Below are 144,179 nucleotides of genomic sequence, written 5' to 3' on the forward strand. Positions count from 1 at the left end.
TATGTTGCTTGATTCATCAAAGCATGGCTATTGACCATAGTAACTACATAGCAAGTCTGCATTCGGAGGCCGTACAACAGATGCTGGGGTGCCAAGTGCAAGATATTGGTTGTCTTCATACACTTTTAGCATGCTTTCCTGATGGACCACTGCTGCAGTCAGTTTGTGGGACAAGATGGATTTTATCCGCTCCAGCAAAACGATTCTATGGATTTCTTTCTGAATTTGTACCTTTAGTTAGGATTTCTCCTGACTAATAGATAACAGCTGTAACAGATGGCTTGGAACACATGATTTTGATTCATTCCCACTGCATTGCATCTCTGATAGGGATTTTATTGCCACAAAGATGTCACTTCAGAATCTCATCTTCTGTAGTATATGGAAATGTGTGACTGATACATTTCATTGCCAACAGCAATAAAAAACACTCTATCCCTGTCAGTCAGAGCTGTGCCCATATTTTCTTACTCTTGATGAACTGTAAAAGATGGAGATTTTAGACCATGAAAAAATGAGGTCGTAACAGTACAAAATAGGGAAGAGATTAGCAGGCTGTTCAAAGAAAAAGTAGAAAGGGTTCATGTTCTGTGATCTCCCACCAAGTTACCTGACAGTGCTCTACAGCAGGGGTAGTCAACCTGTGGTCCTCCAGATGTTCATGGACTACAATTTCCATGAGCCCCTGCCAGCGATGTCCGGTGGCACCTTTAAAACCAACAAAATTTTATTCAATGTATGAGCCTTCATGTGCAAGGCCACTTCCTCACATATGTCTTGCTGTCACTTTTTGTCTCTCTTGCAGTATCTGAAGCATACATACTGGAAACTGAACAAAGAACATGCAGGGGGCAGCATGAGTATGCATATGCATCCTTGTTTCAGCTCCACATGTTGCGGAAAGATCTAATGTAAGGGGGATGGAGAACATTAAGAGCAGCTTCAGGTTTTTTGGCCTCTCACACCAAGTAGCATGGTAGCCCTTCATGCCTTATAAGAGAACATAAGCACAGTCAGCATCTAGGGGTTGGTTGATACTTGGATAGGAGACCACCAAGAAAAACCAGGGTTGCTAAGCAGAGACAAACAATGGCAAATCCTTCCATTGGTCTCTTGTCTTGAAAACCACATGCTGGGTTAGTATAATTCAGTTGCGAATTAATGTCACTTTCCACCATCACCACTTATCCTATGAGTTCATGGAGCTAAGCAAATTGTGTGATTTATTTTCATATTAATTATCTCATCTAGGTCTTAAAGCCAATAGGTTGTTCAACCAGAAAAAGACACCAATATAACAAAAAGTTATTACTGTTCAATATTCATTAAAAACAAGCAACATTTAATTGCCGCCACTATATATTTTCATTCATCTAATGTTATATTAAAATACAGGACTACCAATCATTAAATGATCATTGGAAGAGCAAGCAGGCTTCTTATACAGATGAAGATCCAGAAATTTTCATCTCAGATCTGAAAAAATGAATAAAAGAAGAAGTCCCTTTCCTTGGCCTGTAAATCAGCCACGTAAGATGGTTAAGTAAATTCATTCTTGCAAGGAAAAATAATCTCACCATAATAGTAGCCAGGCAATTTATTTGCTCATAGTTATAGGCCATTACAAAATTTAAAAAACAACACTTTGAATCAAAATAATACAAATTACTTTAAATGATGAAGTTAAAACATTTCCAGATTGTTTATGTCCACATACAAAATTAGGCATTTGCTCTCTTTAGAACTGTGTTCCCCAACCCATGGGCTGCAGTCCGGTACTGGGCTGTGAGGCACTTGGTACGGGACCGTGGTGGGGAGAGGGAGGTGTAGGCGCGCCAATGGGCGCGCGTCCCTCCCCCGTGGTGTGGCCTGCGCCACGAGGGCGAGGCACGGGTGCAAATGCGCAGGCGCAGAGCTGCCACACCTCCCCCCCTTTGCGTTTGTGCGTGCGCCTCCTGCTGCTGCCCACACCTCCCTCTCCCCCCCTGGTCCCCAGCCTGAAAAAGGCTGGAGACCACTGCTTTAGAACTTCCTTAGCCCTTATTTTCTTGGTCACAATGGCAAACAATGACACTCTGTTGGTAACAAAAAAATTAATATCCAAAAACAAAAAATGTAATTTTTCATGATTGGTTGGACCATTTGGACTATTTGGTAAATTAACAAGAAATTTGTCCCTCAGTTCTGTGTGCAACAGGAAAGGTAAAATGTTGTGTGGAAGGTCTTCTTCAACTGAGACTCCACAGATACAGAAGTGTAGACCTTTTGGAATGTTCTGGTTGCATCCACTCAATGGCATTGTTTGGAAGCAAACTGTTCTGAGGCTTTGGGCTGAAAGTTGGTTTTAAATTATCTGTTTTAAATAGTTTGTACCAAGGTGAACTTTTAGATTACAGGATTAATGATTTATCACTCATGGTATCAGAAATGTATACCCAGTCTTTGAGCTGATTGTTATCTACTGAATTGTTTAAGAGATCATTGGGAATGGAATATTGTGATAGAATATTCATTAGAAATCTAGAGTGAGTTGCATCTTTGTACAGCAAAAGATTAAATGATTCTTCACTAAGGATGCAATTTAGTTTGAGGTTTTTGGAATTGCTCTCACTGATTGACTTACGTCTTACATGATAACAATTATGATACAATTTGGGGTACTTTTACCTACTTATCAACTTGCCAGGCAAGTCCAACTCACTATACTGCAATATCACCTCATTTTTTGGATTTAGTATCTAATTTTGAATTTGGTAATTGCCCTTGGAGTGCCCATTGTCCTTTGAGACTACTGTTTAATACCAGTGCTAATATTCTATTGAAACCAGTACCAGGTTTTGCAGAAGATACTGTTCAAGACTTAAATGGCCTGAGTAACTTCACAACAAATTACTCCAAACTTTTAAAAACTTATATTTGGACATATATGGAAGCAATTGGACATATTGGACATATATGGAAGCAATGGTTGGCTTGACCAAGAGTGCAAAGCTCTGAAAAAAATATTAGCCTCTTGTTTGAGACAGGTGAGATGTGGTAATGATAGTGCCTTTATGTCCCACCTTCTCCGAATTAAATCTCAGCACAAAAAATTACTTAAACAAAAGAAATCAGATCATGTTAAATATTTATGGAATAAACTGGAACTAGCATTCACTGAAAAGAATGACTGATGGCTCTGGGAACTGTTCTCAAATGGATTAAGTAGTTCCTTGTATCATTCTGAAGCACAAATTCCAGGTAAAGTTTGGTTTGAGTATTTTAGCGAATTTGTAGCCAGTTTGGTGTAGTGGTTAGGAGTGTGGACTTCTAATCTGGCAAGCTGGGTTTCAATTCTGCACTTCCCCACATGCACCCAGCTGGGTGACCTTGGGCTTGCCACGGCACTGATAAAGCTGTTCTGACCGAGCAGTGATATCAGAGCTCTCTCAGCCTCACCCACCTCACAGGGTGTCTGTTGTGGGGAGAGGAAAGGGGAGGTGAATGTTAGCCACTGAGACTCCTTTGGGTAGAGAAAAGTGGCATATAAGAACCAACTCTTCTTCTTCTCAAAGTCTTTGGAGCTGAGTCACCTGCATTGACTTTGCTACAGTTTCAAAACACTTCCATTGATATCTTAGGTCTTCTAACATGTGCCCCAGTAATAGAGGCAGAAATTAGAGGTTCAGTTAGCTTGTTGACTTCTGGAAAAGCGTCTGAGGAAGATTTGAATCCCCCAGATTTATTTAAAATCTTTTAAAATTGGTAGACACTTGTGCTAGCCAAAGTTTTTTTTCACAAATTAACAAATTGAGTTTAATGCTATCTGGCTGGAAGCTGACTATTATTTTCCCCATACACAAGAAAGGAGACTGGTAACTGATATTAATTAAAGTATGAATATCCAAAATACATGAGCAAACATTTGCACCAGTTCCCTTCCTGAAGACTGAGCCATTCTTCCACCACATGATGGCTACTAACCAAACTATAAATATTAGTTTTCCAAGTCCAGAAGAGAATTGCAATCCAAATCCAGACTGTTTCCACATCAAGGATATCGTTTGAATTTGCATTTTTTAAGGGTCAAGTTTTTTGTCTGTTTTCGCACTGAAATACGCTTCTTCAGGCACAAACCTGAATTGCCCCCTCACTTGACCTGCAGCAAAGGAATCCACAGAAAACCGGATTTCATTTTATAAATCGAGGTCAAACAGAGTCTAATTTGGGACTGACTTTTTTAAAAATGGGGTGATTACACTACAATGCTCTTTCTAAGTTAAAAAAAAAACAGTCTTGCAGATTAACACAGCAGTGTTATAATGTTATACAGCCCAGGGTGGTTGTTTTTTAAATTACATTTGGGATACTTTGGGAGGAAGGGGGAGGTGATCAAGGGTGCAGAATGGTGGGATTAAGAGGTGCAACAAAAACAAAGGTGCAAGAAGGCACCATTTTGCAAATAAACACATTTTTTTAAAAGGGGAAAGAGCAAAGCATTTATTTATTTTAAAATTTATGCCTTGCCTCTCATGACAGTGTCATCTCAAGGTAGCTTACAGAATTAACCATAAAAAGTATGACCCAGAAAATCCCATTAAACCATGCAAACATTAATCACAGTATCCCACAATTCAAAGATGGCATTAAAAACAGTAATCTCCCTACCCCAACTCTGTTGATCCCAACCTAGGACCAAAATCCTGATCTTAATTATGAATCTGGATGCTCAAATAGGGCAGGACCCCCTGATTAAAACTCTGGTCAAACGTTCTCAACCAAACATCTGGTGGAAGAGCTCCGTGTACAAGCCCTGTGGAATCTAGATAGTTCCGGGAAATCATTCCAGCAGGTTGGGGCCAAGGCCAAGCAGATATCTTGGGGGCCCGGGACAACCAGCAGATTCATATCCACAGAGCAGAGAGCCCTGCAGAGGGCATAAGCAGATAAGTGGTCCCTCAGATAAGTAGCACCCAGCCATGTATAGCCTTAAAGGTTATAGGACCTTGAACTTGAGCCAGATACAAACCGGTAATCAGTGTAGCTGTCTCAACACCAGCTGAATGTGGGCCCCCCAAGAAATCCTAGTAAGGACCTAGGCGGCCGCATTCTGTACCAGCTGAGGTTTCTGGGTCAAAGACAAAGGTAGGGCGAGTTACAGAAGTTTAGTCTGGAAGTGACCAATGCATGGATCACCATGGCCAAGTGGTCCAAATATAGGTAGGGAGCTAGGAGCCAAGCTTGGTGCAGATGAAAAAATGCCATCTGGGGCTACCTTTGTGATCTGAGCCTCCATGGAAAGTGAGGCATCAAAGATCATGGTGGTCGGTGCAGGCATTAGTTGTACCCCATCCAGGCAAACTACCTGATCCTGTCCTCTTCTACCCAGCCACAGGAAGGGTTGAGTTTCAGGCTACTCTGCCTGAGCCATTCAGCCACTGCTTCCAAGCAACTGGTGAATGTCTCCGGGGGGGGGGGGATCTGGCTGTCAATCAATAGGTAGAGCTGGGTACCATCCATATATTGGTGACAACCCAGCCCGAAGCCCCAGACCAGCTGAGCTAGGGAGGGTGCATATATGATGAGTGGCTGCCTCCATTGGAATCAGTGCGGAAAGCATGTCATGAATTTCATCATGAGAAATAAAGGGAGGAAAGCCCAAATGCAGAAAGGCTAGAGTTGACTCGCAGCATCCAAAGGGAATCCAAAGCGAGGCTAAAACAAGATCTGTCACCTAATGTGGAAACAGCAAGTGAGTTCAGCTTATTTATGAGTAGGCTGAAAAGAATCTAATTCTGACAATGAAACTTTGTTGTTGTTGTTATGTGCGAAGTCGTGTCCGACCCATCGCGACCCCATGGACAATGATCCTCCAGGCCTTCCTGTCCTCTACCATTCCCCGGAGTCCATTTAAGTTTGCACCTACTGCTTCAGTGACTCCATCCAGCCACCTCATTCTCTGTCGTCCCCTTCTTCTTTTGCCCTCGATCGCTCCCAGCATTAGGCTCTTCTCCAGGGAGTCCTTCCTTCTCATGAGGTGGCCAAAATATTTGAGTTTCATCTTCAGGATCTGGCCTTCTAAAGAGCAGTCAGGGCTGATCACCTCTAGGACTGACCGGTTTGTTCGCCTTGCAGTCCAAGGGACTCGCAAGAGTCTTCTCCAGCACCAGAGTTCAAAAGCCTCAATTCTTTGACGCTCGGCCTTCCTTATGGTCCAACTTTCGCAGCCATACATTGCAACTGGGAAGACCATAGCCTTGACTAAACGCACTTTTGTTGGCAGGGTGATGTCTCTGCTTTTTAGGATGCTGTCTAGATTTGCCATAGCTTTCCTCCCCAGGAGCAAGCGTCTTTTAATTTCTTTGCTGCAGTCCCCATCTGCAGTGATCTTGGAGCCCAGGAAAATAAAATCTATCACTATCTCCATTTCTTCCCCTTCTATTTGCCAGGAATTGAGAGGGCCGGATGCCATGATCTTTGTTTTCTTGATGTTGAGTTTCAAGCCAACTTTTGCACTCTCCTCCTTCACCCGCATCAACAGGCTCTTTAGTTCCTCTTCATTTTCTGCCATTAGAGTGGTATCATCTGCATATCTGAGGTTGTTGATATTTCTCCCTGCAATCTTGATCCCAATTTGTGACTCCTCTAATCCCGCATTTCTCATGATGTGCTCTGCATACAAGTTAAATAGGCAAGGCGACAGTATACAGCCTTGCCGAACTCCTTTCTCAATTTTGAACCAGTCAGTGATTCCATGTTCAGTTCTCACTGTTGCTTCTTGACCTGCATATAAATTTCTCAAGAGACAAATAAGATGCTCTGGTATTCCCATCTCTTTAAGAACTTGCCACAATTTGTTGTGCTCCACACAATCAAAGGCTTTAGCATAGTCAATGAAGCAGAAGTAGACGTTCTTCTGGTACTCCCTAGCTTTCTCCATGATCCAGCGTATGTTGGCAATTTGATCTCTAGTTCCTCTGCCTCTTCGAAATCCTGCCTGTACTTCTGGAAGTTCTCGGTCCACATATTGCTGGAGCCTAGCTTGTAGGATTTTGAGCATAACTTTGCTAGCATGAGAAATTAGTGCAATGGTGCGGTAGTTTGAACATTCTTTGGCATTGCCCTTCTTTGGGATTGGAATGTAAACTGACCTTTTCCAATCCTGTGGCCATTGTTGAGTTTTCCAAATTTGCTGGCATATTGAGTGTAGCACTTTTACTGCATCGTCCTTTAAGATTTTGAATAGTTCAACTGGAATGCTGTCACTACCACTAGCTTTATTGTTGCTCAGACTTCCTAAGGCCCATTTGACTTCACATTCCAGGATGTCTGGCTCCAGGTCAGTAACTACCCCATTGTGGTCATCAGGGATGTTAAGCTCGCTCTTGTATAGTTCTTCTGTATAATTTTGCCACCTTTGTTTAATCTCTTCTGCTTCTGTGAGGTCCCTACCATTTTGGTCCCTTATCATACCCACCTTTGCATGAAACGTTCTCTTCATATCTCCAATTTTCTTGAAAAGATCTCTGGTCCTCCCCATTCTATTGTTTTCTTCTATTTGTTTGCACTGTTCATTTAAGAAGGCATTCTTATCTCTTCTAGCTTTTCTCTGGAATTCTGCATTCAATTGGGTGTATCTTTCTCCCTTGCCTTTCACTTCCCTTCTCTCCTTAGCTATTTGTAAAGCTTCCTCAGACAGCCATTTTGATTTCTTGCATTTCTTTTTCTTTGGGATGGTTTTAGTTGCTACCTCTTGTACAATGTTGCGAACCTCCGTCCATAGTTCTTCAGGCACTCTGTCTATCAGATCTAATTCCTTAAATCTATTTGTCACCTCCACTGTGTATTCGTCAGGGATATGATTTAGTTCATACCTGAGTGGCCTAGTGCTTTTCCCTACTTTCTTCAATTTAAGCCTAAATTTTGCAACAAGAAGCTGATGATCTGAACCGCAATCAGCTCCTGGTCTTGTTTTTATTGACTGGATAGAACTTTTCCATCTTTGGCTGCAGAGCACATAGTCAATCTGATTTCTGTGTTGACCGTCTGGAGATGCCCATGTGTAGAGTCGTCTCTTGGGTTGCTGGAAAAGAGTGTTTGCTATGACCATTGTATTCTCTTGACAAAATTCTACCAGCCTGTGCCCTGCTTCATTTTGTACTCCAAGGCCAAACTTGCCTGTTATCCCGGTTATCTTTTGGCTTCCTACTTTAGCATTCCAATCCCCCATGATGATAAGCACATCATTTTTGGGCGTTGCTTCTAGAAGGTGTTGTAGGGCTTCATAGAACTGATCAACTTCATCCTCTTCAGCAGCAGTGGTTGGGGCGTAGACCTGGATCACTGTGATGTTGAATGGTTTGCCTTGGATTCGAACTGAGATCATTCTGTCATTTTGGGGATTGTATCCCAAGACTGCTTTTCCTACTCTCTTATTGATTATGAAGGCTACTCCATTTCTTCTGCGAGATTCTTGTCCACAGTAGTATACCTGATGGTCATCTGAATTAAATTCACCCATTCCTGTCCATTTTAGTTCACTGATTCCTAAAATGTCGATGTTCAGTCTTCTCATTTCTTGTTTAACCACGTCCAGCTTGCCTTGATTCATGGATCTGACGTTCCAGGTTCCTATGGAATAAAAATCTTTACAGCATCGGACTGTCTTTTCGCCAGCATCGGATGACAATGAAACTAGTGGTTGCTTATTCTCTAGATTAACTGGGGAAGGGCAGTATATAAAAATAAATAAATTACAAGCCAATATTTAAAAACCATTAGTCAGACACTAACAGAAATTGTCTTCTGCCCAATTTCCATTAACAAGGAGGATGAGACAATACATCTAGGACATGCTAAGATTGGTCTAAGGAAATGTTATTCTCATATGATGAGGCTTGGTTGAGAGCTGGGTAAATTGTTTTGCTTGTTTTATACCCTGCTTTTCTCCCCCAAAGGGACCCAAAGTGGCTTACATCATTCTCCTCTTCTCTATTTCACTCTCACCATGACTCTGTGAAGTAGGTTAGGATGAGAGTATGTAACTGGCCCAAGTGTACCTAGTGAGGTTCCATGGCATGAGTAGGAATTTGAACCTGGGTCTTTTAACCATTACCCCACAATCATTCACACTTTCCATCTATTCCTGAGAGAAGCCCTATTTGTATCAGAACCTTTAAGCCTCTAGTATGTTCTGATTTGTATCTGAATGTTTTGGATGTAGCATAACTAACCACACACATTCCACAACAAGCAACCATTAGAATGTTATTTTATTGGTGACACTTAGCTGAAAGGGCCTGACAAGATTTTTCTCAGAAAACATGGATGTGTCCATAAAATTTCACCCTAGTAAATTCAGTTTTTAAAGATTGTAGTCTGTGCCCTAAATAAAATGTTTAATGATTCATCTGTTTCAGGATCTGAGAAAGTAATACAACGTTTGAGCAGTGAATAATAATTGCATAGGGCAACTGCTCAACATTCAGCAGATGTGAGGTTACGGTCCAATTTGTTTTGTTTTTTTCTCAGCTGAAAATTTGAGAGGCAGCCAGCAAAGAAAGCAGAGATCTGTGATGTCACTACTCTGGAATATCACAGGCAGTGTTACAAACGATGGAAAAAATATCCCTTCTTGTCATTCTCATATTGATCAGGAACATCACACTTTCAAAACCAAAAAGATTGACCAAATAGCCATTAATATTATGACAACTTTTGTAAAATTCTGCAATATTGAGAACTGTACAACACATATATAGAGACTGTTTGAAGAAGAACAAATGGAATCTTAACCTGAGAGGTTAATATTGCATTTTGTTTTTCTAGGAAGGCTCCTGATTGAGCGGATCAGTCTGAATGCAGGTACCTGACAACAGATCCTTTTTTCCCAAAGTAATTCACCATAATAAAAAGAAAAATCCTTAAAGTGCACTTCCCACAAGAGCCCCAGCAAAAGTAGGGAGTAACATCCTCCTGATCCTGTCTGTCTCTTTAAAAACCAATCTAGCAACCTTACCTTCTCTCTGCAATGTTTTCTTGACCTGAAATAGGTCAGGGGGTGCTATGTGGCTGGTTGGGTGGCTGCCTAAAGTGTTTGTTGTTGGTTTCTATATAGTGTTAAATTACAAGGGGAAAATGATGTCTGACATTTCCATATACCTTCACAAAAATGATTTTGTTTGTTCCCTAGAACCTGTAAGTACAGGTAGGAAGAGTGCCTTCTCAAACAAATAATACAAGTCAGATTTTCCTGGCTTTTAAACAGGGAAATGCTATAGTCATTTTGAAATGAGTTCAAAATTCTCTGAACACACACAAACACACACACATCAGGCAAAGATAATGGAAAAACTGCAAAAAAGAGCAAAATAATTTTTCTGAAAAGGGAATTAAGGTCATTGCAAATACAGGTCTATGCATACTGCAGAGGCACACATATATTTTGCAGATATATATTTTTTCTAGGAAGGAAAAAATAGCATGAAATCTCTTTTGAAGAGATTAAAAAATGATATTTGATCCTAAAAGCCTTCCTCCTTCGCTGTCAGTAATACATAACCTATGTAGTATATGTATATTTTCAGGAAGGTTGCTCCCTAGGAAAAGTCTAGACCAGTTGTGCTGTGCTGGCAGTGCTAGATCCACTTATGCAATGGGGGACCTGTAAGTTGACTAGCAGGTGGCGACTATCCGTAACAACGCGAACCCAGCTTTTGGCATCAAAAATGGCCGCAGCCGTTTATTACCCTGAACCCCTCCAACCGAAGGGTTGGCCCAAATGCAGGGAAGGGAGCCTCACCTCGCCAGCTGTCCGGCTGACCACCTTGAACCGCAGCGCTCCGGCTCCACGCCTCTCGCCCAGCCGGGAGGATGGGACGCCTTCCGCCGCGGGTTCCCTGGAAAGCGGCCTCAGTGGACCCAACGGGCATCCGCCTCCATCAGGTCCCCTGTCCACTTGGCCCCGGGACCCTGGCCTCCCAGCCGGGTAGGCCACACCCGGTTACGGCCGATCTCATTAATGAGACCCCCCTTTTTCCAGGGAGTCCCGTGCATAGACGGGCTCCCCGCCAAAAGGCTCCCTTCCTGGCATAACTCGCGGCTGCGACAAAAACTAATCAAATAGGAAGGGAAAGGGAGGGTAACAGTCCGGGCAGCGTGTTCCTTGCAAAGAGGGCGGGCTGCCTGCTCGTGGCCTATTTAAGGCCGGCAGCCCCGCCCCTCTTCGGCCGTTCCTGCCGCCCCTGCCGCGTCAATAGCGGCCGCGCTCAGTCGTAGCCGCGATTTGTTGCAGGGAGCCCTTCATTTCCCCTGTATCAAACTATTCCCTCTTTCACTTCTCCTAGCAACCCTCATCTCCTCTTTGTTACCCGCTTCCTTCTTTCTTTTCTATGTACCAACAAATCTGCTTTTTGCCTTCCCCTGTCTTCAGCTATGTTTGTCATTTACTTCACCTATGTTGTTGTTAGGTGCAAAGTTGTGTCCGACCCATTGCGACCCCATGGACAATAATCCTCCAGGCTTTCCTGTCCTCTACCATTCCCCAGAGTCCATTTAAGTTTGCACCTACTGCTTCAGGGACTCCATCCTGCCACCTCATTCTCTGTCGTCCCCTTCTTCTTTTGCCCTCAATCGCTCCCAGCATTAGACTCTTCTCCAGGGAGTCCTTCCTTCTCATGAGGTGGCCAAAGTATTTGAGTTTCATCTTCAGGATCTGGCCTTCTAAGGAGAACCGGTTGGTTCACCTAGCAGTCCAAGGGACTCGCAAGAGTCTTCTCCAGCACCAGAGTTCAAAAGCCTCAATTCTTTTATGCTCGGCCTTCCTTATTGTCCAACTTTCACAGCCATACATTGCAACTGGGAATACCATAGCCTTGACTAAACGCACTTTTGTTGACAGGGTGATGTCTCTGCTTTTTAGGATGCTGACTAGATTTGCCATAGCCTTCCTCCCCAGGAGCAAGCATCTTTTAATTTCTTTGCTCCAGTCCCCATCTGCAGTGATCTTGGAGTCCAGGAAAATAAAATCGGTCACTATCTCCATTTCTTCCTCATCTATTTGCCAGTTATTGAGAGGGCCGGATGCCATGATCTTTGTTTTCTTGATGTTGAGTTTCAAGCCAACTTTTGCACTCTCCTCCTTTACCCGCATCAACAGGCTCTTTAGTTCTTCTTCACCCTTCACTTTCTGCCTTTAGAGTTGTATCATTTGCATATCTGAGGTTGTTGATATTTCTCCCTGCAATCTTGATCCCAATTTGTGACTCATCTAACCCCACCTTTCTCATGATGTGCTCCACATACAAGTTAAATAGGCAAGGTGACAGTATACAGCCTTTCTCAATTTTGAACCAATCAGTGATTCCATGTCCAGTTCTCAGGGGCTTTTCGCACCGGGATCTTTGTAGCAAATTGGTTGCTGAATGAAAAATCGCCATTTAAAATAGTGGAATTCGTCGTTATGCATACCTGCCTTTGTAGTGGAATCCAGTTGCGTTTTGTAGCGTTTCCCACAGGCTTCCGGTCTCGGCAAAAATCGCTAGAAAGGAAGCGCTCTTGCCAAGCTCGTCCCGCCCCTGGCCGTCAAGCAGCCAATGGGCAGCCGTTAGCATGCTCCCAAACAGCCCCTTTCCCTTTTAGAAAGTTTTTTTTAAAAAAACCAGACACATTGCAACGAATCTGTGTTGATTCGTTGCAACGGAGAGACCCATCCAGCTGCCTGGTGTGTTTGAGCTGTCATTTATTCGTTGCCACGCTCCCTCCGAGTGAAAAAAAAAATCCCCCCCCCCCTCTCACAGGCCCGATTTTCGGCTGAAAATCCAATGGGCAGCCATTAGCATGCTTCCAAACAGCCCCTTTCCCTTTAAGAAAGTTTTTTTTTTAAAAAACCAGGCCCATTGCAACGAATTTGTGTTGAATCGTTGCAACGGAGAGACCCATCCAGCTGCCTGGTGTGTTTGAGCTGTCATTTATTCGTTGCCATGCTCCCTCCGAGTGAAACCCCCCCCTCTCACGGGCCCGATTTTCGGCTGAATGAATGTGTAAAAAATAAAGGGAAAATACATCAGCAAACGGGCTTCTCTTGTTTGTGCTTAGTGACTGAAGGGGAGGGACTGAAGCCGGGGAAGCCTCTAAACAGAGGCTCGCTGGTGCGTTTATCCCCGCTCGCTCAGAGAACAAAAAATGGCGATCGCTTCACCGGAAGATCAGAGGAGAGAACCAGGGGGAGGGACTTTGTAGAAACCGCAACAATGTTAACGCACAGGTCTTTTTCGCTAGTGTTGCAGATTGGTTGCAGGAGTGTATCGCTTTCCGGAGGGTGAATCCACTTTTGGGGATTTCCCTGAAAGCGCTACAAGGAAGCGCTTTTTGCAGATCGTTTTCAGGTGTGTGGCAGATTGTCAACGACGTTGTGCATAACGGCAAATCAGTAGCGTTTTCAATTGGCAACCATTGTGCGATTTTGAAGGCGTGCGAAAAGCCCCGCACTGTCACTTCTTGACCTGCATATAGGTTTCTCAAGAGACAAATAAGATGCTCTGATATTCCCATCCCTTTAAGAATTTGCCACAATTTGTTGTGCTCCACACAATCAAAGGCTTTAGCATAGTCAAAGAAGCAGAAGTAGATGTTCTTCTGTAACTCCCTAGCTTTCTCCACGATTCAGCGTATGTTGGCAATTTGATCTCTAGTTCCTCTGCCTCTTCGAAATCCTGTCTGTACTTCTGGAAGTTCTCGGTCCACATATTGCTGGAGCCTAGCTTGTAGGATTTTGAGCATAACTTTGCTAGCATGAGAAATGAGTGCAATGGTGCGGTAGTTTGAACATTCTTTGGCATTGCCCTTCTTTGGGATTGGAATGTAAAAACTGACCTTTTCCAATCCTGTAGCCATTGTTGAGTTTTCCAAATTTGCTGGCATATTGAGTGTAGCACTTTTACTGCATCGTCTTTTAAGATTTTGAATAGTTCAACTGGAATGCTGTCACCACCACTAGCTTTATTGTTGCTCAGACTTCCTAAGGCCCATTTGACAACACATTCTAGGATGTCTGGCTCCAGGTCAGTAACTACTTGTATAGTTCCTCTGTATAATTTTGCCACCTTTTAAAAATTTCTTCTGCTTCTGTGAGGTCCCTGCCATTTTGGCCCTTTATCATATCCATCTTTGCATGAAACATTCTCTTCATATCTCCAATGTTCTTGAAAAGATTTCTGGTCCTCCCCATTCTATTGTTTTCTTCTATTAGTTTGCACTGTTCATTTAAGAAGGCATTCTTATCTCTTCTAGCTTTTCTCTGGAATTCTGCATTCAATTGGGTGTATGTTTCTCTTTCTCCCTTGCCTTTCACACTTCCCTTCTCTCCTTAGCTATTTGTAAAGCTTCCTCAGACAGCCATTTTGATTTCTTGCATTTCTTTTTCTTTGGGATGGTTTTAGTTGCTACCTCGTGTACAATGTTGTGAACCTCCGTCCATAGTTCTTCAGGCACTTTGTCTATCAGATCTAATTCCTTAAATCTATTTGTCACCTCTACTGTATATTCGTCGGGGATATGATTTAGTTCATACTAAAGTAGCCTAGTGCTTTTCCCTACTTTCTTCAATTTAAGCCTAAATTTTGCAACACAAAGCTGATGATCTGAACCGCAATCAGCTCCTGGTCTTGTTTTTACTGACTGTATAGAATTTCTCCATCTTTGGCTGCAGAGCACATAGTCAATCTGATTTCTGTGTTGACTGTCTGGTGATGTCCATGTGTACAGTCATCTCTTGGGTTGTTGGAAAAGAGTGTTTGCTATGACCATTGTATTCTCTTGAGAAAATTCTATCAGCTTGTGCCCTGCTTCATTTTGTACTCCAAGGCCAAACTTGCCTGTTATCTCAGTTATCTTTTGGCTTCCTACTTTAGCATTCCAATACCCCATGATGATAAGCACATCATTTTTTGGCGTTGCTTCTAGAAGGTGTTGTAGGGCTTCATAGAACTGGTCAACTTCATCCTCCAGCAGCAGTGGTTGGGGCATAGACCTGGATTACTGTGATGTTGAATGGTTTGCCTTGGATTCGAACTCAGATCATTCTGTCATTTTGGGGATTGTATCCCAAGACTGCTTTTCCTACTCTCTTATTGATTATGAAGGCTACTCCATTTCTTCTGTGAGATTCTTGCCCACAGTAGCATACCTGATGGTCATCTGAATTAAACTCACCCATTTCTGTCCATTTGAGTTCACTGATTCATAAAATGTTGATGTTCAGTCTTGTCATCTCTTGTTTGACCACGTCCAGCTTGCCTTGATTTATGGATCTGAAGTTCCAAGTTCCTATGGAATAAAAATCTTTACAGCATCGGACGGTCTTTTCACCTCCAGTTACCTCCCCAACTGAGCGTCTTTTTGGCTTTGGCCCAGTCGCTTCATTCATTCTGAAGCTACTTGTACTAGCCATCTGCTCATCCCCAGTAGCATATTGAACACCTTCCAACATGAGGGGCTCATCTTCCGGTGTCATATCATTTTGCCTTTTGGAACTGTCCATTGGGTTTTCATGGCAAAGATACTGGAATGGAAAGCACTCAGAGTGGCTGTGTACAGCCATAGTTTATATGTGTTATTTATTTATTTATTTATTTATTTATTTTGGTTTATATACTGCTGTGTTTCCTAGGAACCCGGTTCACAGAATAAAACATTAAAATATAATAATGGGGAGGGGGCTATGTGATGTGGCCTAGGTGAGCACATGATGGAATTTTCCATGAGTCACGATGTTGGGGAATGTTCTGGCCAGATCCAGAGATGGCCATTCATGGGGTTAGACAAAGGCATTAATGTGTCTAAGGAAAGGGAGCTATCATGTCTCAATAGGTCTAGCTGCAGGGTTTGGGGAAAAGATTTCCAATGGCAGAGGGTCCAAGTAGTAGTCATATGAAAGACAAAGTGGTTTGCCTAGGAGCCCCTGGGCAAACAGGTTTTAGCGGCCCACTAAATCAGCAATAAAATGGGGTGGGGATGGGGGTTAAGAGGAGAGCAATATTGAGTCAGGGGGTACCTGTGCCAGGCAGAAACTGCCATTCAGAACCTGTGGCCAAGAACAAGCTCTTTAAGATGGAGTCTGACCTGGTTTTGCAGACTTTCACAGTGTCATAGCTTGGGTTTAAGCCTAAACTCTAACTCATGGTTTTGTGAAACCCTGGGATTTCTTGACTGTCCTGGAAGCATTTCTCAAATGGTTGGGAGTTAATTAATTTAGAATATGTTTTTTAAATTTGTTAAAAATTTATCAGGTGATATGACCATATATGGGCATGTTTACCCACTCTCCCACTCCCAAAATGGCCAATGATGGGCCTGGAGGGTGTGAGAAGGGGAGCGGCCCCAGGTAGTCATGTGTACACCTATGCTTCCCAACCATATTCTGTATGTTCACAACACTTCTCGATGCCTGAAGAATGTTTTAGGGGTTTCTCAATGGCAAAAATGTTGAGGAAGTCTGCTCTAACCACTACACTGCATTGGCCTTGTGTAATAGCTGCTGTTGAATCACAGCAAACAGCCAGGGCCTTTTCGCATGGGGATCTTTGTTGCAAATTGTTTGCGGAATGAAAAATTGCCATTTAAAATAGTGGAATTCGTTGTTATGCATACCTGCCTTTGTAGTGGAATCAGTTGCATTTTTTAGCGTTTCCCACAGGCTTCCGGTCTCGGCAGAAATCGCTAGAAAGGAAGCGCTATTGCCAAGCTCGTCCCGCCCCTGGCCGTCAAGCAGCCAATGGGCAGCCGTTAGCATGCTCCCAAACAGCCCCTTTCCCTTTAAGAAAGGTTTAAAAAAAAAAAACACACACCCATAGCAACGAATCTAGGTAGATTCGTTGCAACGGAGAGACCCATCCAGCTGCCTAATGTGAGCTGTCGTTTGATTGTATGATCGTTGGCACGCTGCCTCGAGTGATAAAAAAAAAATCCCCCCCCTCTCACGGGCCCGATTTTCGGCTGAATTAATGTGTAAAAAATAAAGGGACTTTATTTCAGCAAACGGGCTTTTATGTGGTTTGTGCTTAGTGACTAAAGGTGAAGGACTGAAGCCAGGGAAGCCTCTAAACAGAAAGAGGCTCGCTGGTGCGTTTATCCCCGCTCGCTCGGAGAAAAAAAAATGGCGATCGCTTCGCCGGAAGTTTGGAGGACAGGCTCAGGAGGAGGGACTTTGAAGAACCCGCAACAATGGTAACGCACAGGTCTTTAGCGCTAGTGTTGCAGATTGGTTGCAGGAGTGTATCGCTATCCGGAGGGTGAATCCACTTTTCTGGATTCCCCTGAAAGCGCTACAACGAAGCACTTTTTGCTGATTGGTTTCAGGAGTGTTGCAGATTGTCTGCAACGTCGTGCGTTAAGGCAAATTAGTAGCATTTTCAATTAGCAACCATTGTGCTATTTTGAAGCCGTGCGAAATGGCCCCCAGAATTCAGGGAGTCATGCAGACTGGGTGGTAGTAAGTCACCTGGTGGTTGCTGACAGGCCTTGTCCCAATGAGTTCACTCTTAAAAGTCAAATTAGTCCTAGAAAGGGCCCTGATGCCTCTCCCTGCCTTTTACTGACAAAAACTAGAGCCTCAACTCTGACACTGCCATAGTATATGCTTAGCAGAGGACACTAGGGCATTATTTCTTAAAGCTATGGGTTCTGTTTCTCTAATTTTTGAGGGTTTAAGATTTCAGATTTTTTTGAAACCCTGGGGCTTTTCTTGGGTCTGAAGAAAGATCTCTTGTCCATTGCTCTAGTCTCTAGATTTAAGTATCCACAGATGGAGTGATGTTGTAAATTAGATACATAGATTCTGAAAAATCTGTCAATTCACATTTAGCAAATCTTGGCTATTTTACTTGCAGAAGAGCTGAGAACTTCCAGAAACATAATAACTAGAATCAGGAATTGGATTTGTCTGTGTGAAAGGATCTGTTATATGGGAGTTCTTATGATACTTCACGGTGAGGATAGGGTTGCTAATTCGGTTTCTCAGACAGGAGAGTGCTTTCCATTAGGATGAATTCCTGGTTGAGTCACATATCAGAGGCTGATTTTGGAATACGTATCTGGCCAAGAAGTCTTCAAGGAAGCTGAAAACTTGCAGGAATATCGGCTACTTCAGGTTTCCTGTTGCCACTGAATTTTCCCTTCCTCTTACTCTCTGCTGTCTCTGCCTTTGTTGTCTTTGAAGCTACTAACTAGGTAGGGAATCTGGCTGCTTTGGGCCTGTTAAGGGCAGCTTGGTATTATTCACAGTTCACCAGTGTTTACATGTAGGCACACCAGCTGTTAAAGTAGCCAATTAAAAATGTAGATATAGTTGTCTGTGTTCTGTATCACTTGAAAATCCCACAGATGGAATAATCAACAGGGATTGTGGGTAATATTAATTATTTCAGGATACTTATACAAAGTCAAAATCTGTGTATCCTGGATAATTTCCAACATAGAAATCTGTATAGGAAAAACTGAAGTGATAAATCAAACAAATAAACAAGTCAGAGGCTTATCATACTTCTCTTCAGGATATTATAGTGATGGGCTGAATCCCATTTTAATACATCTCTTGAGAGCAATATAAGCAATATATCCTTTGTACAGTAGGAAGTACGGGAAAACCTTGGCATTTCCTGAAGAAGCTTCTAGTAGTGATTTCATCAGGCAAAATATTTAGCCAGTCTCCTTAAGACCCTCGAGAGGCATTTCCTCTTATGATCACAAGAAGGATGCTGATAAAGAGGGACATTCACATTATTAAAACATAATAGTCTAGTAATATTCCTCCCTTTTGGAGCATTATTGATGCCTGATATTCACGCAGGCCTGTTTTTCTTTGCAACCACATAATCTCCCCTTATAATATTTGTGTACTCTTCTTGTAGAGCATCTTGACTCAGAAATCTTTTTCAGTGTTTCTCAATATATGTCTGTGTCACCTCTGTTCCCTGTGATATGTTCCTGAACAACTCACACCTGATTTGGTTCCTCATTTGGTACCTGATATGTCAGAAGTGCCTGCTGTCTTTTTGTTATAGTTTTGTTTATAGTTATAGTCCTTGGAACTGTGAGGGCCTCCACTTGTGCTCTGCAGCCATGCCCATTCTGGCTCTTACAATCTTGCTGGGCAAAAGTATTGCAGCTATTAATGAAAAATTTTCTCCCTCACAGGAGGGGCTCTCCCTAGGCCTTTGAAGGAGGCAGTTCTTAGACTTCTGCTAAAAAAAATCCCCTCATTGGCTAGAGATGAGACCAGTCAGAAGATGACCTTTATTGGCATATAGATTAGGCTAGTCTCCAATTTACCTTTTCTAGGAAAGATGATACCTCTAGCTGCAAAGGAATGGGATAACCTGTGTGGTGGCAGCAGAGCCATAACTAGCTCATTTTGCACCCAAAGCGAGAATATAAAATTGTGTCTCCCTGTTTGTGTTCCTGACAGTTAAAGCAGTTCATCAGTGGAGGAGGCTTCCTTGGAAAGTAGTGGGTTCTTCTTTTTTTGGAAGTTTTTAAGCAGAGACTAGATAGCCATCTGACAGAAATGCTGATTTTGTAAACTTAAGCAAATTGTGAGTGGGTTGGCAAAAAGGATTGTCAGTATCAGTGCTTGGCTCTTCTGGCCCTTTCTTGCATGCCCAGGGAAATGCCAGATTGCCACTTTGGAGTCTGGAGGTGAATTTCCTCCAGGCCAGACAGGCTAGGGATTCTCACTTTTTTGGGGGTGGGGGAATATAATCTGGGCATGAAATTGGGGTCACTGTAGGTGAGCATGTAGCATAATGAAGAATTGAACATATCAAAACTGAAGATTGATGGGCAGATGTAACCTCCTAATTGTGGAATGCTGAGAGTATTTAACTATGATCCTGCCATTATGTTCCATTGGTCTCCTCCGTGTCTGGCTACAAGCTTCCTTGGCTCCCCATCTCAAAAGAAATTCTATGAGGACATGGTCACTTCCCCATAGGGTCCCCACCTCCTTCACCTCATCCACCAACTCTTGCCTGTTGGTCAGTATTAAGTCCAGTATGGCTGAACCTCTTGTACGTTCATCTACCATTTGATAAATGAAATTGTCAGCCAGGCAGGTCAGAAAGCTTCATGACTGAGGATGCTTCGCAGAGTTTGTTTCCCAGCACACATCTGGGAAATTGAAGTCACCCATGATGACAAGTTCCTGCCGCTTGGATATTTTCTCAAGCTGCTCACAAAGTGCAGCATCCACTTCTTCTCCTTGGTCAGGCGGTCGGTAGCACCACCACACTGTTTGTTTTCCCCTCGCTTATTTTCACCCAGATGCTTTCCATTGTAGATATGCTCTCCTTCACTAGGATTTCCTGACAGGTAAGCCCTTTCCTCACATACAGTGCCACTCCTCCACCTCTTCGATCTATTCTGTTTTTTCTGAACAGTTCATATCCATCCACCATTGCATTCCAGTCATGAGAATCATTCCACCAAGTTTCTGTGATGCCTACTAGATCATACCTTTCCATCAGCATGAGAAGTTCCAGCTCTTCCTTCTTATTGCCCGTGCTTCGGGCTTTAGTATAAAGACATCTGAATCCTTTTACTTTTGGTTCCCTATGAGCTGGCCTTGCTGGTTGGGCTGTCCCCGATCGTTCTCCTTCCTTACACTCCCTATGTTGATCGTCTCCTTTCCCTTGTGGCTTCAGTTTAAAGCTCTCCTGATGAATCTCCCCATGTTCCTGCCAAACACATTCTTCCCCAGCTTCGATAAGTGCAGTCCATCAGGTGCTAGTAGGCCTTCCTCAAGAAAGCCTATCCCATGGTCCCAGAAACCAAATCTCTCCTGCCGGCACCAACTACGCAGTCAGTGATTCACCTCCATTATCTTCCTCTCCCGATGCATTCCTCTTCCCTTGACAGGCAAGATTGAAGAGAATACCACTTGTGCCCCCATTTGCTTGAGCTTCCTCCCCAGATCTTGATAGTCTTTTTTAATAGGAGCGATGGTATTCAGGGACATGTCATTCGTTCCCACATGGGCCATCACAAATGGGTAGTGAACCATAGATTTGAGAAGTTTGGGCAGCCGTTTTGAAACGTCTTTAATTTTCGCCCCTGGCAAGCAACACACCTCTCGGGTTAGGGGGTCGGGCCCAGCCACATGGCGATCCATTCCTCTTAGCAGGGAGTCTCCAATTACCAGTACTCTCCTTTTTTTTCCTTCTACTTCTCAACTCCATTTCCTTCTATCCCCGTGGCCTCTTTCCTTTGTCTTAGACTTTGTTTTGGGACCTCTTCCCTCATTGACCCTTGCACCTCCTCTGCAAGGGCCTGAAATCTATTCTGGAGCTCCAAAGGCCCCGAGAACTGTCTTTTTCCGAACTGTCTGCAGAGGCTCCGTAGTGAGTTCAATCTCCTTATCCTCTTCAGGACTGGTTGTATCCTCTTTATTCCGAGTTGCACGGCTCTGGTCTATGAACTCCTCCCCTTTCTTACTTTGGGTCAGAGTAATAATGCTGTCTTCTAATCCCCTAATCCTTTCCTCCAAAAGTCTTACCAGATTACACTTGGGGCAGATGTAGTCCATCTTATCTTCTGGGAGGAAGGCAATCATGTCACACTCACTGCAGATGATGGGATGAGTGTCCTGGAGGTCCAACTACTCTCCTGTAGTTCCACGGTATATCATGGAGCCTTCTTGAGGTGAGGGAATAATGGGCCTCAGGGAACAACCTCATCAATGGTAGCTGACAGGAGGGACTGCCAATCTTCCACCAAGCCAGCCAATGAGTCACTGGGAGGCACCAGGTCCCAGAGAGCATTCAGAAATCCAGCCAGATTCATAAGTCTGTGCAGGCAGACTTAAATACACCCACCACCTGAACAAGGGTGGTGGTGGTACCCACAGCCGGGCCTTCAGGACATCATGGTCTGACCATGGGATGCCATCAGATCCACCCCTACCCCAGTGCCGAAGATCAAATTGAGGGTGTGGCCAGTCTTACGGGTGGGTCTGGTAACAAGCTCTAGTGTCATCATGGTTGACCAAACCTGGACCACAGGATGGCAAATTGGCATGGGCGTTGAAGTCCCCCAACCCAGGATACTGCAGCATCCAAGCTGTCACCACCTCTAGCAAACTTGACAGGGCAGCTGGTGGTGAATTAGGCAGATGGCACACTAAACAGATGGCCAAGCCCCATCCTATGCCAACACACTCTATTCAAGAGATCTCTGGTTTCTTTCCAGAGTTCTTATGCTTACAGTAAATTCTCCTGGCCCTGACCTGGTGGGATGAGCTCCTGGAAGAGCTAAGGTCCCTGACAGAACTTTCACAGTTCTTCAGGGCCTGCAAGATGGAGCTCTTCTGCCAGGCATTTGGTTGAGGACAAGGCATTTAAGATCAGGGGCCCCTCCTCAGTTTTGTCTGGGATAATATTCTCCAGCATTTATATCTCAACATCCCTGAGGCACTGGATGAGAGATGTTGGAGTGGGGGAGGGAAGCAAAGTTTAGTGGGCACTGTCTGGGAGGCTCAATAGTTTTATGGGGGGAATATTTTATATTTGTATTGTGGGGTTTTATTGTTATAACCCGCCATAAGTCAGCATGCTGGGAGAAGTAGGTAAGAAATCAAATAAATAAATAATAATAATACTTGTTGCTTAGTTCTTCAGTTACATTTTGTCCATGTCTTGCTATGGTCTTGATTCCCCAGATTATTTGAACACAGACTACTCTGCCTCTGATACGTTGTCTGAACACACACTGTTTGCAAAGAATGCAGAGTTTTCTTTGGTAAAGGCAATTTAAAAATTACAGCTATTTAGGAGGACAGAAATATTATGACTTCTGGAACCATTTACTTTCTTATTGATTTACTTGGAAAGACAGTCATAGAGCAGTAAAGCTGGAAGGAACGTAAAATATAATTTTCCCATCTCTCCTGGCTTAGGTCAGAAACCCACATTTACCCCATGCTTTAACTCCTTTGAAGGCTAACCCATGAGACCCAGAATGTAATTTGCCATAAAAACAATTTGCCCCACTCACAATATATATTAAAGAACGTCAATTATCAGATATTTAATTATGAATGGCCACTGGGGAAGGGCACTGTTTAGAGCACTAAGTAAATTTGCAAGGTTATTCTACCTATTCAAACAATATGAATTTAGAGCAATGAGTACTTTCTCCTTCTCCAGCCAAGTCATGAATCTGGGTTGTGGTTTGAAAAACTGGAATGTTTTTTGCTTGGGTGGGGTTGATGTGACTGGATTTTGCAATGAAATCAAAATGAGACTGTTCCTTGGCAGTAGAAAGTATCAAGGAGAGCAAGTTGGGCTGTTATATATAAATTCCTTAATTCCTGTTGCTGAGTTTTCAAAGTGGAGGGGGGGAGTGTGCCTCAGTTCCTATATCCTTTCCCCTTTTTTGGGCCAGATAATTGCAGCTTTAAGAAAGCAATCTAATTTTTTTTAATAGGATTTTTGGATGGTGGGTTTCAGAATATCCAAACGGGGTGAACATGTATTCTGTTCGTGTTGAGGAAGGAATATGAAATGTACAATTCTTCCCTTGTGTTGACAAATTCTGCTGGCTCATTTCTCATGAAAGTACTGTACTCCATTGGCTACTATAATATATATAAAGCATGCCTGGGCCCCACAAAATCAGCCTGGAGACATGAGTTGCTGAAGGGCAAAAACTGCAGTCAAGAGAAAAGTGTCAGATTCCTTCTTGGAATAGGCTTCCTCTTTTCCACCCTTTTAATAATAGTATTACAGTGACTTGTTGGAGTCTGAAACTACCGGGGGCCTTCAAGGTCCAAAGGGGCTTTTTCTAAAAGTGTATTTAGCAACTTCCTACTAGCTACTGAACATTTTAAAATCTTTCAGCATACTAATAGGGCAATCCTAGAGCCAGTCTAAAAACTGTTTAGGATGGCAATTAAGCCCTATGCAAGAATAACATATAGATATAGCCGTGTAATCCTCTGCTGCTGCTGCACTAATATAAATCAGGCATGGGTGTGACTGTGCCAGTGTAGAAGCCAAAAAAGAGCAGAACCAAGTGCAAGGTAGGATAAAAGAGGAGGGCCTAGGCATTATCTTGGCTCCCTCACTCCCAGTACCACCCTGAGTACTGGTCTAACATTATGGTGATAAAAATTCTCTCCTTTCTCCTTTCACTCCTCTACAGAGGCAATGCAGCTTAAGATACTCACTGACTCTGCTTGAAGCACTAGATAAACCCTATCCGGGACCAAGATATTCCAGATGACCGAGTGCAGCATATCTCTGGCTTCTAGTCATACAGATTTAAGAACATATCCAGCAGGGGGCCCCCCAGAACAGCATGCCAGCATGCAGGCTGGGATTGCTTGCCAATGGTTCCTCCCCCATGCCCAAAACCCGCCACAGAGCAAGGGGATGGGTTTTTCCCATCCTCACGCTCCCGCCAACGCTCTACAAACTGGAACTTTCCCAACAAGGCATGCTGCAAATCATCCAACCACAAATCCATCCCCCTTCAGAGAGATGAACGCCATCCGCCCTATACAGGGCCCATAATCGATGATAAATGTCGGGGTGAGGGATGCACATACCGCCTTCTTGACCGAGGACCTTGGCAACCATTTTGTTGACCTTTTTTCAGGCAACATCCACCTTTTTTAGGGAAACTGCCCCCCTCCAACTGCGCCGTTCTAACAAGGCAGACCACCAGATACGAATTCCAGGGAAACGACAGGTAATATGTTTGAAGTCTCATCTGATGGCATCCGCCAGGCCCACTGATGTTATGCTGGTGAGGTCATTCTCTCCAAGCTGCACTATCAAAATGTCAGGAACCCCAGTGTGATGAATGGCTGTATCCAGATCCTTTAGCAGGGATGACCAGCGCATACCTCGACGGCCTGCCCAGGAAATACGATAACGACCATCCGTCCCGAGGTTATTGTTCCAGCCGGATCTTACTGCGTAATGCGCAGCCCAATGGACAATACTGTGCCCGATAACCAGCACTTTCGGAGCAACCTGGACCAAACCTGCAGCATGGAATACGGTATAAAAAACGTTAGAGCAGCATACCTGGCCGCACATACTTCTTATATGCAACTGAACGCCACTGGCCCAATGCCCTGAGTTCATCCGGAGGCACTCCTGAAGCGGCTGCTTCAGTTGCCGCCCCAATGCGAAATGAATGAGTGCCAAATTGCTTCGCTGGTAGACCCAGCTGGTGGAGTATGCTCCTCAAAACGCCCCCAAACTGATACCGTGACAAGCAAGTGCCATTTTTGTGAATCAATAAAGGGCCGGCAACATCTGGGCGAACAGCTAAGAAGGCCCTCACGGTACTAACCGGGCAGGGGGTGTCAGCACAACTCTCCCTCAAAACTATATAAGAGCCTCTCCCCAGCTGATCCATTTTTGAACGACGAAGGGTGATGTGCAGCTCTTTGTCAGTGAGTTGCACATCCCCCCTCGCAACTGTCTGATCACCCGTGCTCGAACGGGACCCTGATACAAGCTCAGAGCTCCGAAAAGCCCCCCAAAAGGCAAGAGTAAAAGTTGCCGCAAACAGGGCCACCTCATAACTATCAATGCATACAGCAGACAATTGATTCACTATGTTCCTTAAAATGTCTGAAGTGATGGGACGTCTGGGGTCAGCCGTAGCTGGGCTAATCCTCTTCCAACCTGCGATGGCCCTGCGGATCAAAAGGGATGATGATGGATCCCACCATCCCCTAGTTTTGCATAAAAAGGAAAGCCCCGCCACTTGGGTGTTCATGGACCCTGGGGCCTTTTTGTGGGAACATAAATGGACGAGATAGCGCAGCACTAATTCCTCTGATGGAGGTAAAGCTCTAAAGCCCCTTTCATGTTCCGCGTAATCGATGTAACCCTGAATCACTGCTGTATATGCCCGACGTGTTGTCAGAGCCAGGGAGTGTTCCACGGCCTCGAGGATCAATCCAAGCCAATCCTTCACAACTCCTCCGGGAACTGGTCTGGACACAGGTTCGCCTCTGGCGCCAACATGGAACCTCTGCTCCTGGAATCGAGACAGAGCATCAGCTATTTCATTAGTGGCGCCTGGGACATGACGGGCCGCAAATGAAATGTTGCTCCCCAAGCAAACCCTGACTAGCTTCCTCACTAAACACATTACCCGGGGGGATTTGCTCGATTGCCAATTTATAATGCACACAACTGCTTGATTGTTGCACCAAAATAAAACCTTGCTGTCCTGAAATAGGTCCTTCCACATAATAACTGCCGCCACAATAGGAAATAACTCCAAAAAGATGAGATCCCGGAGGATAGAGGACCCTACCCAATCCTGTGGCCACCTCTCAGCAAACCATCTATTGCAAAAGAAGACCCCAAACCCCAGACTGCCCGATGCATCGGAATGCATCGGAATGCACTTGAAATGATGTTTCCGGGGAGACTGGCGTCTGCCAGATAAAAACACCATTAAAACCTGCCAGGAAGTCATGCCACACGCGTAGGTTTTCTTTTAGTGACTGCGATAGACGTATATGATGGTGTGGCGCTCTGATGCCCGCCGTAGCTCTAGCCAGGCATGCACAGAAGGCCCTGCCGGGTGAAACAGCCTTGCAGGCAAAATTCAAGTGTCCCAAAAGGCTTTGCATTTCTTTTAAAGTGCACTTCTGCTTTACCAAAAGCTGCCCCAGCAATGCCCTCAGTGCCAGCACTTTGTCCTCTGGCAATTTGGATAACCCAGCCACCGAATCCAACATAATACCCAAATAGGTCAAACTGGAAGACGGGCCTTCAGTCTTCTCTGCTGCTAATGGGACCCCCAATTCCTCGGCCAGTATTTGAAAGGCTGCCAACTTATCAGAGCATGCAGAGGTTCCCGCCGGGCCAATAAACAAAAAATCGTCTAAGTAATGTGTAATATGCGGGCTCCCAGTATGGCATTTTGTCACCCATTCCAAAAAGGTACTGAAGGATTCAAAGGCGAAACATGGCATTGTCCACATACCAAGAATCACGAAAGTGGCACCCAGACAAAAATCCTCCGGATGAACCGGTAAAAGTCAAAAGGCCGATTGAATGTCACACTTAGCGAGTAACGCCCCAGGACCGCATTCCTTGACCAACGATATTGCCTGGTCTAAGGATACATAGGTGACCAAGCTGAGCTCAGGTGCAATCCCGTCATTCACTGACGTACCTTTTGGATAGGATAAATGGTGTATTAATCTAAATTGTCCCGGGGCCTTTTTGGGGACTACCCCCAACGGAGACATTCTCAAATTTGTTAGAGGTGGCCTAGAGTATGGGCCAGCCATGCGGCCGGCCTGGCACTCTTTCTTAATCTTATCCGCCACCACCTCAGGCATTTGAATGGCAGACTTAAGGTTTGGGCTGGAAGTAGCCTCTCGTTTTCCCTCGTATGGTATGCGAAAACCCACCGAAAATCTGGAAGCCAGGTACTCTGCCGACTCCCATTTGGGATAGTCCTGCAACAGTGGCAACAGGGCGGTAACATTAACGGGGAAAACAACCAAAGTGGTAAGTTCCAAAGGTATTTCATTCAGCTTTTTGGGTCCCAGCTGCACTTGAGTTCGCCGACCCACTCCCCTTCTTACACTGGGTCGGCCTGATCGAAAGGGCTGGTTCGTACCCTGTTGATTACAATCCTGTTTTCCATGCCCTCCCCCGCAAGCTTCACAGCTGTGCTCGAATCTACAGCGGCGTTGTTGGCAGGACCCTCTTTGGAAATCCCAACATAAACCTTTGACCTCCCTCCGGCCACTTGATCAGCGTCGCTCGGACTCATATCTCTGGACATAGGGGCCCACCTTCACCATCCAGGAGTCCCTCTCCCTTAAATCCCATCTGGCCTGCCCATTGTTGGAGGCTTTTTCCCTGGCTTTAGTGTCATACATTATTGCAGCCGCATCTCCCAATAACACCATGGCTTCCATAACATTATTAAAGTGCCGGATCAAGTGCCAACCCCGTTCAGGGAAAGCCCCAGCAACCAGGCACATATACTCTCCATACCCCCTAATCCAATTTGTAAAGGTTCTCTCGACTGCCACGCAATCCCTGTGAGGCTGCCTTTTTTTTGGACCAGTTTTGGGGGCGTCATCATCAGGCTTCACAAATTCAAAAACATCAACACAATAGCCCAACAGGGCTGCATGCACTGCTTTCTGGACAGATGAGTGCCAGGTGGGTCATCCCCTGCTGGAAAACCAATCGGGGGTTGAGTTGGCTTTCCCACCCCTGCTCCCTCCTTATAGTATACTCTAGTTGCTTCCCGAAAGCTTGCAAGCCATGCCGGGATGCCCAGCACCATGGCCCATTGAAGCCAGTATGCAACGTCCTTTTGGCCTACTACCATCTCATCCTCGGAAGAGAAGGACTCACTAGAAGAGCTTGCCCCAGAGCGCCTGCTGTGCCCATGCTTCCTGCGCTTCCTGCCTTTTGGCTTGGCATTTGCTGCAGGGCAATTTAGGTCTGTGCCTGAAAAGGTGAATTTCAGTGCACAAACGGATGAAAAACTCTACTTTTAACAATGCAAATCTGAGCTATATCTCTAGTGCGGAAAAGGTCCATGAGCAGAACACTTGTTCCTATTTGCAGCTACTGTGGAACATTTCTCATTATTGTCATTGTGCTTCTTTTGATTATTTTTTCAGGGAGTCCTCCAACAGGAGCAGGAGCAAGAATGGATCTCACTGTCATGTATTATGCACCATCTGCTAAGGCTGCAATGAACTGTGGTTGGCAGCTACAGTGGCCAGTGGCCATGCAGAAGCTCGGCAGACTTCTTGTTTTAGCCTGGCTTTGACACCATTGCAAGCTGCTTAACAGAAACCTGTTTGACCAGTTGTATCTACAATAGGTATGCAATGATACAGACAACTCTACCTGTACTTCTGTGATCTGTCAGTGCAGCTTTTGAAAGCATAGAAGCCTTGTTAGAACAAGAGAATCTCCAATTCTGGGGATGTGGCTTACTGTTGGAATTTGGATGGTTTCCTAGCTGTGTATCTGTTTCAAATGATGTTTAGTGGATGAACTCACCTGTGCTGATTAATAACCTCGACTGTCTTCATTGTGGGATCCACAATGGGAGGGAATGTCCCCTAACATCCATATAGTTGTGATCAGCATGGGATAAGGACAGGTTCTTCCAATTTCACAGTCTTATGATCCCTGCTCGTTTGGTATTTGATAATAAATTGTACAGGCTAGATGAGGGTGTGGGGAGAATTGTAAAATGAATAGCATCACACATTGGTAAATAACCTCATGAATACAGAGGAGAGATGGGTACAAGGAAGTGTGCATAGTAAAATTATTGGACTTGGGGCAATCAATGAGAATGAGAAATCTAATCAGTTATTTGGTCTGATGGTTCAACTGTGCCTGGAATTTCTCCCAGAACAAACCACATGCAGAGCTTGGACTGAGAACCTCAGACATGCTAATTTTGAGTTTAGTTTTGGCTCAGGCATATTGAAGTTCACAGACCTACTGAGAGTTCCATTTTTCCTCAGGTGTGTTTGGGCCTGATTTGGATTGCCCCAATCAAGGGGCAACTCCCTCCCATAATTAGGGAGTGAAGTGGAGAAAGATGGGACAGCGGTATGGTACTGCAACCAGAATGGTAGGCTTTCAGTCACAGTTCTCTGACACTTGTAGCCAGGGCTGGAGAGCCAGCTTGGTATAGTGGTTAGGAGTGCGGACTTCTAATCTGGTGAGCCGGGTTTGATTCCGCGCTCCCCCACGTGCAGCCAGTTGGGTGACCTTGGGCTCGCCACGGCACTGATAAAGCTGTTCTGACTGAGCAGGAATATCAGGGCTCCCTCAGCCTCACTTTCCTCACAGGAAAATCAGAGTCTAGTAACACCTTTCAGACCAACAAAGATTTATTCAAGGCGTGAGCTTTCGAGTGCAAGCACCCTTCGTCAGACTATAATCTTCCATAGTCTGACGAAGGGTGCTTGCACCCGAAAGCTCACACCTTGAATAAATCTTTGTTGGTCTGAAAGGTGCTACTAGACTCTGATTTTATTGTGCTACTTCAGACCAACATGGCTATTCATTGAATCTCCCTCAAAGGGTGTCTGTTGTGGGGAGAGGAAAAGGAAGGCGACTATAAGTGACTTCGCACCTAACAACAACAAATTAGGGGGGGAATTTCACAGTCAGATTAGTTCAGCAGTAGAATCAGCTGCCTAAGGAGGTAGTGAGCTCCCACTCACTGGCAGTCTTCAAGCAGCAGCTGGACAGATATTTATCCTGGATGCTTAGGGCTGATCCTGCGTTGAGCAGGAGGTTGGACTAGATGGCCCCTTCCAACTCTATGATTCTAAATTTTCTCTTTAGACAAAGCAATGGATTTATCCTGAGATCTTTTACAAAACTGAAAATAACACCCTGAAACTTTCCATTTTATCAGTCTAACTACAAAAATCTTTTTTGTATATTCTGTATGACTGTATGACTAAATATGGCAATGTTATTGGGATGAATACCATTGCATTGTTTATGATACAGTAAGTAATCATATAAATCTGCCCCACAGCACAAATTTGAGGTTTTGAGATCTCTTCCAGTGACCAGAAAGCTTCAATTGAAACTATGAGAAGTTTTCCTTTAGGAAATGTAAAATGCTGACTTGAAAGGAGTTTATGAATTCCAGAAAATGAACTGGTTCTTGTTGGGGTAGGGAGCCATGTAAGGACTTCAGGGGCAAAAGCTGCAATGGGATGCTTAGAAACAGCTGTTTGTGAGAAAGAGAAACATACTAGGAAACTTCCTAGTGTAAAGCCTCTTAACTGCATAGCTAGTTCAATAAGGGAGGAAAGTTTCTCGAGAGGGGATTTGCACAGTTTGTAAATAAGTATCCAAACACTGTTGGTAACTAAGCAATTTGGCTTCACCCTTCTTTACAAAGACAAAGACAGCTATGGAGCATCAGGAGAGTTGTTCAGAAATAACAGAACATCAGATACTTGGCAGAATAGGTCTTCATCTGCTTTTATGTACTTTATCCCAGCATGACCACAGTCCTCTCCAAGAAGCAATGATGGCAGAGGAAAAATAGATGAAGTAGCCAAATGAGATTTCAGAGATAACAGTTTGTATTTTGCTTGCCTCAAAATCTGAGGACACCCATTAATCACCTAATGAACATATGGAAACAATGGATCACATCAACCTATGTAATACATCATTTAAGTTTTAGAGAAGACAGATGACAATTTTATTTCTGGCAGAATCTCTATCAGACTGAAGTATCCCTCTTAAACCTGCTTGTCTGATTATGTTCTTACATCTGATGGTTTTTCAGAACCTGTGCTCTTCTAGTTCCCTTTTTAGTTTTCCCAATGTAGAAAATAAGGATTTTTATTTGTATTATTATCATTACAATGACCTTACAAAATACAGTAATACTATACAAGATGGAAAACAGTTCTTAAATTCCTGCTTGGTGAAGTGGTTAAGAGTAGTGGCCTCTAACCTGGAGAGCCATGTTTGATTCTCTGCTCTTCCACATGCTGCCAGCTGGCTGACCTTGGACCAGGCACAGTCCTGTCAGAGCTTTCTCAGCCCCATCCACCTCACAGGGTATCTGTTGTGAGGAGAGGAAGAGAAAGTGATTGTAAGCCACTTTGAGACTCCTTCAGCTAGTTAAACAGAGGGTATTTTAATTTATTTTATTCTTTTGATTTATATACCACCCCTCACTGTAAAAAACAACAACAATTCTTCTTCTTCCCACTCTGTCACCTTCTCAAAGATCTGATATTGAAGCATTCAGGAATGCTGTGGGAAACTAGCAAGCCTAAGGAAAAACAAGAAGTAGCTAATTAGTCTGGAAGGGGAACTTAATCTTTTTGAGGGACAGTAAGCATCAGAGAGCCTCTTGTGGTGCAGAGTGGTAAGCTGGGAGTTCAATCCCAGCAGCCGGCTCAAGGTTGACTCAGCCTTCCATCCTTCCGAGGTCGGTAAAAGGAGTACCAAGCTTGCTGGGGGGTAAATGGTAATGACTGGGGAAGGCACTGGCAAACCACCCCGTATTGAGTCTGCCATGAAAACGCTAGAGGGCGTCACCCCAAGGGTCAGACATGACCCGGTGCTTGCACAGGGCATACCTTTACCTTTACCTTAGGCATCAGAAGCCTCAATAGTGTTTTGACTGGGACTGTCTAGTTCTGTAATTGTATTTTAAATAGGAAAAAATGTCCCACAGAAATCTTTTAAATTAGACAGAAAAGCAACAGGGGAGGGGGACAAGGTGACCATAGGCTTGTATGAATGATTTTTTTTAAAAAAAAGACATAACTGCAGATTAAATGGCTGGTGTCTCTCTCCTGCAGTTTCTGGCCTCTTCTCCATTCATTTACTTGTAAGCAATGGGTCCAGTTATGCTTTTGAAACACTGAGCACAGCTCTCTCGGTTCTGGGAGTTGCTTCCTTTATTGTTGGCTATCAATGAGTAAGAATTTTTTAAGCAAATAATAATTGGCAAGTAATTGAGGATCTCTGTAAAGGGAGGTGGGAGTCTTCAGCAATGGTCAAATGGACTTCAAATATCAGGTCCACCCTGGCAAATGCATCTGTTCTGAAGTACGTGGCTCTTACAGTGTCTGTTTAAGGAAATAGAAGAGTGGCCTTTTCTCCCCTAGTATTCTTTTCTGTTTCAGACCAGCTGGAGGATGAGCAGATATGAAGCCTTTTGGTTATTTACAGTTTGTTTAACTAAAAGAAAGAAAGAAAAAAGAAGAGCAAACACTCCTCTGCATTGTATTTAGCTGTGCTGACTTCTTGCTCAAGCGCTCTTTATTATCTCATCTCAGACTCTTAATACTAACAAGGACATCACAACATTTACAGCTGCATTACATCAGCACAAACCAACATGCACTGGATACAATGAACTCACTGCCTTTCCACAAAGTTTCTGGCATGCCTAATATGACAGCTTTAACACCAGCTGAGTTTTCTCACCTAAGGAATTGGTCCATGCTTCTGATGACCAAAGGCAGCATTGTGAGTATAATTAATTTTAAAAAGACTTTCCTGTTCTTTGAGATGAAGAGGGTTTTTTAAACTCATGCTTCACATCCTGTATTCCTTGCCTAGAGGTGGTCAGCTGAAATAACTGCCAAGGCAGAAGACTGTTTGTCTAATCTAGATGTATTTTTAATGGCTTTCAACACATTTAAATTGTATGCAATAATTGCTAGAACAATTTTTTATTTACATACTTAATCACAATTACAAAACGTCATAATCACATATCTCTCACAGTTATTTGCCCATTCACGTAGCAGGTGGGACTTAGAGTGCGGTCTCTGCCCTAAGATGCTTGATGCTTTTAAGAGAGCACATGGAATACAACTCTTATTTGTCAAAGGCTTGAGAGGCCAGGCTTCAAAGTCTGTTTTGGCCATTTTATCAGCAAAAACATCATTTCTTCTCCAGAACCTCTGGAGAGTGGCAGTAATACTCCCCATGGCCCATGGCCATATGTTGGACTGTTCCCAACATCTTGGGCTCAGTTGCCAACAGCAGAAATCATGGTGGGCCCACTCTTGGTGATTTCAGTGGGTATTGAGCTGGAGATGCCATCTAGGGGGGCAGTGCCATGGCAGCCGGGCTGAAGACACTGGACAGAGGCAGCCTCCAGTGCTACAGCAACGCCGGGGAAAATGAACTTTTTGGCAGACGCGCTCTCGCGCCTCCCTCAGTACAACAGTAAATGCGACCCATTGGTGGACATGGTGTTCACACCCACCCAGTTGGGGTTGGTTGCCCTGACGCGCAGCAAGGCGAAGGGCGGGATTCCCATCCCTGGGTGTTGGGTCCAGAAGGACGTCCTTTCTGATGAGGAGTTCCCGGCGGTGCGCTCATCGCTAGAGGAGAAGGGGGGCCTGTATTTGAGAGACAATCGCTTGTACGTCCCCAGAGGAACCAGAGGGGCGGTTTTAAAGCTGTGCCATGATTCCAAGTCGGCTGGCCACTTTGGATTTGTGAAAACCCTGCACCTAGTCCGTCGGCATTATTGGTGGCCCTCTTTGCGAGTAGATGTGGAGAAATATGTCCAGGGGTGCCCTGTGTGTCTCACTTCTAAAACCATGGGGGGGGGAAGAAAAAGGGACTGCTCTACCCGCTGCCCACGCCATCGTGCCCTTGGTCAGACGTGACAATGGATTTTATTACTGACCTGCCCATGAGTCATGGAAAAAATGTAATCTGGGTGATTGTTGACACTTTCTCCAAGCAAGCCCACTTCGTGCCTCGCAGTGGGATGCCCTCGGTGGCCAAGTTGGCATCTTTGTTTGTCACCCACGTATATAGACTGCACGGAATTCCTAGGAGGCTGCTCTCGGATCAGGGCCCCCAGTTTGTTGCCAAGTTCTGGCGGGAGCTATTGAGACTTCTGGGGGTTGAGCAGGTGCTTACCTCTGGGTATCACCCTGAGTCTAACGGCCAGACAGAAAGGGTGAATCAGATCCTGGAACAGTACCTCCGTTGCTTTATTAACCACCAACAAAATGATTGGGTGTCTTTGCTCCCGCTGGCCGAGTTTGCTTATAATAACGGAGTACATGCGTCTACTGGGGCATCCCCTTTTAAGGTGGTCTATGGCATGGATCTGTTGGATGTGCCCACCTGGGAACTGGCCTCCCCCGAAGTTCCGGACGTTCAAAAATGGGCGGGGGAGATTTCCAAAACCCGGCCCTCTATTGTTTCCTGCCTGGACGATGCTAAACAGGCTTACAAAGCCCAAGCTGACAAGAAGCGGGCGGCTACCCCGCAGTGGGTGGTGGGGGACCAGGTCTACTTGTCCACAAAGAACCTTCGCTGCCAGCAGCAGTCCCGCAAGTTGGGGGCCAAATTTGTGGGGCCGTTGATAAATGATGTGACTGTGGAACTGGCTTTGCCTAAGACTTGTAGGAATGTGCACCCCGTTTTTCATTCCAGCCTGCTGAAACGTGTACCTCTGCCAGACGCCTGGCACCCTCCGCGGTCGACACCAGTTCCAGTTTTCATTGATAAGGACACACACTACGAAGTTGACAAAATCCTGGACTCCCGTGTACACAAGGGCTGCCTCCAGTATTTGGTAGAGTGGAAAGACTTCCCCATGGGGGATAGGGAGTGGGTGTGGGCCTCTGATGTCAAAGCCCCTCAGCTGTTCCGCGCTTTCCATCGTGCCTTTCCTTTGTGCCCTAAACTTGTGGATGCAGGATGAAGGGTGGGGGAGTCCTTTTTGGAACGGAGGAATGTCAGGATCAGTGCCTGCTCTCTGCCATGAATCTTTATATTAGCCTGAGTCTCTCCATGTTTGCTTAGCCTTGCCTTTACCTTTCGCTTCTTGGGTCTCTGTGTAACCTCGACCCACTATATTTAGCTGTCTGCCTGAAATCAAAACTTGTCTGCTGTGCCCTGCTATCATGATTTGCTGTGAACTATTTGTCTTTTGAACTGGCCAGCAAGGCCTGCTCTTTGTAACAAAAACAGTTATCTTGTCAGTGGGCACCGGGCAGCCCAAGGCCGTGTGAGAAGTAACACTCCCTGGTTTATTGCACCTGGTGCTCCTTCCTCCCTCCCTTGGGAACCTTCAAGTTTTGGGCGGGAGAATTCTCTTGAAAAGGGTCTGCAATTGTATTAACGGGCAGATTTGACTTCGCCAGTTTAGGTGACTGAAGCAACTCATCAATAAAACTTTCTTTTCATAGAAGTTTGTTGTGAGTTCTTGCTGCACTTGACGGCAGTCACCTGGCAGGCCCTCTAAACTCAGGCTGCCTAACAAGATGCTTGCATGGAGAGGCATTGGCTTTTCTCAGCTGCTCAAGATACTTGGAGGGGGTGGCATCAACCTCACCCACCCATACAGGAGACAACAAGTTATGCAGGGTGGAGGTGGATAGGCAAGGGGCGATTGAATGTGGACAGGCAGGAACTAAGGGACCAGTGGGTGAACAGTCTCATGGAAGGGCTGCTGGGGATAGGTGAGGGAAGAGGAAGAGGCCAGACAGAGAATAAAAAGAAGTTTTATAAAATGGGCTAAGGAACAAACAGGCTGATGATTCCAGGCTGTGATGGAGTAAAATCAAGCCAAGAGGAATAAGAACCAGGTGACAAAGCCCCCCTTTCTCCCATTCTGAGGCCTGGAGAACTTCCCTCTAGATAGGGAGCAAGATAGTGGAGCATAAGATCCCCCAGAGTAAGCAGGCAGGGCCTCACATGTTGCTAATGGTGGAAGCAAATGCAGGTTCTGCACTAGTTGTAAATGCTAAAAATATTTGGGTATGTTATGTGGAATTAACTCAATGGTGAGGTAATTTTGGGTTATTTATAAACCACCCTGTCAATATTAACAGACACTATTTCCTTGAGGAATTTATAGCAGGAGATATATAACAAATTCCAGTGGCTCCTGACTGGATTAAGGCTTTAGAAAAGCAACTCAGTAGTAAATCTAGCTGCAGCACCCCCACTGCCTCTGTTCATGATTATGAACTTTCAAAATGGATTGATGGGTCATTACAGAAAAACAGTGCGCTGCATTTTCCAGTTGTGGAAGTTTGCTACAGTTTTTGAACAACCTGCTTATGGATAAAATTTGCTTATTCACCATGATTTGGATGTCATATTCTTATATACTGTATCCATTTCATTTCATTATTTATTCAGGAGATTTCTAATCATAATCCTGCTCATGGTGGCTTGCAGTTAAAACAATATAAAACAATATAAAAACAAGCCATTCAAAATAAGTTGCTAGGCATCTTTCGACCTTTCAGGTGAAGGCCCAATCAGAAGGGTCCTCACCAGCAGAAGCCAGAGCTGTTGCCAGAAGCCAAACTGACCGCCGAGAGCGGCCAGTCAGTCCAGCCCCTGGACACAACAGCTGCTGCAGAAAGTGGGATCCAGCCATGAAATGATTGCCACGGTTTAATTTCAGTAACACAGTGAAGACCCTTTTGCTGTGGCATCAGCTGCTGACACAACATTTTAAATATCTGTACAGCTGATCAAATTTCCAATAGCTGATCAGAAGCCTTGTGGAGCAAAAGACCTGCCTGGCCTACCCACTTCCTAAAAACACTTGGCAGGGGCCAGAAAAGGTATTGGCAGGTACCATGTCACCCATGGGAACTACACTGGGAAGCCACCCAGTGGGAACCCCTAGTGTACATTAAACCATAGTATGAGTTCTGGCTATGATGATCACTAATTACCCGTCTGGCCACCCAAGCTAGTTCTCAGTAACTAGCCAATGCTAGCGTAACCAAGAAACAGAACTCAGGAACTATGTAGATGTGGTGGATTTGATTCTTAATAGTGTGCCTGTGGGTTATTAAATACATTTGGTCATCCCCCCCCCCCCCCAATATACTACATCGAATCCCTGAATTTACCTTTTTACTTTCTTGCACATAATGTCAAAGTTATTACTGGGGTGAGTGCAAATCATGTCCTTTGCCCATGACACTAGATGGTCTGTCAGTTTCTCCAATAAGGCAAATAGCAGCCATTTCAGGTTTGGAAAATATCATGGGGAGAATTAAATCGCCTCTTCCCATGTGCCATATTGCTGATCCTATCTGGCCTCACCTGCACCCATGAGTCTATATTTCAACCCAGAACTCCCAGACACAATTATTTGGCAAGCCCCAAGATGGACCTAGCTTGGATCAGGACCAATCATTGTCTAAGCTGTCATGCTTGCAAAATGTGCAGATTACCACTCAAGCAGGCTTTAGTTGTATTTGTAAATTCAGTACATTCATATCGTTTTCCCTTGTAGTTGACAGAAACCAGAGGACTAAACAACAGGAATTTTTGGGAACATCTAGCCTTTTAAGGAACAACCATTAAGTTCTTCAGAAGTGGTCTGAGAGCTACTGCCAGTCAGAGCTACTGCCAGCTACTGCCAGCTACTGCCAACACTGAGCTGAAGAGAGTAACAATCAGACTCAGTATAGAGATGTTTCATATCACTAATCTGCTTTCATAGGGCTTTAGCCAAGGCCTATAGGGAAAAATCTGAATTACAGCTCTGGAGTAGACCTGTAGGAAAGAAAAGGAGAGGCCTGTGCAGTTTAGAATTCTTAATTCATTCACTGATCTGATAATGACTTCTTGACATCTGCTCCCACTCTAGGCTACACTGAGGCATCTTAACTACTTGGTTCAACTTTTAGTCACTTTTAGAAGCTTCCACAGGTATATTCATTACAAAAACAATAGCTTCCCTCTTCCTCAAATCCAACTGTAACGACAGCTGAAACCCTGTCCTACAGAAAAAGGTTGATGGCTGTTCCTGAACATTCCTGGCATTTACTTTTATGAAGTAACTATTATGGAATCAGGTGTGTACAGAAATTCTTCTTCTGCATATATCTTTCCTCTCTGTGCTATCGGTAACTTCATATCCGTAGCCTGTTGTTTTCCCAAAACTTTCCTGGGGGTACCCACTTTGAGGGGCTATACCTTGGACCATGTAAAACAATCCTCACCAGACTTGGAGTGCAGCTAGAGATCTCCTGCAAATTTGGCTTACACAGAACCAAACTATACACTCCTGACCCAGCCTTTGTCAAAATGACCTCCTGTGCAAGCTAGACATCAGTGGGTGGCAGTGGAGAATGAGTTGTTGGATCCCTTGGCACTCCCATGTGTGGTACCTCAGGGGGCAACACTATCTCCCACTCTTTTTAACAACTATATGCACCCTCGAGCCCAGTTGGTCCGGGGCTTTGGACTGGGTTGTCACCAATATGCGGATGACGCCTAGCTCTACCTCCTAATGGACAGCTGCCCAGACTCTCCCCTGGATACATTTGCCAGCTGTTTGGAAGGCTGGATGGCTCAGGCAGAATCGTCTGAAACTCAACCCCTCTAAGATGGAGGTCCTGTGGCTCGGTAGTGGGGGACAGGACCAGGCAGCTCCCATGTCTGGATGGGGTGCAACCAACACCTGCACTGATCACAAGGAATTTGGGTGTGATCTTTGATGCCTCACTTTCCACGGAGGCTCAGATCACTAAAGTAGCCCAGACAGTGTTTTTTCATCTGCGCCAAGCACAGCTACTAGCACCCTACCTGTCCTTGGACCACTTGGCCACAGTGATCCATGCAATGGTCACTTCCAGACTAGACTTCTGTAACTCACTCTACACAGGCCTACCCTTGTCTTTGACGTGGAAATTGCAGCTGGTACAGCAGCCAGGGTCCTCACTAGGGCACCTTGGAGGGCCCACATTCAGCCGGTGTTGAGACAACAGCACTGGTTACTGGTCTGCTTCTGGATTAGAGTCCATGAACAGCTTGAAAGGTCATGAAAACTCTGTGCTAGAAACTTCACAAAACACGAACGAGCGGAAATTCATCACAAACTTTAGTTCGTGAGCTAGTTCATTCCTATCCCTATTCCTGGTTCAGGAGAAGTGTGCCTTTTTTCCCTTCTTCAAATTTATGGGGTTAATTGTACAGGATAAGTAGTTTTACAGATAGTGAACAATGTACTTTCAATGTATCTGGCACCTGAATTTACTGTGTGAAATGGCAAAATTCACTTGCAAATGATCACTAAAGTGCATTGAAAATGGACTAATAAGGAATTCCATACAATATATGGCAAGGAGTTTCTAAGAAAGACATTAGTGTAGAAGAAGAAGAAGATTCTTAGATGTCGCTTTTCTCTACCCGAAGGAGTCTCAAAGCGGCTTACAGTCGCCTTCCCTTTCCTCTCCCCACAACAGACACCCTGTGAGGTGGGGGAGGCTGAGAGAGCCCTGATATCACTGCCTTGTCAGAACAGCTTTATCAGTGCCGTGGTGAGCCCAAGGTCACCCATCTGGCTGCATGTGGGGGAGTGCGGAATCGAACCCAGATCGCCAGATTAGGAGTCCACATTCCTAAGCACTACACCAAGCTGGCACCAAACTGTATTCGTGATAAAAGATTCCCTCCGCTCTAATCAGGTCCACAACAATATACCCAGCCTCGAAAAATTAAAATTAAACCCTGCTATAAATGTTTCCACTCCCCCCTTTGCCTAAACAAAATATGGTCTGAGAATTAATATTTTGCAGCTTCGGCTCCTTGAACTCATAAAGAAAAACCTGGCTTTTGTATTTGGGAATAATTGAAGACTTATGGTATGGAACATTTGAGAGCTGGGATTAAATATTTCCATTCTGTCAATGATGCACAGCACTGAAAATTACTTTTAAAATATAATTATTTTATACCAGAAATATGCTGGAATTGTATGTTTGAATGTATAAAGTTTATCACCAGATCTTCTGATATAGAATACCAGAAGCACAAATAGGTAGCATTCAAGGCCATTGATAAGAATTAAAATAATCAATGGTGGTGAGCAGGAGTACAGAGAGGAGGGACAAAGAGGGCAGAGTTCCTTATGCTTTCACAGCTGAGGACCCCAAACTGTATGCTCATAATACAGGTAATCGATACGATACGATAACATTTATTGTGTGTAGCCAAAGGCCGTTACAAAACACAATTAAAACAATATGACACAAATATAAATAAATAAAACAATATTTCTCCAATATTGTGTACCTAAAAATGTAAACATGGACTACTAAGTTACAATAAAAGGGATAAAATGGTGTATCAAGGTGGAGGCTCCTGTAAAAATGCATTAGCTTGAATCTTCCTGGCAGCCAGAGCAAAAAGTGCCACCCTATATGAGATATAGGGGTCGACATCTGATAACAGATAGGTGACTTTGTTAAAATCAGAAATACGGTGTGAGTTTGGTAATAACTTGGCAAGGAATTTGCCCCTGGGTTCGGAGTACAGGGGACAAGCCAAAACATAGTGGGGCAGGTCCTCCACAGATGGATTTCCACATATACACATACGTTGAGCTGTGGGTATTCAGAGATATCACCCAGAGAGCATGGCTGATGGCATCATTAATACAGGTAATCAACAAACAAGGATGCAGGAAAAAGACTCCAAGAATATGCCCACCTGGCCCAGTCATTGGCACAGGATGTGTCCATCAGTCCTTCCTGTGCCCAGCCAAGGATACGTCCAACCTTGTTCCACCTGGTGAAGGATATGCCCAAGGGAGCTCACCCCACCCAGCTGCACAATGTGGCTAGGCACGTGGGCAGGCTCTTCTTCCTCCTTTGTGGAGCAGAGCAAAGGAGCAAGGCTTTTTCTCAGGACTACTTTCTGCCAATCCATCCCAATCGTTGTTCTTTCTTCGAATAACAGTAAACTATTTGTTTTTCTTACAAGGGAAAGCTTGTATGCTGCACTACCTTTTTATGGTTATCCACTGGAATGGATGAGGCAGTCCCACTCTTAGAGGTGCCTATAATTTTTAGAAACTTAGCATATGGCAAGATGCCTGCTGCCTTTGTAATTGTCACACAAGTATGTGCACCTCTCATTTTCCTTCCCCATTCCAAATCACCTATACAATAGTGCTTTGAAATGCACACATCAGTATTCTACAGTATGCTACCCCTAGACACAATTGTGCCTGAGAGTCCATTTTTTTAAAGACTTGGTTTTATACAGTTTTTTTAAAGACTGTTCACTACCTGGCCTTCTCTTCCTCTCCCCAAACAGATACTCTGTGAGGTAGGTGAGGCTGAGAGAGCCCTGAGAATTGTGACTAGCTCAAGGCCATGCAGCTGGTTGCATTTGGAGGGGTGGGAAATCCAATCTGGTTCTCCAGATTAGAGGCCACCGCTCTTATATATGACACCATGCTGGTATTTCTGTCTCCCAGAACACAGTGTCAATCCTGGCCTATCTTCTGTCTCATTGGAGCAGAAAGTAGTCAAGAGGTATTATCTTTGTGCCTGTCTGAAGACCCATTTAAAAACAGCTGGTTCTATTGTAGTAAGCTGCTTAGCTTTCACCTTTCCAATGTTTTGTGACTGGGCCTAGCACCCAATGGCACCCATTTTATGATTGCTCCATGTGGCCTGTGGTGGTGATACCCACTTCCTATCTTCAGCATTCCAAAAGCATTTACAGAGTCAATTAGATAAGGGATTGTTGATGTAAGGCTTGTCATAGGACCAAGTAGTTGGGAAAATCTGTGATTAAGATCCTCCTAGTGGCTGCGTACTTGGAGTCACTGTAGACTGATCAATGAAAGTGTCAACCTAGCGTGCTTCAGCAGTGAAAAAGGCAAATATTAGGAGAATATAAGGAAAAGGGTTGAAAATATATTGGCCAATATTATAATGCTCCTTTATAAATCTATGGCATGGTTTCATTTGGATTATTGTATACAGTCGTGGCCACTGTATCTCAAAGACACTGCAGAACTGTAAAAAGTACAAAAGAGGGTAACCAAGATGATTAGGGGTGTGGAGCACCTTCTCTATGAGGAAAGATTGAGAGTCTGGGACCTTTCAATTCAGAAAAGAGATGGCTAAGAGGGGACATAATAGAGATGTATAAAATTGTGCATGGGGTGCAGAGAGTTGACAGAGAAAATGTTTTCTCTTTCTCCCAAAAATCTAGGGAATCAAATGAAGCTGATGATTAGTAGATTCAGGGTAGACAAAATACTTCTTTATATAATGAGATTAAATGTGGAATTAGACAGATTATTGGAGCAGCAATCTATGAGTGGCTGCTAGCCCTTGTGACTAAAGATAAAGTTCTGAATACCAGAGCCAGGAAGCAACATCAGAGAAGGCCTTGGCTTCTATGCCCTGTTGTTGAATTTCTGTTGGCCAATGTGTAAGACAGGATGCTGGACTAGATGAACCATTGGTCTGATCCAGCAAACTCATTTTATGTTCTTGTCCCCAGTTTTTTTTTAAAGCTTAACATCCTCCTGTGAATTGTTTTATTTAAAAATAGGGAAATGGATACATATAACTGGACAAGCTTCCTTTTGGGATCTAGATATGGTATACTTTTCCTGCTTTCATCTTGAACTGAAAAATGTTGTGTCTGTCTTTTATTTAGATGACTGATGAATTAAGAGATTCCTCTCACATAGGTCAGCAAGACAGATGAAATTGTTGTTCTTAAGAATTAGAACATCTGTACATACAGTAGAAGAACAAGAGAAGCATGTTATACACCTTCTCCTTTACAAGTTTCTTGGCATCCTCCTTCTTCCTTGACACACATGCATAGGATATTCAATTTCAAATTACACAAACATTATTTATGACAATCCTTAGCAATCTGATGTTTTCACTGGAATTGGTGAAAAATAAAATCTGAGATATACTTCATTACAGTTATTCATTGGGGAGGAGTAAGAATACATAATGTTCATCCATTTAATCTTTCTCTTGGACCATATTAGAAGATTAGAATGTCCCTTTCATAGATGAGTCACAGGTGAGGACACAATCTAGGTCACCACTTTAGCATCTCCTCCCACATCTTTGCACTTTGCCTCATCCTCGTCCCAAGATAGGGATGTAGACTTCTCTATTTCTCACAGCGGGTGAAGGTCAGGCCTGGAAATAGGGTGGTGCCCCAAGGACAACATCCAAAAAGACCATTCAGAAATAAGTTATATAAAACAAATCTTTAATACATAATGATAAAAGTATTATAGCTAACAAAGCTCTTTATAGCCTGCATTTGTTAGTGGGACTCAAGGCAGATTACAAATATGGTAAAATTATTCTGTGTATCAGTAAACCAATTACAAGATACGATAACATTTGAATTATAACAGTTTTTTAATCAAACTGCAAAGATTCCTAGTAAATTAACATAAAGTCATGAAAAACCTCTCTAGAGCATCTATTCTTTTTCTTTCTGACCTAGCCATGATAACGTATTCACCATTTTTTAAATATAAGTAGTGCTTTTTTTTAAGGTCATTTTATGGAGTATGGAGAAAGATTTGTTTGACCTTCATAGACTACATAAAGAAAAATCTAAATTTTTGTGGAGTTGTGTTAGCAAAAGACATAGAAAAAAATAGGAGATAGCTGAAACAGGAAGCAGTGTACAAAATGTAAGTGTGAAGATCTTGGGCTCTGTTATCTACATATATCCTGTAAAGATATCATTAAACTTTCATTCCTGTCTACACATAACCCAATTGTTGCCAGGAGAAAGGCATAAATCATTTCACCTTATTTATGCAAAATGCAAGCAGGAACATCTGTTATATTTAAGATTAGGTCATTGCTGTGTCTAGATAAGTCCTACCCCTTTCCTAAGCAACTCTCATGAAACATAGACAGCAATGAGATTTTTTCTGTTAAAACCTACCCCAGTCTTCATATTTTAATGAAGAACTTAAATCAAATTACAGACTTTTACAACAAAGGACAACTAAAGATTTCTTCTCCCATACTTATACAGGATGGAAAACTCTGACCATTTCTGCAAGAGAAAATCTGCTCCTGGACAGCCTTTGAATGTTGGTGGCTTTTAGAGCCCCCTTCATATTGTATGTGGCACTGGTCAGACCACACCTGGAGTACTGTGTGCAGTTCTGGAGGCCTCACTTCAAGAAGGACGTGGATAAAATTGAAAGGGTACAGAGGAGAGCGACGAAGATGATCTGGGGCCAAGGGACCAAGCCCTATGAAGATAGGTTGAGGGACTTGGGAATGTTCAGCCTGGAGAAAAGGAGGTTGAGAGGGGACATGATAGCCCTCTTTAAGTATTTGAAAGGTTGTCACTTGGAGGAGGGCAGGATGCTGTTTCCGTTGGCTGCAGAGGAGAGGACACGCAGTAATGGGTTTAAACTACAAGTACAACGATATAGGCTAGAGATCAGGAAAAAATTCACAGTCAGAGTAGTTCAGCAGTGGAATAGGCTGCCTAAGGAGGTGGTGAGCTCCCCCTCACTGGCAGTCTTCAAGCAAAGGTTGGATACACACTGCTCTTGGATGCTTTAGGATGCTTAGAGCTGATCCTGCGTTGAGCAGGGGGTTGGACTAGATGGCCTGTATGGCCCCTTCCAACTCTATGATTCTATGATTCTATCGCCTGCATCCCGAGGCTGTAAAGGAGCTGGGTCGAGTTTGGGCCATTTTTAACTCATGATAAGGGAAATTGCCCAAACTGGATTTACCACTCTCAGTCACACATCCCATCAGTGAGCAACCAGGGACAAGCCCATATGGAGAGGGAAAGGTGCGATAGTCTCTGTGGCATTGTCCCATTCTCACACCCGCCTTCCCCAATCCATTTCCTGTTCTGAGTAATTTTTTTTAATGGCACAGTTTGTGTTGCAGTGCAACCACAAACCTACATTGTCAAAAGGTAAAATAAAATCTTCTTTAAAGTGTCCACGGTCTTTTGGGGATCAGGCAGGAAAAACACAGCCCCTTTTCTGTTTTCTGGAGGTGGGAAATGAGCTGGATAAAGGGGTGTCTGTGTGATCAAGCATCTTTCTCCCGATCATTCAGGGATCTGAGCACTTTATTTTTAAGCCAACCATTTACACAAAATGACTTTTTGGGTACTAGGGAACATGTTCAGCATCTCAGAAATCCACCCAGACAGAAATAAAATCGAAGAGAACACGAATCTCAAAGAGGGGGGGGGGGAGTGCTGTATCATTCTGGCATTTCTCCATAGTAACATTGCAGTGTTGATTTTTATTAAAAATGCATCTGTGTTGTGGCATTACAGCATAGCAATGCAGAAGTCTCTTTAAAAATAATTTCAGGTCTGTGGGGGGAGAAAGTTTTAGTCCATGTGAAAACGCTGTGCTGTGATTGGTGGCTTGCTGTGATTGACAAGCCAAAGAGTGGAGGGAGAAGTTCATTTTGCTTTCCCTTGCAGCCTCGTCAGGATGCAAAAAGTTGTGATGAGGCAGAGGGAAAATGTAGGATGGGTCTTCCGTAAGGAGGGTTGCAAATACAAGGTTTACCATTCCACATTTGCAAGCAGGAGGCCACTCGTGTTTTACCCCTCCATGCGGAAATGGCCTCTGTTAGGCTTCCTGGGTATTCTAGGTGAATCACTTTTACCTTTTCCATACGATGACAAAAGGCCAGGACACTGCTCATCGGGTAGCAAGGCTACTCCCTACTTCTAAATGACATAGACACTGGTCTGATCCTGGTTTGGGCCTATCACAATGGACTTTCACAGTGATGTGTAGTTCCATGTTTTTGTATCAATGTAGCCTTTATATGAAAATTCTGGTTAGCATTTTGAGTGCTATAATACAAATTTCAAACTGCTAAATTTTAAAAAACAAATTTTCACTCTGGCTCTTGGGTTAGTAAATGCAAGAAAAAAATACTGATGGGTTTCTTTGCCATCTGGGTCAGTCCTTGAATTTTCTTGGTGTAGGAGAGGGGGCAGATGCTTTGTTTCTGCCAGAAAGCTTGGAAGTTCCAGACATGGATGTGATGAACTTTTCACAAATGTTTGCTAAGTGGCCAGAAATTGTACTTTGTTGCTTCAGTGATCATGGGGAATGTATCTAAGATTTTCCATCACAAGACATATTATTGGATGCTTCTTCTTTGGTTTTCATTCCAGATCTTCTTCTGCAAGTAAACAATATTATTTATCCTGTATATAACAATGATGCAATTTTTTATCAAGTGCAGCTTTCCAGTGACTTCATGCAGTAGTGCTTCAGTCTGTATTCCAGAAAACCCCAGAAGTCGCCTGCGTGACTTTCTAACTGAGGAAGAAGCTTTCCTGAAATGAAGCTTGTTCGACATTGTCAATCATTTCCAGCAGTGTGTAACCACAAGGGGATGCTGAGTACATTTGAGATCACATACCCAGTACATATGGGGCATGGAGAGCCAATGTGGTATATTGGTTAAGAGTGGCAGACTCTAATCTGGAGAGCAGGGTTTGATTTATATCCCACCTCTCATGACTTTTGTCACCTTGAGATGGCTCACAATTAAAACCATAAAGAGTTACCCCATAAAAATCCCACTAAAACAACAACACATATAACAACCCACAAGATGGTGGAACTAACTATCCCAACTCAATCTAGAGTCCAGCCAAACGATTCAGAACTAGGTGTTATTGTATTACAAGGGATGCTCAGCTAGGGTGGGACCCCAGATCAAACTCTGGTCAAATCCCCCCCCCTTGTTGTTAGGCGCGAAGTCGTGTCCGACCCGTTGCGACCCCATGGACAATGACCCTCCAGGCCTTCCTGTCCTCTACCATTCCCCAGAGTCCATTTAAGTTTGCACCCACTGCTTCAGTGACTCCATCCTGCCACCTCATTCTCTTTCATCCCCTTCTTCTTTTGCCCTCGATCGCTCCCAGCATTAGGCTCTTCTCCAGGGAGTCCTTCCTTCTCATGAGGTGGCCAAAGTATTTGAGTTTCATCTTCAGGATCTGGCCTTCTAAGTAGCAGTCTGGGCTGATCTCCTCTAGGACTGACCAGTTTGTTCGCCTTGCAGTCCAAGGGACTCACCAGAGTCTTCTCCAGCACCAGAGTTCAAAAGCCTCAATTCTTTAATGCTCGGCCTTCCTTATGGTCCAACTTTCGCAGCTATACATTGCAACTGGGAAAACCATAGCCTTGACTAAGCGCACTTTTGTTGGCAGGGTGATGTCTCTGCTTTTTAGGATGCTGTCTAGATTTGCCATAGCTTTCCTCCCCAGGAGCAAGCGTCTTTTAATTTCTTTGCTGCAGTCCCCATCTGCAGTGATCTTGGAGCCCAGGAAAATAAAATCTGTCACTATCTCCACTTCTTCCTCATCTATTTGCCAAGAATTGAGAGGGCCGGATGCCATGATCTTTGTTTTCTTGATGTTGAGTTTCAATCCCCCCCCTAGCCACAACCAAACGCCTGGTGGAAGAGCTCTGTCTTCCAGGCCCTGCGGAACTTAGACAGATCCGTCTGGGCCCTTAGCTCTTCCAGGAGCTTGCTCCACGAGGCAGGGGCCAAGGCTGAAAAGGCCCTGGCCCTGGTCTAGACCAGGCGGATTTCCTAGGGGCCCAGGACAACCAACAGATTCTACCCGCAGATCAGAGAGCCCTGCAGGGAGCAGAAGCAGACAAGTGGTCCCTCAGATAGGTAGGACCTAGGCTGCGTATAGCCTAGAAGGTTGAAACCAAAACCTTGAACTTGATCCAGAAGCAGACTGGTAGCCAGTGCAGTTGTTTCAATACTGGCTGAGTGTGAGCCCTCCAAGGGATCCTAGTAAGGATCCTGGTGGCCACATTCTGAACCAGCTAAAGTTTCCAGGTCAAAGCCAAGGGTAGGCCCACATAGAGTGAGTTACAGAAGTCCAGTTTGGAAGTGACTGCTACATGGATCACAGTGGCCAGGTGGTCCAAGGACACGTAGGGTACTAGTAGCTGGGCTTGGTGCAGGTGGAAAAACAGGCATGGGAGACGTGCTGCCTGATCCTGTCCCCTTCCCCCCAACCAAAGGACCTCTGTGTTGGAGGGGTTGAGTTTCAGGCAGCTCTGCCTGAGCCATCCAGCCACTGCTTCCAAACAACTGGCAAATGTTACCGGAGGGGAGTCCAGCTGGCCGTCCATCAGGAGATAGAGCTGGGCGACATGAGGCTAGTCACAGATCTATTAGAGCTGTTCTCACATAGCAGGTCTGTCAGGACTCTCTCAGTCCCACCTATCACACAGGGTGTCTGTTGTTGGGAGAGGAAGGGAAGGTTTCTTTGCCAGAGTGGTTGCCAAGTAAACCACTTTGAGACTCTTTTGGGTAGTGGAAAGTGGGGTATTAAAAACAGCTCTTCTTCTCTCACGTGGATAGTAAGCTCTAGCAGGCTGAGTAGTTACATCGACCATGTACGCAATATATTCTAGGTACAGTATGCTCAGAATCACAATGCAATTGTGTGGGCTCTGTTTTCTGCAGACATATTAATGCATAAAGGATTTCCTGGAGACAACATTTGAGGTGGCTGATGTTTTATTCCTGCACCATAGACAGGAAATGAAAACAAGACCATAGTGTACTTAAATCCTGGGATTCAAGGGTTAATAACTAGGATTCTTTTGAGTCCAAGTCCATACCCTGTCCACAGTGACCCACATTTCTGGTAAGGATTATGTAATTTGCCCATGGAATGCTAGAGTATAGCCAACAGGAGACATGCTCATTTTTAAAGCTTTATATCAATTCACTTTCTCTTTTAAGTGAAAATAATTATATTGAACTATGCTCAGTTTACTCTTCTGCTTCTGAACCTGGGAACAAAATGTATAAAACAAGTGATGTGATAGTAACGCTGTGCATTCTTTGTGCACTGGAGAGCCACACTGGGGGAGAAGTGGTGTAGCTAGCCTTTTCTCAGAGTCAAATTACACATCATGTGGAACATCTGTCCCTGGTAAGGAATACATCTTCTTTTGTAATTAAAAAAATAGAGTCCCAACATTAATAATGAGTGCAGAGTGATATGGATCAAGTTGGGGCAAGGAGGTGGGGAAGGCTTAGTTGAGGCGACGCAGAAAAAGGGAGGGCCAGGGCCAGCATCTGATCTGCATCTGTGCTGGAGGAGCTCTGCTGTACTCTATGCCTGGTTTCCCCCAGCAGCTGAAGTTTCCCACTGGAATAATCCTAGCTGTTCCTTGAAAAAAATGTATTTGGACAAAGAACTCAATTTTCCTACTGCAAGTATGCTGTTGCAGTTGTGGTCTGGGTAGCTATGTGTGCAATGTTTATACTTCAATTTTTCATCCTCTAGGTAAGAAGGAAAGGTGGGTGCTGGGAAGGGTTTCTTTTTTGCAAACCTACTGCCAAGCAGTGCACTTTTCTTGTAACTCTAATAATACATTTCACAAGGTAGAGGAGTACATGTTCGTCTTCTCTTCCTTTAGTTTCCATCAAAGCCTGTGGGTCCTTGGCATGGCATTCACACAGCAAAGCCTGAAGTCACACATGACATGTAAGGCACTTCCAGTACTTCTACCATTATTGGTGTGCACATAGGAAACTCAAAAAGGCATTTTTAAATCGGCTTATTCTGGTTTTCTGAAGTGATTGACAGCCATGCAGAAGTCTGGTTTGCAGTCACACTGTGATTTCAGACTTAAAGCAAGAAATCTCCACTGTCTGTTCAAACCTGTGCATATATATTTATATTGCCAGTAAAAATATCTTACAGGGAAATCTACTGCCCCCTCCCTTCGAGTGGATAGGACCTGACCATCAGTATTTTTCTTGTAGGGACTAGCATGCTATCATGATGAGTTCCATTACTGTGGGACAGCCACCAATCAACATGACTACTTTCCTGTAGAACTGAAACAAATATTCCTCGGGTTGGATCTGAAGCACCACCAGCGACATGAAGCTGGAGGAGCAAAAAGACAGCTCCCCCCCCCCCCGCAGTACAGTGTGGGAACAAAGTAGGGATCTGCCAATTAGTCCCAGTATAGTCTGCAAATGATAGAATAAACCATATTATCCAGTAAAGCTGTCTGACAGCAGACATTTAGTATCAAGGGCTGTGCTCTGGAAGAATTTGAATAATTTTACAAACCAAAGAGTTGCTGTAGGAAACCGGTTGTCAGCGGTCTAGGACTTGTGTTCTGGTGTGTTTCATAAGACTCAGTCTTCTCTTTCATGGCATTGAACTTACATGAAAAGCTGCAAGGATGATCATTTCTGCTTTTAACACTGGGTGCCAAGAAATTCCATCTAAACATCCGGAAGAAGTTCCTGACAGTTACAGCTAGGGTTGCGCAAGGGGGTCCTGATTTGGTTCAATTCGGGTTCGGATGAACCCGATTCGGACCAATTTGGATTTGAATCGGGCTGATTTGGACCGATCCAAATCGATTCGGGTTGATTCGGAGCCATCCGAATCGATTCGGAGCCAATGCAAGTCAATGGAGCCATTGACTTGCATTGGAAATCCTTCCCCCACCTTTCCTGGGGGCTGGGGGGAGGGGGTGTACGTTGCACCTATGAAACTTCTTGGGGAGATCAGGGAGGGTCTTCCCTGACTCCCCTGAAATGTTTCAAGAAGATTGGACCAAGGGGTCCAATCCTAGAGGCTCCCAAATAGGGTATCCCTATCCGCTCCATTGGATATAATGGTGAGTTGGATTCTTTGGTTTTAACTTGATTCCCCATAGACTTCTATGGGGAATGGTCTTTGGGAGCTCCTAGGATTGGACCCTCTGGTGAAATCTTTCTGAAACTTGCAGGGGACTCAGGGAAGACCATCCCTGAGCTCCCCAAGAAGTTTCAAGAAGATTGGACCAGGGGGTCCTGCTCCCAAAGAGGGTGACACCATTTTCCATAGACTTTAATGGTGGGAAAAATAATTTCAGCAGGTTACTCAACCAGCAAATTGGCAATTAACCCTAACCCTAATCCTGCAGAGGAAGGCAGTGGCAAACCACCTCTGCATCTCACTTGCCTTGAAAGGCCCCTGCTGTAGTGACTAGCTGTCAGCTGCAACTTGTCTCCCTACACCCATAACCACAATTTGCCTTGACTCTCAACAAGAAAGGCAGATAACAAATTAAATAAATAAATAAACTATATAGCAGTTGCCAATGCAGTGGGACCAGTGCCAGGCTGCAATATTACTTTGAAAAAACATAGATAGTCTTTCAGAAGTTATACCTCTCCATCAAGATGAGTGAAAAATGTAAAAAAGCTTATATTTCTTTGAGAGAAAAGACATAAATGTGTAACATCTAGAAGATGTGCTGGACCTTGCACATCTCTTAAAAGATGTTCATGTTTTCATTCTGCTAGTATATTGTTATGCATGTCACAACTCAGTGGTCACAATCTGAAATTGTTAAGTATGCTTTTTTGCTGTTGGAAGTACAAAACCAGCTCATAATTATATAGTGTAAATGACTACAGTAATCTTTGGAGCAATAGCAGGAGCAAGTTATCCCACTCGTTTCAAAACAGAATTTAAGCTGCCTATGAATGATATTTTTCTCATCAATTTGATGTGCCAGTTGGGGCTCATTGGATCAAAAAAGATTTTCCTTTGTATATTCTGGTTTTCCTTTTTGTCTGGGACACTGGAGACGTTCACATCTGGAGGTGGGGTATTGCAGTGGATTCATACCAGAAAGCTAAAAATATTTTCTCTTTGAGATGTTCAGGAGATGAATTTTTCTTCACAACCCCAGTGTGAATCCTAATCTGCATGTGATGCTTGTGTGGCAAAAGCAGTTATCCATGAAGGTGTTCTAACTTCCTCAAGGTGTTGTTAAAACTGGGATTTTAAGCAGTGTGCATCATATTTAAATCACACCTAATCACTGTTACTTTTTTGCCAATGCAAGATCACAGAAAGTGATGGCCCCATTGACCTCCAAACACTGCTCCTTCCAGCCCTCCAAAGATCCTAGGCAACAATTGCGGCCTGAGTTGTCATCTGGTGCTCCTCTCCTGGCTGCCTGGAAGAGTCTTTTCTCCCTCTTATGGTACTGCTGCCACCAACTGGCCATTTCAGAAATTAGCCTCTGAGACAGCCAGCACTCCCAGATTCTCTTCCCCTTGCTGATGGTCTAAAGCCCCACCTTGCACCCATGTCTCCCACTACCACAGTTCTGGTTACAACAGGGACAACTTGCTGCACTTGTATACACCTGGGAAGTTCAAGTTTCCTCCTTGACCACCTCCTTTTCCCTGGCACCTGTTTAAATAGCTTATTTTAATGGTGGAGGTCTATGTGACATTGACCTCCAGGATTCATAACAGTAAAAAGTCTATTAAAAGTAAAAAGTTTGTGCTCAAGTTCTGTTCTACTACTGTAGACTAACACAGCTACCCACCTGAAGCAAATACTGAAGACATGTTTTGAACATCTGATGAAGATTAATCCACAATACAGGAACAATCCTAAAATAAGTGTCTCAACATCAATGAGTTTAGAAGGCTGTAACTCAATATAACTTTTAACTGTAGATTGGCTAATATTTAAGGTGCCATAAGACTGCTCTTGATTTTTTTTTAACAGACCCTAATTTTCCTATGTATGTTATTCATATTCTCTTGGTCTGCAAAATTGTATCGAAGGATGTCTTGGTGCATAGGTTTTGGTTCTACTCAGGATGTGATTGCCACATTTTGGATTGGGAAAAAGTTGCCCCTAGGTCAGATTCACTGCTATCAGAGTGTCGTTGCCTTTGGGTGCAGTTGCCTTTGGCTATGTTACTTGCATCTTTAACTTGGGTTTGGGTGAGAAAGGCAGACTATATATGTGGTAAGAAAATAAATATACTTCAATTATTTTTTTAGTACAGTGTACCTACTGTCAGTGTAACTTACTGTAGCTTAGGACCAGCCTAACTTTAGAGGCAAACCAGACAACTGCTTAGGGTGACAACAGTTCCAGGAATTCCTGTCTTGCCCATATTTTTCATATTTACCCACGTTTCCAAGGCTTACTTCTAGATGTAGTGGGGATTCCAATCTATTGGTGAATGCACCCAGTAATCTGGAAATACCATTTAGTCCATTTTAATTTCCCTTGGGCACAGTAGTGTGATAGCCAAATTACCAAAATTGAATGTAAAAATAAGAATTCTTGACCACTTGATGAGTTATTAGCCTGTTGTTGAGCATATGATAAGCTATGATAAGTCAAATGGGAGCTGGGGAAAACAACTTTGTTCCAACCCCTTTGAGGGTATATTGTGATTGATTGATATGTTTAGATTTATCACCTGCTGCTCTCAGCCAAGGCTGGCTCACTCTGCAGCTTTCAGTTAACATCAGAAAGCAATAATGATTAACCTGAGTGATCTGCGATCCCTTCTAACTCTGTGATTAAGTTCCTTCTTCCTTTGCTCCATGTCCTTCGTGCTGGGAGTGAGGATCAGGTGAGACTAATGGTACAATCCACTTAAATACCTGCTTAGGCCCTCAGTGAAGGCTCAAGAAGTTTGGCCATGTCACTTTTAGGTCTCTCTATGCCAGTCCAGCCTCCTTATGAATTTATATTAGTCTTTCCACCGGAAAGTTGTTCATTTGAATTGGAGGAGAAAAAAACTGAAAGTTAATCCAAACAAAATACTAGATGAACCAGACTGGGAAAACAAGAAACCTACATCATCTTGGAATGGCAAGCCCACAGATTGCATTTTGCACGTATTTTCATTTAGAACCCCATAGAAATGCCATAACCTTCAGCTTACCCCAGAACACAAAAGTCGGACACAGTTCACACTTTTCATTTCTTTGAAATGACAAAGCATGAGGCAATTACAGTAAGGCAGTATATAGAAATGACTTATTTTTATATTACCACTCATGCAGAAATTGTTCTGAGGCTCAGAATATAACAGAAACCACATGTCTTTCCAGCAGTTCCAGATGAAAGGGGGCTGTGCACTCTCCAAGTACAGCACCGAAGCTCACTTTGCTACATCACATGAGTTTGGTAATAGAATCCACACATGCATATGGTGGGAAGCCATTTCCACGTACAAAGGATAACAGCCGGACCAACAGCCTCAAGGCTTGCACAAATATGGCAATAAGAAGTCTACCAGCAGACAGAAAAAGAAAGAGGGGAGAATATTCTTATTAATTTTGACATTCTTCTGTGAATGAATGAGTTGAGACCAATCGCATTAGCTGTCATGGCCAAGAAAAGATTGTTCATATACAATGGTTTTTTCCAGTTTATTCATAAGTGTTAAGTGATATTTCACCTGACCTAGGAAGGAAACATGATGATGATGCTTCCCATTTAAGCAACACACTCAGATCAGAAACATTTCCACTACTGAGAGCACCAGAAAGGAAGCAAATCTGAGAAGGAGCTGAAGGGGAGAGAGTTAGAAGGAAAGGGTCTCTCCCAAGAAAGCAAGAAACCATTAGTTCATCCAAATGGACTGCTGCACCTCTTAGATGGTTGAGTTTGATGTAAAGTGCAAAGTTGCTCAAATCCAGTCACTCCACAGACCATGCAGCTTGTGTTCTTTGCATTGTTGGAGTGGAGTGACTGTGGACCAGGGGTAGAGCATCTGCTTGGCATGCAGTAAGACCCCGATTCAATCCCCAGTGTCTGCTGTAAAGAAGAGCCGATGTGAAAACCCTCTGCCAGAGATCCTGGAGAGCTGTTGCCAGTCTGTGTAACCAGTACTGACCTTGATGGACTGATTCAGTATAAGGCAACCCATGTAACTTTTGCTTATGGCAGCACCCCAGTCTTAGTCTCCTTTTTCTTATCTGACCCATCCTGTGGGCAGTCACTAGCCCCTTCCTCAGGAAGCGCATGTTTTCTGCTGTAGTTATCTGGGATCCCAAATATCAACAAATGATTTAACAGGTCTCAGACATCAGTCTCTGCCCCATCACATTGCATTGAGAGGACTTGCCTTTTGTTGACTATAGTTACCAAATGCATTCTGCTTATGGAATTACAATTAGTGGCTCATTCTGTAAATATATATATTTTTCATAGGACCCCACTCCCCCCAAGCAGGAGGTTATCATGTTTCCTTGTAAGTGTTACATGATCCTCGACCCAGAAATACAAAACACAGCCACCTGGGAGCTTACAGGGACCCCATGGAGAACTCACATTCAACCTGTTCTTCAGCATCTGCATTGCTTACTTACTGAGTTCCAGATCAAGTTTGTGTTGGTTGTTACCTCTAAGGCCTTACATGGTCTGGGACCAGTGTACTTGAGGGACCACCTCTTCATATATGCCCCCCCAAGAGCTCTCAGTTCAGCAAACTCCAATCTACTGATGATTCCTGGCCCAAAAGAGATGTGCCTTGTCTCAACCAGAGCTAGGGCTTTTTCAGCCCTGGCTCCAGCCTGGTAGACTGAGCTGCCAGTGGAAATGTGGACCCTCATTTCAGGAGGGCCTGCAAGACAGTGCTCTTCCACCGGGCATTTAGTTGAGTTCCAGGGTTGCATCTAACATCTAAATGGGCCCCCTTGCCCACCCTGCATCTGAAGTGACTGTCCAGTTGTGAGCCCCTATCTTGAGCCAGGCCATAGGTTGGCATTTCTGGCTTATTAGGCGATTTATGGGACAGAGTGATTACAGCAAGAATGTTAATATCATTTTAGTCTAAAGCGTGTTTTTATTTGAATCTGTATTCCACTTGTTTTTATACCCTGATGTAAGCTGCCCCAAGACCATTTTTGGAGAGGGGCAGTCTAAAAATCCTGTAATGAATAAATAAATTAAATACATAAATATTGGGGATTCATTCTATGGACCCAAGAACCCAACACATTCTTGCAAATGGCTCACTGTCTCTTGAACAGTTTTAAGGCAATGTACAACCATAGGATCTCAGTCACAAGAGTATTATTATAGTGGACTTTCTCTTAAAACTCATGGGAAGATCTTATCCCAGGAAAGTCATCCGCAAGGTGACAGATGCACGTATTTTGGAGAACAATCAACAAGAGGTTAATTTGCTTATGCCCTGTTGAAATTGTGTTCTTGTTCAGCTCTTGGCCTGAAGAACTTCCTGTAGAATTGTGCTTGCAGAGCCTTAGACTGAAGTTGATTTACTTGACTGGGTATAATCTGAGGCTAGACCAAAGATTGGCACTGAGTCAGATGGTCCTGTCCCCCCAATAAAACATAATAATATAATTTGCATTCAATTCGCGGATAAAAGTTACAGTCAATTAAGGAGATGAAGGATCTTCGAGGAAATTAGAAATTTGGAGTATCAACTCTATAGTCCTTTAAACATACCCCATACAGAAGAATGTTGACGTAAAAGTGGAGTTTGTCTTTTTAGATAGACAGAAAGAAAAGTCATTTGGCATACTTGGTTTGAAGCAATGAGATTCACCCCTCCCTCCTTTTTAAACCCTAAAGATCCAGTGGAAGGATGTACAAAACAGTGCTATATATATATGTATGCAAAGTGGCAATGAAGACCATGTGGTACGATGGTTTTAAAAGTTGGATAAAGACTGGGAAGACCATAAAAGCCACTCAGCCATGAAGCCCAGTGGGTGACAATGGATGCATCATTCTCTCTAGGACAGACCTTTTGTGAGGACACAATGGAAGAAGGGGAAACACCAAGAGGGGCACTACTGCTAGAAGATATAGCATAAGTATTGAGACAACACATCCATCCTTTCAGGGAATGATGTCTGCAGCCCCTGCTGGGGCTACTCCTTGGGGCTCAAATCCTGCAGGGCAGCACACATTTGAGTAAGGACACTGGTAGTCGCCTAAGCTATGACTTCTCCCATCAGTAGAGGAGAACATGACATCCTTATATGTGGTACGGAGTATCTTTCCCCTTGCATGGCAACATATGGGATTAATCGGAGCAATGCTAGGTTTCTCAGTGGTATAATATCACACCAGCTTTTGGGGCTTGACTGGGGGAGATGGGGTTAGGAAGCCACCTACGTCCTACTTTGTCAACAGCCCACCCTTTATATTGCCCAGGTCTGTTTCAGCACTGATGTGTTTGCAATATATTTTTGGGATATTCCTGAATATTAGGGAAAATTTCTTAGCTGCCCTCCTTCTGGGCCAGGGTTTAGGATGGGGTTCTAATTCTTCCAAGACTAAGGCTTCAAAACCGTTTGCCGATGGAATATGCTGCCTTGGAGGGTGATGTAATCCCCTTGGTTGGAAGTTTTTTGGAGGAGATTGGATGTGCACCTGTGAGGGGCGTGTAATTTTTAAGCCCCTGAGAAAGTGAGGGGCTGAACTGGATGACCCTTTGTGGTTTCTTCCAGATTATGATTCATCTCTTTAACTATTTTTCTAGCTGCGGAATAACACATACACATTTAGGAAGCCCATGTGGTCAAACTGAAAGCGCACTTTCCCGTCTTGGTATGTTAGTACAACAGATTTCTGTACTCTGTTTTAGAATGCGAGCCTAGCATGTAGCTTAGCTGGTGGATTAATACCACTGCCATGCAGTGTCACAAAAGGGAACTTCCAAGACTCCAGCCAAATGAGTAAGTGGTTTACATGCATCAGTCACGGACTTCAATAAATTCTTAATTCAACTGCTGAGTCTTATTTTAGTATATAATTTCATTAAATTATAATATAAATTTGGTGGGAAAGGTTGAAAATTATTGGTTGGTTGAAAATTAGTTTATACTTAAATAACCAAAGAACTGCAATTTTGGCTGAACAGGTAAGGTAGCTTCCTTAGAAATGAGTAGCTGGGCTGGCCCTGCAGGAACCCTTGGACTGACTGGGTATTTCAACAGTATGGATGTTCATTAATTTGGAATTTTTGTCTCCGCTTGTTTTTACACATGGATCTACTCTTATGTGCATCTGGTGATGAGTTTACTCCCAAGAATGTGAAGTAATTTCTGGCTTCTAGACCGAAGACAGGCACTCTTGCTTTTTAACTCCTTGTTCCTTTTGGCTACATGACATGACATAAAGGTACTTATTTTAGTAACTGGAAAGGCTCTGGGACACACACTGTCTGATCTGCTGGATATTCTTAAAAGGTCAGTCTGGGACATATATCACAGAGTTTAATTGTTAGTTTTGGACATGGATTTCTCTTATTCCAATCATTAGAGCATTCCTCCAATGTGTATCATCTGAACAAAAATAGGCAAAACAGAGCTTTGGTAACATCATAATAGCGTATCTTCTTAATGAAGACACAGAGTGGTTATAGAAATGATTTTTCCAGGCTTTCTTTTTCTGCAGAGGGATTTTCATTCTACAGTCTTGCTTTATTCACAGTCTGGCAGTCTTTACAGACAAACAGGTGTTTGTCCCTCAATTCAAATTCTGTGATCTCTCCAATATGGTTCATCTCTGATGTGTTTACTTAGAACATTTATACACCATTTCTCCTGAGACTGGCTTAAAGAAACTCACAGTGTTAAAATGATACCATAAAATTGTTAAAATGGCAAATTAAGAATTATGAGTACCAAAACAAGCCAGGTGCTCCCTTCATTCAGGGCTGTAGCCAGCCTTCCTTGGCATTATATTTCCAGGGGGGCTCAAAAGGAAAGAATGAAAAAATCAATGGATTTCCTCATGTCAGAAACATCTAGATTCCCACTGTTAAGCCAATATCTATGTACATTTTTGTGCCTATGGATTATTAAAAATAGAAAGGTAAGAATCCTAGAATCATAGAATCATAGAGTTGGAAGGGGCCACACAGGCCATCTAGTCCAACCCCCTGCTCAATGCAGGATCAGCCCAAAGCATCCTAAAGCATCCAATAAAAGTGTGCATCCAACCTTTGCTTGAAGACTGCCAGTGAGGGGGAGTTCACCACCTCCTTAGGCAGCCTATTCCACTGCTGAACTACTCTGACTGTGAATTTCCACCCCTGATATCTAGCCTATATCATTGTACTTGTAGTTTAAACCCATTACTGACAGGACCTGTTGGAGACAAATCCATGCTGACTTCCTTGGATCACCAAATTGTCCTCTAGATGTTTGCAGATGGCACCCTTTAATATCTGCTCCATTATCTTCCCCACAACAGAAGAAAGCACAACTATTTTTAAATTTCAGATTCAGTTCAGTTTTTTTTTATAATTATAATGAACATTTCCCTTAAATAAATAGTTCCCCAAGTACTAATATAAATTGGCCAATGGCTCAAAATAGTATGGAGATCCTGGTCCAAAAAGACAAGCTTCCAAGTGAGGCAGAAAACCCACACCAAACGATGACCTAGTGCCCGTTGCATCACAGCATGCAATGGGCTTTACTACTTGTAGTGTTATAAATGTTAAACTGTGACAAAATCTTCTAAACTAAAAATGTCCCTATTCTAGAAACAAGTTCTCATTTTTAAATGGAAGCCATCAAGTTAGAGAAATCTTCTCTTGCAAGTGAAATCATGTTCAACATGACAAAATCATCATATGATGAGGGATGGGAATTGCAGCCTAGGATCATTGTAGGGGTCATCCATAAACACCTATTTTCTTTAAATGAAACTAAGTCCTCTGAGCCAGATGAATTGGATCCAAGGTACTAAAAGAACTTGCAGATGTAATTTCTGAACCTCTATGCATTATTTTGACAATTCTTGGAGGACAGGTGAAATTCCAGAAGATTGAAGGTAGACAGATGTCCCCCTCTTCAAGAAGGGGCAAAAGGAGGATATGGGTGACTACTGAAATGACAGTCCTTGAGCAGCTAGAGAAGAAGGCTGTGATTACTAAGAGTCTGCATGGCTTTCTCAAGAACAAGTCATGTCAGAATAACCTTATCTCTTTTTGAGAAAGTTACTACCATGCTGGAACAGGGGAATGCTGAGGACATAGTTTATCTCAATTTCAGTAAAGCTTTTGATAAGGTTCCACAACTTGTTGACATGGTTCCACAACTTGTTGATGTGTTGGTAAAATGCGTTATGGATCCTATTACTGATAGGTAGATAAGTAACTGGTTGACAGACCACACCCAAATGGTGCTTGTTAATGATTCATCATCTTCTTGGAAAGGAGTGACAAGTGGCATGCCTCGGGGATCTGTCCTGGGCCCTGTGCTATTGGATGAAGGAATAGAGGGGGTGCTTATTAAATTTGCAGATGATACTAAACTGGAAGGCATAACAAATACAGCAGAAAATGGAATCAGGATACAGGATGATCTTGACGGGCTGGGAAACTGCACTAAAATGAATAAAATTAATTTCAATTGTGATAAAAAGCAAGTTTTGCATATAGGTCGGGATCACTGTGGATGGGAAGGTCATTCTGCATGGGGCTGGATTAGATGACCCTGGAAGTCCCTTCTAACTCTATGATTCCATGATTCTAAGTAGCCAAAACTTTTTTAGGTGATGAAAAACAGTGCTCCAAATGTGTAGTATACTAACTGGTTCCAAACCCTGGTTTCATCACAGCCTACAATTCCCTACCTTATGTTAAAAAATGGATAAATTCAGCTGCCTTAAAAGCAGAACATGATAAAGTGGGCCTGAAACAAGAATGAAACTGACCTCTGCCAACATCTCTGTTGCTTTATGGAAGCCAAAAGAATTAAAATCCGATGGAAAAGTGGTTTGGAAATCAGCTTCGCATTCCCACAGAGCCTTGGGACTATGTTGTGTAGAGCACACAGATGGGATAGTTTGGTCTTGATAGACTTAATTTATAGTCAAGAGAAGAATGAGAGAAACAGAAATGTAGAAAAATTATTTTCAGAATGATTTTCTGTTTTGTAAATCCTAGATGGCTTCCGCGTGAGGACTGGAAAAGTCACACACTCTCTGAAAGCAGAAGTGAGTATGGTTGATACATATGGGAAGAACATCCACACTCCTGTCCCTGGTGCTGGTGTTGCTACCTCTTCCATGTGCCATGTCACAAAGCTTCAATGCAGCAGGAATATTGCCAGCCCCACTGGCAATTCTACCTTTCCGCCCTTAACTGTGAGCCACAGCTAAACTGTTAAATTTACAAAACTCTTAAACAGATGAAAAGGGGGGTGGGGGTGGAAGTGGAGCTTAGCTTCATTGTTCTGAATGCAGAGCTGAGTTTTGTCCCCCTACCTGGATTGGTTGAGGATTCTGTAATATCTTGAAGGAAGACTCAGAAGACAGCTACGTTTGCCAGGTCCAGATTAGGAAATTCCTGGAGGTTTATAATGGGATCTGAGGAGGGCAGGGTTGGGGAGGGGAGGGGCCTTAGCCAAATGTAATGCCATAGAGCTCATTCTCAAAAGCAGCCATTTTCTCCAGAGGGGGAAGATCTCAGTCATCTGGGGTTAAGTTGTAATTCTGGAAGATTTCCAGCTCCCACATGGAAATTGATAACCTTGGCCTGGAAGCAACCTTTGGGTGACTGGATACCATCTAACTTGTATGACTCACCTAGGCCTGTTTGCCTGCTACTGTTCAGCTTGGTGTAGTGGTTAACTTGGTATAGAGCCAGCTTGGTGTAGTGGTTAAAAGTGGCAAGCTCTAATCTGGAGAATCAAGTTTGATTTTCCCCTCCTCCACATCTAGCCAGCTGGGTGACCTTGGGCTAGTCACAGTTCTCCCAGGGCTCTCTCAGCCTCACCTGACTCATAGGGTGGCTGTTGTGGGGGGAAGAATGGTAGGCAATAATAGTTGGTAAAGTGGGATACAAAACTAACAACGCTCATACATCTTCAACAGCAGTCTCCTTGTGAAAGCCAGTGTAGTGTGTAGTGCAGCAGGTAGCGCTTCAAAGTAGGGTCTCAATGACCTAGGTTCAGATCCCCATCTGGCTGTGGAAGCTCATTGTGTGATTTTGGGCCAATCACCAGCTTTGAGCCTAACCAACTTACAGGGCTGTTATACAAATAAAAAAGGAGGAGAGGCGAGTAATGTAAACTACTTTAGTTACCCTTTGTGTAGAAAGGCAGGGTGTAAGTGAAATAAATAATAAATATAGCCGAAGATAATCTTTAACAGTGGGTCACCATTAAATAAAAGGCTAAGGCCTAAATGGATGGAGAGTGGGCAGGCCCTCACCAGGACAGACAAGGGTTCTAGCCAGTTGGGTGAGGGCCCAATCAGAAGGCGCGAAGCACCTTCCGATTGGGCCCTCACCAGGACAGTACAGAAAGCTACGGGGAAGCAGTGTCATGGCATGAGTACAGAAGGAGGCCTTCCCCCCCGGGCCCAGAAGCACACCCAGGGCCTCGAAGAGGCCGCAGGTGTGCTTCTAGGCCCGGGGGGAAGGCCTAGCTGCTCGGGAAGAGGGGGGAGGAGGCCTTCCCTCCAGGCCCTGAAGCATACCCAGGGCCTCAAAGACACCACAGGTGTGCTTCTAGGCCCGGGGGGAAGGCTGTGCCATAGCCGGGAGGAAGATGGGGGGAAGCAGGCCTTCCCTCGGACCCAAAAGGCCTCCTTCCCCCCCCCTTTCTAGCACCTGTTGTATTTAAAAGTAGAATGGGCTTTAAATCTAGTAGCCACATAACAGGTGAGTTGGTTTATGGTTAAGAAGGAGAGCATGAGGCAGGGAAAGGGGAAAGGGTAAGAGGGTTACTAGGAAGGGGGAAAGAGGAAATAGAGTTGGGAGGTATGTACAGGGGAAGATGATCTGCCACTCCACAGGCCCTTGATGGAAAGTTTAAGCCAGAGTAGATAAAATTAAGATGGCTGTTGGGTAGGAAGGAGAGAAAGAATCAGGAAAGGGGGAGAGTCTATGGGGGGGGGGTCAGGAAAGTCAAAGAGGGAATTGTGGGAGTTGGGAAAATTAGATGCCTCTCACAACTCCTTGTAGGTTCTCACTTGTTATTAACGAATATAGTGGTGCCTCCGGGTGTTTAAAGCTGAAACCTCTTATCACCTCATGCAAATATATTTTAGCAGGCTTATTTGGACAAAGTTCAGGAAACAAGAAATATACTCTGAAAAATGGTTTCAGACCACTAGTATTTATCAACTTCAAGATGTAGCAGCAAAGTCTTCAAAGCCAGTTCAATAATGGGTTGGATCCACAAGAAAAACTCATGGATAGAAGTTGGCACAAATCTAAAAAGGCCCAGGTGGCAAAATGGTTTTTAGGAGTCCTCTTCTAAAGGAGTTTGTTGGAGCTATATTACCAGAGTATCCAGAGGGTCCTACAGGATGGGTTACAAACTTCTTTTAAAGTGAGCCATATTGGCTAAGTTATTAGATGACATTTAGTGGAAATGATAGCATTTCCTTTATGTATCCGGCTAATTCCAAAGGGCTTGAGAATATCTCAAAGTCTTGTTTGTTGTTTTATACTCTTGTGGACCCAACCCAGTTTACAGTACATTCCCAGCACTGTTGAGCATTCCTTCTTTTTTCAGTGTAACATTCTACAGCCAGATGACTGAATAGCTTGACAGTACTCAAGAGTACAGAGAAGGAGGAGCATGTTAAAACTTTCAGCATTGCAAAGATCTTGACAATACAAAGGCACATTCATTTCAACTAGTACAGTGGAAGATATGTGAATTATTCCAGCAGAAAACTGAGTTGCATGGAAGGAAACAAAGCTTTCAAAAGAGGTCAGCACCTTTTTGCTCTTTCAAGCTACCGGTCCAGCTTAAATGTAAACTATAAGCATCTATTCTCAGAGAAAGTGGAATGGCAATCCACGCTGGCTTTGGAGCCAGGACCCACCAGCCTCTCAGAAAAACTCCTTCTCTTGAGAGAGGTTGGGATCTTCTCCAAACAGGACTCCAGTGCTAAGCCACCTCTTTGGGCAGCCACTGCTCAGTGGATATCTGAATGTGTCAGGACCCTTTCTTGTGAACTCTCCCTCTTCCTCTGCCAAGCATGGGCAGGGTGGACCCCAATAGCTGAAGAGGTGGTGGAGCTGTTCTAGAAAGCCCTGTTGTTGCTGCAGCCATCTGAACATGAAGCAACCTGGGGAAGGGCCAGGGCATCCAAAGGTTACCAGCATCCCCCATTAGAAAGATAAGAAGAGTTGGTTTTTATTGTGCCCCTCTTTTCACTACTTGTAGGACTCTCAAATTAGCATACAATCACCTTCCCTTCCTTTCCCCGCAACAGACACCTTGTGAGATAGGGGAGGCAGTGAGAACTGTGACTAGTCTGAGGTTACCTAGCTGACTGCATGTGAAGAAGTGGGAAATCAAACCTGGTTTTCCAGATTACAAGCAGCCAGATTGGGCCGAAGGTGATATGAAAGACTACTACGTGAAATTCTGAAGAATTGCTGCCAAACTGATTAGACAATACTGATCTTGATGGACCAATTGTCTGATTCAGTCTAAGGCAGCATACATCTGTCTGATCTCTTCCCTTGACTGGACAGCTTGCTAGGCAGTGGTGGAAGAGCCCATGTTTCCCACCCCAGGCATAAAGAAAAATGCTTCTGAGCTATTTTTTGAAAATAGGTTTTTAATCAATGCAGCCTTAAAGTATAATGCTTGAAAGGAAGCTTGGCTTCATCTGCTGCTTTTCAGACTGCATAGTATGATGGGCTACACCCCAGCAGCTATTTTGGAAGCCTGCAGGGCAAGGGAAAAAGTGATAAAAGTATCCTCCCCCCATTATTAACATCTGTGCCACTTTTAGATGTTCATGTCATGTCTCCTATTTGTTCACCACAAGCACCTACGGGCAGGGATTTAACTAGATAATTTGTTGGCCAGGCTTTGGGGAGGAGTCCATTCTGCAAAATAGAGGTTATTGTTGCAAATTCCACGTGTGTAATAAATTTCTTTATGAAGTTCAGGCATGTGAATATAGACTAGAGAATGTTTTTCTATGCTGCAGAGTAATTATGACCTCTCCCCTTTTCCTTGTGCAATTTAATGATACGGTTTAGACAGCTGCCTTTTTACTGGGACAGTTCTTATCTCAGGACTGTTCTGCCATGTAATAGTAACATATTCAAACTTTCGCAAACCATATAGAGCAGCATCAATCACATTTCTACATGTTTTCAGATTTGCTTGCATCAGTTTGGTGTGCTTTAGTGAAAGCAGTGTGCCAACAGTGAACAAGTACAGATGACAGAAGGTACAACTTGAGATGGTACGCAAAGTTGTATATTCCCTTCCACACTGCAGTGGAATTAGAAATGTTCATTCCCTCCAACATATGGTATGAATGGGGTTAGCTTGGAGGCTTTGTGTCTGAATGCACTTTGCTGTGCAAATCCACTTCTGTGCATATGGTTCTGCAAGAAAAACTTATCTAACAAGAGAATCTGGACATGGAAATTGCTTCTGCGTGGGCATTATGGATGTCGGAATGGCTCAGTGGTAGAATATCTGCTTTGCAAGCATAATGTTCCACATTCAGTCCCTAACAGCTCTAGTGTCCGATTCCTTGGTCACAGGTACAGAGTCAAGAGATGTAGTGCCCTCCAGTTTCCCCCTTTCCCCCAGTGGGCCTTTTCAGTTACCAGGAAGAGGAAATTACTTGAACCCTGTCCCCTTTATTCTGACTGCCATGAATTTCTCCCTTGTAGATTGGAGAGTGCCCTGTCCCTTCCTCCTTAGCCCTTCCAGCAACATATGCCTCCCTTTCTCTCTCCCATTCCAGGGTTTGAGCCCTGTACTGTCAGGAGCCAGGGCCAATGGGGTCTCCGCAGTGTCTGGGCACACCCTGCTCCACCCTCCACCCAGCCTCCTCTAAAGGATAGCTTTGCCAGCTCTGGGTTGGGAAATATCTGGAGACGATAGGGGTGGAGTTGGGAGTGGGTAAGATTTGGGGTGAGGAGGGATCTCAGTGGAGTACAATGTGGAGTTCATTATCCAAAACAGCCATTTTCACCAGGGGAACTGATCTTTTTAGTCTGAAGATGAGCTATAATCCCAGCGGATCCCCAGATACCACCTGAGGACTGGCATCCCTACAAAAGGAGTTTGCTTCTAGTCTCTTCAGGCCCAATGAGGCTTGGATGGCCTGTTTCCCTTTCTATCCCAAATGGTGCTCTCCTCTGGATCTCAAAGGGCCACAAGAGCCCAAGGACACAATCCCTTCTGCCCATCCATTTACAATCTGCCTAAATTCACAAAATCAGCATTTCTGTCAAGTGGCTATTTAGCCTCTGCTTTAAAACTTCCAAGGAAAGAGAACCCACCACCTCCCAAGAAAGCCTGTTGCTCTGTGGAACTGTTCTAACTGTCAGGAATCTCTTCCGGATATTTAGCCGAAAATTCTTTCATCCTTTTGGTTCTGGTCCTACCCTCTGGAGCAACAGAAACAACTGTTTTATCCTCAATGTGACAGCCCTTCAAGTACTTGAAGATGACTATCATATCACCTATTAGTTGTCTTTTCTTCAGGCTAAACAAGTTCTCAACCTTTCCTCATACGTCTTTGTCTCCAAACCTCTCACCATTTTCATTGCCCTCCTCTGGATATGCTCCAGTTTGTCTACATCCTTCTTCAATTGTGGTGTCTCAAAATGAATACCGTATTCTAAGTGAGGTCTAATTGGAGCAGAGTAAAGCAATACCATCACATCATGCTATCTGGATACTATACTTCTTTTGATACAGCCCAAAATCCCATTTGCCTTTTTAGTCACTGAGTCACATTGCTGACTCATGTACAGTGTATGGTCTACTAAGACCCCTAAGTGACACCACTTGTCACTCTTCTCCAAGAAGATGACAAACCATTAACAAGCACCTTTTGGGTACGATTTGTCAGCAAGTTATCGATCCACTTAACAATAATAGGACCCATACCATATTTTACCAACTTGTCAACAAGAATATCAAGTGGAACCTTATCAAAAGCTTTACTGAAAGCGGGATTCAGGCCATGGATGGACTTGAAGGTACGAACCAAACCCTTGAACCTGATCTGGAAGCTAATTAATAGCCAATGAATCTACCTCAGCTCAGGCTGGATATGGGCCCTCCAAGATGAGAAGACCCTAGCAGCTGCATTTTGTACCAGCTGCAATTTCCAGGTCAGAGACAAGGGAAGGCCCATCTACAGCAAGTTACAGAAGTCTGGAACTGCCCATTGCATGGATCACTGTGGCCAAGTGTTCTTGGGACAGGTAGAGCGCTATTGGTCTAGTTTGATGCAGATGGGAAAACGCTGTCATGGCCCCGTCTCCAGAGGGTGCCTCTGCACCACTGCCTGAGCTCATTCTGCCAGCTCCCTCGGAGGAAGAAGTGGAGGAGCTGGAGCAAAGCAGCAGGGTGCTGCTTAGAGAGGCAAGTCCCGATAGGGAGCCACAACCAGGTCCCAGCCAGAGAAGCACCATGCCCTCTGCACCAGCATTACCTCAGCCTGCAGCCTGAACAGCCCTGAACAGCCCAGACTCATCTCCAGAGCGCAGGTGGGAATGCAGGAGGACAACGTTGGCAACACACAGGCAAAGTGCTCAGCTTAGACTACAGCAACAGGCTAGGTTGGGCTCAGGTGGGGCTCTGAGTGCCAGGTGCAGCCACTAGGTGTGACAGCTCAGCTTGTTCTTAAGCATGGCAGAAGTGCTTCCCAGTGTGGCTGCAACCTTATGCACATGTCCCCCCATTGCCTTGACTGGTTTCCTGCTCCCCGACGCTTCAGCGAAGCTCTGTTTGACTGATTCCTGGCTTGACCTTGGTAAAGATAAACAACAACTCTTTTGGTTCTCCTTTGGACTTCGTCAGCTAACAATTCCTGATAAGACATGGACTGGACTTTTGACTACTCTCTGGTACGTGCTTTGAACTTGCTTGACTCGATAACTGTGCTTGCCCTTGTACTAACCCTGCGTGTGCCCGGCTAGGGCAGCACAAACGCCATTTGAGCTACCTTTGTGACTTGTGCCTCCATAGATAAGGAGGCATCAAAGATCACCCCCAAATTCCTGGCAGTGGGTACAGCCATAAGGTGCACCCCATCCAGGCAGGGGAAATGCACTTCCTGGTCCTATCCCCTTCCCTCCAGTCATAGGCCCTCCATCTTTAAGGGGCTGAGTTTGAGGCGAATCTGCTGAGCCATCCAAACGCTGCTTCCAAACATCTGGAAAATGTTTCCAGGGGGGAGTCCATCCATCCATCCATCAGGAGATAAAGCTGGGTGTTATCCACATACAGGTGACAACCCATCCCCAAACTCCATACCAGCTGGGCCCGAGGGCACATATAGATGTTAAAGAGCATGAGGGAGAGAATTGCCCTCTGTGGCACCCACAGGGGAGTGCAAAGGGGTCAGACATCTCTTCCCCCACTGTCACCTTCTGTGTCTGGTTCTGGAAGAAGGAGATCAGCCACTCTAAGGCTGTTTCCCTAATCCCCATCCCAGCAAGGCAGTGGGCTAACAACTCATGGTCAAATGCAGCTGACAGATCTAAAAGCATGAGGGTAGACGAACCACCCTGATCTAGCTGGTGCCAGAGATCATCCATCAAGGCAACTAACATGGTCTCCACACCATGGCCAGGATGGAAACCTGACTGGTATGGGTCAGGAATATTGGATTCATTCTTCTTCTTCTCTCTCTCTCTCTCATACACACACATCCATCTACCAGTGATAATCCTTCTCCAATAAAGTATAAAATATCCTGTCCTTATTTTTATGTCATTGGTTACTGCTTAACCAAGAAATTGCACAAGCAAAGAGTGCCACACTTCCTGGAGCCACCCGCAATAGTGAAGGGTGGCCCACTGCTAGGTTGTGCAATGTTTGTTTGAGAGATTCCTGTTAAGACTCAGCCCCAGTTTAAGAATTTCATATGGCAGTCGAGGGACTGCGCTTTTGATGTATAATAAAATGAATAGGGATGCCTATGGGGGGGGGGAGAGAAGAGACCCCCTGATGAGATATTAGGGATTCGTCTGTTCATGGAATCCGACAACATTCTTACTCAGAAGATTTGGACGTTTTGTTAAGAGTGTCTTGAAGCATGAAGTTCAAACAAAGTATGTGCCTGCACTGTAATTCCTCCAGTGCTTCATGAGAGCAAGATTACATGGTGTGTATGTTATGTGTGGCTTGACAAACATCAAGGATGTATGTGTTAAATAGTTTTACACACATCAGAGAACTTTTGATTGCAATATTTAAAAATTGCTTCTGAAGGAATGGATGCCCAGGACTTCAAAGAGAACCACACACATAGAGCTTCAAGGAAAGTCCCAGCTCCCCATCCATCAGTTGTTTTAAATGCACTGAGAGCTTTGTTTTTGTTTTGTTTTGTTAAGGTTTGCTAACATTCTCCTAGTAGATATACGTGGCAGCAATACTCATTGCTGAGCAACCATGAAGAATCCCAGGGGTTTTATTGGAGCTGGCGAGGGTAGCAACTGTTCCTCGCACTCCTTGATACAATTTAATGGACTGGCAATTATAGCCTGCTCTGCTCTGGATTAAATGGTTACAAGTCTGAGTTTATAACCCCATACTTGCAATATATAATGTCATGATTCTGTAGCTGTTCCATTGACTAATTTAAAGAGTAAGGATGTACATTAGGAAAATAACTAATCAAAATGCAAGCCAAACACATTCAGTTTATTAACCTTGAAAGGTAAGTAATCTGTAAGAAATTTCCTCCATTTTGCAGATTTGAATCAACTAGGCTGTTTTTCCTGGCCATAATATGATGTTTATGGATGCATTCTGCTTTCAGTTTCCATTCCCCCATGCTGTCTTGAAATTCTGTTTCCTAAGAGTGGTGAAGGTAGAGGTGGGGCTGTGTGTGTGTGTGTGTGTGGGGGGGGGGGGAGAAGTAACTCAGCAGATGTTGGTACTCGCCTTTAAAGCCCTAACAGTCTGAGACCATCATACCTGTGGGACCGCCTTCTCCCCTAAGCCTCTCAGAGGAGCCTATGCTCCAGCACACAAAGTCTGCTAAAGGTCTCTGACCCCAGAGAGATGAAACTGGCTTCAACCAGAGCCAGGGCTTTCTCTGCTCTGGTGCCAGCCTGGTGGAATACTCTTCCAAGAGAGATCAGCGCCCTATGGGATTTAAGGCAGTTCCACAGGGCCTATAAGACAAAGTTGTTTCACTGGGCCTATGACTGAAACCCATAGAACACAAAAATAACTGACCTTCCAATACAAATATGGACATAGAAATAACATCTGGTTGCCTTAGTCCTTGTGGAAGGGTGGTATAGAAATTTAATAAATAAAGAAATACCTGACAGGCATACCATCCAACTGAAACTCTTAACTAATGTCCATGTTTTACAAGGTACTCCTGGTAGATATTACTTGTGTACAGTGTGTCCCACAATGACATCAAGGTTCACAAGGAGCCTTATACATTTTTAGAGCAGATGCTAAGACTTTCACCATCGGAAGGAAGGAAGGAAGGAAGGAAGGAAGGAAGGAAGGAAGATAATGGAAAAAGAAGAGTAGGATGACTTCACTTTCTACAATGACTTTCACCCCACTATCAACCTGACAATCAACCAATCCATGCAAGAAATACTTTTTCTGGACACTACTGAAAAAATAAACAATGGATGCCTAGAGACCATCTTATACCAAAAACCTACTGACTGACAAACATACCTGCATGCATCTAGCTACCATCCTAAATATACCCCCAAATCCATTACATACAGCCAGGCTCTACATAACAACCACATCTGCTGTAATCCCACAGACAGAGATTCTCACCTGAAGGATCTACAACAAACCTTGGAAATAAAGTATCCACCTAATGAGGACAAGAAACAGATTAACAAAGCCAGAAGGATACCAGGAGAAAACCTTTTGGAAGACAGATCCAAAAGAGACAATAACAGAACACCACTAGTGGTTACATATAACTCTCAACTCAAAACAATTCAGTGCATCATCTGTGAATTACAACCTGTACTTATAAACCTTTTCTTGTGCACAGACAACACCCAATCTTAATCAACTCCTCATCCACAACAATGCAACATCTAGTTTGAACATGGACACTGGCACCAGAGCTTGCAACAAACCCAGATGTCAACTTTGTCATCATATACATCCAGACAACACAATCACTGAACCTAACAAGATCACCAACACCATCAAAGGCTTATTCACATTCTCATTTTCTAACATTGTATATTCCATTAAATGCCAACAATACCCTTCTGTTCTCGACACAGGGCAAATGGGTCAAACCCTCTACCAAAGAATTAATGAACACAAATCTGACTTCAAATATAACAAGACTGAAAAACGTGTAGGGGAACACTTCAGCCTTCCAGGACATTCAATAAGGGACCTCAAAGTAGCTGTTTATTGCAAAGGAACTTCAAGAACAGACTAGAAAGAGAGATTGCAGAAATGCAAGTTATTACAACACTTAAAACAATGGCATACCCTAGATTTAAGAAGAACATACGTTTCTTATCTCACTATGTATGCTAACCTCATTCAACTCTTATATCCACATTTCTTACAATCCCCTCTTCTTTTTATTTTATTTGGGACAATGTGGCTGTAATGTGATATAAGTAGTATGTAACATAATTTAGAATCTAACTCTCTGGCCTCAGAACACGATAACATCTCAGCATGGCTTGTCACTTGTGGGGATGCTTCCATGCTTGGGTGCAGACGAATGGGGCAAGCATCTAGTCTCTTTTAATTATTTCTTTCCACAATTGGGAAAGCGCCTGCCATTAATTACTAACCTTGACATTTTTATTTCTCCTACAACTGAACTCAAAAGGACTGATTAGCTGTTTTAGCAAATGATTGCCACCTCTGGATTGGGAAATACCTGAAGATTTTGGGGGGTGGAGCATTGAAGGGTTACGGTTTGAAAAGGGGAGGGAGCTCAGCGGGGTATAATGCCAGACAGTCCAGTCTCCAAAGTGCCCATTTTCTCCAGGGGAACTGATCTTCATACTCTGGAGATCAATTATAATAGCCGAACATCTCCAGGTGCCACCTGGAGGTTGGCAACCTGAAGCCTGTCAATCATCAAGTATTGGTGGGGTTGCTGAGATGGGTTTATATGTTCATGTTGTTCCCCCAAAATGGTATTCCAGAATACCACAGTTCAGCTTTGACCACTCCTGTCATAAATAACTGCTCATAAAACAGAGATTAGTATGGTTAGGTGATTGCACAAGGAGACTGCCCGCCCCCGGAAGAGCTTGCAGGCAGCAGGAGCAGGCCTAAGCAGGTCTATTCAGAAGTAAGTCCCATTGAATTCAAAGAGACTTACTCCTAGGGAAATTTGACTACAGTTGCAGCCAGTATCTCCTGTGCCAGTGGTCCCTTTTGTCAGTTAGAGTGGAGAGGAGATTCAGATTCTTCCTGTTTCCTGAGGATCTAACCACAGGAGACATAGTTTCCGGGCCTGTGTCCAGGCATTGTCACTGTGAATTCCTGGGTAACATTTGGATTCCTGCATTTTTGATTCTGAGAGCAAATTCAGATTGCGACTACAACACACAGGGAGAGACTGTTTAAGCCTTTATCATCCGTAGCATTTCCCTGACCCGAAACAGCCCTGGGGAGCGAGTGTTTGCCCTATTGGTGGAAATATACACGTACCTATCAGTGCATGTATTATATCACTGGGTGACATTGAGCTAGGGTTGCCAGCTCTGGATTGGGCACTATCTGGAGACTTTGGGTGTGCTTTGGGGCTGGGAGGGATCTCTATGGAGTCCACCCTCCAAAGCAGCCATTTTCTCCAGGGGAACTGATCTCCCTGACGGAGCTCTTGAAGTTCCACAGGGCCTGCAAAATGGAGCTCTTCCTCCAGGTCTTCAGTTGAGGCCAGAATTATTAAGATCTGGGCTCCCCCACTATTGAGTGAATAGAGCAATGTGGCTCCCTCAACTCCCCCCACCCGGAGGTACTATTCATCTGTCTGAGCTGGGTGATTGGGAGAGTTAATTGTTGCTGATTAGCTCTGTATTGTGATGTCCATGTGCAAGGGGTTTTAATGGGAGTTTTACTTTGAATTTGTTAGCTGCCATGTGTCAGTCAACGGGAGTGGCAGGACAGAAGTTAAATTATAAATAAAGAAATTCTGGAGATGAGCTATAATTCCAGGGCATCGCCAGATTTTACCTGGGGCCTGGCATCCCTATGTTGAGCTAGTCACTTCCTCAGCCTATCCTTCCTCACAAGGTTGTTGTGAAGACAGAATACTGCCCCTAAGTTCCTTGGAGGAAGAGCAAGCTGCAAATGCACTAAATAAATAAATTCTCCTCTAGTCCTCAAATGTAAGCTTCTAGTTATATCCTAGAACAATCAGGCTGAAAGAGAATATCCTATCAGGAGAGATTTCTGGCCAGTTCCGCCCCTGGCTGAGCAGCTGACAACCTCAAGCAATAACCAAGGCATTCAGTCACTTCATGCATTGTTCTTTCACCCTCTCCTCCAGCATCTAGACTGTGACGTACAAAAAGATTCAAGCAAAGGAGCAGCTGTTCTTTATAGACAAGGCATTTGAATCCATGTTTATGGAACTGCTCACATGTTTGCATAACTCCTGGATTGACATTGGAAGAAAACCAGGGAAGCACATTCGCCAAGTACTATTCCGTCAGTCAAAAACAAGTCATGATGATTCAAAGTAGCTCTATCAAAGAAACCTCCTCCCCCTCCCAAAAAACCCAAACACCCTCTTCCAGGTGACTAGGGTTGCCACCCTTCAGGTGTAAACCGACAAATGGGCTACACAAGTAGTCAATAAACCAAGTCCTCTTTTATTCTAAAAATAAAGTATGCCAGAACACAGACCATTTATTAAGCATTTTCAGACATATTTTCTTCAGTTGCAAATCAACTAGAAATATTACAAAAAAAGTTTTCCAATTTCCATACAGGACCAGTATTAGTAATAATCTTAACACTGTAGTTCAAGAAAAAAAATCTTCAAACAGTATATAATAGAATCTTATTCCAAGTAGTTTGGGGGACAAGCTCACTAGCAGCAACCTACTAACTGCTTATGTCCATCTGATGCTACGTGGAATAGATTTTTTCCTCATTATCCCCCCACTGAAGTTCCCCCCTCCTCAAACCCTGCTGTCCTCAGGTTTCACTCCCATATCTCCAGATATTTCCCAACTCAGAGTGGCAACTCAACAGATGGGTCTGGTTAGGGCTGACTCAGACATAGACATGCCCTTCAGAAGACCAGGGTGTCTCTTTAACTTTTCCATATCAGACAATTAATCTCTCATTCCTCAGCAATATCTTTGGTTCATTTGGGGGTATAGGACACAATTAAAACAGTACTAGGTAATTCTGACATTCATTTTATCTTTTTACAAAAATATAGTATTTGCACTTTTAACACAGACTAATTTGAAAAATTATATGACCTATTGATTGATTTTACATAGAAAATGAAAGGAAAGTCATTACTTGAGTTAATTCTTTCTTACCAAAATAAGTGGGTTTCAGGCAAGGAGCACCATCAGAGAAGATTCTCCAAGTCAGTTCATATTCCCATATTCAGAGGCTTTCAAAATCTTCTTCCAACCATAGAGAGGTGCCCCACCTGACAGGTCTCAACATTCTTGGCTATTTATCTTATGCCTCACCGTATGAAATTCTCTATATTAAAGTTTCTTCCTCAAATATATAAACACTATGTTAGTTCATTCTTGCTACTGTTAGACTACACCACATCTTTGAACTCTATCTACTTCTATATTTCATTGGACTGGACATTCTTGCCATTCTTAGAGGCTTCTCACACTTGGGCCCAGACACATACCCATTGATATCAGTGGGACTAAAGTCCAAAATTATTCTGTAAGACCCTTGCTCTTTGTTCCTCTTCCATGCTGGTTCTATGTATTCCCTGTACTCCCAGTGTAGCTGAGAATGAGGCCAACCTTGCTTCAAGTCAGCAGAAATGTCCTTCACTGCCTTTTTCATGACCAGCACTATTCCCCTATTACCTTATCTATGACAAGTCAAAGAAATATCATTTTGGGTTGCATTAGAAATAATACATACAAAAAATAAAGACTGATGTAGTCTTGCATAGATTGGACCATACAGTACATAAAGGAATGAAGATGGGGGAGCATGATAAATCTTTGCTTTATAAAAATAGTATAAGGACCGTCATTTGCAAAACTGATGTGGAGGTAGGTATGTCACATCCTCCAGGCAGGACATAAGGATCCTCTAGAAGAATCATCTTCAGACTACAGAGATCAATTCTGGAAAAAATGGATGCTAATATATGGCATTATGCCCCACTGAGGTCCCTGTCCTCCCCAGACTCAATCCCCAAATCTCCAGCAGTTTTCCAACCTGGATCAGGTAACCCTACCCGCTGGTGGCTGGGGCGTGTGATATTGTGGAGGATATCTTTTTGTACCTAACAAAGGCAAGTTCATTTTGAAGGACAGTGCATGCTGTTAATATGATATAAATTAAATTAGGAGCTTGAGACTTTAAAAGTGACTATTATTTTCAAGAGTATGCTGAATATGCATTATAATATTCCTGCAAGCTGAAGCACTCTTACAGAGCAATGCTGTTGTTCCAACTACATTAACACTGGTAGATGCTTACACAAGTGTAGTATATTTGGTATCCTTTGCTGTTTTGTGACTGTGAGTACAAGAGATGGAGGGGCTGTTCATTTGGGCTTTTGGCTGGATTCAGTGCATCATCTTTTTTGCCTATGAAAATTTTAGGGTTGCCAATAGCATCCATCCTCCAAAGCACTGTTTTTCTCTAGGGTAGCTATTCTCTGTGATCTGGAGATCAGTTCTAATTCAGGGAGATCTTCAGATTGCACATGGAGGCTGGCATCCTTAGTAACTATATACCCGGATACAAAGAATTCTGAGGTTGAATCCACACATTCCTAAGTATTGTGCTATAACTGCATTCCAACAATAAATTGCAACCAGATTATCCATGTAGACAAGACAATCCGGATATGAATGACGGCTGTCGACAATGATAGGGAAATCCTCCATGATGTGGGCATGCAGCCTATGTCTTAGTGTTCCCCTGACAGACAGGCCATACTACCTAATTTTTGGCCCTTACGCTGACTGAATTGCACCAGTGAAGGGTTTACATACTGATGTTTCTCTGAACACTTGAAGAGACACTGGTACAAGCAACTCAGTGACAGGGTAGCACCGTTTGAGCATTATTGTCCACTAATCATTACCTTTACAATACAGAAATATCATGTCACCCCTTTTATTATATAAAAAAACATTGGATGTGGTCTCTCTAAGCTGTAGCAGAGCTTTGTAGAATGTGTGTGTGTGTGTGTGTGTGGGGTGAAGCCTGGTAAAACAGGCTCAGTGATGTGTCAAGCCAGCACAGAACTTGCTAAATCAGGGCAAGGGAGGGATCTGTAGAGCCTTGCAGAAGTTGGGAGGGGTCATGCCAATTCTGAAGTCAACAAGTTCTGGGGTCACAACCACACACACACACACACACACACACACACAGGTATTTATTGGAAGAGAACATGATTACTAGCAAGTCTGTCCCCCGGTGATAGGATGGCATCCCTTATCACTATATGGGGAGTGATGTCAGCATGTCAACAGTGATGCCATTACATTGCAGTTCCCCTTCCAGTTGCCATGCTCTGCCTGGCAACCTTAAGGTCAAAGTGGGTTAAATTTTGCTTAAGTCTAATGCACTCTGCTCCAGTGCAAGGCAATGGCCAAAATGAGCCGAGTTTCAGTTCCGTGGCCTTTTTGGAGTTGAGTCTTCCTGAACAGGCCTCTATCATAAGAGCACTGTGAATGGTAGAAGTGCTTGCTAGTGGACAGCTGAACATTTCTGGATGTGCCCAGAAGAGGGCACTAACACCAGTTACAAAACACTTCAGCATACTTATTGGTGTTTCCAACAGTGAAGTGCACAATCCCTTGCTAATTACAAACATTTTAATGCACGAGATTATCACTTTTGTTTTGATTAAAATTATGCCATGTAACAGTAATGGAAATGTAGCTGCCAAGACTGGCACACTGCAGCCAAATGCAAAATAAGAGGTTTAGGATGGGTGAGTTGAGATTACCACTTTTTATACTCCATGTGCTTATAACACTTCCCTCCTCCACTGACTGTGGATGCTCATATTAGGAAGACTCTTCCTTTGTCATGCCAAAATGTCAGTTTTCATGAGGAAGAATTTCTATATCAGCAGGGCAAGAGGAAGTATGGGAACTGTTGCTTCTTCTTTCACCTTGGTCCCATATTGTCGAGTATGTGTCACACCTCTCCCTGCCACACAGCTATTGGAGGCTGAGGAGAATCTCTGGCTTTACACTGCACTAAAATTTCAAAGTTATGACTGCAGGAAGCATGGAAATGGATACGGGCTCTTTTTCTTTGTGAATGTAAATATAGGTCCTTCTGGGTTCCCCAGCTGCATATTCAGCCATCCAGAGCCCTTGCTGTCACCTCACGCTTAAGAAAGGACACACAGATTGAACCTGACTTCTCAGATCAACTGCCCCCCCCCCACCTTGCAACTGCAAGTCAAAACCTGGTCAGGAAATAGTCTGATCCGTCTGCTGATTAATTTGGGGAGTTGTTGTAATATTAGCTTGTTTTTAAGAGTTGGATTAATGTTTTATGGATGGGTGTTTTATCTTTATAATAAATAAATAATAATAATAAATATTGTGACCAAGGAACAGTTAGAGAATTCTACCAGAATTTTCTGAACATACAGCCTCCAAACCAGCATAGATAACAAATCAGGACTGGATCATACAGAATGTGTTGCTCTGGATGCAATTAGGGGGAGATCCAAGGTTAACATAACAACCATGAAATCCTGAGCCACTCTAGAGAAAGTGGACTTTAACATGGATGTTGATTTCCCTAGGACTATATACTTTTAACATGACTCTGAGACCACCTCCACCAGCTCAGGAAGAGAGGCTACTGAAAAGCAGAAGAAATGGAAACTAAAAATTCCTTTAGCCCATTTTTATTTGAAGCCTAATTCTGGTGGGCAAAGTCAAGATGAATGAAATAACAACCCCCATTACATTCCTACACATTTGTAAAATTCTGTTTTTTTAGGACATGAAGCATCAGTCTCTAAAAGTGGTGGAAAGAATTAAGTAATACTCCAGACAGGACCACACAATTATGGATAGACAGACAGACAGACAGTCCTTTAGAATCAAGCACTATCCTCCTGCCTGGCCAAAGTAATGTGATCTGACCATTTAATGTGGGACAGATCTCTGGCAGCCAAGTGCAGAACCTTCTTGAAGTTGCTATGATATAGCTGAGTACTAATAAGCAAAGACATATTAGAATCCACACGAGAACCACTCAGACTGGCCTCATTAGAGGACTGATAAACAAAATGAACATGTTTGGATAATGCAGCCTGCAAAGGCTGATTTGGCCAAATGCTACAAACTCTGACTTTCAAAAAGAAAAAAAAGCAAGAGCCACAAATGATTCAAATCCTATTACAAATGGATTAGCTTTGCATTACAAATGAAAGTGTACACTACTAGAATAAGAAGAGTTATTTTTATACCCCACTGTTCACTATCCAGAGGAGTCTCAAAGCAGCTTACAATCACCTTCTCTTCCTCTCCCACAGGCACCCTGTGAAGTAGGTGGGACTGAGAGTGCTCTGAGAGAATTGTGACTAGTCCAAGGTCGCCCAGCTGGCTGCTTGTGGAGAAGTGGGAAATCAAATCTGGTTCTCCAGATTAGAGGCTGCCACTCTTAACTACTACACCACGCTGTTGATACAGAGGACAGAGATAGAGAGAATCCATACAGATAATACTGAGAATGTGAACCACATGCAGATGATTACTTTTGAGATAGGGAAAGATTTCCCAAAGGCAGGTGCTGAAACCAATTCCTATAACCATAACCAGGTGTTTTGTTTTAAGAATCTTAAGTGCTGTCCTTAAAAATTCTTCCAAGTTGGGCTATAAAGTATACCGTTTTCAACAAATTAATCAGCCGAACTCAGCTGGATCCAGGGCTGACCTCCCCATGGGAAATTTCAGAAGAGTGGCCAACTTCCAAGACTTTCTGGGCCTTGGGCAATGGACCTGGAAAACCTCCTGTAAGCCATACAAGCTTGTGGGCTAGGACTGAACAGAGTTGGCAGGAGTGGGACTTTTGGGTTACACCATAAGATTCCTTTCACTCCAGTGTAGGCATCATCACAACAGTAACAGTGTTCACTAAGAAGACTCTTCTCTAGAACTTGTGGCAGGACTGACTTCATTCCGGAGGTCAATCTGTTTTTCAAAAATAGTGACTTACTTGGCAATGTCAGGAGAAAATGTAGATCAAGAGGTCACAGTAGGTTACGGTGGTGCTGGCAGGTGACAGGTGAAGTCTGGAGGAGTATCACAACAAATCAAGGTGGAGCTTTGATGAAGCCTGATGGGACAGGGTTGGAAATCTGGTTGGGCATCAAATGATGCCTGGCAGAAATCTGGAGGTTTCTAGTTCTGCAGACCCTAATATGGTTATCTAATATGATATTAATTTTATTTATTTGATTTATATACCACCCTCCTAGCAAGCTGTCTCATTTTAGTGCAGCCTCAGGGACCTTCCCTGTTTTGAAGTTTATTTGTAGGATGAGGGCCTGATAGACCTATGTGTAAAATATGTACATATTTTAGAGCTGACATCCGTATTATTCTAAAGTTGGCCAAGGAAGAAACTGTCTGGATTAGAGGAACATGAATTCCATTTGGAATAAGGTATAGTATGGCATGACATTTCCTGCAAATTGCTCACATGGGAGACCTTGGTGGGTGTGACTCAGACATTAGGTCTCAAGTTTTTAAAAAGGGAAAACAAGTCACTGGAAATGTATGTTTCCTTGAGATTCTTTTTAAAAGCTTCTAAAAAGGAAGAGAACACTTAGTGAAGGAAAAAGAGTAAGATTAATAAGCTTTCCATATTTCATTGTGGTAAGAATGGAATAGGACACTTGCAAGTGAGAAATGGAAAATTTCATTTCTGCTAATGTTGGAATGAAATCGTACAATAAAATTTTTAAGTCATGACTCTTTCCATTCGGTCCAAAATATTTTTAAAATAACATTTTAATCTCAGCAGTGTCCTTACTTCTCTGGCTGGTGATTGTATGAAACATGGATCTAATTGCAACCATCTCAGTTTGTTCTTATGTGCCTCCCTCCTTTTATCTGCCCCTGCTTTAGTGCATGTGTATTACCAAGAATTGAGAGGTATGGTGACGGGCTTGATTCACAACAATACACAAGCAGCAGTCCTAAAAGGGAAAAGGGAAAGTGTCTTCTTGCAGGAGAATGCTGATTACTTGAATTGCACAAAGACCACTGTTTCCTCCTTGAAGTGTTGAGTCAGGTTTTTAAAATATGGAAGCAAATCCAAATCATTTCACTTTTGTTCAGGTTCAGGAACGGGGACATCATGCTTATTATGGTAGAACAGCTATCCCTGGAAACTCAGAGACGTATGTTGGTGAGTTTTCCTGTTGCATACATATTCATAATTCAGTGACAATCACCAATAACAATACCACATACAGTAACACTTTACTCCACTTACTTTGCATTATAAGAACATAAAAGAAGCCATGTTGGATCAGGTCAATGTGTCACGTAGTGGCCAAAACCCAAGTGCCATCAAGAGGTCCACCAGTGGGACCAGAACTCCAGAAGCCTTCCCAGTGTTGCCCTCCAAGAACCAAGAATACAGAGTACCACTGCCCCAGACATAGTGACCCAGAGTTAGTATTAGCCTTGTAGCTAATAGCCACTGATGACTCTCTGCTCCATGTTTATCCATACCCCTCTTAAAGCTGCCTATGCTTGTAGCTTCCAGAGCTTTGCTTTATAAAATCCCTCTTTGTTCCAACACCCCTCTCCCAAAAAAGCCAGCATGTACATGCAAAACTCCTTCCTTTTCTTCCTGCGAGTCCTGGAACCAGGTGGAATTTTGGTCTCAATCATCATATCTGAGCACTCTCTCTTGTGACTCTCACCTGGTGGAACAGCCTGCCTAAGGATGTCAAGACAGCTCCTATGCAGCTGTCATTCAACTGTAACATGTTATAGATCTCAGAAATTTCAGTGTGGTGGCCGAGTGTATATACATTACAGCTGTGCAGAAGCAAACATGTGATTGACCACTAGTTTAGAATTGTGTAACTGGGGAATTAAGTTAATCAGCAGTGGAGTCTATTGATTGATAGTGGGACAGGGCTGATTTCCATGTTACCGAGTGTACAGTTTGGGTGTTGGTCCCCAGCATGTGATTCCTAGAGAGGACTGATATCTAGATTTTCCCTGGATGTGACATCATGCTGTTGATCCAACATCAATTGGAGGGGGGGGCTTATTTTTCTCCCACTGCTACTCCAAGAAGCACTGGGAAGAGAGGGCTACTGTCAGGATGTTTCTAGCCAAAATGGGAGACCAGGATATCCTGGCTTGCAGAATGAGCAAGACTGTGCTTTTATACATCCTGAGGATAATAATAGCAGCTCCAGAGAGAAAATGAGCCTTTCTAGTACCTGACATTCAAATAGTTAATCAAAGCCTCTCAGCTGTTAATCACACTTGATGGGATCTTGCTGAATAAATGTTGGCCAAAGAAAGACCTACATTCGCATTTTACCCAAACTTCTGTCCAGTGAAGTAACCAAGACTGCTTCCAAATGTATCTTACCATGCCTATAAACCTCCCTTCTTTTTCTTTATTTTGAAATATTTCCAGGACCTTGGACAGTCCTCCTCCTCTTCCCTTCAGCCAATCAGGGACCATATCTATTATCTCACCCTTTCCTCTTTTCAAAACTGGAAGGAAAACAAAATTTAATTTTGAATTCAATCCTCTTGCCCTATAATTGGGTTGGAATCTGTTCCCAAACTGCTCCAGGTTTACCTGTTTTCTGGCCCAGGTCTAGATACCCTGTCATGATTCTTCTTCATTGCTTTACCTCATTGGGATTTACCTTCTGGATTATTGTCTGCCTGGATTATCGGACCCTTACCTTGGGAACTGGACTTTCCCCAGATCAGTGTGGCTATGCATGAAATGCAACTGCAATTGACATATTCTTATGGTGGTTTTGGATATAATAGTGGCTATAAAATGAGCTGAAAGCACTGCTTGCTGGGATATGTAGCGTGTAAGGGAGGAAACATGAAGTAGAAAGGAGAAGATTTTGACCAGGAGAAGGGTCTATCTTATTTTAGTTGTGTGAAAGTAGGTTCTGCAGTAAATCTAGTTTCAAACATAAATTGTATTTCAGGATGCCATCCTCCAGGAACATCATCTTAAGACTGAAATATCAGTTCTCCTGGAGAAAATGGATGCCTAGGCTCCATCCCTAAATCTCCAGGAGTTTCCCCTCCAGAATCTGACACTCCTCACCCCAGCATCTACCTGTGGCCTTGGGGGACCTGGTGATCCTAATTGTATTGCTTGATGCAATGCCTTTTCATATAGAAATGGTATAAACTAACTCCTTTGAATTTTGTGGGTTTTATGATACCCAAATGGGATTCTGTGCCAGGCCAAGCCTGTGAAGTGCATCCCTACACATGTAGAACTAGAACATGGATCATGAGTTGGAGATTGAGTCTAGTCTATACAAAGTTCCAAGAAGGACTGTAAGCACAACATTGACGTGAGGGGCTTTCCAGTGATGTCACTATCAATGTGCTGAAGTCACAGTCACACTGGAAATTATGCTAGTGCATTGTGCACTGGCCATGTCCCTCTCTCTTTTCCCACCATCCAACTCAGCAGGGGGAATCTCTAATCCACAGTAAACAACTATTTAGATCCTTGTGGGGAATGTAACCTGGGTTTTCTTCCATTCTTCCCTTTGGTTATTCCATTAGCTGGCTGCACATCCAAGAGGCATAAAAGGCCAAAGAGGCATAAATGGCCAAATAAATCCATGGGGAAACCCCCGCTCGTCTGGTAAAATTACATTCAGAATCAATTTGACTCACTTTTGCAACAGAAAGGCATCATGCATAATTACTCTTTCAGCATTTAACAAACCACTCCATTCCTTGTCAGTAGGTTAACATTCAGGAGGTGAGACATTCTCATGCCTCCAGGCTATCAATTCATAGCTTAATCACTAATTGTAAGGTGAGTGGTGATGATATCAGCTTGTTACAACTAGGAATGTGCCCCACAGCAGTAGAAGTAGCAGCAGATGCCAAATTTGTGAGCCTTTTCAGTTGCAGGCCTTGTTGGGTGTTTGTGGACACTTGATTGATGTTGGAGACAAGTGTGAACATGTATGCTCCTTGTCATCACTCCTACGGCTTTCAGGAGATTCCTAATTGCTTTTGCACATCACACTTGTACTGAGCATTTAGTACCACTGGCTCTAATTCAGCACCAATCAATTTGATTTATTATCTATCATCATCCTAATCAACTTTATAAGTATTATTTGTAGACTATAATATATAATAGATACATGAGCAGGAAGGGAACCCCTCATATAATGTTTCCTTCCCTCCATCAATTCTCTGCTGCAGTGTACCTACTCGTCACCTTTCTTGCCTCATACAGCACTATGCAGTGGCTTGGACATATTTGTCCACATTTCCTCTGGGGAACTCAAACTGGTGTACGTTATTTTTTCGTTCTCACTACAACCCTGTCAGTCAGTCAAAGAGTTCTTGCATGTGGTCATAGGCCATTGCAATTTTCCATTCCAAACAATTATAATTATAAATAACATGCACACATATAAATTTTAAATTGTCTTAATTTCTCAAGAACTGCAGTTAACTTTATTGCTCTTCATGATGATATAGGAAGGAATACATGGCATCATGCCATATGGATGTTGGATGTGCAACATCATCACCAGAAAGTTGTTTGAATTGTGAGAACATTGTGCTGTTCATCTGTGCAATCTAAGCCCACTCCAATCAAATCTTAAAAGGGAAAATCGCCTGAAATGAAATCAATGAACCTTACGTGGGTCACAAATTACTTTTGGATTGGATTTCAGTGAGAAAGCATGGCTAATTTTCCTTGGATTGGGATTACTGTGCGTAGGATTTGTACAAACATCTAAATTCACTGGTCCCTGTTGATTTTTAAAAGAAATTATAGTGTCAAAAGGAAATATCTATGGCTATAACAGTGTCAGAATGTCTGATGTGATACTGAGAAAAATAGCAAGTGATATACTAACCAATTAATAAGTTATTTGCAATATATATATGTGCTGCCTTTTGCCTTGGGTAGGTATCTGCCATGTAGGCTTTCATTGTGGAATATTCTACCATTGTAAATCTGCTGTGGGATTACTGTGAATGGTCTGCGCCTAAATAAATATACCTAAAAGGTTATGCAGAAAGATACCAAGAGAAAACCTGCTAGAAGACAGACCCAAAAGAGAAAACAACAGAACACCACTAGTGGTTACATATAGCTCTCAGCTCAAGACAGTACAAGGCATCATCAGTGACTTACAACCCCTACTGGATAATGACAGTTCTCTTTCCCAAGCACTGTGGGGGGGGGTAAACCTTTTCTTTCACACAGACAGCCCCCCAATCTCAAACAACTCCTCAGCCACAACAATGAAGCATCTCATGTGAACATGGACACTGGTACTAGAGCTTGCAACAAACCCAGATGCCAACTGTGTAGCCATATACACTCTAGTGCCACCATTACAACATCACCTGTACCTAACAACATCACCTATACAATCAAAGGCTTATACACCTGCTCATCTTCCAACTTAGTATATGCCATCAAGTGCCAACAATGTCCCTCTATTCTCTACATAGGACAAACAGGTCAAACCCTACGCCAAAGAATTAATGGGCACAAGTCTGATATCAAAAACCACAAAATTGAAAAACCTGTGGGGAGCACTTCAAACTTCCAGGACATTCAGTTACGGACCTGAGAGTAGCTGTTGTATTGCAAAGGAACTTCAAGAACAGGCTAGAAAGGAAGATTGCAGAAATGCAAGTTATTACAAAACTCAATACTATGACATACCCAGGACTTAACAGGGACAAAGGTTTTTTTATCTCACTATTCATGCTAACCTTGTTCAACTTGTGTATCCATATTCCTCACTATTTAATTTATTGGTGATAATATAACTGTAAGATATGGCAATGTAATGGAATGTTGAGTTTGACTCCCTGGCCTTGGGATAGATACCAGCAATTCCCTGGGAGGAATGTTTCACAGTTGTATGGAGATGGATGGAGCAAGCAACATTTAGGGAGGTGAGATCCTTTGATCACTAATAAACGGCAGTTTGGTTTCTCACTGTGTTTTTGTAAAGTACACTGAGGGCCATTCCGCACAGCGCTAATGTTGCCGAAGTGTTACCATTGTGTAACGCTATTCATTTTTTGTTATTCATGACGTCGTACACAATCTGCAACACTCCTGCAACAGTCGTGCAAAAAATGCTTTGTTGTAGCGATTTTCGGGGAATCGGGAAAAGTGGATTCCCCCCCCAAAATCGCTAGACTCTTGAGAACAACCTGCAACACATCCGAAAAAGACACGTGAGTTCTCAATGTTGCGTTACTGATAAGTTCTTTCTCTCCCTCTGCCCCCCAAGCTTCCGGGAGATGGCGGGAGATCGCTTTTTTTTTTTAACTTCCGGGAGTAACGCAGACGTGATCACGCAGCTCCATAATCGAAGGGGAATGAAGAGACAAAGGTGTGTTGGCAAAAAATCAGCACCCATTTAACAATGTATCCCATGTCCCAAGCATATTTCCTAAATGTATTATACGGTGGTCTTGTGAGAGGGGGGTATTTTTTATGTATTAGTAGAACACACAGGAGTAACGCACATGCGAGCACACGGCTCCTTAAACAAAGGGGAATGGATTCTAGGGGATTGATTGGCTGTTCTGACAAAGGATTATCATTGGCTGTATTTGGTTGTGACACAGTCTACTGATGTAACAGAATTGATTTTTGCTATATATTCCCTGTCATATAAGAAGATCATAGTCTGACGAAGAGTGCTTGCACTCGAAAGCTCACGTCCTGAATAAATCTTTGTTGGTCTTAAAGGTGCTACTGGACTCTGATTTGATTATGCCTAAAAAGTGTTAGGACAACAATGTTAATATGTATAATGGCTGCTGGTAGTCCCACATTGTGTCCTAATGGTCTGGTGTTGGCCTCCTGATAGGTATTTTATTCAGGACGGATTTGATATTGGAGATGTAGTCAAGCTTTTAGGAAAGAGGAATGAGCAGACATAGGTGCATGTATGCAGGTTCTCTGCTTTGGGATCTAATTTGAGTTAGCAAATCTTCTGCCTTGTAGGAAGGGTTCTTTGCCTGCTTCTTTTTAAAGACAGCATTAGTCTCTGATGTTTCCTCCTCTAAAGGAGACCAAACTGGGTTAGTGTTGCCTGTGGAACACCTTATTGCTCAAGGAAGAAAGGAACATAAAGCCTTATTTTAAGAAAGGGGTTTGGTCAAGATGACCCTTGGGATTCCACCCTAAGTTTGATTTCCTATAGACTATGATGACCCTATAAGAAACACTTGAGCTCACCATTCTTAACAATCTGTTTTCAGTAGCATTTATTTTCAGTTCAGGAGCAGGTGAAGTAATGTTGAAAAGAGTCCTTTTTAGTGTACACAGAATTAATCCCCATCTGCAACCAATAATCACAACCTGCTTCCACTAATATGGGTTTAAGAAGCAGGGCTCTCCTGGAATGTGGCTTTCAAGCAGACTGGAGACTTGGCCCGTCTGCTTTTAGAAATGAGCTACTGTCTGTGTCATATTTTGAGGAACGTTTGCATCGTCCAAATGGTGAACAATAAAAATCACCTTCTCCATTACATACTTATTTTGGTCTTTCAGTGTAAGGCTGTAAATTATGCTGAATGCAACAAATTCAAACAGGGTTTCATTTCCAATGCACTGAGGAAAGGTGACATTTTGGAAAGGGTCTTAAGCTGGTAAATACTTCCAGCATAACTTTTCTGGAAACATTTTGGGATCATTTTTGTCACACACTAACCCTCAGTAAGGCTATATCAGGATATTAGGAAACTGGTCCAAAGTGCACTATTGTTGCATTTTAACAATGTGTTTTTCTTGGGGGCCAGACCAATCTTATTCCAGAAAAAATGCTCTATCACCTTGATAATGCACTTTCCAACAACGACTGGATGCAGCCCCTGAGTGGTCTTTGGCATGAAATATTTCTCAGTGTAGGTCACCACAGGGTTGTGGAGAGAACAAAAGGGAATGCTCTCAGCTGAGCCATGAGCTCCTTGGAGAAAAGTGAGAAAGAAACATGACCATTCCACCAGCAAGGAAAGTTGGCTGCAGCCCTGGTGTCATCAGGCAACACTTTGTGAGAGTTTGTAAGTTTACACACCAAATGAGCTTTCTCCTCTCATGATAAACATTTATTTCATTACATGTTCATTCTAGAATTTACTCTAAGCTTTCTCCCTATTGCTCAGACAGCAAATGTATGCTGCCACCTCCCATCTGTATGCACTGCAACTCTTTAACAAAATAAAAGAACGGAATGTGATTAGAGGAAAATATAAGGAAATGAATGTAGGAAATAGGTAGGTAGCATTTGTCTTAATTTCCTTTGTTTCTACTGCTCCTCATACAATTATTTTTGAGAAGCAATATATCTCCTTACAAAAAGACCCCAAAAAGTAAAAATGAAAACCCTCCTCTAATATTATTTCATATAAGAATAGAATAATTCAAGTAAATATTTAAACTGTTGTTAATACTTAACTTTACATCCAGGCTCTGAACTTATCTTAACAATTACATCTGTTGCAAACACCTCCAAACTGTGAGATAGTTGCATTTGCAAACGTGGAATTAAACAGCTGAACATTTATCATATGAGAAGCTGACTTTCTTTTATTCTCTTGCTTCCGTCTAAGAATAAACTCTAGGTCTCTAAAGTCTGTAGCCCAGTGTAGATGAGCAAAGTCTGGGGATAATTCCCCTGTGCAGCAGAGAAAGGATTGTACTTATTCTGGTCCTAACCTGATCTCTGTACATTCATCAGGGCTTCTGTTATGCATAGAACATACAAGTATGTGATGTATGTGAGCTCTGTGCTGAAGACCCAGTCAACAGATATGATCCCACTTCCCCACTCCTTGCATGGATTATTCCCAGATTTTGTTCATCTGGAGAATACAGTTTCAACACTACGGATTGGGTAATAAATTATGCTTCAGATGGTAAGTGAATTTTTTGCTTGCCTGCCCATGTCTTTGGTGGCAATCATAATTATGAGACAGGATGCACATGGGTGGTGGACAACCCTCTGAACATCCCTTGCCTAGCTAACCAAACAATCCTTGGATCTCTTGGTACACATCATAAATCAATAAATAATTCTCTTTCCAAGAAACACCATTTTGGGGAAAGAATGTCCATCATCTGTGCCAAACTGTAATTCCCAGAATTCTGGGGGCCACATGACACTGTCTTGTGCAGAGTCAGGCCATTGGAAGAAGTTATTGACAGAGCGGTTTCTCAGTGGAACAGGATTCCTTGGGAGGTGTTCGGTTCTCCATCTTTGGAAATTTTTAAACAGAGGCTGGATAGCCATTTGATGGAGAGGCTGATTCTGTGTTCAAGGGGGTGGCAGGTTAGAAAGGATGAGCCATAGGGTAGTGAGTGACCTGCATAGTGCAGGGGGTTGGACTAGATGACCCAGAGGTCCCTTCCAACTCTATTATTCTATGAGAAATACCCAGAGATTCTGGGGGTAGAGCTGAGAGTAGGCTGGATTTGGGGCAGGGCAGGGGCCTCAGTGGAGTACAATGCTATGCTGCCACCCTCCAAAGCAGCCATTTTCTCCAGGAAAACTGATTTCTTTAGTCTGGAGATGAGCTATAATTTCAGGGGATCCCTAATTGTGACCCTGTTCACCAAGTAGTTACAAATACATACCTCAGTCAGGGGTCACCAAGACTGGAAAGACAGACTCCACTGATTTGGTGGTTAGTAGAGAGGTCAGTTTTATTCTAATAAAAATTATAATGATGAAGTGTAAACTCCCAATGTTTAGTTGTTTCATCAGCCCTGAATACATAGAATTAAGCTGCTTTTACACAGTGAGGTCTCTCTGCTTACCCATCATGAATGAAAAGGTGCTCACACTGGCAGTGAAGCATCCACACCAGGGGTAGTCAAACTGCGGCCCTCCAGATGTCCATGGACTACAATTCCCAGGAGCCCCTGCCAGCATTTGCTGGCAGGGGCTCCTGGGAATTGTAGTCCATGGACATCTGGAGGGCCGCAGTTTGACTACCCCTGATCCACACTATGGTTCTATGTGTACTGTCATTTTGCTTTAATTTTCTCCCTGATGCAGCCCCTGGGCGCCTTTAAAGGTGTGTTTGTGTGTGTGTCACGCTGCACTTGTTCTGGCTAGATTATTATAATGTTATTGTGCTCTAGTACAACAGCAATTATGGATTTTTTTTTAAAGCCTCCAAATGATGACAATTCGGCATGGCATTCTAAAATAAGTAGTTTCCCATTCAGGCAGCTTGCTAATATGTTTTTTTTTTTAAAAAAACATTTTCTTAAAAAAAAAAAATTTACTAAACCAGGTTTTGAAAAAGCCTGGAAAGTAGACAATTAGAGAAGGACATCATGTGGATGCTCTAAAAATAACCACTGCAATCTGGAAGCTAAGGCAGGAGAAGGAAAAAAAAACCTTCCTTGTGGATGGAACCTTATCTTTGGCTGATTATTGTCCTGCTGATGAAAGACGCCTTGACTGAGAATGGGCTTCCTGCACATGGATGTCTATGAGGCCAAGCCCTCTCACTTCCCTGGGGCCACCCACACACTGAGAGGGACACTGAGTGATGCTGAGGATTATTGCAAAGCTTTCTGCTAGAATCACAAAGCTGGGCTATGAAGAAACCCCACCTTCTCTCTAACCCATGTAATCCGAGTCCCACCGGGGGGCTTGCAGAAAATAACAGAGGGACCGTACAGCAGGCATGGTTCTGGTTTCCAACTGGACTTCTTTGTATCTCAAGCCAACAAGTGTTCTCATAATGTATCTGCCCATCTCTTTTGATCTTCTTCCATTCTCCTTTTGCTACATTTTTTGTGCAACACGAGCAACAGAATATAGGAAGAAAATGCACTAGAAAAAGGGGAGTAAAAAAAAAAGTAGCTTTCATGTGTGGAATTTAAAACAGTTTTTAATGTTACCCAGACCTCCCAGCATATACAAGATGTTATAGCCTCGTTTCTGGTAACATAAACTTTCAATTAGTCCTTAAGGCACTACAAGGCTCCCTGTCTTAAAAGAGTTCTTTTTAGAAAAGGGTCCTTTATTCCAGAATATCCCAGCTCCATAGACTATAATTATCTTATTATAAATTAATGTTCTCTACTTATTCTCCAGCTTTCTCCTCTGTTAAACAATCTTATTTTGCCTTTCTCATTCAGTCCAACACTTCTTCTCCCAAATGCTTCCTCCCTTAACTGGCATCCCCTGCCATCAGCTTCCTTCTTGTTTCCTCGGCAGACTTTGCTCAGTGCTGGCTTGACAAAACTTTTCAGTGTTGTTTTTCTGTCCCTCTGACTGATTCCACGTGGTTTGTCCCCATTTCAACAATACAAACTGTATACTGTTTATTTTGTTTTCACATCATGTCATCTTCCACTCATGTATGAATCGTACTCTGCTTGCTTTTTCTGCTGCAAACTTCACTTCTTTTAAAACTGTCTTTCCTAGCATAGTATTGTTAGGCGACTGTTTTCAAGGGTCTGGAAGGGAAGGTACACCACGTGCTTGAATAAAATGCCCCTCTCCTGTCTTTTTTTCTCACAACAAATCTCATTGATACTTGCAAAGCTGTTCCCCGTAGAACCCTGCACATTTGTTTATGTTCAAAACTCCCTGGCTTCATGGATGCTATGGATAAAATATCCAGCTTAATATTGAAGGCAGGTTCCTGAGTATGGCAGGATCTTCCAAGGCACTCCCAAACTTGTAACAGCCAACCTGTGAATGTTCCTTGGAGCTAATTACCTGAGGGAATTTGTTTAGATGAGGAATTGCCTCACATGGTGGCCTTGGCCCCATGGATACCTTTCCTGGCACCTGCCAAATGTGTTTAGAAAGGGAGAGGGGCCAGGTAAGGCTTTTGACCAGGGCGTAGTCTGCACAGGGCTTTTAACCCACGCCCAGCTCAAATAAATCCTCCCCATCTACACTGAATTCGATTTCCATTTTGATTTTGGGTGCTTTAAATTATCCCTCTGCAACATGTATGATTAATCTGGAGTGACCCTACCTTTCCCCCACAATGTCCAGAATTGCCCACCCTAGTCTCAGGGGAACTGTTGCAATTAATGCAAAGGCTTAGGAAATGGGAAAACTCAGAAAGAAAAGTAAGAAAAAGCATAATGAAGCCAAGACCACAATTGCAGTATGGAACAATATGTTTTCTCCTCTGTGGACAAAGAGTACTACAAAGAGAGAAAAAAATTACATTGGCTACCCACACACACAATTTGGTGGGTCATAAAAATAAAATGAACATAATTATGCCCACTTTTCTATGAGGAACCTTAAAAATATTTTTACATTTGCTAAGTGATTTGTATTCAGAGATTTTTAAAGAGCACATGAGCTGTCTTACACTGAATATGAGCACTGGACTATCAAAGTCAGTTCTGTCTGAAGAAGTTTTTTACGTCACCTACTACCTGACCCTTTTAACTGGTGATGCTAAGGACTGAGCCCAGGATCTTCTGAATGCAAAGCAGATGTTCTGTCACTGAGCCATGGCCCTTTCTGATATTTCTTTACTCAGAGCTGCACGGTCCCACAGTTATCGTTTCTCTTCTACTTGCTTGGGAAACAGGAATGCTTCACTTACGCAAAAAGGTAGTAGGGTGATTTCATCCTACTGAAATGCACCATGTCATATGTGCAAATGAATAAAGCCCTGTGAATGGAGCAAAATTTGATACAACTGTTTGGGAAAAGATGATTTCAGCCAATTTTACTTATTATTTTATTAATTTACTAGAAATAAAGCCTGTTGTAACTGATACAATAGGCACTAGAAGGGGGAAGGGGGTGGGTTCCTTTCCCTTCCCCCTTGGGCCAGCAATGTGGCTGGAGGGCTTCCCAGGCCGACGGGGAAGAGAAGGCTTCCTCCCCTCTCCCCAGGCTTTGCATTGGCCCAGGAAGCCCTCCAGTATCCTCTGTGAAGAAGGTAGAGGGCTTCCAAGGAAAAGGGGGAAAGGAAGGCACCCCCCCTAGGGGCCAGGCGGAGTGGTGGCAGAAACTCAAGCCCCCTCCCCCAGCCTCCCAGTCACCAACCTGCCCGGCCCTGCAAAGCTCTACAGGGCTTTGGGGGGCAGGGCAGAGTGGTGGCAGGAACTTCTCCCCCCCCCCAGCTCTCCAGCCACCACTCTGCCTGGCCCTGCAAATATCCGCAGAGGCTTGGTCGAGCCTCTGTGGGGCTTTGCAGGGCCAGGCAGTGTGGTGGTGGGAACTCCTGCCCTCCCTGCAGCTCTCCCCCCCCCCGCAGCTCCAGTTGCCCCAGCAGGCCCTCACTCTGCCTCACAGAGGTGGCGGGAGGACTTTCCAAGGGAAGGGAAGCCACCCCTTCCTGTGGCCCCAGGAAGGGGGAAGGGCAGCCATCCCCTCCCCCCATGGCTCCCATTGGCCCTGGAAGGCCTTACGCCACTTCTGGCAAGGGGCTGGCCCTGTCCTGACTGTGGGCCAATAGGGAGGGACAAAGCACCTCCCAATTGGCCCAAAATCTGGACTGGACTGGCCCAGTGGTGTGGTGGCAAATGGGGGTGTTGTAGTAGTGACATGGGTGTAAAGAAAGTGTAGTAGGGACGTTGGATGGAAATGGTTGCTGGCTTTGAGGGGGCTGGGTGGCAGAGGGTGGTGGGGAGAGAATAGGACAGCAGGGCAGGGCAGCATGCAGCTGCCAAGGTACCTGCCATGGCAGCATTTTGTTAGAGAAAGGGAGTCTGGGGCTTGGCCATGTTAGCTGCATTGCAGGTGAGTTTAATTGGGGAAGGTTTGGGGAGGATGCAAGTGGGAGGTGGGTTGGTTTCTGGGGGGGTGGATCGAGAGGGAGGGGAAGCCTTTGCTTTCCCCAAAACAGACACCCTGTGAGGGAGATGGGGCTGAGAGAGCTCTCCAGTTTAGAGGCCGCCGTTCTTTAACTGTTGGCAGGGGCTGGTTCATGGGAATTGTAGTCCATGGACATCTGGAGAGCTACAGTTTGGCCAACCCTACCCTAGAACAACCAGGAGGACCCTGGGGCAAGGATGCACCCCAAAATAATCTTGAGACAGACTTCAACCTCATTTATCACTAAGCTATGGGTCATTCCCCACATGATGGCAGCAAGTTCCCAAGACAAGAATAGGAAGCACTCTTCTCTTTCCTCTGTAATGGAAGGAAATTGGGCAGAACAGCCTGCAGGAAGGGCTGGGTCTCCAGGGGTGTTCTGGGCAGCATGGAGTGGAAATCCTAGCCTCCCCCATCTGTCTGTGAGCCCCATCAGTCACGAGCAAGGAAACAAACACCAAGGGCAGCCCAGCCCACAGGTGGAGAATGTTTGCAAGCTGCCCTGCCAACCATCCAGGAGGGCTAGGTAAGCAGCAGGCTGGCATCCCCAATTACTGTATCAGAGCATACCGTATCAAAACATCCATTTTCTCTAGGGCACTGGCTCATAACCTGGGGATCGGGACCCCTTTGGGGGTCGAATGACCCTTTCACAGGGATCGCAACAGGGCAAGCAGCTTGGACAGGGTGGGCGCCATCTACCCTTGTGGGATAGATCAAGATAGAGCACTCATTTGTCTGGAGCAGCAGAAAAAAGTGAGATCAGCATGGCAAGACAAGAGGCAGAACTGAACTGAGAAACCCTGAAAAAAAAACAATTCATGAACAATTGATCTTCACGCCATTGGTCAGTTTCGGTTTAATTTCTGTGAAAGAACACTTGCAGAATTTTGGGGTGGGGGTCATCACAACATGAGGAATTAGATTAAAGGGTTGTGGCATTAGGAAGGTTGAGAAACACTGCTCTAGAGGAACAGATCTCTTTACTCTGGAGCTGTAATTCTAGGGGGACCTCCCAGCAGGAGGTCTAGCAAACCTATTCAGTACAGTCTCCCAAGCCTTAGCTACCCCAAAATGTGTCCAGGAACAAACTGCTGCTAAGATCCATCCATCTATTCCTCCCTTTGGCCAGTGGCCAGGCCATAGAATGCACTACATGGACTGTAGCCCTTCGCATTCACTATTGCCAATTGCCACATATTTTTGCTATGCAAAAACAGTTAAAACGAGAACATTTGCTTATAACCTACCCCACATTTGCAAACTATTTGCTTGCCCTCCTTATAATTTAGAATGTAATTCTTACTAATAATTGATGGTTTCTGAAAGGGCTGCTGGCACTAAATGACTTCAAAACAATGAATACGTAATATATGTTTAGTAACTTAACATTTTCCTTTGTTCATTTTGGCAGTTTTCCATTGCCTACAGAGTCACCAAATGTTATTTCTGTGTAACTTACAGGATACTAACCTCTGGTTCCTAATCACAAGGGTAGTTTGTGCAAGTAGTGATAACATTATGTGGGAAAGTTCACATCATACTTCCGTTTTAGCTGATAAGGAACATAATTAGGTTTATTTCTTTATTTCTTGGCGATCATTGAAAAATAAAATTGAAGACATTTGTTTCCTCTTGAAATTCCACATGCTTCTGGGAGTTAATTAGTGGCCTCTCCAAGGTATTGGTAAAATTGATTACTATTGGACAACATTAATGAGGTTTCTCAGTAAGATAACATTCATTAACACTCTGTTCAGACTTGTATTTGGTTGCATTGATCCATATTAGTGTTCTGTTATATGTATTGCACAAGTTTAGTTGGGAGAAGTGATAGGAATTTGGAAAAGATACTGTGAAAACTATCATAAGGAGTTATTCCTTGCAATGTTCCCTATTTCTCTTCCTTTGATAACAATTAGAAATATTGGTACTGGTTTGAATTCTATGCTTATTGCTTTTGGCTGCATTTAGATTTGTTCTAAGTACATGCATGTTAGGGTTTTATGTGTAAATTATGTTTTTTATTTATACATCATACATAATTTGTATATCATTTTTGTATGATGTAATTTACCAGTAGTTAAATTATGTAGAAAAATGTATGAACTTGGTGCAAGGAAAAAAACAACAGGTCAAAAGACCTGTTCACAAGTTACAGTGAATGCACGTTCCATTTGTGAACAATATGCAATTGATTTTTTTTATACATCTGTTGAGTAATTACCATGTTAATACACAAATGTGGGTCAGGGCAGGCTTTCCCCTGACATCCTTGTGAAGCCCAAGGGCTGCCCTGGGCTGAACCTGCACGAAGCTTTTATTGCAATGACAGATCGATTAAATCCCTCCCATCTGCACTGAAATCGATTTCCATTTTGATTTTGGTCGATGGAAATTTTCCATCTGCAACCTCCATGCCTCGACTCACATTGATCCTACCTTTCCACCAGAATATCAGGGAGCACTTATTTTCCGAGATATCTGACTAAAGCGCTCCAGAAGCCCAATAGATGAAAGCGTAGATGTCCACGGCTTCGGATTAATTGGCACTCCTCCCCCTCACTTTTTGACAATGCTGTAAATGTGTTTACAATGCTGATGTATCACGGTTGTCTCTTGCTGATTGGTCGAGTCGCGGACTCAAAAAGAAAGGACTATCCTTTGGATCCTTTGGATCCTTTGCTTGGGATTGTGGAGAGACTGGTACCATTCCATTATTCACCGTTTTATGCTACTCTCCACTCTCTGCTCACTAATCTGAACATACATTTTACGGAGCCTTTTCTTTCTTTTTAAAAAATTATTTAAGGGGCTTGAAGCATAATATATTCTTTGTCTAAATGGAAACTCAGTTTTCTGGTGACCTCTCCTCCGAGCTCCAGCTCAGCGGCACTTGCAAACCTCCTCCCTTTGGCCTCCGCCATGCATTTCAAAGGCTCACTCTGCCCTGGGGCCCTTACATTTTGCTATGCATGGGGGGGAGGGTTACCGATAAGGGCAAGGTTGCTTTAAAGTGGTGGGGTGGGCGCTCGGTTTCCTGGCAGCCCGCCACAAACTGGGGGAGGGGTGGTGTGACTGAGAAGCACTAAGGAAGGCTACAGTCGGGTGGGGAAGCCCACCCAGATGCAGCTGGCGAAAGCGACCCAAGGCTGTTTTGGTTCAGGGAAACTGTTTGTTGCAGATCGCTTACTATGTCCAGGCCCAAATCAAACAGAGATTGGTAAGAATGAATGCGGGAAAAATCATTCAATGCAGAATGGGCCCTGGACTCAGGACTCTGACACTGCCAACAGTGGGCCCAGCACAACTTCTAGGTCGTGTTGCTGTTGGTGGTGTGGCCAGAGCAGCTTCCAAGCTGTGAAGGTGCCACACCAGACCCAGTATGATTCAGGGAGTGTGCTGCTGCTGCTGCTGGGCCCAGAAGGACTCCAGGGTTGCACGCTGACAGCACAATTGTTTAAAAATTCAGATTTTATTGCAGACCCGAGGAGTTTTCTCAAGCTTGAGGAATGATTTGTTTAGCCTCCAATGCGATCCTGATCTGTGGATTTAGCTATCCTCAGATAGGGATCATGGGGGCTTAAATAGTATATAGAACTGGTACATTTTTATCCTACCCTTTGAAGAAGAAGAGAAGAACTGATTTTTCTACACCTTTTTGACTATCTGGAGTACCAAAGCAGGTTACAAACACTACTCCCAACAACCCTGTGATGTCGTTGGGGCTGAGAGAACTCACCTGCTTGGCAAGAACATCCCTAAGAGAAGAGTGACTAGCCCAAGGTCACCCAGCTGGTTGTATGTGGAGATGTGGGGAACCAACCTGGTTCTCTAGATTAGAGTCCACCATTCTTAACCACTATACCATGCTGACTCTCAGAGAACATGGTTCTCCTTGCCCCATTTCGTCTTCATGACAAACCTGAAAGTGTGAGGCTGGTCCAAGTTGTCCACTGAGCCATAAATCTTGAGCTTATGACTGTCTCTTTCAACAGAAATTCTTCTATCAAAGAGAAATTCAGTTAATCACAATCACAAAGTATTTGTCCGCCCCCGGGCCGCCCGCTCCTCGGCTCCACCCCTCTCTGCCATGCTGCCCGAACAAATGACTCACTACTCAGCAGTTGCTTGCCAGTCGTTTACTTTCTGTTTCCTTCACCATACAAGCCCAGGTTCTCCATTCTCCTCTCCTACCATCTTCTTTCTCCTGACCCCACCCCTGTGTCCTTCCCTCTCTTCCTTATATTCCCCCTTGTGTCCCCGCCCATTCCATTAAAGCTCTCCCTCACTGCCCCCTCTTCCGGCCCCACCCGTCTTCGGCATTTGCCGATATTCGTTTCACTTTCATTCAGTCGGCTTTTTGTTCTCTCTCCCGGTTCCATGACTCCCGCCGTCCCAGGCGTGCTCGTCCAGCCTTGAGGTGCAGATAAGCTTCCCCCGGGCCCCTGGCATCCTCCCCCACCTCCGCCCCAGGAAGTTGGGAGGTCTCCACGACCCTCCAGGTGTTCTGGCTCTTGCTGCAGGCCTGTCATGCCAGTCCCTGGACCCCGCAACTGGGCTGGGCGTCCCCGTGGCTTCCTTTTCCCTCGACCCCTGCCCGGACAGTATGTAAATGCAAATGCTTCTGCTTTGCTCCTCACCTCTCCTTGTAGTTGCTGTGGGGCAATGCCAAAGCCCAAGGCTCTTGTTTGATCAAGGGAGGATAGGCAAAGGTACAGCTTTTTCATGACTAAAATTGTTGAAGAGTTGCCTCTCATCAGTCATATATGCAATGAACCTTTCTCATTCTGTTAGCCAAACAGGCACTTTATCAAAACTATTCCAACATCTCATCTAGTTTTTATCATAAGAACATGAGGTAACAATGACCTCAGTTACCTCAACTTCTTTTGCTTTTAAAAGGGAATCTTCAGAGCTGACACACTTTCAGCTGAGCTTCCCTTTGGCAATACAAAGAGTTGTGGGGATTATTAAATATGTGATGTGACAAGATGATGGCTAAGTGGCAATGTTCTTTTATTTCATAAGAAGAAGGAGACTCTAGGTAGAGTGACTAAAGAAAACAGGACAGATCTCTTGTATCTTGAATAGTATCATAGAGGACAGATTCTCTAGGCACACCCTGCAATAGTGTGCGCTTTTCTACACAGTAGAGGCCTTCTCCTCATTGCTGTCTGGCCATAATGACCCTGTCCAAGCTTTTCTTTCACAGCTGGTACTTGTCCTCAGCATTTGTAAGAGATATATTATAAAGTCCAGATTTCTAAGAAGTTCTGTAAGCAGTAGAAATTGCACATTGATCTTTGTCAGTTATGAAGATTTGGAGCATAAACATAGCACAGATGTCCTTACATAACCGAACTTGGTGATTTGCCCGGTAGTTGCTCTAAGAACAAAGAAGGTTAAAGGGCTGATGATGGGCAGTGAAAAGTACAGTTATCCATGTCTTTCAACAAGTGTCTCATGTATTGTTACAACCACCGGTGTCCTCTTTACTTCTCCCCAAAGGGAGGATAGGAAACAGGTGCTGTCAACAGGAGGAAAAGTCTATAAAATAAACAACACACTCTCTTCCAGATGCTTGGGAAACAGTTTTTCATTCTGTCAATTAAGTAAAATTTCTCATCAGACTCGAACCTGTATCAGAACTGATTTGCAAGGTTTCCTTTCAAAGGCTAATAAATGAAGTGCCATAAAATTTAAAAATATCTTTTAAATGCTGATGTTTCAATATCCATTCCCATTTTCCCTGGAATTATATCAATTTTTATTTGTGCTATAGTTATGAGTGTATATAATTAATGGAGTTAATGTGGCTTAATATGGTGCCTTTCACAAAGAGATTCAGGTGGTCTGAAGCACCAGAACAGAGTTTGAGTCCAGTGACATCATTAAGACCAACAAAATTTTATTCAAGGTACCACTGGATTCAAACTTTGCTCTTTAGAGCAGTGGTCCCCAAACTTTTTATCACCGGGGACCACTCAATGCTGGGGACCACTCATCGGGGACTACTCAATGCCTTTTACTGAGGCTTGGTGGGGGGGGGGTAGTTTACTCCTCTACTCTCAACCACTGCCCTAACGCTCTCTGATCGCTAATGTTTAAACATCCCTTCAAAATAAGATACAGACACGGCACAACAATGAACATAAGGAACATTTTATTTTCATGGAAATTTTAACTCATGACAATGACAAATCAATGGGAACCCTGAGCTTGTTTCTCTGCAACGAGATAGTCCCATCTGGGAGTGATGGGAGACAATGACACCCGAAGTGTGTTGTAAAGCAGCAGTCCGCAGCAGTCCGCAACCTTTTGGCTGCCGCTGACTGCTGCTCCGGAGTGGGGGGAGAGGGCGGCCCGGGGGCCCGCGCATGCGCGGCAGCCCCAGCGCAAACGCGCGGCTGCGGCTCCCCCTCCCGGCCCCTCCGGTCCACCAGCAAATCAGCCGCCAAAGCGGCCAATTAGCTTGCGGCTCGGCAAGCTTCTCTTCCCCCCCCTCCCGAAACAAGAAGCTTGCCGGGCCGCGAGCTAATCGGCCGCTTTGGCGGCCCGTGGGTTGGGGACCACTGTTGTAAAGGGCCGGGGGGGGGGGGATGAAGTAAAGGGCCAGGGGGGAGGAGAAGGCATCCTTCGGGGCCCACCTCCAATTAGTCAAAGGACCACATGTGGTCCGCAGCCCACAGGTTGGGGATCACTACTTTTCTTTTGCTTTTACTCAGCATAGGACAAGGGGAGAGGAAGAATTTGATTAAGAAATGCTGTAGAAGGGGAACATGTTAATATTTTAGTATTTGTTTAACCTTTTAGGTTTTTAAAAAATTTAACACAGTATTTTTCATGAATAGAAAATAGCTTGTGATAGACATATGCCTCTATAACAAACCATAATTCAGACCAACCTACCCATCTAAATCAGAAGTCAATAATGCTTAGGATTTGTATATATACTGCAATACAGTACATTTTTTAAAAATCACATATGCCTGGTCCCCAGTATCCTTAAGGAGTAGGCCCTGGTGATATAACTTTGAATAACTATACTAATGATAATGCTTCCACTCTTCTCCCCATGGAAGTCCAAACCAGTTTACAATACAGCAGGGAAAAAGACAAGAGAGGCAGACACAAGGGAGGACTTCTTCGTGTCAAGCAATTTCCAAATTCCTCCCTTGCTTCCTATCACCAATTTACATGTGTAGTAGATACCATGAGTCGGCTGGCACACATAACAGTCTTAAAAGAAGCTGCTAAGTATGGGGACTAGCTGGCAGCCTCACAATTGCAACCTGAAGGTTTGAGAATGAGCTTCTTGGGACTTGAGACCTACCAACCCTACTTTTCATAGATTCTTTGTTGCCTTGGAAATGCTCAGGATGCTGAATTCTACACTTGTATGTAATAATAGCAAGACACGGCCAGGTGTATCCCTCATGAATATTGATGTATATAGAATGTTTCAGATCCTGAGGTAGGAACTATACTTTTGCTGCACATGCTCAGTAAAGTTTTCTCTGAGGATTTGTCTTTTTCTTTAGGACAAGATAATGGAGAATAAACTGTTCTTCTGGAATAGTTGCTGTTGGCAGCCCTTTATGAACAATTAGCCCCTGAACAGTTTGTCTTGGGTTATTTATTTTTATTTATATACCACCACTCATGACAAGCCATCTTGTGACGGTTAGTAAATAAAGAAGGAATCTAAGACACACACACCCTTTCCTTTTGGTATGCTGTGATATATCCTATTATATTATGTTTGTTGGGAATGCAATAATTCTGAATCCATGATTCAAAGAAGAGGGCTTTGACTCGAGTTTTGTTTTTTATTTTAATAACAGCAATTATTCAGCATATTTTGAGTTGCTGTAAGTATACACGTATATCCTCTGAAATTATACATCTTTCACTAAAAGCAACATGTGCCCCCTTGAAGAGGGTCTCTGAATTTATCCTACTGGATGCCAAACGAGATTCAACTGATACCCAGGTTCAAATGCTGATCTGTCCCTCCTTCTCAACCAAACCCGCTGTACATTACTCGGAATCTGATACACATCTAGGCAGACTGTTTTCATGACATCCTGCAAGAAGTAGATTGGCCACTGAGGTTATGGTATATTTATTGTCTACATTACAGTAGACTACTCCCCTCACCCCTGGGTATTTATGAGTATCATGAAGTCTATGCTCCTTAGTTCTATAAATCACAATGAGCCCCTTGATCAGCAATCAGTTGCTCCAATCCCTGGATCTTCTTACTAATACATTGATGTTTGGAACATACCTGTCTCTGCTGTGTGAACCGAAGAGCAAGAACATTGGTAATACCTATAAGACTTCCCTAAAAGACTTCCCCAACTCTTGATGATCTTCTGGCTATAGTGCAAGAGGCCTGGATAAAATATCCTGCTTGATATTAAATTTGGGGTGGAGTGATACTGGCTCGAATTCCCATGGACACTATAAAAAGAGAGTAATCTACTTGCTGGACTGTTGTATGGAGTACATGGAGACTTTTTGTCTGAAGCTTCTAGAGGTCCCTTGCACCCTGGCTGGGAATTGATCCAGGCTTGCAGGACAATAAGGAAGCTTCCCAATTTGACCAAAATCCCTCCACTATCCAGCCTGACTTAATCAAGCTCCTAGGCAAAACTGCTAGGCCATCCTAGCCACTGTCAGCCTGGGAGCACCTTAATGACATCCCAGCTTCTTTTTATACCTCAGTCACTAGTCTCATCATCCAGCCTTTCCTTGTGGAAAATTTAGCAGTTATTTTCAGGCTGTACAATAGATTTCGGATTTCAATCCTAATCCCAGTCTCATTCCAGCAAAGCCACTGCCTTCCTGCTTATGTAATTAAAGGTGTATAACCTTTGTGGCTAGTTTCATGTTTGATCTGCTTCCTCATTTCTGCTGAAATCACTGAACTTCCTTGCTTTGGACTTCATCCCTCGCCCCTTGTAGGTAGTTTTCTGGATCCAAGCCTGTTTCCTTAACCTTACAGTTGGTTCACTTTATGACCGTTTCCACACTGGAGAATTCATGCCAGGCTGCAGGCTGGAAAACATGCCAGGCTGCAGGTTGCCCCACCTCTTCCTGCTCCCATAAGGGGCTGCATTTGACCCGGTGCACTTCATCCGCCCTGAATTTGTGCTCCCTATAGGAGCTGAAAGAGCCTCTTGTGGCGCAGAGTGGTAAGGCAGCCGCCTGAAAGCTTTGCCCATGAGGTTGGGAGTTCAATCCCAGCAGCCGGCTCAAGGTTGACTCAGCCTTCCATCCTTCCGAGGTCGGTAAAATGAGTACCCAGCTTGCTGGGGGGTAAACGGTAATGACTGGGGAAGGCACTGGCAAACCACCCCGTATTGAGTCTGCCATGAAAACGCTGGAGGGTGTCACCCAAAGGGTCAGACATGACTCGGTGCTTGCACAGGGGATACCTTTACCTTTTTATAGGAGCTGAGGCAGCAAAGTGTGGAAATGGTCTTTATGGACCCTACTCTTTAGCTGAAAGCACTGAGCTTTCCCTACTTTGAACCCTGGAGTTTAACCTCCAGTCTATCCTGGTAAGACTGTGAACCATGTTATATTGGAGCAACACAATCAGAGCCACAGATCTTGGTTCCCACCTTCTTTCTGCCTGACAAGCTTGGCTGACTCAAAAGAATCTGCGGAAGTCCTGGTATGAGGGAAAGGTCAGACGAAGTGACATTTGCTGTGATGCTTCCCCAGATTTTTTGTTGTGGAAGGCAAAACAAAGGAGGTGATATAGAGTAATGCAGGTATTGCAACCGTTATTGTGTCCAGTTTGCAGAATTAGCAACCCACTTGTATACTGTGCTAATTAGGTTACTGTGGAACTTGTATATGGTAACTCCAAATTATACATTAATAGGGCATTCATGCTACAATCCAATGAGAGCAGAAGTTTGCATCTTTGAAGTATGATTCATGTGGTTAGCCATGTTGTTCCAACAAAGTTTTATTCAAGGTGTGAGCTTTCGTGTGCGCGTGCACTTCATGTAAACGAAAGCACATACCTTGTATATAACTTTATTGGTCTTAAAAGTGCCACTGGACTCAAAATGTGTTCATTAAAGTTAAAGTTCATTTTCTTTTGCTTTTACTCAGCATAGAACAAGGGAAGAGGAGGGATTTGACTAAGAAATGCTGTAGAAGGGGGAAATGTTAATATTTTAGTATTTATTTAACCTTTTAGGTTTTTTAAAAAAATTAAACAGTGGTTTTCTTGAATAGAAAATAGCTTGTGATAGACATATGCCTCTATAACAAACCATAATTCCCCCTGATTTTCTTGGACCACTTCCTTTCGACTTCCTAGAATTATATCAAATGCTACACATTCAGATGGTCATGCTCTAGCTATTCAAAATTCTGTTCTTCCTGATACAAAAAAAAATGTTTACTCTGGAATAGATGCCAAATTGCACTCCATGATTATCCCTGTTCAAATCTATCAATGTTAATGGGACAGAACATAACAAAGAGGAATGCCTGTTTCCAAGCCTGTACTGCTATGAATCTCTTTCAGGAAGAAATCTGGTTATCTGTTTTTTCCATACGCTCTGGAACATACTACAATCAAAAGCGTTCTTCAATCTCTGTAATGTCTAGGACTGTTCTTCTTAACATTGCCCTGGGAGTAATAAATCTTGAATGCAAGTAAGGATTTTTTTTTTGTTTAGCTACAACTGAAAAGCCAAAGATGTTAACTTGATATTGAATCCCTGCTTCTAATTGCACAGCTGCATTGTGTAGTACATTTATAAAGCCTGAGAGTTGACAGTGATAGAGATAGTTTTTCCTCCTTGGGCTGGTTTCATCTAGGGGAAGACAGTATGTGAGGGAGGACAGGATACATATGCGTCTCCTTTAATGTGTGCTCGATACAGCATGAACACTGTGCCACGTAGTCTCGCCATAGGACTAACAGCGTGATTCGTTCTTCCTTTTGCAAAGAGAGATGTATGGATTAGGTTTCTGTATATCACATATTATCTTGTACATGTTGTCTGTTTCTGTCTGTCTGTCTGTCTGTCTGTCTGTCTGTCTGTCTTTCTCCCTCTCTCTGCATTACTGAGGAATGCATACCCAATTCTTCAACACACATATTTGTTCTCCAGTCAGTAACTGGTCCTTTCTATTTCCCCAGCTCATAACAGTTTGCCTGGTAATCCTAGAATTTAATCTCTTGTCACCTCCATTTGATCCAGTTTTTCAGACATCCTTCCCAAAACAGTGGATCCAGTGTGGATATGTGGCCCACATGGTCTACACTCTACAGTGAAAACAGATGCCAAAAAATAATTCAGTTCCTCTGTCATCTCCCCATCTTTTAAAAGTAATCCTTTTATTCCCTTGTCATCCAATTACACAACTAGCAAGTTTCCTTCTCCTGAAGAAATGTTTATTGTTTGTCTTAATGTTTTTAGTCTTCTGCTCTTCAAAATCTGTTTGTGCTCAACTTATTGTAAACTTACATTTGTTTTGCCAGGACATGTGCTCTTTCTAGTCACTTCAGTCAGGGAGAATATCCACTTTTTAAAATAAGTAGTTTTGCCTTTTATGGCTTCCTTGACATGAGTTGTTAATCTCATAGGCATCCTTTTTGAAGGCATCTTTCTTGATCTGAAGTATAGCAAAGATTGTGGCATTCATGCATGGGCCCATATTGGATGCATTTAAAGGTAAAGGTAAAGGTATCCCCTGTGCAAGCACCGAGTCATGTCTGACCCTTGGGGTGACGCCCTCTAGCGTTTTCATGGCAGACTCAATACGGGGTGGTTTGCCAGTGCCTTCCCCAGTCACGACCGTTTACCTCCCAGCAGCAAGCTGGGTACTCATTTTACCGACCTCGGAAGGATGGAAGGCTGAGTCAACCTTGAGCCGGCTGCTGGGATCGAACTCCCAACCTCATGGGCAAAGCTTTCAGGCGGCTGCCTTACCACTCTGCGCCACAAGAAGCTCATTGGATGCATTTAGACACCCTTATAAACCATAGTTTGATCAGTCCTGGGTTTATCCTGACTGTTGAATGTAGATGGTCCAGATTGGTTTTGATGGTTGACTCCAATATGAGATTTCAAGCTAAGGTTTGTATCTGGCTTGTTAGCCACGGTTTGCATAAATTTTCATTTGTTGGAATGTCTGAATTGTTGAGGTATCTGAATCTAGCACTGAGATGTCCTCCCTGCTGGAGTTTAGGCACAAACCAGATGTTTTACTTTTTTCAGGTACACTAAATACGGTTTGTTGCATAGACCGTTGTTAATTAAATCATGTCCATAAGTACCCTCAAGGCATTTCTCACTTGAGTGCGTCTGCGCTCACACCCAGCACAACTATTTAGGGTAATCCGATCTCTCACCACCCTCGATGAAGGGCGCCAAAACAATAGCCAATTGGACATTAGCTGTGAGGCATTTGTGAGTCACTTCGCAGACAAAATCTCGACTCTCCACCATGACCTCCAACTTTGGACACAGAAAGTGAACTGGAGGCTCCTTGGCCGTCTTTGGAGAGAACAATGAGTTACTTCAGACGACTCTCATTAGATGAAGTGGACAGGATGCTAGCAACAATGAGGCCAACCACTTGCCCCCTAGACCCATGTGCATCGTGGCTCCTAAAAACAACAGACCTAAGAATAGGAGCTCCCCTCTGAGAAATAATCAACCTGTCCCTTTCAACGGGAGAATTCCCTGAGGGATTAAAAGATGTAGTGGTACGCCCGTTGCTCAAAAAACCATCCTTGGCTCCGCAGGAGCTTGACAACTACCGCCCCGTCTCGCATCTGGCGTTTCTGGGGAAGTTGGTTGAAAGAGCTGCTGCGGGCCAAATATCCGCATCCCTGGAAGAAACTTCAGCCCTTGACCCATTTCAGTCAGGCTTCCGGCCTGGCCATGGGGTGGAGACAGTGCTAGTCGCCCTGATGGATGACCTCCGCTGCCAACTGGATGGAGGTGGGTCAGCGCTGCTGATACTATTAGACCTGTCGGCAGCGTTTGACACAGTTGATCATGAGCTCCTAGCCTTGCCGACACTGTGATACCGGGGACAGCCCTCAAATGCCTGATCTCCTTCCTCTGGGGTCGCGGACAGAGGGTAGCAAAAGGAGAGAGAGTATCTAGCCGTCACCAGCTCACATGTGGACTCCCACAAGGAGCAGTCCTCTCTCCTATCCTATTTAATATCTTCATGCGCCCTCTTGCTCAGCTGGTGCGGAAGCTTGGGCTGGGTTGCCACCAATACGCAGATGACACCCAGCTCTTCCTCCTGTTGGATGACTGCCCTGACTCCCCCCCCCCCCAGAATCTTTAGCCAGATGCCTGGAATCAGTGACAAAATGGATCAAGCAGAGTCGTCTGAAGCTCAGTCCTGCAAAGACGGACATCCTGTGTTTGGGTAGGAAGGGTCCATGGGAGTAAGCGTGCCTGCCCACCCTGGACGGTGTGCAGCTCCTAGCAACTCACTCCACCAGGAACCTAGGCATGATCCTGGATGCTTCCCTTACAATGGAAGCCCAGATCACTAAGGTAGCATGGTTGGTATTTTACCACCTCCGCCAAGCCAAACGACTAGCGCCTTACCTGGAACCAGAGCACCTAGCCACAGTGATCCATGCGATGTTCACCTCCAGACTGGACTTCTGCAACTTGCTCTACGCAGGCCTACCCTTACCCTTGATCCGGAAACTACAACTGAAACTACAACTGGTGCAGAATGCCTCGGCCAGGATTCTCACCAAGACATCATAGAGATCTCATATCCGGCTGTTAATCCAAGAACTCGGTTGGCTCCCAGTTGAATTCCGGATTAAATTTAAGGTTTTGGTAATCTAAGGCCATACGCGGTCTGGGCCCAGTGTATCTGAGAGACCGTCTCCCTGCCTATACCCCCAGAAGAGCTCTACACTCCGCCACCTCCAACTGGCTACAGATCCCTGGCCCTAAAGAGGCATGTCAGGCCTCAACAAGAGCCAGGGCCTTTTCAGTCCTGGCCCCCACCTGGTGGAATGAGCTCCCTGAAGAGATCAGGGCCCTGCCAGAACTTCCACAGTTCCACAGCGCCTGCAAAAAGGAGCTCTTCCACCAGGCATTTGGTGGGGCTGACTGAGCCATAACATCTACAGGTGCCCCCCAGACTGAGGGACCAAACCTACTGAGGGATTGTCAAGTTATTGTTGAAGTGCCGTTCTAATTGTTCCAGTTGATGTGTTGTTGTTATATTGATATATCAGATATACTGAGGGCCTTTTTGCACGGGGATCTTTGTTGCAAATTGTTTGCGGAATGAAAAATCGCCATTTAAAATAGTGGAATTCGTCGTTATGCATACCTGCCTTTGTAGTGGAATCAGTTGCGTTTTTTAGCGTTTCCCACAGGCTTCCGGTCTCGGCAGAAATCGCTAGAAAGGAAGCGCTATTGCCAAGCTCGTCCCACCCCTGGCCGTCAAGCAGCCAATGGGCAGCCGTTAGCATGCTCCCAAACAGCCCCTTTCCCTTTAAGGAAGGTTTTTTTTAAAAAAAAAACAGACCCATAGCAACGAATCTAGGTAGATTCGTTGCAACGGAGAGACCCATCCAGCTGCCTAATGTGAGCTGTCGTTTGATTGTATGATCGTTGGCACGCTGCCTCGAGTGATAAAAAAAAAATCCCCCCCCCCTCTCACGGGCCCGATTTTCGGCTGAATTAATGTGTAAAAAATAAAGGGACTTTATTTCAGCAAACGGGCTTTTATGTGGTTTGTGCTTAGTGACTAAAGGTGAAGGACTGAAGCCAGGGAAGCCTCTAAACAGAAAGAGGCTCGCTGGTGCGTTTATCCCCGCTCGCTCGGAGAAAAAAAAATGGCGATCGCTTCGCCGGAAGTTTGGAGGACAGGCTCAGGAGGAGGGACTTTGAAGAACCCGCAACAATGGTAACGCACAGGTCTTTAGCGCTAGTGTTGCAGATTGGTTGCAGGAGTGTATCGCTATCCGGAGGGTGAATCCACTTTTCTGGATTCCCCTAAAAGCGCTACAACGAAGCGCTTTTTGCTGATTGGTTTCAGGAGTGTTGCTGATTGTCTGCGACGTCGTGCGTTAAGGCAAATTAGTAGCGTTTTCAATTAGCAACCATTGTGCTATTTTGAAGCCGTGCGAAATGGCCCTGATACTGTTATATTGATTTTGATAGTGTTCTATGTGAATTTTCAAAAATGTTTTATGTAAACTGCCCAGAGCCATAGGGAAGGGCGGTATAAATAAGTAAGTAAGTAAGTAAGTAAGTAAGTAAGTAAGTAAGTAAGTAAGTAAGTAAATAAATAAATATGTGCAGAAAAGCATGTGAACTGAATCTGCTGAAAGTTGTACTTTTTAAAAGATATTTATCTGCAAACCTAGGGTTTTTTCAGGATTATAGAATCATAGAGTTGGAAGGGACCTCCAGGGATATCTAGTTCAACCCCCTGCAGAATGCAGGAAATGTCCACAAGAGCCAAACACCTACACAATCTCTTTTGTCCACCTAGTTACAATATGCCTAAATCCACAGAATTAGCGTTTCTGTCATATGGCTATCTAGACTCTGCTTAAAACTCCCAAAGAAGGATAACTTACCACCTCCCAGGGAAGTCTGTTCCACTGAGATACCGCTTTGTCTGTCTAATAGAAAGCTCTATTCTGCCCACAGGTCCATTCCCTGGATACAAGTATCCACAGTTACATTAATAATCAGATATGTTGATATCAGATATACTGATAACATTTAGAATTTGCCTGAATCACAGCACAAAGAAACAATGCAGGCCAAAGGGTAGACAGACTATAAACCATTGATTCCCATAACAATAGACATATCAGGCACTATCTTCTTTAAACTTATATATTCTCTGGGCATGTTTTGGTACAAATGATTAATAAGTGCAAATTAAAGGCTTTCAAAATTGGGGTTACCTAAAGTGATGAGACCTCCTAAGTATAGATGGAACCTTTGAAGGCTGTAATTACTCACTCTTGTAAAGCTGTGAAAGAAAGGGGAAGGTCAGGAGGCCTAAAGTGACCTGTAGAATGCACAAGAATCTGCAGCCCAAAGGCAGAAGCATCAGTGCTGAGGAAATAAAAACATGCCCGATTAGTCTTCAGTTCAGCTAAAAAGCTCTGTAAGACCTTGAGAGAATGGAATGGAAATGTCAATTACCCACTCTGCTAATATTGTGCTGTATCAACAGGGCTGTATCAACAGGGGCATCACATCAAAATCACAAGATGTCATAGTCCCATTGTATATGGCACTGGTCAGACCACACCTGGAGTACTGTGTGCAGTTCTGGAGGCCTCACTTCAAGAAGGACGTGGATAAAATTGAAAGGGTACAGAGGAGAGCGACGAGGATGATCTGGGGCCAAGGGACCAAGCCCTATGAAGATAGGTTGAGGGACTTATGCCTGGAGAAAAGGAGGTTGAGAGGGGACATGATAGCCCTCTTTAAGTATTTGAAAGATTGTCACTTGGAGGAGGGCAGGATGCTGTTTCCGTTGGTTGCAGAGGAGAGGACACTCAGTAATGGGTTTAAACTACAAGAACAACGATATAGGCTAGATATCAGGAAAAGGTTTTTCACAGTCAGAGTAGTTCAGCAGTGGAATAGGCTGCCTAAGGAGGTGGTGAGCTCCCCCTCACTGGCAGTCTTCAAGCAAAGGTTGGATACACACTTTTCTTGGATGCTTTAGGATACTTTGGGCTGAACCTGCATTGAGCAGGGGGTTGGACTAGATGGCCTGTGTGGCCCCTTCCAACTCTATGTTTCTATGATTCTATGACCAAGCTCAAGCAAGAAATATCAGTCAGTTTTAGATAATTAATCAAAGGTCCATGTTCCTTCAAATATTCACTAATGCTTCTTCTTGCCATTTCACTTAAAGGTATGTGGTAGTGTTATATTTGTCTATTTAGTTCATTTGTTTCTTCTTGTGCATTTAAAAAATAAATCCAATTGCCCAACCTTGATAAAATTCACAGTTATTATTCAGAAGACTCTAGAAAGATGGACAGTTCTGTTTTGTCAGTATATTTTCTGATGCCTCTCGCCTATTCATTTCTGAACCACTAAGGTAATGTGAGAGTCTTGGCATGTAGCCTCCCATACAGTTCTTCCTCATGATTGTGTTAAGGAAATTTCCCCAATATGGATACTTGTGTGATGCTCCTATGTAACCAGCAGTGACTTAATCAAATCCTTAAGTCCTGTGTGGACCTAGGCTTCTTGCATTATGATGTCACAAAAAGCAGAGGCGGAAGGAAGCTCCTGCATTGTGCAGGGGGTTTGACTAAAGGACCCTGGAGATCCCTTCCAATTCTATGATTCTATGAAGTTATACTTCAGTATGTGTCACCCAATGACTCTCAGACTGATTTCTTGCTTTAATGCTGACGTCAAAGTATCCAACTCAAGGTTCTGAATTGATGTGAGAATTTTGTTTTTGCACATCCTTTACTATGAATTCATAGTACAGGGAGAGATGGAAAATAACACCTGATCTCAATCCCCAGTTGGATGTGGGGGTTGGAGTATATCAGAAATATCAGAAATGTTTTAATTTTTATGATGACTATATTATGTTTTATATTGTTGTTACCTGCCCTGAGTGATATGAAAGGATAGGTTAGAAATAAAATTTATTATTATCTTACCTTCTTCAATAAGAAGTTTGGTTGGAAAAGCCTTGTTGCTAGATTGCCAGTAGTGAAGCAGCCATTGTGGACCTCTGAGTCCCCCTCCCCAGTCTTTCAACATCTGTGACTTTCACTTGAAACTGAGAAGCTGGCAGCTTCTGAGTTACATTAATTCTGTGATGCTGAACAATCACATATATGCATTATTTTGCATTCATGAAATGCTTTTGGCAGGTGCTTCATGAACATCTGTTGTCTAAGCCCAGGAGCAATTCAACTGACCTTATTAAATGAGAACAGCAGTAGGCGAAGAGACTGATCTTCTGCTAATGCATTTACCATACTTGACTCTCAGCTCAAAATTCAGAGTTAATGCCTCCTAAAAGATGAACAGCAGACAAGATAAATCCCAAAGCAGTTGTCACAGATGACAGGGAACACTGTACCTGCCTTACCAATGAGAAAAATCTCATTATATCATCTGGGAGAATTATTGAGTTTATAGTTCAGAAAAAATCAGCATACATGGAAAGAGGTTGGGAGGAACAAAACCAGTGGCAAGAACTCAGGGTAGCATAAACACAGACAAATGAAAAACTGTTAAGAAGAATTAACTGACAGGAAGTAAAGAAAGATAACTATGTAAGAAGAAAGTCTCAGGTACTCAACAGTACTTTCGTACATTCATGATCCTGATTTCGCTCCCAATTCACAGCGTAGAACTTAATTAGCAAGCAAGGCTTGAATGGTGTTCTAATCTGTCCAGTTCTGGTTTGTGATGCTTATACTTCATTTCCTTTTATTGTCCATTTCTTCCTGTGCTTCCTGCGACTTTCATTTTTTCTTTATATCTACACACATTTGGCCATGCTGGTCTAGTTTGGTTGCTCCTCATGACCCCTAGAGTATCTTCTATTGATAGAAAGATCTTTCTATGACTTTGAAAGGACTGTCTTAACAATTGTGCCTTGTGAACTGAATGTGTCTATGTTGCCTATCCTTTGTTTCTGTGTCCTGCAGTTCTTAATGCTTGAAGGAAGAATATGATAATGTCTACTAGACCCCCTTCCCTCAGCCTATTTAACATCCATGAATTACTCACAGGAGCAACAGGGCAGCTTTCAGTTCACACACATGTGAATCACATATGTTGCCCTTTTGTGGCCTACAGAGTACAGAATTCTACTCTTGGTCCATTGGGCTCTATGTACATGAGTCCCTCGGGATGATGCTATAATCAACATGGGAAGAAGGATGGGGCTTGCAAATGGGATCCTGATTTCTTTCTCCACATATTGATTGTATCTGCATAGGACTTAAGAGGGATGCTTGGGGGGGGGAGGTTCTGATAGAGAAAGCATGTTAAAACATATACAACTAATCATGTCAGCTTTCAATGATTTTTGTTTCTTAAGAGAATTCTGTTCTTGAAAGCTTGTACAAGACAGAGCTAGCATTTCAGATTATTTGTATAATAAAGTAGATGGTTCGACTGTTTAGCAAACAGATCCCAAAGTCCAAAAAGTGGCAGGATATCAAATTTGATTTAAGTGGTTACAGCTCTACAAATAGAGAAAATGCAGAGTGTATCAAATTTGTTTTTAACTTTATAGAACCAGCAAACCGACTTAAAAAGTGCTGTAAATGACTGGAGTAAAAGTCTCACCACAACTTTATAATTTTATGAACCCCAAACCCCTTTATATTTAATCCTGCCCTGCCTTCCACTAGTGCAGAACTCCCAGTGGCAATTTAAAGACTGGGCAGATTGAAATGACTGAAATAAAAGAACCACAAAAACAGAAATAACTAAAGTATCTTCCAGGAAAGAAATCCACTGTTTCTGAAATCTAATGAATATCAGCTAAGCAAAGTAAGGTCTTTCATTTAACCATTATTTGTTCAGTTTTAGTATGGAGTATCAGAACAAAATTTGGTACACTCACTCATGACATAATTCTATATTTTAAGTTCAAAAAGTAACTCAACTGAATTGAATTTAGAAGGCTTTCTGCACAAGGACTAATATTGCGCAATGCTTTCAGTATGCAGAAATGCTATATTTAATATTTGAATTTCGACATTCTGCATACCTTTAATTCTAGTGGAATATTGAAGTCTCAGTAGCGTTGTATTCGTTCCCCACATGTTCCCGGTCTCGCTGGAATCGCAACAAAGGAAGCAATATTTTTCCATGCTTCTTCCCACCCCTGGCTGTCAATCAAACAGAACAGCCAATGAACTGTTGTGTTCTTGCTCCCGAAAAGCCCCTTTCCCTTTAAGAACTGTTTTTTAAAAAGCCAAAAACACCAGTAGCAACAAATATGTGTTCATTCGTAGCAATGAATATGTGTTCATTCATTGTCTCAGAAAGACCTTTTTTGCTGTCGTAGGAGCTGGCGCTTAATTGTTTACATGCTCTTTAAGTAACCCCCCCCCCCATGGGTGCGATATTGTGACTGAAATTACAGGCAGTGTCGAGCAGGGGGCTGTATCGTGCTTGGGAACTTTAAAGACACTTGCAGTAGGGAGCTTTGTTTTACTCTTAAGCACTTCTGTGGAGGGATTTCAGCTGGAGAAGCCTCGCTTGTTCGTTGCTTTCCCCGGTCTAAGGGGAAAAAAATGGCAATCACTTCTCCGGAAGTTCGGGGGCGAGAGCGGGGGAGGGACATTCTTTCTACCGCTACATTGTGAATGCACATGTCTTTTGCTTATGTGTTGCAGCTTGTGCTCAGAAGTGTAGCTTGTTTTTAGGGGAAATCCACTTTTCCTGATTTCCCGAAAAGAGCTACAACAAAGCGATTTTTGTGGGAGTGTTGCAGGAGTGTTGCAGATTGTGTACGACGTCATGCGGAATGTTGAATTAGTAGCGTTTACCAAAGGTAAGACTTCTGCTGCATTTAAGTCATGTGGAATGGCCCTAGATATTGGATAGAAGGGTAAAATCTGGGCACTAATCTCTCTGGTCAGCTCTCTCACAGCTCCTTTTCAAAGGAATTGAGATGGATGTAAAAAAACAGAACAGACTATGGTGAGATCAGAATGAAAGTTGGTGAATAGTTAAAAAGTTCAGACTCAAACCCATATTTGGTTTCAGGAAGGCTAGGACCAAGCAAGACCAAGCAACCCACTTTACTAATATGATTGTTAATATAATATCTGGCTCTTTGACTGTGCTGGCTTTCCAGTATAGTGTATGCAGGATGTATGTGGACACTGAGATTGTGTGATGGTACTTATGTGTACATTTTACATGCATAATATCACCTTTCCACCTTCTACCTGCCATAACATCCAAATCATAAGATGCGGTAGTCCTGCTGTACACTGCATTGATCAGATTGCACCTGGAGTACTGCATACAGTTCTGGCGGCCTCACTGCAAAAAGGAATGTTCAGTCTGGAAAAGAGGAGGTGAGAGGGCACATGATTGCTGTCTTTAAGCATTCGAAAGGCTTTCACTCAGAGGAGGGCAGGGAACTGTTGTCAGCAGAGGACAAGACTCACAATAATGAGCTTAAGCACAATAATGAGCTTAAATAGGCAGAAAGGTACCAGCTGGATATTAAGAATTTTTACAGTACGAATAGTTCAGCAGTGGCTTATCAGGGAGATGGTGAGCTCCCGCTCACTGGGGTCTTTAAGCAGTGAGAGCCAGTTTGATGTAGTGGTTAGGCGTACGGACTTCTAATCTGGTGAGCCGGTTTTGATTCTGCACTCCCCCACATGCAACCAGCTGGGTGACCTTGGGCTTGCCAAGGCACTGAAAGTTGTTCTGATCGAGCAGGAATATCAGGGCTCTCTCAGCTTCACCCACCTCACAGGGTGTCTGTTGTGGGGAGAGGAAAGGGAAGGTGACTGTAAGCCGCTTTGAGCCTCCTTCGGGTAGAGAAAAGCAGCATATAAGAACCAACTCTTCCTCTTCTTCTTCTTCTTCAGTGGCTTGTCAGGGATGCTTTAGGCTGATCCTGCATTGAGGAAAGGGTTGGCTTAGGTGTCTCTATGGTGGCTGCCAACTCTAGGATGCTATGATTCAGAGGTAAAGGGATAAGCTGAGGGATTCATGGACATATAATGGAAAATCAGTATTATGATCATAACTGGTAAAGAGCTACACATGTATGTCATATGCCCCAGCTTCCCAAAGAAGTTGCTGAGAGTGGAACAATGGCATAACTGCCTCTTGCCTCTCTCATTACAGCCTTTCTCAACATTTTTACCATTGAGAAACCCCTGAAACATTCTTCAGTCTTCGAGAAACCCTGTAAGTGGCATGACCATGCAGAATATGGTTAGGAAGCAAAGCTTTAGAGTTTCTTATGGGAACATTCTGATATAGATCGATGAAGATCTCATAGTTTCTCTCCTCTTGCTAAGTCTCCAAAATGCTATTTTCCCCAATCAAATCAGGATACTTCCAGTTTGGGCAACACAAAGTGTGGGTGAATAACTTTATCAGTTGTGCTGATCACATTTAATGCATTATTAAGATAATTCCAACATGGTTTGGGACCTCCAAAAACATGGAAGACAACTTTTATAGTTATAGTCAAGTCATGCCAATACTGTTTTTCAAAACCAACATGGTATCAAGTACAGTAGAAATGTGTCAGCTATGATTATCTGTAGACCTTTGAGCTTAATCCTATAACCTCCTAATTCCCTATTACCCTCTTTTTAAAGATGTGACTAGCAGTTGTGGAATTTATGTAACTTGTCAGAGATGTGATGTGAGATTATCATGTGGGTGGTATCTGGAATTTGTATTAGCCTTATCTTCAAAGAACAACCTTAACATTAAATGTCAGCTTTGTACACAAAGCTGGAGAAAGCTTTACCAGTTTTCCAGTAATTTTTTTAGTTATTATTTTAAGGCCTGCTCAAGGTGCTAGTGCTAAGGGATGCAAAGACTTTCTACAGCCTAAGATTTCCCAATCCATTGTGCTGAACTCAAAACAAACAACAAAACTGAGTAGGTTCTCACATTGCCCATGACCCAGACAAGTAAGACCTACACTGGCCAAATGTATTGCTTGGGCTTCTGATTTTCACTCCTTTCTTACACTCTTCTCCAAGATCCTCTGGCTCTGTAAGGACTGCCACCTGCTGAATGTCGCATCTTGCAGATTCAGAGATCTCAAGGATCCCATTGATCCAAGCAAAGTCCTTGTGCAACCCATGTATATTGTGGCAAAACATATTCTGCTATATTCTCCATGATCTCCTCATCTGTTGTCATTTTGGTTTACTCTATCAAAAAGTTTGCAACATTATGTTAGTTGGTCTCTGGTACAAGAGAGCACATGTATGTGTGTCATGTACCATGAAGTCACTTCTAACATGAAAATCATATTAATGAATGACCTCCCAAACATCCAATTATTAACAGGTGATACAGGTTGAAAGCCATGGCCACTGAGTCAATCCATCTCATATTGTGTCTTCCTTTTTCCTTCCTGCTATCAGCTTTTTATTGCATTACTGTCTTCTCCAGACTCCAGCAAATCTCATCTTCTCATTATGTGATCAAAGTATGACACTGTATTAATTCAAAATAGTCAGGCTTTAGGCAAAAACAAAAGAACAGGATCCACAAGTCCACACTCAGCCTCTCATTAAAGCTTATACCATTTCCCTACATGACTTAAGGCAATTGTGATGGCAAAAATGTTCCTTTGCCGAAAGATGTGCTAGAGCTACTTAAGGCTCACATCACTGCAAGGTAGAAATAAGATGACCAATCACTTTGCTTGCGTGCACATTCCAAATCATGTAGCCAGATTTACAAGGCCACTAAGTTTGCTTTCTTTGTGCCCTTTTCATATCTTTTCAGGAGTGTTCTATTTCATAGGGTATTTAGAAGTGGATATACTTTGACTCTTTCTGAACTTGCTCATTTGGTTGTGTTTGCAGTTTTGAGATGTGGGATCTGATTGTGTTTAGTTTCATTCTGTCAGCTGCCTCGTGTACTATGGAAAAACAGGTGGGATAAAAAATTGAGTAAAATTTCACAACTCATAAAGTGCCAAGTAAAAATCCGCCTCACTCAAAAAGATCGACTCATTATAAAACATGGCCACCACGAGTCCAAAATGCATCACAATTATGTTTGAAATTGACTTGAATTTTCAGAACCATCCATCTTGGAAGTAGAACTTGATACCTTAGAGCAGTGGTTCTCAACCTGGGGATCAGGACCTCTTTGGGGGTCGGACTGTTTTACAGGTGTCGTGGCAGGGCAACCAGCTTGGCCAGGGGTGCGCCAGCCTTGCGGGGTAGATCAAGATCATTCATCTGTCTGGAGCAGTGGAAAAGAGTGAGATCGGCATGGTGGGACAAGAGGCAGAGCTGAACTGGGAAACCCCGGGAAAAAAAAACCAATTTATATACAATCATGAACAATGGATCTTCACACCATTGGTCAGTTTTGGTTTAATTACTGTGAAAGAAAACCTGCATAATTTTATGGTTGGGGGTCACCACAGCATGAGGAACAGTATTCAAGGGTCGTGTCATTAGGAAGGTTGAGAACTACTTGAGTGAGCTCAGTCTTTGGATATGGGACTACTTTGTATTTTGGCCACTAGGTGGCATCAAACCAGAAATATGCAAAACAGTACACCTGTTTTCTAATATACTCCTGAGTGGGACATAATCCCCAAATCACCTTTCAATTTTCTCTCTTCTAGAATCAGAATTTTGCAGGGAGGGGCAATATGAAAATCTAATAAACAAAGAAACAAAAACTATTGACTCTGTCTTCCTATGGAAAGCATGCCAACCACCTCAATTTTGCTGCATAAAACTCCAAAGCATGGCTCTTAATTTTCTTACCACACAGGGAAATTGAGTGAAGAAAACATTACTTTTCAAGGGGAGATCTGTAAGTGACTAATAATGAAGCATTAGTTTTTTTTAAATCTGAAATTATGAAGCCATAAAAATTGCTAGAGGACATAGCATACCTCATGTAAATTAACCAAATTTAGATTGGTTTAATAATAAAACTGAGTTTGGAGGTTCAGTCATTTTTGCACTACCCTCATTTATCTGAGCAAAATCTGATCAATTAAATGGAAATTACAGGCTGTGGCATCAGAATCTGCTGCTTATGCAAATTTCCAGCAAATCTGAGACACTGGAATAAACAGGGACAGGGTAAAATCCAGAATGGGCCAGTACAGGCATTAAACAGAATACCACAAACAAAACAAAACAAAACAGTGAAATGCATTACAGATACTTGAGAACGATATGTTAGATACCTCTCACCCATTTATTAACCTATTCCAGGGCAAAATGCATCCAAAACATCTCGGAACAGGCATTACATGAACAAGAGAATCCCAGAAAACAGCAGGATATATTACAGACACTTGAGAACAAAATTGCAGAAATGAAGAAGTGTAACTCTCACATTTTTATTAACCAGTTCTTGGCCAAAAGGCCTCTTTTACATCCCAGAAAAAGCATTAAACAAACAAGACAACTACAAAGCAAACAAACAAACAAAAAACAAAACAAAAAAACCAAGAGGATACATTATAAATACTTCTGGGCCAAAATGCCTCTGGAGAACCTTGAACAAGCTGGAATGGGCATTAAACAAATAACAGTACCACAAAAAAACAGTGGAACACATTTAAGGCACTCTAGAACAATATTTGGGGAAACAAAATGTATAAATACTGTTCACATTTTAACCTGTTTGGGACTAAGATACCTCAGGTATACCCCAGAACAGGATGGAATCAGCATTAAACAAACCATAGTATCTCGGGGGGGGGGGGGACCATGGGAAGCATTCAAGGCCCTCCAGAACAATATTTTGGAAATCAAAACACAGAAATATTGTGCACAGGTTAACTCTTTTCAGGCCAAAATGCCTCCAGAAAGGGGGAAATCGGGGAAGTATTTCACATTTGTAGCCTCATTCTAAACTGTGCAGAAGTTTCCAGAGAGGTGCTGTTGTTGCTTATGTGTTCAGGTGTGGAGAGAACAAACCCCAGGCCAAGTAGAGGCTTCAAATTTGCAGTGCTTCTCCCAGCATTTTGGGAGACTGGGAGCAATCGTCTTTACTCAAAAGTAAGTCCCTTTTTTGTTCAATGCAACTTACATCCAGGAAATAGTTCTCAGAATTTCCACATTTGCATACCAGCCATGCACACAGTATGCAATCAGGAGGAGAATAGATTAATTTACAAATCCATCAGTATTGTACTAAGAGTAAAATAAATAATTTCATGATACTGTTCTAAGGGGAGATAAATCTTACGAGCTGGAGACCAACGTTAATTTGACACTTTTCAATCTATTGCCACCTGAAAACAAGATCTGGAACTGTTTCCTCACAGTTATTCTTGTTACCATTTCTTTTCCCGCCCCTTCTCTAACCTATGCTTTTCCCTGTCAAACTTTAGATTGTAAACCCCTTTACGGCATGAATTACAAGCGTGCAGGTGATGGACAGACTTAGTTCTGCCTCTCCCTAAGAGAGACCAATGAGAGCGGACAGAAAGTTGGGGAGTTGATAGTTGAAAAAACAGCAGTTAATAGAGCAGTTGGGACTTGGAAGTTGGCTGCCGGGGAGGTGAGAGGAAAAAGCGGATGTCTGACTGAGTGGAGCTGTGGAAAAGAGCTGCTTAGAACAGCTGAAAATAGTAAATTTATAACAAAGGATGCCAATTGCTCAAATAGGACCACAGTTTAAATGTTCAGTGGAAGCAAAATGTTGTACTTTCTACTGTATTTTCTTCAGTCCTATATTAAAACCATATATAAAAGCTAACTTCTTGTTTTGGTTTATTCCTCTGGACTGTGCCTCAGGGAAAGAAACACATGTACACTCAAGTTATTATCTCGGTCTATAGATGTATTATTGTATATGAATATACAATATATGTATATGAATATATGGTGGCAGTGTGTGACTGGGATAGGATTTAAGCCCCAACCCCAATAGCTGTGGCAGTGAGGGTCTGTTATTAAAGGGGTTTGTTTGTTTTATTTTGAACAGTTATGATATTTCTATGCTGCTTCTTTAGACTCCTGCTTGAGACCAGATTTAAACAGGACATTTTCATGAATTGTACCTCTTATACGATGGACAGGAAAAATGTTCGCCGCTTCAGAGACAAGTGAAATTTTAATTTCCCTAGCAAGCTCAGGGAGGTACCTGGAACTTCAAGAAGGAAAGCACAAATGGGAAGAGGGAGGGTCTCAGTATTTTATTCTTATTATAGGTTCTGGTGCTATTTTGAACATTCTAACAAAAATAAGTGAAGTGGGAGGGGAAGCAAGTGAAACAGGCATTCGAGTTCCTTTGGAAAGCAAAACGGGCGACACCAAAGGAGGGACAGAGCTCGTCGTTGAGTGACCACAGTATTAACACACATCATGCTAGCAAGCACTAGAAAACTAAGAAAAGTAAACAGTATAAAGGTAAAAACTGATTTATTTCAAAACCATTCCTCTAATGTTTCTTTATGTGTCATCCAAAAATAAATAATTCCAAAAGCTAAATATCTCTTCCAAAAAAAAACAAAATATATCTTCAAAAAAACAAAAGAGAGACAAAATGGGGTCCATTTAAAATTTAAAAATTTTAAAAATTTAAAAATTAAAAATGTAAGTTTTAAAAATTTTCAAGGTAAACACCATTTCCTCAGTGGCTCTCAATCATGTTGCAGCCAATTCTATCCTTATATGTTATCAATCACTTCATAGTATGCTTTGGCCTTCGGTTTGCAAATGTCATGAAGGATCCAGAGTTCATGATTCCCAATATGACTTACTCATGAGTAAACATCTCCAGTGTAGAGGCTTTTCCTGGCTTCCCTGGGCCCCAGAGGGCTGGCAGGGGGTCATTTCTCCAGAAGACATACAGAAGCTGCCCCAGGATGTGGCTCGCTCTCCCCCCATGTCCTCTGAGCTGAAAGAGGTCAGGAGGCCAGGGCAACTTACTGGCAGTGGGCATACTCTGAGGTGCCTCCTCTTCCACCCAGAAAATTTCTGAAACTGGCAGTAAGTTGGAGGTAGAGAGCTGATTCCTTGCTGAGGGTCATCTCCTATTGGGGGAATATTGCGTGCAATTTGTTGATCTTTGGGGCTTTTCTCTGCACATGCAGCTCTGAAGATGGGTGAATGACAGCATGGGAAAATGGCACTGGGGGGAGGCAGGAGACACTCCTGTCCCTGTGCCATCATCCAAAGCCCAGTCTGGCTCTCAGGGACTTCAAAAAAAGGGACTTTCCTCATTGCTGCTATGTGTATGCTGCAAACATGAGTTGGATCAAGAGAACTGATCAGAAAATACAACATGGAGTTTAACTGTTGGCAGGTATTCAAAGAACCCCTGCCTCCTTACCTTTAAAGTCTTGCACATTCAAATATGTGGAGAGCTGAAGTTAACAAATGGAAAATACATGAGGTGCTCATCCTAGCAATCTTTCATTGGGAAAACGCTGGCCTGAACTAGGGTTGCCAACTCCAGCTCTGGAAAATTCCTGGAGATTAGAAAGTGTGTACATAGTAATAACTTTCTGTCTCTTTTGTGTTACATACACTGATTTTCCCTAATAACCACGTAAAAAAACTTTTCTGCAATCCTCCATGAAAAGCTAGCAAAATCAGAACCAAGGCAATTTTATTACTCACATTTTTTGCCTGAACCTGTGCGTGGCTGGTCAGAAGTAATTGCTACTGAATTCATTGTGGCTTCTTTCCGATTAAGTATACATAAGATTACAACTTTAGTTACATACTATGTTTCTGTTTATTATAACCACTTATGTGTAGAGCACTAAGCGAAACATTTCTAAAACAGAATCTTACATGACTTTTTTTCTCCACTTATTCAATTATTGTTAAAAATAACGCCTGCAGTTTCTGAATAAAGCTATTAAACCTGAGCGCCAACAAACAATTAACTCCAATTGCTCATTTTATTATTTTGAAAATGGCTTGAGTCAATTGTGTCATTTGTTTCTTTATGTAGAAATAAACTACAAGGGGACATATATAAGATGTTACAGGAGAGCACTTGATTTTCCCTGCCCACACTACTATCTCTTTCTGTTCCCTGGAAGATCCCATAGCCCCTCCACTGTTTCTGCTTCCTTCTCTTTCCCACCAACCAGCCAACTTACCTTTATATGCCCTCCTCTGTCTTCAGCTTTTCCTTCTTCCCTTCCCCTCACAATCTTTCATTTGGTGTAGTGGTTGGAGCCAGCTTGGTGTAGTGGTTAGGCGTGCGGACTTCTAATCTGGCGAGCCGGGTTTGAATCTGCTCTCCTCCACATGCAACCAGCTGGGTGACCTTGGGCTAGCCACAGCGCTGAGAAAACTGCTCTGACCGAGCAGGAATATCAGGGCTCTCTCAGCCTCACCCACCTCACAGGGTGTCTGTTGTGGGGAGAGCAAAAGGAAGGCGATTGTAAACCGCTTTGAGCCTCCTTTGGGTAGAGAAAAGCGGCATATAAGAACCAACTCTTCTTCTTCTTCATGGGGAAAATGCTGGCCTGAACTAGGGTTGCCAACTGCAGCTCTGGAAAATACCTGGAGATTTGAGAGGGGAGCATGGGAAAACGGGGGGGGGGGGTGTGGACAGAAAGAAAGCCCAGCATGGAAATGATTCTGTGCAGTCAACCCTCTGGAGTGGTCATTTCCTTCAGGGATACTGATCTGTGCAGTTTGGAAATAGATTGTAGAGCTCTGCTTGATTAGATCAGTGGTCCATTTAGTTGAACGTTGAACTTCATCTGCCACGAGAGCCTGCTTGGTGTAGTGGTTAGGAGTGCAGACTTCTAATCTGGCAAGACTGGTTTGATTCTGCACTCCCCCACATGCAGCCAGCTGGGTGACCTTGGGCTCGCCACAACACTGAGAAAACTGTTCTGACCAAGGAGTAATATCAGAACTCTCTCTTATCCTAAGGTGATGTACCTTATCAGAAGTGTTTTGAAAATCCAAGTATATAATGTCTAATAGGTCACTGCTATCTATATGCTTGTTCATTTTGTCAAATAACTCCAAAAGATTGGAGAGGTAGGAGTTCTCTTTGTAGAAATCATGCTGATTTTCCCTCAATTCATCTATGTGCCTAATAATTATTTGATTGCATTTTCTACTAATTTGTCAGAGGCAGACATGAGGCTAACTGGCCTATAATTTCCTGGTCCTCCTCTGGATCCCTTTTAAAAAATCAGTGAAATATCTGCTGCTCTGAAGTCTTCTGGTTTAGCAGCTGAGTTTAGTGATAGGTTACATCTGCATATTAATACATTGCCATATTTTAGTTCCCTAAGACCTCTTGGGTGTAAGTCATCAGGACCTGGAGATTACTGGTTTTTAATTTCCCCATCTTTTGTCACCTCAGTTTGACTTCAGACTCCCTTAGTGAAAGTGACTCTGGCATAGGTGAACACAGAAGCAAAAAGTTCATTTCACTGCAATCTTCCTGTCTTTCTTTAGCAATCCTTGGTTTAGCAAACCAAGAGGTCCAGCTGCTTCTCTGGCTGGTTAGTGCTTTGGATATTTAAAAAAAAATGTTCATTGTTTGTTTGATGCTTTTATCAACCTGCTCCTCAAATTCTCTTTTAGTATACTTATTACTGACTTGTATTTCTTTTGCCAGAGACTGGTTAATTCATTGGGGCAGTCCTCTTTATTTTTTAATAGCTTCTGTGACTTACATTGTCAACCATGCAAGAATTTTTTAGACATGACAGAACCTTTGTTAACCTATAGCATGCATTCTGTCTAGGTTTGAATTGGTGTAATTTTAAATAATAAGAAGAAGGAGGAAGAGGAGGTGGAGAAGAAGAATTTTTAAAAAAATATATAATCTGCCTTTTCCCAAAGGCTCAGGGCAGATAACAAAATACATAATAAACAATAAACTTTCAAGCATTCTCTGCAGATTTGACTCTTTCAGCTTCCTTTTAACTATTCCCCTCATTTTTGTAAAGTTCCTTCAATTAAAATCAAATGTTACGGTTTGGACATTAGGAGTAACTTTCTATTGACATGAATGCTGATCTTAATACTATCAGGCTCACTATTCCCAACTGGTGCAACTATCTCTCAGTAGGCCCTGAGCCATTGAGAACCAAGTCCAAGATCACTACCCATCTCATTGGCTCTACGACTTTTCGAGTGCACAACAAGGTTTGAGTCCAATGGCACTTTTAGGACCAACAAAGATTTATATACGGTATAAGCTTTTGTATGCATGTGTACTTCATATAATTTGGATGTTCTAGTGCACAGTCATTTGTGATGTCCAGAAATTCCATTTCTATAGCCTGATTCGAACATATGTTCAGCCAGTCAATATGTCTCCTAGTATACTAACATTATATGCTTTAGTTGCCTACCTTAATTCCTTCTCCATCTCAACATCAGTCTCATGGGTTTGGTTAGGTGGGTAATAGGACATTCCATTTTTAAGTAATCCTTATGGCCCAGTAATTCCACCCATATAACTTCTATTGGGGAGTTAATACCCATAATGTTTCATACTCATTTGATTCTATGCCCAATTTTTTTGTACTATGCAACACTTTCCCCAACTTGTCTCTTCCCTATCCTGCAGGTAGAGCTTATACCCAGGGCTAACCATTTCCCATAGATTTCCCCATTTCTGAGATTTCCCCATTTCTGAGAGACCCACTATATCTAAATGTCATTTAGCACCCAACATGCAAGCTCCCCCAAGGATGTGCCCAACTACATGGTGGAAAACCCATAAGGATTTGTGGAGGGCATCTCATAATTGCATGTATCTCACTCATTTTCCTTTTCCTGCCAACCACCATATATCCTCCTTTATCTGCTTCCTTTTCTCCTTGGCTTGGATGAGTTATGCAATTCTCATGGCATCAAGATGCCTAGTGGTTGCAGCCTGGCCTCATTAATCTCCCTTTTATGGTCAAAACAGCCTGTAAAGGGTCCTGCTTTTTTACTGATAGAAACCAAGGCTCAAAGCATGGCAGTGTGGTGTGGTTGCCTAGCAACAGCCACCAATGACATTTGTTTCTGTTTCTATTATTTTGGGGGGTTTACTCCCTAACAATTTTTTAAAGAAGAATAAGAATATTTATACAAACCTGGAGCTTTTATTGGGTGTGTAGAAAGATCTGTCTTGTATGTTCATGACTGCAGTCTTTGGTTTTAAGTCTCCATAGATTTTTCTGTGTTGAGAATTAGATATAGTGGTGGTATATTTGCTAAAATTCTGAAACAGGCCAAACACTCACTGTTGATTTATTCATCTCCCACTAAACCTGACGGGATCACTGCAGACATGATGTTGTTACGGACTAGAAATTGGCACACACAGTTGCTTTGTTGCTATGTTGAGAGCAACAGTAATGCCCCCTTAAAAAACAGAAATTAATGTCTGACCCTCAGAGCCAAATTTTGTATCAAAGGCAGTTACATGCTTAGAAATAAATTTGTATTCTTATGAAATAATTCTATTTCCAGAGTCCAAATATTCTGCCCACTTGGGATCAATGAGAGTACAGTATGAAGAAAATTTAGAAAAATCAGTTCTTGCCCAAAAATCAATTGTTCCATTACTTTACAAAACCAGATTGACTCTTTTTCTTCCAGAATACCATACTGAAAATAAAACTGAAGATTCTGACAGTTAATGAAAATAAACAGACGCATCTGAACGTTCAGTTGCACTGTTTAGGAAGAGCCGTCCAAGGCAGTTGCCTGGCAATTTGGAAGTGAGGAAAGTCTGTGTTGTTTTGCCTGCTAGCAACTGGTTGAATCATCTGGGATGCAAGAGAGGGGGTCTTCTTTTGTTCCTTCATGCGGTGGCTCAAAATAGTTGCCAAATGGTTCCGACCATTTATCTTAACTGGTTGTAACTAAGACCGATTATGCATGGGGCAGAATGCCTGGGCTGGGGGCAACAGGGCTGCAGGGCTAATCCCCGATTATACATGATGTCACTGCCATCCTGGCCACCGCCCAACCCTGGCATGACTCAGGACCTTGGATGGCCTACTGTATGAAAACATGGATTCTTCCGTGTTCTCTGAGATGCTGCGGGCACCATTGGGGGGCTAGATTGGGCCAGCGCTGTGAATGATCAGTCCTCCCCTGATGTACGGTGTCCCTGCAGGAACACCACACGCCCCTGTCAGCTCAGTGGAGCCGCGGAGCTGGCTGGGGCATTCCCCCACCCCCACCATGGTGGGAGAGCAGCATGCCACTCCTCTGCCATCATGCGGTGGAGGTCTCATGCCCCCTGCTCCCCCTCCACTGCTGGTGCCACCAGCCTCGATGTTGTGCATGCGCACATGCTACGCCGGGGGAGTAGTGGGAAGCATATGTGGGAAGCAGTGGGGTATGCCACCCCAACTCAAGGACCCAGCAGTAGCCCAGCGGGGCTGCTGCCATGCATAATCGATCTAAGTGAGCTTAGGGTTTGTAGTCGAGTAATTCAAATCTACCACATTTCAAATGCCTTAAGAAAAGCTCATCAATGTCTGGACCAAAAGATAACTCCTTCTATATGCAATAGCTCACACTAACAAATATGCATGTATTACATTTGGAGTTTTTGACACAACTTCATGTTATAGTGTGGCCTTCACATTGGAAAAATGCAGAAATTTTAATTCCTGATAAACAGCGCTCTTTGCCTACCTATTACTAATACTGGAGCTGTAGAGTGGTTCTCTTGTTATAATGTGGATTTTTAAAAATCCTGTGTGTGTGTGTGGTGTTTATTTATTTATTTATTTATTTATTTATTTATTTATTTATTTATTTATTTATTTATTTATTTATTTCAGATTTTTCTACAAACTTGGGCCATTCTGTCTTGTTTGCTCACAGATGACTTTCATACGATAGCTGCAGTTGAATAGTTGCAAGCAGTTAGGCCCATTTGAGTCATGCAAAGCAGGTGGTATCAAGTCACCCAGTCGTTGTTGGCCAGACCTAACGTTGCCAGCCTCCCAGATGGGACCTGTAGCTCTTTCATAATTACAACTGATCTCTAGACAACAAAGATGTGTACTCCTAAAGGAAATGGCTGCTTTGGGAGGTGTAATCGGTGACATATTTTTCTTTCAGTCCTATGGCAGCAGACCAATGCAAGGCAGCTACAAAACTACATAAATGATACAAGAACAGATTTCATTTTTAAGAAAGTGAGGGGTTAATTTTTTAAAAAGGAAAATAACAAATATCTCTTGGATAAGGTAATGTGAAGTGATGCCCAAAGGAAAGAAACAAAGCACAACATTTTTGCTGGCTTGGTTCTGTAAGTTCTGGAGCTCCACTTGGGCCTGCTTCTCCTATTTCAAAGCCAAGAGATGACTTCCCAAAGTAGCCTCTGTGCCTGAAAAGAAAGGCAGATGCCTCAGCTGAACAGGTCAGGTATGGCTTTGGTTCCCAGCCAGCCCATTTACTTTCGTACTCGAGGAAGGATCAGGCAAATCACTGGCTTGCTTTGAGCCAGATTGATGTCTGAAAAGGCAATGAATAATACAGGGAAATGAAAACTACTTTTAGTTTGGAAAACATGGCAACACTTACAGGGTGAGCTGTTTTCTCATGCAACAGATGATCTGCACATAACACACAGTCCTTATGGGCTGGATAGTTTCTTCTAAGTTACTGTTAATAAAAGCAATCAAAATAGTTGTTGAATTTTATCTCACATAAACTTGTTACCTTAAAATATACCTTAATATACTCGACACGTTTATAAAAAAGCACTCTGCTCTTCTTAAATCAAACAAGGATGCAAAACTTTAGCTCTCCCCCCGCAAAGTCAAAAATCAAATTTACCTTATCCACAATGCCTTTTTTATGTTCAGGTGAAACCACCTCTGATCACCTAAATTACCTGTTATCAACTAGCAATATTTTAATTAATTTGGAATGTGCCTGGTAGTTGGTATGTTCACTCTTTACATGAATTGACAAGTCATGTATGATTTAAAATAAAATATATTAAACATATGTGCGGCACAGTTTCATTTTCTATTTAATTTAATTTTACTTTGTTTACACCCTGCCTCTGTAACCTTGGGGGACCCAAAGCAGTTTACATCATTCTCCTCCCCTCCATTTATCCTTACAACAACACTGAAGAAAGAAAGAAAGAAAGAAAGAAAGAAAGAAAGAAAGAAAGAAAGAAAGAAAGAAAGAAAGAAAGAAAGAAAGATGTCTGCAATATTAAACAACTCATACAGTTTCCTCCTCCCCCACTCCCAAACATAACCAAGTAACGCATCTTTTTGTGAACTATTTTCTTCTGCCAGGCGAAGAGCAGAAGGGGACCACATTGTGACAGCATGCATGCACAAATATGATGGACATGAGGCAGAGAAAATATATGCACAAAGCCTTTACAAAATCCACTTAAATACCTGGGGGGTAAACGGTAATAACTGGGGAAGGCACTGGCAAACCACCCCGTATTGAGTCTGCCATGAAAACGCTAGAGGGCATCACCCCAAGGGTCAGACATGACTCGGTGCTTGCACAGGGGATACCTTTACCTTTACCTTTACCATTTTGAATATTCAAAAGACCTATATGTGCTTGATAATTGCTCCAATGTAAAATAATAAAATTATAGTAAGGATTATTGTTTGGGGAGGGCTGTGACTCAATGTCAGAGCATCTGTTTGCCATGTAGAATGTTCCTGAGTCAACCCCTGGCATCTCTAGCTGATGTTGTTAGGCCAAATAAATCTCACAAACAGACTTCAGTTAGAAAGTAAGTTTATGTTTGCACAAACAGGAGCAAAGCTTAGTCTTCTTTGGTGAAAGCCAAGACTTTACTCAAAGCCTTCAAATCCAAAGCAATCTTTTATACAGTTCAGCCAGGAAAATTCCATCTAAACTGTCCCTCCCAGGGCAGTCCTGGGCCCAGCTCAAACTCTTCCCTATACGCCCCAAACATACAATTTCCATACATGTATGTGCATTGAAATGAGCTCTAAGTCCACCCAGGGGTGGTGATTCTACTATGCTAATAAGCCTAACTATACTTCTGTGCAAGTGTCAATATTTATGACTCCTACCTTTTCTCCAAAAAACTGGTGTCTTTTACAACACGGGTGCCAGGATTCTAGTTAAACAGCTTCTTTAACCTGTTTTATTACAATGAGACAATGAGGGTACTAATCAAGAAATCTAGCTCTGACCCTTCAATGTGAAATATCTCTATCTAAGGCCCTGGAGAGCCAGTCTGAGTAGAGACACTGACCTTGGGAGGCAGTTGGTTGGATACAGTATATGGCAGCTTCACGTTTGTTTGTTGTTTGTTTGTTCATTACACTTATAGTCTGCCTTCTTCCTTGGTGGGACTCAAGGCTGCTTACACAAAAGTTCATGGCTTTATTTTTAATCCTCAGTCATTGAACTCAGTGGGAATTATGAGTGCTTAACTTAAATGTTTTTGCCCGTAGGGTTTCAAATGATAGAAATAAGTATGCAATATGTTATATTTAATTTTAAGTCATATATAGAAAGCGTGCCATTTCTCCTGTACATAAATCTCTTGCAAGTGAGTCACTGTGTTGATTGCCAGTCTCTGCTTGCTGGTTTCAGACAAAGCTACAGCTGTGTTACCACATCTTGTGTGTCTGCAGATGGCATTTTCAATTTCTTCTTTAGAAAGCTAAAGAACACACCTTTGAGAGGAAATGGCTGCCCCCAGCTTTAAGTTCACTTAATGACTACTCTCTTTCCCACACAATTGAATTGGAATTGGCATCATTGTAACGGTGACACCTTATTAGTAAATCTGACAAAACCTAATTTGTTGGTTTAACAAAACAGCAGACATTTTCTGGAGCATTACTTTCAAAGATGCATGGGTCATGGGCAGTAAGAGAGACAGATCTTTTTTTAAATGGAGAACTGGAAAGTCTTACTTGAATATGGCCCCATTCCTAGCTGCTCTTAAAATGTACATTGAAAGGTCTACAAGTATGGAAAACAAATTACAGCTAACTACAAATGCATTGAATTGCTTGTAATAAAACACTGATGGCTTTCACACTCACTAAACCTACTAACCTGATTGACAACTAATTTTTAACATGAGCCGTAGCTTGCACTGAGCAACAGCTGAAGGGCCAGCATTATCGGCCATGCTGCCTGACTCCCACATAGGCAGCTTTCGCACACATTGGATACTACACTTTCGGTGCAGGAAAGTCCAGTTGCAAAAGATTGCTAAAGCCCGTTGAAAGTGTATCATCCAAAGGGTAGGAAAGCAGCCATAACCTGAGTGATAAGCACATGGCCCTTTCTTTCCCGTTGCAGCTTTCTCACTGCTATTCTCTTGTTCCTCTCAGCAATTCATTTTGCTGTGTGATCCAAGCAATCCCAGCAAATAGGACTGCACATCATATAGGAGGGGATCCCACCCAGCCTGCTTGGCCATCTTTACTGGGGAGGAGTAGAACAGAGAACCCTTGGCTTGGGTTTCAGCTTGCAAGACATGAAAGGAGCTGAGATGCCTAAGAAAGGCTCATTATGCATGGGACATAATGCCTATGCTGGCGGCGGCAGCACTTCAGGGAAAATCCCCAATAATGCTCACCGCCACCACCAGCATGGACACGTCCCAGCCCAGGTCTATGGAAGGAAAACGCTACAAAACTGGGAGTGTCTATTTTGTGTTAAATCCATTTATGGCTTCTTGCATGTACTGAAACCTGGAAATTGCTTTGCTAATCCATTCAGTTCTTCACACAAACCGATTATGCACGCAGCGACCCCAGCGCCGCCTCTGGTTGCGCCCCGGTCACCCAGAAGCTGCACTTTCTTCCACGGTTTGCTAACGCAGCTTTTTTGGCGGCATGCACCGAAGCTGCGGCCGGTTGCAGCTGGCACCGTGTGTTATCGGTGATTTTAGTCGCCTCCATTCCACCCCAAATGTGCGTTATTCTCCCCGTGCATAATGGGTCACACTGCAGACTGATGAATGTCACTAACTGCAAAGGGACATAAGTAGCACATAGAATCAAATAGTGCTGATTTTTATTGATACATGACCTGCCAATGATCATCCTTTTAAATGTTTGTAGGAGTCTGTAGAGGTATGTCTGTTATAGTTTTAATGGAGTTTTAATATGGACAAACTGTAACCCGGCATAAACCAGTCATGAGAGTGGCGGGAGATAAGTCCAAAACATCATCATCATCATCATCATCGTCATCGTCATCATCATCGTCGTCGTCGTGGGACTAAACCCCTCCAAGACAGAGGTCCTATGGCTGAGTAGGAAGAGGGCAGACCAGGAAGCGTGTTTGCCCACCCTGGCAGGGATGCAACTGACCACTGCACCCCAAGCCAGGAATCTGGGTGTGACCTTGGATGCCTCATTTTCCATGGAGGCACAGGTCAAGAATTAGCCCACCAAGCGTTTTTCCATCTTCACCAGGCGAGGCTACTAGCACCCTATCTGCCCTCCGAGCATCTGGCCGTGGTGATCCATGTGATGGTGACCTCCAGGATTGACTCCAGGATTAACTCGCTCTACGTTGCCCTGCCCTTGCCTCTGACCTGGAAATTGCAATTGATGCAGAATGCACCTGCTAGGGTCCTCACCGGAACATCTTGGAGGGCCCATATCCATCCTGTGCTGAGGCAGCTGCATTGGTGGCCAGTTGCGGCCTGGATCAGTTTCCAGGTTTTGCTATTAACCTTCAAGGCCTTACGCGGTCTGGGACCCACATATTTGCGAGACCGCCTGTCAACCTATGCTCCCCGCAGGGCCTTGCGCTCTGCAGGTTCCAACTTATTGGTCATTCCTGGCCCCAGGGAGGCTCGCCTGGCCTCGACTAGGGCCAGGGCCTTTTCAGTCCTGGCCCCTACTTGGTGGAATGAGCTCCTGAAGGAGCTGCGGGCCCTGCAGGAGCTTCCAGCTTTCCGCAGGGCCCTAAGAATGGAGCTCTTCCACCAGGCATACGGTTGAGACCAGAACGAAGAAATCTATGGGCCTCCCCAAAGGAGGACTATTCCACCATATGTGGTGGTCATCCTTTCCCCTGATATCCCAGCGAGGTGGGTGGGTTGGTTGCTGCTGGTTGTTGGTAGGATATTCTAATTGCTGGTTTTAAGGGAAAATAGGGGTTTTAGGGGATTGCATTGTTTTATTTTGTAACCTGCCAAAAGCCGGCTTTGCCGAGAGTGGTGGGTAATAAATGTCATCATCATCATCATCATCATCATCATCATCATCATCATCATCATCATCATCATCATCCAAGCAAACTGTGAATGTACATCAGCCGTGGCAATCTGCCAGGTGCCAGCAGCTAAGCGCTGCTGCTGCTGCTGCTGCACAGCCGCAAAATGACACGCAATGTTCTTCATTCTGAATATAACTTGTATAAAACTTGGTTGGTCTTAAAGTTGCCACTGGACTCCTGCTGCTTCAGACCAACAAGGCTACCCATCTGAAATCTATCTTCATTCTGTACTGTGAGCAAACAACCAACTAACAAACAAAAAACTAACCAACAATAAAACTCTAACTAAAGTGGAATGTGAACCAAATGAAAAGTGCATTTATAGTTCATATTATTAACTGAGAGTTTTATATTCCCAGTTAATGGAATCTGATTTCCCTTGTGACTTGTCCCAGTGGGATGTAAGGAAAATATTTATATAGCCACAACTTATTTTTGGAATTTTATATAATCATCTACCCATGACAGCTTTTAGGGAATGAGTGTTTGTCTAAAAGTCAGTTAAGGCCCTCCATGAGTTCAACAGTGGGATAAGTGTTGGAAACAGAATATTTAAAGATTGCCTCACAAAGCTGTGCGTAAAATGCATAGGGGCTTTTTTGGTATACAACTATTTTTCTATGTCACATTGCAGCTTTGTCAGTTTGCCTTGCTTTCTTTCATCTTAAAAGTCAATTAACATACAAAAAAGAAGGAACTACACGTGTTTCTAAAATCTACACAAGTCCTGGTCCTGTGTTCAAATGCTTCTTGCCTGCAGTCGTTTTGGACATACTGAAGTAGTGGGATTGTGGGCATAAAACACAGAAACTTAAGTAAAAATGTTAAGTGGATTGGAATTAATTATTCAAAGCCATGAAAATGTTTTGACAAGACTCCCTTCTATTCATACAGCTGTTGTTCAGTCCCTTAGCCTTTGGGGGTTTAGATGCAGCATAATTGCTATTGATATTTTTTCTAATGTTAATTTCCTGTTTTATTTCTGGATAAGAAGCTACCTGGTTTCCAAAACCTCATTTAGGAGGCCCATCATATTCTGATTTGCTTCTACATATGGCCATAAAATAAAATCCATTCAGCTGCTATCCAAAGATTAGAACAAATAATAAAAAGTGGCACTTCTGTTTGAATATAGAGGGAATCCAACATAAATTTCCTTTTCCTTGCCATGTTTTCAGATTCTTCTCTTCATTTTTGTAGATGTTTTCATTCTGCAGCACATAAAAGCTGTCAGTATCTTTCAGCTATTTTTTCTTATTATAATTTATTAATTGATTACCGAGTATAACATATTATCATTGTTCCATAGTGTGCTAATAAGAAGCAGAAGCAAGAATGAATTGATGATATATATGAATCTGTTTACAGCATTCCTTTTACTTAGGCCTGGCTTAAATATGATTCTGGGCTGTGGAACCAATGTGGAATTTGGCTTAAATGCTGTACTGTAATTCTCACTGTCTTCAGTGTAACTTGCTCCTAAATAAGTGCACATATGATTGCAGTGTTGAGCTAGCTATCAGTCCTATGAACTTTGATGATCATGGATGTGGTTCAACCATTGTTAAACACTTTCAATTTCCATGGATTCTTATGTGATTCTTCTACTGCCATAAATAGGATTCAAAAATGCTTACTGGTGGTTGTACCTGGTCTCAGAGCTGTCGTTTGGGATATTTGATTTGTCAGCTCTACACACGGTTATGTCAAAGCCTTAATAACAGCATTCAATGAACTGCTGAACTACTGACAAAAGGGAAGTGTCACCATACTGTAGATTAGGATCTGGAATCCAAACTCAGTTTGTAGTCAATGTTTCCTCTGGTGTTTTCTCAACAGATATGACCTCATACTATGAACTGGCAGTTGCAGCAAAAAACATCAGAAATTATCAGGCACAATAAAAGCACTTTCCCAAAAGAGGAGGAGGAGGAGGAGGAGGAGGAGGAGGAGGAGGAGGAGAAGAAGAAGAAGAAGAAGAAGAAGAAGAAGAAGAAGAAGAAGAAGAAGAAGAAGAAGAAGAAGAAGAAGAAGAAGAAGAAGAAGAAAAAGCTTCCTTAACTGGACAGGGCAAAGTTTTGTTTATAATGCCAAGAGCTCGATCCATGTTCTCTCAAATATTTCTCTCAGAACACTGAATAAAGTGGCTACCCATGTTATTCAGAGTTTGAAGAGGCTTGGTTTCTTTTGTATTATTATTTCTGGATATCTTCTCTTACAAAGATCTCAAGTACTATCACCACTGTACAGTAGTTTTCTTGGATGTAGTGTAATATTGACAATGAGTTAATTATGGTGAATTTGTCTTTCAGTGTGTTCTCCATCTTGTGCTTTATTACACTTTATTATAAACTTTATTAGAGGTACATACTATGACAGAGTACTTCTCAGGAAAAATTAGGTACACATGAGACTATCAAGTGTAACATAATCACATAAGTACTTTTAAGTCCTATTAATCCTAACAGGACTTTTCACATGGAGGTGTCCCCTTTGTTGGGTGCCATGCTGTAGAAGTGGAAATGATGTCATGAGGAAACTTGGAGAAAAAACATGGGTCAGTACCCCAGTCCCAGGAACATGTCTTTGTAAAAAGACCTCACCATAGGGTATCTAATGTATGAAAGCTAATGTGTAGCTGATGCAGATCATACAAGTGCTGTTATGGTGTGGTGGGTAGAGCTTTGATATGGAACTGGAATGACAAAGCTTCATTTCAACTCCCCTCTGCCTCAGCCTGGAAGCTCACTGGGTAACTTTCACTGGGTCACTACTTCAGCATTTACAAGGCTGTGGCGAGTTCAGATCAGGAAAGAGAGCTCTGTGTACTGTCCTTAGCTCAGTGGAGGAAGGTTGAAATAAAAATGTGAGTAGTAAGCAAATACATCCACACTCATCTGGACTACATTAAATTAATTGGAAGCACTAAGTGTAAGTCCTTGCAAATGTGCATCCACATCTGAGCCACAAATTCGTGTTTCATGTAACTAATTAGCAAGCTAATTACAATTTAGTTGTGATCTAGGATTTTAAGTAACAAAACTGGGAGAGAGGATTGATTAAACCCCTGAAGCTTAGAAGCCAATACTGAAATAATCTGGTGTAACAGTTAACAGTGGCAGTTTGTAAGATGAAGAGCTAGGTTTGATTCCTTACTCTTCCACATGCAGCCAGCTGGATGACCTTGAGCTGGTCACAGTCCTGTTAGAGGTGTTCTCACAAAGAAACAAAGTTTCTCTCACTCAGCCTCAATTACCTCACAGGGTGCCTGTTGTTTAGAGAGGAAGGGAAGGCAGTTGTAAGCCACTTTGAGACTCCTTTGGAAGTGAAAAGCAAGGTATAAAAATCAACTGTTTTCTTTTTTAAAAATCCAAATATTTCTGAAACCTTGAATTTGCCAGCCTTGCCATTCTCAGCTTGTCTTCTGCTTCTCCTCTCGTTTTCTGCCTTTATCACTCATGGGTCAGCCATATCTGCAGTGTAATTAACCAGGCCCTCATAGGGGCAATCTTGTAGAAAATTATTGTCAATGTATTAAGCTAGAAGAGTATACAGTTTCCTGAGAAGACAGATAACCGCACTTATGTTGTCTAACTCAGATACATTCCCTATCCTGTGACAGATCAAACACAAGCCACCCAATGCTTCTGAGAAATGGGGGGGGGGGAGGTGGCAAGTTCCTAACATCTGGAAAGCATATGACTGCCTGATGCAGGTGCCTCCACAAAACCTAACTGCCCTCCTGACCCTTTCATGCAGGTGGCCAGATCTGCCAGCATTAAGCAACCTGGAGAATAATGAAATCCCTCCTCTTTCTTGTTCCTGCACTGAATGTTCCTGTGCCATTAATTACAGAGAGGCTTTGTCCTTGCAAAAGAAAAGGAAAAGCCCTATGGGAGCAGATTCCTCTATCTGCATTGAAAACCAAACCAGAGGGATTCAACACAACTATCAATTCACTGCTTGTTTCATTTCATTCCTATCTGATTACAAACTGTATTTCAGTTGTCTCATTACCGGAGCCTGATCCAACAATCTGTTCAGTTCCTTTTGCATCAGACTCTATAACAGCCTTTTGCTCCTTAATCTTTCTTTGCAACAGTGACCATATTGCATTATTGTCTCCCATTTCAAAGCCATTAGCTCCTTATCTGCCTTCTCTGTCTGTGGTTAAAACAATGTGTTCTACATCGGCCTGCCCTGGAAGATAGTCCAGAAGCTTCAACAAATCCAGAGTGTAGCAACAAGAAAGAGTGGATTAGAGGCAGCTTTGAAATGACCTCTCCCTTGCCTTCTGCCTTCTTTTGGCTTCAGGCCAAAACTTTAAATAATTTCAGCAGACTCTTCATTAATTAGTATTTTATTCCCCCCTCAGTTTTCTGGTTTAAACAATTATTTTAATCAAGTGCTGCTCTCTCGGTTGCTGCAGCTATTCCTTAGTGTTCTTATATCATTTGTTACAGTTTATTTATAGTTTGCCCTTCTCAGTGACATTCAAGTCAGATTACAAAATATAGAAAACTAGGGGCAAAGCCCATTTAAAAGTGGACTGAGAGCTGGTGGCAGACAGGCTCACCCCACCAGCTCTCATCACGGGAGGTTGGAGGGAGCAGTGAGATCAAGGCTGGGGCCCCTACCCCCACCAGCATTGAGGTGGTGGCAAACAGTGGAAGAGCATCCTTGGGGCAGCTTGTGCCACTACTGCTGGTGGGGAGGCGTGAACGGGCGTGCTCACCTCTGCTGGAGGATGGAAAGGGTGGCTGTCTCTGCACAGAGGGCCTGTGTTCCTCAGATGCCTCCTCAGAGGCAGCAGGAGCCAGGAAGGCAAGAAGTGGGGCAAGTTCGCAGGATATTGGCGGAGGAGGGAGCTGGCATTCCCAGCCCCCGTAAGCAGGGAAGTGCTGGCAGACACCAGTGCAGTCTTCACAGAGAAGGCAGCCAGTCTGTGCAGCTCCTGCCAGTGGTGAGGAGGCATGCTGACTGGTCACAGAGCCATGTTGCTTACCTCCTGTTGGCTCCATGTGGTTGAAGTGGGAGGAGGTGGGCAGTGGGGAAGAGCCTCTGACTGGCCCCTAGTAGGGGAAGGTCCTCCTAGTGAGTGTCAATCAGAGCCCCCCCTGGTGCTTCTTGATGGCATGCTAGCTCCTCTGAATGACCCTCAGTGGGGAGGGCCCTATCTCGAGGGCCAATCAGAAGGCCAGCATATTGTCAGAAGCTTGCTCACTAATTTATGTGGTTTGATGACAAGTAAGGATCCACAAAGATTTACAGGGAGCACTTTATTTCCCCTTCCTCCACTATTTCTTCCTTCCTTTCCCCAAAAGCCACCACAGCGTCTCCCTCTTTTTTACTCTCCTTCCCACCCACCTACACCCACCCACCTACTTTTATCTCCCCTTCCCCAGGTCTTTGGTTTTTCCTCCTTCCTTTCTCCTGGCAGCATTTACCCAGAAAAAGTATGGGTCAGTTGAGCAGTGATGGCCAACAGGCTGGGCCTAGTTGAGGGGGTAAGGAACCTTTAAAGTTTTACATGGGGCACCTTACTTTCTACTGTATTACACACCCACACTATGTACTCTTTTTTTCCTCCTGGCAACCCACATATCCTCACCTCTATCTGCTTCTTTCTCTTCTTCTTGCCCACCAATCAATATACCTTTTATGAGCCCCCATCTTCAGCTATATTATGTATTATTTCATTTATACCAAACATGTCTCAAAAATGGGTACCTAAAGCCATGTATATCATTCTCCTCTCATCCATTTTATCCTGACAAAAAACCCATGAGCTAGATTAGGCTGGGGATGTGTTATTGGCCCATGATCACCCACTGACATTCCACATCAGAATGGGGATTTGAAACTTTACCCAGTATAACACACTGGCTTTTGTGGAGTAGCTGCTTTTGAACAGGAACAAGCAGCCACTCCTATATGAATCATTCAAGTTGCATGATATTAAATATTAAAGGTTAACAAATAGTGTTGGGGAGGAGTTGGCAGTCATGATGCACATTGACAATGACATTGGTAAATGTAGTTGTGTGGCCTTAGACAAAAAAAAATAGGTTACTAGGTAGCTGTTCTGACCAAGCAGTGATATCAGGGTTCTCTCAGCCTCACCTACCTCAAAGGATGTCTGTTGTGGAGAGAGGAAAGGGAAGGGAATTGTAAACTTCCTTGAGACTTCTGGTAGATAAAAGTGACATATAAAAACCAACTTTTCTGGAGGCTAGGATTTTCAACACGGAGAAGCTGAGAAATAGAAGTTTGAGGAAGAGACCTTGAGGGCCTTCCCACTCCTTCCCACTTATTCAGGAAATCCTTCCAGGTCCATCAAGAAACTCCATGAACCATTGACTATAATGGTCCCCACAGAATATAATGGAGCCAGAAAAAAAATCAGGATTCCCAAATATTTACAGAATATAAATACTGTACCAGTATACCAAAGGGAGATTCAGAAATATTGAGAAATACTAATATTTTGGGGATTCCCTATATCGGAACCTAAAAATATCTCTTTTTTTGCACACCCCTAATATAAATGCATGGATGAGAAAGTGGTACTGGGAGGTATGGTTTAGATTTATCAGAAACTGGGGATCTTTCTGGGACAAGCCAAACCTATACAAAAAGAGATGGGCATCACTTGATCTTAAAGGGAACCAAGCTGCTGGCTGTTAATACCAGTTTTTAAATTTTTCCTAGGGAGAAGCCAAAAGGAATTGGGGTTCCACTCCCCTATGCCAAGTCAGTCCAAAGAAATGACTTAGAATCATAGAGTTGGAATGCAGAATGCAGAAAATGGGCACAAGGGCCAGGCACCTACACAATCCCTACTGTCCACCCACTTACAATCTGCTTAAGTTCACAGAATTAACATTTCTTTCAGATGGCTATCTAGACTCTGCTTAAAACTCTTAAAGAAGGAGAACCCACCTCCCAAGGAAACCTCTTCCACTGAGGAACCACTCTGTCAGGATCAATTCCGTCCCATTGGTTCTAGTCTGACCCTCTGTTCTAAACCTATTGGGGAAATTTTTTAAAATGACAAATCTTTAGGTCCTGATGACATACACCCATGAGTTCTTAGGAAACTTAATTCATAGATACCTACCACTAAATTTAGTTCCTGTACCAGAAAACTGGAGAGTAGCAAATGTTTCACCAGTTCTTAAAAAGGGTTACAAAGGGAACCAGAAAATTACAGACCAGCCAGCCTAACAATTGTCCTAGGCAAATTAGTAGAAACTATAATCAAAGATAGAAATAATAAACTACAGATGAACAAAGCCTGCTGAGGGAAGATCAGCGTAGCTTCTGCAAAGTGAGGTCCTGCCTCATCAAGCTTTTGGAGTTCCCTGAGAAAGTGAACAAGCACATAGGCAACAACACACTCTGTATGGTGCTCGAGTTTCATAAACATAACATTTAGCCAAAAAATTCACAAACAATTTAACAACAAAATTCACAAACAAAAAATGTTGCAAAAGTTCTAAAAAAATAAATAAAAAGGGGGCAATATTTCAGACATGGGCATTTCCCACTGTGCAAGCTCAATGTGTCATTAGAAATGTAGGAGCAAGATCTCTGGATCACAGTATATATATTTAATAAAGTATTCAATAAAACCCAACAGACATTCAAGAGCAGCCCAATTGTCAGAATGATGCTCTTATTCAGACTTGTTTACTTAGGAAGGGCTTGCTAGAACTGTGGGACAGCCACTGAGCATTTCTTTTCATGTGCAAAACCCAAGCCAGGAATGGAAAATATTTGTTGTAGGAAATAACTGTGAGATCAAGGGGCTTCCATTGTTTTACAGCCTTTTCCACAGCATCTTAAATGATTTGTCTTCCTTGCCCTTTGCTTGGATTTTGGTCTTCATAACTAATGACAATCAGTTTAATCTATACCAATAAAATAAACAATTTTGTACAAAATAATCCTTGATGGAATTATGCTAATTAACTTTGTCCACTAGTTGGATAGTTATATGAATTAAAATATTTAACTTGCTTTACTTTATATTAAGTAGTCTAATGTTTAGAAGAAATGCAGTTTAAGCTCTATGGAACATTAAGAGAAGCCTCAACAATGTACTTCATTAGATCTGCAATGGGGAAAAAATGAAATTATTCGCCAAACACATGTTCTAGATTACCCATAATTCTTTTTTCATCATTCCTTCACCATTAACAGTACTCAGTCTCAGACTGGCAATAAACCTTATGACATCTGGGCTGCAAAACAATGAGATTACTATATGTTGGAGACATAAAACTGTATTTTGATTGTCCTCTGGTCCTACTTGCTTTACTTAGCTGTATATTTTAAGTAGCTCTGTCACAAGTAAATCCTTGATTGTCCTTTGGTCCTACTTACTTTACTTAGCTGTATATTTTAAGTAGCTCTGTCACAAACAAATCCTTGGAAGAGGATATGTGTTAGTGACCTTAAGAAATCAATAGGAAGGATGGTTGAAGTATGTAAATGCATATGGTGAAAAGACTGACTTTGGTTGCTAGCAGCTGGTGCTGGCTAAGCTACTGTGCTACATCTCACTGTATCCTCCAGGTTTTAATGAACCACAGTCATAACAAATATTTCCAATTATTCCTTTCATTGTTACCTAAAATAGTCCTGTCTCCTGAATTTATTATGAGGGAATTAGCAGTTCTAGGAAACTTGCTTAGCAAGAGATGGTAACAAGCAAGAATACGCCACCTGTTTATATGGGGGGGGGGTATCTAGCCAAAATTCTCAGTTGGACTTTAGGAATTAATTAAAATGATTTTCATTAAAAAAAACAAAAACAAAAAGGTCCTAACTCACATGCACGCTATTTAAACTAAATAAGCACACAATAGAAAGGTAAGGTTTGACTAGCTGCTGTTGGCAATATGCAGAAATCCAATAGGGATATATAATCCCCCATGGCCAGTGATGGGCCTGGAGGGTGTGGGAAGTGTAAAATGTCTGGTAGTGAAAAAGTTAAGCATTCCTTCCTCACCACAAAATCTAGATCACCCCTTCCAAAATTACTTTCATTAACAGATAGGCCATTCATTACTTGCATTAATGTAAAACATCCAAGTAAATGTTTTTAAGAAAATGTAACAGAACATAGATGAGAAGACAGTCTCTTAGATTCGTTGGCTCCAAACCAGGTCCTTAACTTAGCTTTTATAGGTAAAAACCAGATCTTTAATTTAGCCAGTCAGAATATAGCAAAAGGTAGAGTGCTGGTGGTGAAGCTACCACACAGCCTATATCACCTAGCTATTCAGCTTCCATATTGAATATCAAACTGGGGGTGAGAAGTATGGAAGCAAGCAAAATTCAGATAGAGTCAGCCTCTGAGAACCTGTTGTTGGCCGCGTGGAGTAACGTTGGCCACAGTGTAAGACAGGATGCTGGAGTAGTTGGTTTATAGGTCTGATTTATTAGGAGTCTTCTTAAGTTCTTAGAATCATTTATCCCAAGTGGAAAGACATGTCCAGGTGCCACGATGACAGACAGTACATACATATCTTTTCTTCAACAAGTATCTAATTTACATTTGGACACTGGAATAGTGGTCCCCAGCCCCCGGTCTGGAAACTGGTACCGGGCCGTGGATCAGTCGGTACCGGGCTGTGGCTCCTCCTCGTCCTCCTCCCTGGCTGCTGCCTCGGGGGCTGCCCTGCCACTCTGCCACTGGCTCACCTCTCCAGTGGCTGCCATGGCTGGGGCTCCCCTCGGCATGGCACTGCACAGCTGCTGTTGGCAGCGCCCCCAGCGGGTGGCAGGAAGTCAGGGGTGCCGGTGGGAATGCAAGTGAAGCAGGGGCTCCGGCGGCAGCGAAGTGCCTTGGCAAAAGACTATCCCCCCCCCCACCCAGGGCCTCAGTAAAATTGTCAAGCGTTGACCGGTCCCTGGTGATAAAAAGGTTGGGGACCACTGGTTTAATGAATGATTAATAAGATTCTTCATTTTGTTGAAGGAAATGTTAAATGTAAGACAGGCTGTGATAGCCACTTGTTTTTCTGTGAAACCATAACAGCTTGTCAAACAGGGAAAGATGACACCATTTATAATGTGGAAGCTGATTATTGGATCCAATTAAGTCCCCCCCCCCCACTAGAGTATTCCTTATTACACTGTCTTCTTGTTTTCCTTCCAAAACAAGAAAGGACTTCTAGTAACACTAATTAAACAAAGATCCTTTTAAAACAGGCCTTTATAAAAACAATATGGTTTGGAATAATTGTGTGTGTTAATGGAAAGGCAATGTTTTAAGTATTCAATAGTGCTGCTCACAAGCTGCAGTTTGAACAAATGCACGTTCACCTGTCACCGGCTGTTACTTGCATATAGTAGAATGTTCTGTAAATTAAGAGTAGGTCATTAATGGCATTATCAAGAAAGGCAACGGTGAAGAAGCCACATCCTGACAAACATTTTCCTGTCATGCTCGCAGGTCACATGCTCCCAATGGTGTTAACAAATGGATCTAAGGAGAATGGCTAATACTGACAGCCAACCATGCTGGCAGCTTCTTCACTGTATATTAATAACACCTGGTGCCCGGAACTGTTTCTGTATGAAAACATTAAATCTTTGACCCAAGCCAAGTAGAAGCCAAATCAAGATTGTTTTAATTTTTACTAAGAAATTATTCTTACTTGGAGTGAGAAGCAATAAGCCTTTGAAAGAACCTTTATTTCCACAGGAATTGACAATTGTAACTTCCCTTGGTAGGAACAGCAGTTGACCATAAATGGGTTATGGGAGGAAGAATAAGTTCTGTGAAGTGCTCCACAAAGTGTGAGCAAAGCACTTTATTTCGCCGCTTTTCATACCAGTTTTATTCACCGAATAAAATGTCTACATCAGGTGATCCGCTGCAGCATGGCAGATAAATTTCGAAGAGGAGGTCAAGATTCAAATGTGCACTCAATAAGGAGCCTCAGTGGGTGACACTGAACCAGCTAGTGTCTCTCTGGTCTACCTCCCAGAAGTATATGACGATAAAATGGAGAATCATCATGTTGGCTGTTCTGCCCTCCTTAAAGAGAGTGAAGAAGAAGAAGAAGAAGAAGAAGAAGAAGAAGAAGAAGAAGAAGAGAGTTGGTTCTTATATGCCTCTTTTCTCTACCCGAAAGAGTCTCAAAGCGGCTTACATTTGCCTTCCCTTTCACCAAACTGAAATGTGAATGAAATAAAGAGAGTTGGCACCGCTTAAGTAGGGGGTTCTGAGTGTTGGCTGACTAGTACAAAATGAAGCTTAACTCCAGAGCAAGGAATTAGCATTAATACAGCAGCAATCAGTTAAGCCTTTGATTGTGTGGAGCACAACAAATTGTGGCAAGTTCTTAAAGAGATGGGAGTACCAGAGCATCTTATTTGTCTCTTGAGAAATTTATATGCAGGTCAAGAAGCAACAGTGAGAACTGAACATGGAATCACTGACTGGTTCAAAATTGAGAAAGGAGTTCGGCAAGGCTGTATACTGTCGCCTTGCCTATTTAACTTGTATGCAGAGCACATCATGAGAAATGCGGGATTAGAGGAGTCACAAATTGGGATCAAGATTGCAGGGAGAAATATCAACAACCTCAGATATGCAGATGATACCACTCTAATGGCAGAAAGTGAAGAGGAACTAAAGAGCCTGTTGATGCGGGTGAAGGAGGAGAGTGCAAAAGTTGGCTTGAAACTCAACATCAAGAAAACAAAGATCATGGCATCCGGCCCTCTCAATTCCTGGCAAATAGAAGGGGAAGAAATGGAGATAGTGACAGATTTTATTTTCCTGGGCTCCAAGATCACTGCAGATGGGGACTGCAGCAAAGAAATTATAAGACGCTTGCTCCTGGGGAGGAAAGCTATGGCAAATCTAGACACCATCCTAAAAAGCAGAGACGTCACCCTGCCAACAAAAGTGC

Source organism: Paroedura picta, chromosome 1, assembly GCF_049243985.1.
Source record: "Paroedura picta isolate Pp20150507F chromosome 1, Ppicta_v3.0, whole genome shotgun sequence".
NCBI classification, from domain to species: domain Eukaryota; kingdom Metazoa; phylum Chordata; class Lepidosauria; order Squamata; family Gekkonidae; genus Paroedura; species Paroedura picta.